Below are 120,197 nucleotides of genomic sequence, written 5' to 3'. Positions count from 1 at the left end.
GATTCCTGTCCTACAAATCCTGTGAGACGCAACGTATGTGACTTCTTGAGAGCTTCCATGTTCCATCAGCACCAGACCTCTAGGCTTTGTCCCCATTTCTATCACATCTAATCCTTGAAACGTAGAGCCAGAGGGAGATCGGTTGATCTGAAGACGCCTCTGGATACTGTGACAGCTCGATAGGAGACAAAACCAGGAGGGCCTGAGCCATCAGATTATATTACTGATGACACATGACTCTGTGTTGCCCAGTCAAGGCAAGGTCCCATTAGACAAGAGCCAGAAATGGACACAGCTGGACGCACCTGCTCTGTGCAAAAACCTGAAATATGGTTGCTTTTAACTAAAGATAAGGATAAACTAAAAGTATCATTGCTCGGGGTCGTAAGGTCTGCACCTGGTTATAAAAAGTGCACTCTAAAAAAATCTAGCACAAACCACTGAGATTAATTACCTACTCCTGTTGCATTGACACAGGGCAATGCTTCAATTTACCTTGCCAGAGCAGAAAAAGCAGGAGGGTGGGGGGGATCAATACGGAGAGAGACAACTGAAAACCAAGACAATGCCGCCACACGTCCAATAACACACCCACTCCCGTACTTCAATCTCCTCTTCAAGACTGAAGCTTTCTTTTTCTTTTTTTCTATTCTTCCCTGTTGTCCGTTGGAGAGAGAAACAAAATAACACTCACAGCTCTGGTATTTGGATGATAACATACAGGCTTTCAATTATCTCAACTCAACTCTACTTATGTAAATCTCATCCCCATTTCCTGTGCCTTCTTGCGAGGGCTGGCCTGCACTGTGGGAGCTGCATCTGAAAGGCAGCTGGCAGTTTATACCCAATGACGAGTGAATAAAAAAGAAATCTGCACAAATTAAGCATGCCTTTCAATCTGTGCTTATTCCACTGATTACATGCATTTTCACTGCGGTAAATATAGTTTGAGAAATTGGAGACGGACTCGTGAAAACACACCATAAGGCTTCGGCGAACATTCGCGTGATTTTAATTACCGTTTTAAATCACAGTGGAATCTCAGCATTTCTGGGAGATTTTGTCTGTTGACTTGACGGGTGCAGCTGTGCCTCAGGAGGGAGAGCGGGTCGCCCACTTAGAGGAAGGTGGGTACAGTTTGATCCTGTGGCACCTCCAGACTGCATGTCAAAATGTCATTGGGCAAGATATTGAGTGTCAATCATATAGGCCAGTGGTTCTGAAATGGGGATGCACCAATCCGTCAGGGTTTTTGGCAAAAGCTTAAAATTCTTCCATTTAAATGATCAAGATGAACCGGTTTTCGGAGGTGATAATATTGTCAAGACATGTCTAATATCGTTTGATTTCACATTTCTTTTTGTTGCTCTTTCAAATAACACAAGGAGAAATGTGAACAAAAAGGTAATGTCAAATCTTTCCAAGGCACATGCAGTATATAAAGGGGGTCCTGTGATATTTTCTATCTTGTAGAGATAAATGTTGTTAACAAACACACATGGTTTGTGAGCATATCAACAGTGGTGGTGAGTTCAGGACTGAGCCACACGATGGATACGAGCGAGACCACATGTTATCCACAAACAGAACAGCAGTGCCATATCTAATAGAGAGGAGGTCTTGACCCTAAATGGGCCACTTTATTGTCACATGCTTTCCAATCACTGCCTGCAATGCATTTGTGAGTCATTGTTTTTCTAAACGATAATAAATAATTCAAAATAGAAAGAGAACCTACGGTGACATAATAACGGAAAAAATACCAATAAGGGATTGGAAATATTGGAGAACTCACTAAAGCAAAATGAAGTCCTAATTCATGCTTCCAACGTGCTTCTCTATATTTTTCAGAGGAAATATATATTACTACCTCTTTAGCTGGGATTAATCACTACTAAGCCCATCAAATCTTAGATGAAATGATACCTTTCAATTCATATCTATCTATCTATCTACTTGTACACTTTATATTATAGATACAAAAATTTGATATGCAGGTGGTTTTGGATTTTGACAAACTGGTATAATCTATGCTGGCTCTTGACAGATTTCTATCAAGAAAGGGAGGGAAATGAGAATTACTGCCACTATTCTAGATCATAGGGCTCAAACGGTTCATTTCTCTCAACGGAGTAGTTACATAATAAATAGGCAAACTATTCCCGGGACATGCAGAGAATGGGGGGGTACGTGCAATATTGTCTATCCTTGTTGAGAATTGAAAACGTGAAGCTATAGAAGAGCAGCCCCTTGCTCTCCTGCAGATCTGCTGGGTAATGGTTGGCCAAAGGAGGCATAACCTCTAATAAGAAGTAGCCCATGTAACACACAAGGTTAAAATGGCTTGTAAATGTCCACAAACTGTACTGGTTAAAATGAATAAATTCTCCATTTACGTATCCCCCTAACAGACACGTCCTATAGGAGCTGCACATCAGCCTGAGGGTCACTGTGAAATTAATTCCTGACCTTCACCTTCTTGTCACTTTGAGAACCATCACAGTAAATATCGCCTCTGTGCTCAATTAAAGGTTGCAGCTTGCTTTATTAGCTTGACCTCAGTTTGGAGGCATCAACGCGCCTACTTTTAAAAAGCTGAGCACAATGTCTAAAGAAAATGGCCCTGAGGGAAAATCCATCAACGATTTAAGCTAAGCGCACGGTTAAGCAAAAACTTGTTAACCTCCTTAACCCCGTGCACATCCACGATGGACATCATCCGCGCACTGGTGCTCCAGCAGCTCCAACAGACAGTTAATTCAAAACAGCTGAATTTAGGGGATGCGCGCACACACCATCCATGCACTTACGAGATGCCAGAAATGGTCGATTACTGTATAAACACTTTCGCCGATTGTCGGGCTTGAATAAAAAATAAAATATGACTCCGCACTTCAAAGTTGCAGCATCCTGCTTGCGTTAGATAACGCGCTCCATTCAGGCGCGCTGCATGGTGAGCGCACGGATACAGAACCTGCATCCCCATTCCAGACGCAGCAAACACCAACATGTAACACAACGTTTTTTTTTTTAAAGCAACAAAAAAAATCCCCTACAGTGATAAAGTTAAAAGGCGAACTTTTACCTGGAACCGGTGATTGCAGAGAGCCTGTCACACACGTATGCGCATCCTGGGAAAGACAGAGCCCGGTGCAGATAGGAGTTCTCCGTCAGATCGCAGCGGCTGTGATCGACACTTCCATCCAGGTTTATCTTAAAAAGACAGCGCCCGCTGGTCCGCGTGCACACGTGAACGGATAAACAACTGGTTCTGCTCAGTCAGCGGATTTCCATTAACCACCGTGGGCGGCGTGCGTTGCTGCGCAATGACGCACGGCGCGGTCTCGCAGCTGCTTTGGATTCTCCAAAGATGAATGCCCAGAATAACAGTCGTGGTGGTGTCTGCTGCGTGTCACACTGCCAGTGCACTGTGCGTGGATGGACGTTTTTTCACGCCACAGCTAAAAGAATGAAGGTGTTGTTTTTTTGTCTTTTTTCATCTCCTCATGAGACAATTACCTCAAGATCCATTCATTTGTTTACAAGGCTCATCTTTCACATCAAAAGTATCATGGTGGAATAATGTTATAATATAATAAAATAAAGTGACAATAATACTGTCTGTGCAGGTTTAAAGCTTGGCACTAGCACTGGCAGGGGTCCCACTTTCTATTCAGCTTCTCGAGGAAACCGGTTGCTCCAAAAAAAAATACAGAAAGGAGACTCAGGGTCTGCCCACCAGTTAGGATGGAGGATCTTGTGCCAGTGTAGGTTAATGATGGATGCAGGTCGACAACCTTCCTGGGGCCTCACCTCTTTGCCTCTGCGTGGGCGTTCTGCGAACACTTGCATCCAAAACGCCTGGAGGGCAGTCAGTCAGGCAGCAGCTGATCCGATCTCTGCAAACATGTGTGCCATAACTGCTGCCGGCCCCCCCCTCACTGCATGGTAGGGCAGGAGACAGCTAGAAACAGAGAGATGATCCATTCAAGCGGGAGAGGGACGGTTAAAGGCCTTCTGTTGGCCAACAGCCATTCAGCTGAACCATGCCTAAGCAGCACAATGAATCTCTTCCACACTTGGATGTATTAGCGTCCACCTCAGGGGAAGCTGCTCCGTAGCGGACCCTGCCCTCTGACCTCAGTGTGGAAGACAAAAGAAAAGGAGACTTGAGCTTCATACTCTCCATACTGTACATGTTAAAGAGGCAGGGCCACTGGAGCAAATGAAAGGAAACTGTATCATGAGAATTTCAAAGCCCTGTTAACAACTAGAATTTGGCAGGTATTGCTAAAAAATCTGAAGGAAACCCTGGGTGTAACGTGCCAACTCATAGTATGTGAATGTGACGTCTCTAGTTTAAATTCAGCCTTGCACTTATGTGACATGCCATGCTCTCTGTCAATGACTATGTTTACAAGGACACCGATATTCTGATATAAACCTGATTAACACAATAGTCTAAATAAGACACTGCCATGTAAACATCTTTTTGGACCTAACTTTACCCGAAGCTCATACTCAGAATAGGCAATTATCAAATTGAGATGTGGTTTGTGAGTTCTGATTAAGACATATATGCAACCATGTATATGTCTTAATCAAATAACGTCCATGTTACCATGGGCTTGATAAACATGCCCTGCGTGGAAAAATTAAAAGGAGATATAGCTTTTGCAATATCGGAAATAAAACATCTAAAATTGTATATATCGCAGCATCTAGCTCTGTAAAGGTAAACAGGAATATGAATGGAATATTTTATTAACAGCCCATGTAAACACCATGATCAATATACAGAATAAGGTAATGGTCGTCATATTAGTGTCCATGTAAACAGAATCAGTGTTTCCTCTCTCCCTTTTGAATGATATCAGATGCAAAAGATGAAAAGAATGCATACATTGGTAAAGGGAAAAAACTGCACAATGAAATATAAGAAAGTGGCTCCACACAGTCTATGCTCCCAACCTGGGGATCTGGGACCTTCAAGAGGTCCCATGATAAATCTCATTGGTCACAAATTCAGTAAAGATGGTAAACGCACAGAAAAAATTATTCCTGCGATAATTCTTGGTATATTTTGCTAAAGCCTTTATTTGGTATTTTGTATGCATCATTTCATAATCTAACACACACAAACACAATCAAATGTTAAGATGTCACGAGCCAACGTGGAACAACATTACATACATTACATATGTCACAACATGAATAAAATGTAATTTGCTGAACATGCAGACAATAATTTATTACATATATTATACACAAACACATAGTATGAGAATAGAACGGTATGGACAATGACTCTTCTTGTTCCTGCTTTAAAGCCACTTGTCCTGTTTAGCCTCTTTTCCCGCTGTGCAAAGATTAGTGTCACTTGTCATGTCTTTCTGACCTTGTCTTCTGAATATCCTTGAAGTTACAACAGGGGCTCCTCCCCTTGTAATTCTTTATGCATGTGAGAGTGGGGGGATTGATAAGACCTCGAAGGCCATCCAGCTCTCAACCTCTTCCTCCAACGAGAAGCCCATTTGTGATGAATATCCCCCTCATATCTCTCCCTGTCACATTGAAATCTTGTGGGAATATTTAACCTCATCGACATGTACCCTCATTCATCTGCTGCTGCTACTTTTGCTGCTGTTGCTTTCACTGGGACGTCTCACCCAGGGTTACATGGCCATGTCAATGTTTTATGTATGAAATGCGTGCAATGTTTTCTCCATGTTCCATCACTTAGCCCTGGATCACCAGGAGACCAGATTCAATGTGATTCCCGAAAACCAAAGCGTTCATTCATTTGTCCAGGGATCTCTTAAGGTCACAAAGGGTCAGTTGTTTGACATATGACTCATATTCAATGAGTTACAAGCGCGTATGTGCACCTGGAGAAAATATAACTTCTTTTAATCTAAGCTTGGCAGTCACTTTGGTCTTTGGTAGTCAGAATGGTTCTGTTGTCTCCATCCTGTCCAATGATTTAAGATTTTACCACAGTGCCCACAGGGCTTTCTGGGATGGAAGTATGGTCTTTCTGACTGCAGCATTTTCATGATCTTGGCATGAAAACTGTTTTAGCCATTAAAAACAAGAGGTTTCGATCAGCTTTAAGGTGACCTTCCTCTCTTCATCTACGTGATGGATCTCAGTGCCAAGCCTCACTCATCCACAATTGATTGCACTATCAAGTGCGTGGCCTTTGCCGAGGTAGCTGTGTATTATCAACCATGGAAAGTAATGCCTTTGACTTGGAAAGATGAAGAAGATCTAGATCTGTATTGCAACAGTGTTTGTACCATTAAATCATTATTGACAATAATGTACATAAAATGACAATAGTGTAATTTTTTTATCATAAGTTTGGAATAATTTAGAGCCATGGAGATTATCTGTTCTAATGTGAGTAGCACAAACTGGAGCTGTATGCCGGCAATGAGATTAAATGAGTGAAATAAATAATCACAGGGACAAATTCTATAAAAACATAAAGATGAATCAACAATTTGTGAAATATTTGACATTATTAATCACTCATTAGGAATTGGTGTTATTTATCTTGCACTATGCCAGCATATAATAAAGAGGGACGAGTCTCATTAAATGTTGAGTGCATTGTTGGAAAGAGAAACAGACTGAGGGTATTCTAAAGTGAAGCCAAGTGTAAGTCTCCCCAGCCATTTATTTTATTCTTCTGCAAGAGTAGAACACTCTGTGCCTTTACCTTCATCACTCACGCCTGGCCCAGGTAAAGCAACTCTATCCCTTCTTGGTTAAAATTGTTCAAACACTATTTGCTAGTTATTGCTGCTGCTGCTGCTGCCGGGGACATCTACCCTGAGGAAAGAAAATGTGCTGTTCTTCTGAATGCGCGTTGCACAGAGAGAAAAATACACTGCAAAGGACACAGCTACTATCTGTGGGGGATATAACTGAAAAATAACTTTCTCTCCCCAAGTTAACGTGATTGCAGAAGGTCACATATTAAGTCAGAGAGCACTTCTGTATGTAACTCACCAACCCTTGACACCTGTTCAGGCTTCCACTGTCTACCAAATTACATGCCTCAGAGGGACTCGTGGTGACTATTGTCTTTATGGTGTTCTTGCATGGCCTGTGCCAGAGGTTACAACTGCCTGTGAGACCTTACCTGGTATCATGCAACCACAACACGAGATACCGAAAGGCCAGCAAGCTATAGCAAAGAATGTGCTTTGTACTTTTGTGTTGAAGATGAACTATCTGTAGAAACCTCTGAGTTCTTGGTTGTTCCCCCAATCTGTTGTCCATGGTTGTAGACTTAGTACATGAGGAGCACCAGGGAATGGTGCGTACAAAGCACGGAATTAATGAGCTATATTGGTGGCTTGAAATGAACATGTCATAACAATACAATGACAAAATGGCAAAGATTGCACCTACAGTATACCACCTTACCCATTGGAAATTGAGTGGAGTGGGGAACACAGTTAACAAGACAGGTCTTTGTGTGTGTGCCACATGGGAATACTATACACTATTGCTCTGATTGACTATTGCAGTTAAGTGGACAGAAGGGTCATTTGCCTGTACTGTCACTACAGAGGTGATTATTTGTTTTAAGTTTTCAGATTTCAAGGAATATATAAAATGTCAAATATAGATTGTTATCACTATAACGGTAAAAAACGTGTTCAGGTTCTTCCATGTGCAGCAGTGTAACACAAATCACTTTCAGGTAGGAGCTTTAAACTGCCAGTGAGTAAAAATCCTCCCACATTAAACTTTAAATGTGTCCAATAAGCCCCCTGCTTCGTGTGTACCAATGCCACAAGGCAAGATTCCTAACTCGAAGCATGCGTTAAGATGTTCTCTGTGCAAATACACAGATTTGCAATAAAATAAATGCATCTGTGTACAAATTGGAAGAGTTGGATTTTTAGACATAGCCTCTGTGATGTCTTTCATCCTCGTTACATAGCAGCTTCTTGAAGACTTGGAAACCTCATGATATCAAAGCTGCGTTATGTCTGGCTTCACAGGAGCCACTGTGCTCGCTCATTAAACAGATGCTGTTGCCAGAGGGGACTGTGGTATCTGGGGTAAACTGTTAGTGGCGTCCTTGCTTTAACTTCACAAGAATAGATGTCAAAGGGAGAGAGACTTCCCCGTCATTCCACCTGAGGTTTCCATCCTTTCATTTTCTGGCATATTAATATTAAATAGTTTTTTTGGTGGAGACGGAATCATGTGTCACAGAAAAGCTGTTCTGGGTTAATAAATAAATCAAAACATTCATGTTGCATTGGCTTGTCATTAGCGGAGTAGGTCATTACTGAGTTAACAATTGTATCAATATTCTGATAAATATTAATATCCCAGTGCATGCAATTTATTTTGAATAGCTGGAAGGGATCTTGGATCATTATGAGGTCATAAGGAAGTTTAAATGGTGAGATAAGTAAAAGGAATTTTGTAAAAGGTTACTCAAAGACGACTAATTTTAATTGGTGGAGCAGGTAGAAGCACACCAAGGATTGTTTCCTTTTTCTTTCACTTCTAAATACCTAATTTGATCCCTCACTCATTCAGCTGCTCTCTATCTTTATCTGTTTTATTTTAATCATATACATTAAAGGCTACACATAACCAGGAAAGATTTGAAATTCGACAAATTGGACAAATATAAATATTTCCTATAAATAGATCCATATACATGGAGGACTTTCTTTTCTTTATCCCCAGAGCCAGATTGGTGATTAGGACCATTGTGCTTTTAATGACTCTCCAACTGATATATGACATTCTACATGTGTTACTGCTTTCAAAACCCTTCTTAAAATGTTCTTGAAAACTGTCATCCGTGTGTACATTTTTTATCCATATTTCCTTTTAAAAATAAATTTGTTGTTGGATTTTATCCTCTTGTGAAGCACTTTGTGACTGGAAATAAATGATACTGATAATAATAATAAGCTTGATTTGTATACCACTGACACAAAGTTTTATATAATGTATGTCAAAATAGTCTGTATATTACATCACCAAATCTGTCAGCTTGTGTTTGACAGACTAGATTTTATCTCCAACCCTAAAGTGTCACAAATATAAAATCCATCAACTCATCCCTATTTGTTTGAAAAACATAAACAATATTTTATACTTTGCAGACGCTGAAGTAAATAAAAACCTATAAAAGAAAATGCAGAAAATGTTTCACCACAAGATGCCAAGGTACAAATGACGATGGGCTCTCAACTAGTGTGTCCTCAGTTGGCTGAGTGATAGCAGCTCAGTTGTTCCTCAAGGTTAGAGATTTCATCTCTGTGGACATGTCGAAGCAAATGTAATTCTGTTTGATGTGATTCCATCTGAGGATTATGCTCCTCTCTGGGCTCTGGTGTTGACATTGCTTTAGAATGCATTGAAAATGGCCGAGCATGATCTTCAGCTCAGGCTCTGCTTTGCTCATGTTTTATTTTCCTCATGCTCAGCTTAAAAACCTTATGATATAATAACTACTTTATCAGCATCAACTCTGCTGCATTTGGTTTGCTTCATCGAACAACATTTTTTTTCTTGGAAGAGATGTGCAAAGAAGAGCATTTGACTTTCTAGATTGGTTCATGTCCCATCCACTAAAATGGAGGAGGTGGCGTTTATGACCTATACTGCAGCCAGCCATCAGAGGGTGATTAAAATGCCTTGGCTTCACCTTAAGGGAACTTTAATGTCGTCCATCTTTATATACAAAAATCTACAATCCAGTAGAGGCGCCTGCCAAATTTCTAAGGGGAGGGCGACGTTCACTCTTGCGAGTCATTCACGTTCACCATATATCAACTGATTTGTTCAGTTTGTCGTTCACAAAATGAATATGAACGCGTTCAATCAATGCCGTTCATGCACCGCACTGCTCTTCTCGTTAGCCGTGTTGATCTTGAATGTGACAGTGGCAAGATCGAAGGCACGCCGTGATTGGACCATCAAGATCAGGAGCCAAAGATTATCCATTACCTTCACTTCTTAGGAACAAAGAACTAGAAAAGTGCTCAGCCAACAGTCCCCCTTTTCAATAAAGCTGCACAAATTGCGCACGCTCATATAATTCAGTCCCCTAAATATGTCAGATGCATGCATTATACTCAATTGATAAAAACATAAAAACTAAAGAAAAACGTCCGATCTTGCAATGTTAAAGAGTGGGAACAAATCCTGGATCTGCACCAAAATGTTATGGGTTTGTTCCGATACCACATCCTTCTGCCAAGTTTGGTGGTAATTCATCCAATAATTGAATGTAATCCTGTTTACTAACAGACAAACCAACCCACCAACAAACAGACAGAGGTGACAACACAACCCCCTTAACGGAGGTAATAAAGAGCAGGGAGAGTAACAACATAATATGTCCCTGACACTGCCCATGTATCACTTGTTGTACTGCAGTGTACTTCGAAATATGGAGAAAAACTAACTTTGACCTTTCACAAAAATCTGCCCACAACTCTATTCACTATTTAAATCACACAGGTTTTAGACTTTAAATATCTAATCTAATATTTCATCACTTTAGAAGATGAAAGAGTGCGGCGACAGCCTCACAGGCAGACTCAGGCCAGAGTAAACCAGTTACATGTGCACCACTGGGACAGCTAAGAGGCAGAAATACAGTCTGGCAATTCTCTTCAGCTTTAAATGACCTTGGTGATGTTGACATTGAAGTAAAAAGTTAATTTGATCAGATTAAACAAGATTTGCTTAACGTCTGTGTTGCTATTGATAGAACTTGATCATTTCTGCACTGATGCATCTGATTAACTTAGTGCTTAGATAGTAGCTGCTCTGCTTGTATTAGGGGAAGGAAAACATAAATGCCTTAACATTGGCAAATGTTCTAAATTACACTATTTAATTAGGTAATAATAGCTATAGTTGGTGAATTCATAGTCCGTCACCACTCATTAACGCAAACTTCCATTTTCTTTTGTTCGTAGGAGATCTCATTATGAACTGCGTCAAGAAAATCCTTGTGCATATAAAAAGGAAGAGTATATATCGAGATTTTTTTCTTCCGTCCTTCCTGAAAAACAAAGAATGTTCCTAGGAGTTACTTTTTCGTATTGCAATGTCATCCCTTAAGGGTTTTTTCTCTACAGCTTTCTACTTTGACCTTTTTATGTCAAATAACATTGCCTCTTCAGGCGAGCCGTAACATTTTGTCTACAAAACATCTTAATCGAAAGGATGTTTGTTAAAGTGTTGCTTTATTAAATCTTGAATATCCCCAAATTTTATAATTAGTAAGCAACACAACATACTGTTAAGAACGTATCCGTACAAATGTTGAATAGTTGGTGATTAGCACAGTTGTAAATTTTCCAAAATGTTGAACAAAATGCAAATTGTAACTGCACAGAAGATCTTCTTTATAATCTGATATCTTCAGTGAATATCATGATGTCAAGACTTGTGACTTCCTAAGAATTCAGATGTGTGTTCCCGACTATGAGAGACGTGAAGTATAGTATAAGCTTTGTCAATCAAAAAGGGGCATTACTTTTAATTGTATTTTTGGTATCTGCACAATAAATGGAAGTTAAGACAAAACAGAAAAGTAATGAGGACGGGGGTGGACTGCATAAAATTAAAGGTTTTGTGACACTAGTTCAAAGCCTGCAGGTTTGGATAGGATCTAAGAGTGGTTCTCGGCTTTGGCTCAGGAGGTATTGCGGGTCATTCACTGACAGGAAGGTTGATCCTGTCTGTGATTCCAGACTCCTCCAGTTCCCATGGCAAAGAGCTGAACCTCAAATTGCCCCTGACGGCTGTGCCAGCAGTTTGTGAAGTAGAATGCACAGTATCTTGTCCTGCTGTTTGTATGTTCGTGTGAATGGGTAAATGGGGTGTGGGGTGCTTGATAAGACAGGAAAAGCGCAAAAACAGATAATTTAACTACATGTCAACTCAACTTGAGTTAAATATTAAATAAAAGCGAATTAGATGTAGACAACATCAGCCTTGTATGAAAACCAGACCAAAACCAATCACAGTATCGACTGGGAACACTGGGAATCACAAAGACCGTTCAAAACGCATTTGTCTTATATCAACACACATTAAGAGGTGTTTCAAAGTTTCACTCTACTCTCGGTAATGACATACCGTTTTGTATGTAGCATATGGCAACATCACTGTTGATATAGGGTATACTGTACATAGATGTTTTAATCAAAATCAACCATACTTGACAAAATAAACACTATGGTTTGTATTCTAAAGCCTGGGTAATTTCCTTAATGGCTCTTGCTTTGTCTTTACAATATACAGTTGCAATCAGAAATATTCAACCCCCTCACTTCAATAGACATTATAGTGATGTGGATGACAGATAATGACAATAAATGACAAAAAAAACTCATCAAACAGCAAAGGATATTTATTGATGCATATTTAAGTTATTTTGACAACAGAAGTTGACTTAACTTTGAAGTTCAAATCAAAAATGTAACTCTTTCAACACATGTGCATGTGCAGTATTATTCAACCCCCCAGCTTCAGTACTTTGTGGCGCATCCTCTAGCTTTTATAACTTCTAAAAAATGTTTTCGGTGAGTGCGGACAAGCTTCTTACACCTCTCAATTGGAATCTTTGGCCATTTTTCAAGTGCAAAAGCCTCTAGATCAGTGATGTTTGATGGCTTCCATGCTGCAACTGCCTTCTTTAAATCCCACCAAAGATATTCAATCAAATTTGAATCTGGTGACTGTGAATGCCACTCCAGTACGTTCCAGGATCTTTTTCTCAACCAAGCTTTGGTGGACTTGGAGGTTTTGCTTTGGATCATTGTCTTGCTGGAAAGTCCAATGATCACCAAGGTTTAATTTGTCAACAGAAGGCATCACATTCCTCTTTAAAATGGCCTGGTATTTCTGTGAATACATGATGCCATGTACACAATAAAGATTGCTAGTTCCTACCGCAGAAAAACAGCCCAACATCATCTTTGACCAACCTCCATGCTGGACTGTGGGGATGGTATTCTTCTGGTCCTAAGCCTGGCCTTTCACATGCCAGACATACCGCTGGTCCATACGTCCAAACAGTTCCAGTTTGGTTTCATCAGTCCATAGAACTGTCACCCAAAACTCAGTAGTCTTATCCAAATTCCTCCTGGCGTATTCTAGACAACTTTTGATGTTCCTTGTGGTCAAGAGCTGAGTGTGTTTTGAAGCCGGCCATGAAGTCCTTTTTTATTCAGTGCACGTCTTATAGTTGCCACTGTCGCACTTGTACCAGCCTTCATCAGGTCATCCTGTAGGTGTCTTGCAGTCACACAGGGGTTTATCTGAGTTGTTCTGACTAAGTTGCTGAGGGTCCTTGATGAAATGTTGGGCTTTCTTCCACGGCCAGGCAGGTTTGAAGCTGCTCCATCAGTTTTAAACTTCCTTATGATGTTCCCAATTGTGTCTCTTGGAATATAATTTTTGGGGGAAATCTTCTTCTATCCAAGGCCTTTCAGGTGTGATGAAATAATCCTCTCTCTCAGCTTTTGTGGAAGCTCCTTTGTCTTTCCCATGATTGCAACTCACCTTGAATACCTTCATGGGTGGGGTTTATATATGCATCACAGCTGAAGCAAATGAAGGATCAGTATAGAGTTCCCAAAGGCTTAATAATGTTTCAACTCAAGTTTAGGACAAAATAACTGTCAGACAGCTTTAAAAACAACAATATTATATAGGGGTTGAATAATTGTGACATGGCTATCTTAACAAAATATACTGCTACACACAAATACTACATCATGCATTTTCCGTGTTGATTTCAACTCATAAAGAAGTTATCCGAAGCAGAATCTTGCTCAAAGAGCAAGAATCTTGCTCAAAGAATCTTGCTCAAAGAGCAAGATTCTGTCAATTTTAATTGATAAATCCTTAAAATCTTTGGGGGGTTGAATATTTCTGATTGCAACTGTATATCATTGTATATTTATGCATTATCTTTACACATTTAAATGGATTGTAATAATGACAACAGGAAAGAAAAAGGTTTTGTTTGGGGATTTTCAACATTGACGTTGACATAGCTTTCTACACATTCTATAATTACCCTCAATTAGCTCACACGCTGCTCACAGGAAACTGAAACACTGCACTCAGCTTTAGCGAGAGCATTGCTAATGTGCCTGTTTTGCTTGACAAATAAACCAATGTACAGGGGCAAATGGACAATTACAGCTGGTCCATGTAGGGCATGTTTTGTTTCCATGGGAACATTCTGCATATTCGGTGTGTCCATGTCTGCAGGGATACTGATAAGTAGGATATGAAGATGCTTTAAAACAACACACCCCAGAGCGCTGACCTTACACAAACTGTCCTGTGGAACGGATGAGCCGGCAAATCGGACGCCTTTTCTTAATTGTGCTCCAGCCCTTAGTAGGTAGAGATCTTACCTCTTGCCCATCCATCTCTGCTCTCCAATGTTATTTCTCCCCCTTACACACTCTCCCTCTGAATATTTTAAAGACCAAACAAGTTTCAAAAAGACAAGACCTGCAGACATTATTTAGAGAAAGGTCTGAATCAGCCTCATACTCCGGGCTGGACAGTAGGTTAAGCTCTCGTAAAATCCATAAGTTGCTAACAACAATACAAACATAATAACCAATGTCACTTGTACTGTATCTGTAAAGATGATTCTGAACATTCTGACATGTATCCAGCACATAGTTGGTTTCTGCTGCCTCAGTTCTTCTTGAGATTGCAACACATAAAGGCTTGGGTACCATGAGACTTGTTTAGGCAGCAGTTGTAGCTGAAGGGTCAGCCACGCAACACTGCTAATGCATTACACATTACATGTGTTTTCGGAGGGGAACATGGAAAGGTCGGAGAAGGTCACACTAACAAGGAGCTGTTCCACAGTATTGGGGGCAACAACACTGTATAAATAATAATATTAATAATACATTTTATTTGGAGGCACCTTCACCCAAGGTCACCTTACAGTAAAATACAGGAGCGGAGTGAACGAGCTGGGGTGTAACGTTTGACCATGTCCTGGGAGGGAGGGAGGGTTTTAGGAGGCTGAAGTAAGTGGCTGACTGTTGAGAAGAGGACTCTGCTTTTGCCTGTACCAGTGTTGATTAGGTTTGAATAGTATAAAGATTTAGCAGTGGTGAGGGCTCTCTTGTAGTGATGAAGGTGGTCCAAGTACATTTGGCTGTGTACCGTGAGTCCAGTCTTTTTGTAGAGTCGCTCCAGTCGACGGCCAGTGGCTTTGAGCTGGCGGAGCTCCGGTGTGAACCAGGGAGCAGTGTGAGTAAATGAGACTGAGCAACTTTTCAGGGGGGCCAGGGTGATGAGGGAAGAGGAGAGGCAGTTATTGTAGTGAGTTACAAGGTCAGCCAGGGAGGTTGCTGGGGGAGGGCTGGGGTAAGAGCTGATAAGGGTGGAGAGATCTGTGCTGTCGATATGTTTGATGTTTCTGAATGAGATGGTCCGTTGTTCTTTGGCTTTGTGTAGTTGGGTGTGAATGTCAAAAAGTACAGCTTTGTGGTCGGAAATGGGGAAATCAGTTACATCAATGTTAGTGGGAGTAGTACAACAGATCAAGTCGAGTATTTTACCTTTGTTATGGGTTGGGAGGTGGACATGTTGTATAATACCAAAACAGTCCAGGAGTGATGTGAAGTCTTTAGCAAAGATACTAGATGGGTTGTCAATGTGGATGTTGAAATTCCCGAGGAGGATAACAGTGGGGGACATTGCACATACAGATGTTAGTAGTGATGAGAATTCATTGAGGAAAACAGCAGCGGGTTTTGGTGGTCTGTAGATGGTTACAATGATAGCGGGTTTGGGGCCTGTGAGCTTTACAGCTAAACATTCAAAAGAGGAGTGATGGGGGATTGTGACAGCAGTGACTTTGATGTTATCACGGTGAAGCAGAGCGAGACCACCCCCTCTCCCAGTCGCACGGGATTTACTAATAAAAGAAAAACCCAGTGGGATAGCCTCATTAAGCTGGGAGAAGTCATTTGGCTGTTGCCAAGTCTCAGTGAGGCATAGAATGTCTAGCTTATGGTCATCAAGCACTTGTATGTTAGTGTTTGTCTTCTGACATCTGCTACCTTTAGGTATAAACTCCAAAGAAACATCTGACTGAGTCCCTAATTGAGCAAAAGCTGAATGGACAGTCGTTAAGTTCAGGGTTATATTAAAGGGGACATATGACAATTCCACTTTTGCAGTGCTTCTACACATTAATTTGGGTATCTGGCATGTCTACCATCCAAAAAACTCTGGAAAAAAACAACTCCCGCGATTTTTTGTGGTTCCTCTGTTTCAGAAACGATACGCTAGAGTGCGTCGAATGGGATTACGACCGAAATAAACGTCATAGTCACACCATGCCCATGTAGGGAGTCTCGCTACATGGCCTTGGACGAGTGACCTAACGCTAGCGTGGCTCCAACGGCCCGGTTAGCTCGCGAGCTAACGCTAGCCGGGGGGCGTTAGCTCGCTGCTGCTACCCGTCAGACATTTAAGTGGCCGCAAAACAAGGGACCCCCCGGACACCTCTAAATGTTGACTCAAAAGTGCGGAAGGATGCTGCTGCTGCGCTAGCTCAAGCTCCCAAGGGTGAGGGGGGCGGGGCACTCAAGAGTGCCCCGCCCCCCTCAATCTGAGGAGGGCTGTTTTAGACAGGGTAAAAAGGGTACTGTTTTAAATGATCCTTGTGGTATTTTGACCAAAATATGTTACAGAAATTTCATTAAGACCCCAAGGAGCCATATCAACTGTTGTAAAATGGGCATAATATGTCCCCTTTAAAGTAAGAGTTAGCAAAGTAGTGGGTATGATGGGGGTAGGCCTCCAGGAAATGAATGTAAGTATATTTTAAATCCCTTAAAGGTGACCTTTGACAATGTGTGTGTGTGTGTGTGTGTGTGTGTGTAAATATGTAGGTGTGTGTTTGTAGGGGTGTACAAGTGTGTAGGTGTGTGCATACTTGTTTATGTTGCCTATGAAGGACCTTTTACATCATAAACACTGACCTTCACAAGACCAGCAGACCTCATGGGGACCAAAGCCCAGTCCTGGTTAATGCTAGTAATAAGAGCGGAGTTGCGGTTAGGCATAAATTGGTCATGGTTAAGGTTAGTGGTAAGGTTTTGGTTGGGCTGTCGAGAATGAATCAAAATCCTAACAAACCTGTGTGTGATTGTGTGAGTCCACAATATGCCGTCTGGTATAAAAAAATATAAAACAAAAGTAGCACAACTTCAAATACACGTTTCTTTTTTGTCAAACAAGAACAGATATTCTGCCTGAGGCCATCTAGAGGCCGGTGTGCAGGTATCACACCTGTGCAGAATACTCCGTCTCTCCTCTCCTCACCTTGGGATGAGATTTTGCCTCATGAATTAGGAATCAGCTGCGATTTACACTGAACTGCCACATACACTCTGTCGTCTTCAGACCCAATGTTTCACAATGTGCAGAAGTCAATCTTAAAATGTGTCTATATATTGTAGGTGATGAAGTTTACTAGCTAAATAACCATCAACAAATGTATTACCATGAAACTTGGTGGAGGGATGTGGTTGGGTAAAGAAAGACGTTCTCAGAGATCGAACAGCCACTTCCTGGTACACACACAACTGAAACTACTGTATGAGGTCTGGTTGTCTGTCTGTGTGGACAGTGAACATTTGAGGGACTTAGGCACAAACCAGCACACAGCGAATGACCCTGCACAAAACTAAATTATGTAGCAAAGGAGCAAAACACCAAGTTTGGGATCTGGCATCTATCTAATGAGAAACACTGCAGTGGCATGGTGAGAAGGGTATTAGCCTTATATGCATTTTCAAAGCGCCCTTGTAGTTAATTAATATAATAACAAATATTCAAACATATGTTCTTTGATTTAATTGATATTACAGTGTTATGTTATAGATTAATGAATGAATAATCTGTTGACACTGTTGCTATGAATACTTAATGGAGGACTGTAGAGAAAATTTGCTTACAGCTATACTCAAGTAGCAAGAAAGCTATACTATTGACCCAAAAGGAATTTAAGAATGTGGACATGAGGGACAAGTTGTAAGGCAGTGACTGACAAGTGATGGATGATGATGGATAATTGTTGCAGCTACACCAGTGTCACCATGAGGGACAATCCATCACACTGTCTCTGTCAGTATGCTGTCAACACAGGAAACCAGGAAAGCCTAGACACACAAACACATATGTATATATACAGTACACTTAGGTAATTACACATATGCTAATAAACCCATGTGTGAGGCATTAACATGTACAATGCATACAATGTAGTAAGCCAAATTTAGCAAATGCACTCCAGCAATGCATCTCAAACATGCTGTTTGTGCTCTTGCATCTATGAATAACACATGGACACTCGCATGCTGCATGTGAATGGTGACTCATTGAGATTGTACTAACACACTGCGAATAAATAGCTGATCACCTCATGACTCACAGCTTGAGTTTCCTGTCCAAAGGACACCAGGAGAAGTCTCAGTCTTCTTGCACCATGCATTTGAAGCCACTTTTCAAAGAGGCTAAAAATGTTCAAAGTTACCTGAAATAGTTTGTGAAGAGATACAAATATGCTCAAAGCAAACGCAAGCAATTAAAGTCTCATTGAAGCGCATGAGCATGCTCTCTGTATACGTGTCTCTTAATGTGGAAAGTCGACGCCAAGAGGGTATATGAGCAACTCACATGGATTCATTTACAGAAGAGCAATTGTATTTATGTCAGTGAAGGAAGATTAATAACCCACACATTGTTGGAAAGAGTCTTTGTTGAGCGCAGACCACTTTTGTGCCTTCGGAGGTAATTACAGAACATGTACAACCAGCAACAATGCACTCTCTACCGACTCATCACACTGTAAGAGGATGTTGATTGTTTTATCAGTAAATGAGAATCCAGCACAACACTGTCAACCAATTATAAAGACATTATATTGATTCATGGCCGGTGAAATTATAGAGTTTGGTTAAGTTCGGAACTGGGAGCAGTTCAGTGTGGATTAATATGCAGATAGAAGCTGAGATGTGTACATACTGTGTTAAAATAATACACACTGACCTTCTCAACTGAACCTAAAAAAGACAAAGTACCACAGGAAGATAAATGAACCTGTGACAGTTTTATCACACTGGTTTTACCCAATGAGTGCTGCACCTATACCTTTTTGAACGACAGCTCTAATTCAAATTACAGTGTTAAATGATATTTAATCAAAAAGGAATTTATATAGCAGGTATTGTCTCCTATAAAAGCACAGAAAGAAAGAAAGAAAGAAAGAAAAAGCGGGGGAGAGATTTTCTGGTGTGTATCAGTTCGTGATTACGAATATCTGAGAGGCTGCCACAGGACAGAGGAAGAAACAACTTAATTTATATCCTAAACTTAATGAGACAAATTTTATCTTGTTTTCCTTAATATACCACATCAGCTTTTCCTATTTCCTACTAGAGAGGGAAAAATAATGTGAAGCTGATTAAACGACAACTCTTGACAATGCAGCTCATGCCTGACTACATATTATTTGTAGAGCATAATCATAAAAATGTGAGGTAAACATTCTTAACCCCTAAGCGGGCTACATGAAAAATGTAACTTATTGAAGTTGCTCAAATGCACTGCGCCCACACAGTTATTATACAGCGGCTTCCTAATATCTGCTGCCTCCATACCCTCAATTTACTTCTTAAGGAAACTGGAACCACCCACAGTAACATATCCCAGTGTTTTCTTTATCAGCAGAGAGCTTCCAGTCATGCTATCACAGGCTAATATGAATTACATTCTCAGAATCAATTCAAACTTAATGCAATTTTAAAACCAATTGCAGAAAGCTGGCAAAAGAAAATGAATGTACATTTCCATCCACTGGTGTTATGTGAACGGTAGCAGAGACCCTGTTTTAAGAAGGTGACTGTCGTTCTCCAGCTGAGTAAACACTGCAGAGCAACAAGATGATGTAATCAAAAGTACAGCAATAAAGCCTCAAGCAATAGAAAACTATGTGGAAAGTGTGATGGAAATATCTCGTTGCTCTTTGCTTCACAATTTAATATGCGGCAATAAGAGGAAGGTTACAGTCTATTTATGTTTTTATTTCTTAACAACCATTATTAACAAAATGATATACAATCATTCATATAAAAAGGGAACTAAAAATTATTCTATTCTATTTCAGTACATAAATATAAATACAGAATAGTTATCCTGAATTATAACAAATTGCCATATTAAAGTAAATTGTACAAATCAATATCACACAAATAGAGAAACTCAGTATTACACTACTACACAAGATTCACAAACTAAAGTGCACAACTTCCATCTAATTCTTGCCTTCTTTAGGGGGATAAATACATTGCTAGCCCGCTCCCCCTACATTGGGCTTCCAGAGGAGAGACCTGAGGTCATCCTATCCTCGGCTCCATCTCCTACTTCTGACTATAAGATCTTCTCAGCAGGAAAAGGCCTGCCTTACTCACAAACTTGAACTGGGATGCTCACTTTAACAAGGTTAATTGACCCACAAGGTGACGTTATCTTTGCTGTGATGTGCCAATGAGTTATAGAAAACAGATTATGTGAATGTAACCATTTTTTTTTTTTAAAGTTATGGCCTGTCCAAAGATGCCCGAGATATTCCAGCACAAAGCAAAAGGGGGAAAGATTCAGGGAAGTGTGGTGTTCATGGAAGACAAAGACCAAGTGGCTGGCAGGAGCATCTGCGCCAAGTACGAGCTGGTTGAGAAAGACCTAGTTAAGATCCTGTGGGACTTTCTGATCCATTTTGATAAAATGGTGATGGCTAAGAACCAGAATCTTGGTGGTCGATAAACAGCAGAAGAAGGCAGTTGTGATTGAGAATGCAACATCAAGGCACAGGCACATGTGGAGCTTGAAAAATACTAAGGGCTGAAAGTGGATCTGGAGAAGATGTGAAATAAATAGGCAACAGTAGTGCCAGTCATAATCTGAGCACTCAGGGCTGTAACCCCCAAACTGAGAGTCCACTTCCAGCAGATTCCAGGAATAACATCTGAGATCTTCAGATCCAGAAGAGCGCAGGCCCAGGAACAGCTAAAATGAAGTCAAGGAACCGAGCTTGAGGAAGAAAACACAAGATTGCCTTACAACTGGGGATTTTACTGTATAAGAACCCGGCAACATTCAACCAATGATGTTGGGTGCATGCAAGTTTAGATTTTTTTTATTTTGTGAGTTAGTCACCCACCAACATTTTCGTCTCATCTGGTCTCGTCAAAGAAAGTTAAAATAGATGAAATCATGGTTTTATTTTCAAAGATCCGTTTTCGTCACGGGAAAAAGGTCGTTAACGAATAGTTTTCGTCAGAGTTTTCGTCAACGAAATTTACACTGCTGTATATACACATATATTAGTTTTTATTAACTTTGTGCAAGTTAAAAATACAATCATGAGATGTTTACAATGTTTAACTTGTCTTTAGTCAAAGGATGTCACAAAAAATTGCAGATAATTAACCAGCTGCAGCGTGTGGAGCACAAAAAGCCTGATGCAAGTTTCTAACTGCATTTCTATATGTGGCACATATAGTCTTCTGAGATAAAGATGTGTTCTGTATGCTGTACACATCACTTGAAGACAATTAATGAACTGAAAAGCATGCAATAGGCAAAAAGATCTGAAGGCATATGAATTGTAGGGATGAAGCAGTGCGCGGCCTTGCTGTGACCTATGCTATGCATTGCACATCAAATACATTTTAATAACACCCTGTCCTCCACACATAACATATTTATCTGGGAGAGCAGAGCAAACTAGCACCAAGGAAAAGCATGCTACTAAACTGCTTACTGTACAGTATTCAGTGTAACCAGCTCAGTACCTCAGGCATGAAAAGGACATACTGTATGTTTTCACCTCCTGGTCCTCACAATAGGCTCATCATCAAGAATATGCCCTTTGCTGGTATGTATCATTGTAGCTAATGTTGATATAACTACCAGTAGTTCACACTGTGTTAAAACTGGCTGCTGGTGCTGCTGTTACTGACGGGTCCTGGTTAAGGCTGTGATTACTTGGTGCTGCTGTAATTATGGCTTTATTGGTCCATAATTATGTAGCTGTTAAGATTATTAAGGCTGTGACAGTGTTATAATATGTAGATGTTGTGTTATGGTGAACTGACACTGTTCTGTACTGTAGTGTCTGTTGAACATAATAAATTGACGTTGTGTAGAAGAATTTGTTGTCCTGGCACACTACTGTATTATATTACACTATTACCTTGCTCTCTACAGAAATATAGGGACAGACACAGCTATTGCCTTTGGAGAATGCTTTGGAAGACCGATTGCGTCACACAGGCACGACTAGACCATTTCAAAAGACTCCTTCCACAAATGCGTCTCTTTGTCCCTGTGCAACCAAGGATCCATCAGGTGAATCCTCCTCCGGCCAACCTTTCCCAGGATCCATTGCACTTCGGTGATGAACTGTTTTTCAATAACCGCAGCGGCAAGCAACAAGACCTAAACATCTGATGCTCACACTATTAAATTTAAGTATCAGGTTTCAACTCAACTAAAAAATAATTGGGATTCAAAGTTTTTTGTTGAGTCCAGCTGCAGCTCTGTTGCTAGGACATCTTCCAAAAACACCAGCTGTTCAGCAGGCATTTGACTTCAGTTAGCGCTCCACCCTGCCATTAGTGCTCAGCTTATTTCTGTCCTGTTTTATGTGAATTATTTTAATTTCTTCTTTCTTGCTGGTGACGCAAATTGACAAAACCTCGGAAGACCTAACACTCCCGTTTTGGTTTGGCTTTCAGAGTAGACTGCAACGGAGAGACACAGCTATAGTCATGATATGGCTTTAACTTAGCATAGCAGTCATAACATGATGGCCACAGAAAAGGCCATTGTTATAACCACAGGGCTTCAAGTGGAGTTTAAGCATCTAACCCAAAGCCAGAAGTAACCAGCAAGTGAATGCACGCGCCGTCAGACCTTCTTGCTCATAGACATATGGCTAAGAGGGAATGTAAAGACATAGTGGGATAATTAAATCTACATTTGTCTGTTAGGAGGAACTGTAGGAAAACAAATGCTAACAATAAGATAACTGACATACTGCAGTGATCTATTGTTTACAAACTATCATGGCCTCAAGGATGGCACTTCAAAATAGACTCTTGTACTCTGTGAAGTTTATCATGTAAAACGTACTGTACACAAAGTTTATGAGGGCCTGGAAGTGGAGTTAAACATACGGCTTATCACTTCAATGCAATAGGCAAATTTAAGTCTATCCCCCCACTCCACTAACGACTCAGGCCTGGCCAACGACTTGAACGAGTTTTACTGTCGTTTCGAAAGACGATGGGAAAGTCCTGAAACCATCCCCCATGACACAACACTACAGCCCACCAGCTGCAGCTCCCCGACCAAAGCAAGGGCCTGCACCTCTCCACAACTTCCCATCTCTGACTCCCTCCCCCTCCTCTACCACAGCGACGATTCTCTCCATCCTGGAGAGGGACGTCAACAGACTCTTCAGGAGACAGAACCCCCGCAAAGCAGCCGGGCCAGACTCTGTCTCTCCATCAATCCTGAAGCACTGTGCTGATCAGCTGTCTCCGGTGTTTTTTCCAAAATTTTTAACACCTCACTGAAGACATGTCACGTACCAGCCTGCTTCAAGACCTCCACCATTATCCCTGTCCCCAAAAAAAACCAAGATCGCTGGACTCAACGATTACAGACCCGTCGCCCTGACCTCTGTGTTGATGAAGGCATTTGAGCGCCTTGTGCTGTTCCACCTCAAAGCCATCACTGACCCTCTCCTGGATCCCCTGCAGTTTGCCTACAGAGCCAACAGGTCTGTAGACGATGCAGTCAACATGGCCCTCCACTTCATCCTCCAGCACCTGGACTCCTCAGGAACCTACGCCAGGATCCTGTTTGTGGACTTCAGCTCTGCCTTCAACACTATCATCCCAAATCTGCTACAGGAGAAGCTCTCCCAGCTGAGTGTGCCTGACTCCGCCTGCAGGTGGATCACAGACTTCCTGTCTGACAGGAGGCAACGCGTGAGGCTGGGTAAGTATGTCTCTGAATTCAGATCCATTAGCACTGGTTCCCCTCAAGGCTGTGTTCTTTCACCTCTTCTCTTCTCCCTGTATACCAACAGCTGCACCTCCAGTCACCAGTCCGTCAAACTCCTTAAGTTCGCGGATGACACCACCATCATTGGGCTCATCTCTGATGGGGATGAGTCCGCCTACAGGTGGGAGATTGACCATCTGGTGACCTGGTGTGACCGGAACAACCTGGAGCTCAACGCTCTGAAAACAGTGGAGATGGTCGTGGACTTCAGAAGGAACCCAGCCCCACCCTCCCCCATCACCCTGAGAGACGCCCCAGTCGTCACTGCGGAGTCCTTCCGCTTCCTGGGCACCATCATCTCCCAGGACCTCAAATGGGAGCTGAACATCAGCTCCATCACCAAAAGAGGTCAACAGAGGATGTACTTCCTGCGGCAGCTGAAGAAATTCAACCTGCCAAAGACAATGATGGTGGACTTCTACACCTGCATCATCGAGTCCATCCTCACCTCCTCCATCACCATCTGGTTTGCTGCTGCCACTGCAAACGACAAAAGGAGGCTGCAGCGGATCATCCGTTCTGCTGAGAAGGTGATCGGCTGCAATCTGCCATCTCTACAGGACCTGTTTGCCTCTAGGACCCTGAGGCTGTGTTAAATTAACACATATCATATCATATTATATTACACTGCATTACATTGCATATTGCAATCGGACACTGTTTACTGTTTTGCATATCACTTTTAACTTACTATTTTTTATATCTTTTATCTTTTATATATTTTTATTCAGAAATGTTTATGTCAAAATAAATGTTACTTTGTATAAATATTGGAAAAAAGTGAGTGAATAAGAAATAAACAGTGAGTCAATATATACTGGTTTTCTATTTTGTATTGCTTTTCCTATGTATGTTGTATTTATTGCGTTTTTATGTTATTGCGTTTTTATGTTTCTATGTTCATTGTAAGAACCAATTACCAGAGCAAATTCCTTGTAGGTGTAAACCTACTTGGCAATAAAATACTTCTGATTCTGATTCTAAGCCTGCATCCAGTACAAAATTCATTGCCTCGCACTTCTCATCTATCATGCATGCACCATCTGTCTGGGGGATTCATTCCATTTTCTTCCCTCCTCTCTCCTCATATGTATTGTTTCTCTCTTTCACCGTCTGCTTCCCTCACATTGGGATGCTATCTTTCTAAAATCAAGGATTTTGCCAGTGATCAGATGACTGGGGAGTACACCATGTCAGATTAACAGGCGTGCAATATATCCCGAAATGTGTGGGGGACTACAAAGTCTTGTCAAGTGCCAGAGAGGCACTCTGTATAATCTCTCAGTAAAAAAATAATTAAAAGAAAAGTCTGCCACAGGACGCAGCAGCTGATTTGTTTTCTCCTGTTCTATATATAGAGAGAATAAGAAAGAGGGGTCAGTCTTTACTACAGGATTAGGTTTGGCAGACTGGTTTGACGCAAGCAATGGACAATACTGTGTACTATAACTGCAGATATTATGGGAGTGATCACAAAGGATTAGTAATTAGACAGAAAAGGGGAGTATCAAGGGAAGACAACAAACCGTACAAAGTCAAATGTTCTGAGTCTCATTTAGTTGCAGCTGTTATTAGACAAATCCTTCCAGTGGGAGGGGAGGACAGATCTAGTTGAGACTACTGCAGCATTGCATAATCTTGCTTTTCTTCCTCCAGCCAGAAATGCAGGCAAATTATCGACGCTTATGGGCGCGGGTTAGCTATTCCCTCACATTTTTCAAGTAACATGCCTCCGTCTTTCCTGGGGGACCATTTTTGTGATTGGGAGATTTATTTGACACCAGAAACCGATTCAGCTTTCAAAACGAGTGCGGGAGGAAATCTAGAAAGATCTTGATGATGAGAAGCTTGTTCCCACAGCTCCAAAACACCATGTAGTGACTCTTCAAAGCTCAATGAGTGACCTACTTTTGTGCACCGAATTATATTATGTCTCACACTTGCATCCTTTTTTAAAATGGGGTCAAGAAACACGAGAAAATCTGAAAATAACAGAGCAAAGTTTGGGCATTCGTAAAGAGACGGTGTGATATTCAACAATCTTTTCTGAGTAATGATTAATGCATGTCTTGGCCTGTTAGGATCACTTGAGCATGAGTTACTTAGATAAACAGAAAGTTGTTGATACAAACGGAAAGATGTGGACAGAGAACTAAGATCAAGAAAGACCTTTAGTTCAAGGAATTAAGAGCTGAGTTCGGAACAATTTATAGTCCGTGAAATCTTGTATCTACTTTGAATTACTGGCACAAGAACCATTAGCAACATGAGCACGTCAGACAAAGACAATGACAGATTACTTCTCGGATCATGAACATTCATGGGAGCAGAAAAACTGTCAACCCTCAAATCAATCTGCTAACAAACACATTTCCAGACATGATTAATGGAGTCAGAGTCTTTGACAACAACTAACCAGCTTGACTCTCTCCTCCCTTTTCTACGAACATGAATACGGTTTCGCTCCAGTTCGTGTACCTAAATTCAAACCGTTTGGAGCAGTTCAACCAAAAATACATAAGTTTAGAGCACATGAAAATAGCAATTGTCAATATTAGCAGGTGTGTAGTATTCTGCCAATTGGACAGAGAAGACGAACAAGGTGATGAGGAAAACATGGGAGAAATTGATGGAAAGACATAACACTGGTGTACTGACAAATATAGTGTTTGTAATAACAGTACCAACCCCTGATTGTTTTCCATCAATTAACCATTTTGCTTGAGTATTAAACAACATTGTTGATTACAATGGTCCTGCTCACAACTGGTGGAAACATCGTCTGGTTTACTGTGTAACACCAAAAACCAAAGTTAATTTACAAAGACAGTGGTTTCTGTGGATGAGTCTCTAAATGAATTAAAATTAGCATTTATTTTCATAAAGACCAATGTTAAAGGTGCAGAACAGTACAGTCCACATTGCCGAGACTGATAGTTATTAATCACCATATTAGACATAAATGTATTGAGATCAGAATCATCCAGATCCTTATCAAGAATCGCGCCAGATTTAACCGGTTCATAGTATAGCACTCCATATATCCCCGATTTTCCAAAAGATCTCAGCATTGCTTCTTGAGAATTTCACAAAAACTTAGAAAAATTACAATCTCACAATGTTAAAAAAAAAAGTGAACGGAAAGTCTTGGATCTGCCCACCTAATCTCACAGTTAACAAGTCTCTCTTTGGCCCATACACCACCCTTCTATCAAGTTTCAAAAAATGGCTTCATTAGTTTATTTGTAATCCTGCTAGGAGACAGAAAACAAGTGTTGAAAACATGACCACATTGATGGGGATTATAAAATGTTGTCTTATGTCAGATATTGGACAGAGAATAGGTTTAACAGCAAATGTATGTTTTATTCAATTTATTTCTATATTTTTATCAGTAAAAAGTGACTTTCAGAATGCTTTAATTTCACGACACCCATTGGCATTGGTAGTTTACAATTCAGTTTATAAGGGATTTATAGAACTGATGTTAAAAAATACAGTTTAGAATGGTATAACGCACAAATTTATCAAAATGTCTTTTGGACCTCAAACACCTTCATCTATTGATGATTGTAGATGTGTGACAAGTTGAACACACAAATATCTGTAAATGAATTAGAATATTCTGTGTGGATGGCGAGAGGCTCACCATGTACTGTTCCATTATTATTTTTTTCAATGTTCTTTCATCAGTAATTGTTTGTTAACACAACAAGCAGAACTCTCTCAGAGGCTCTGTTTTGTTCAGAGATCCAAATAGAATCTCACAAAGATCCTTTTCATGAGTTTAGACTGCATGTGCACCAGCTTTATACATTCAAATCGTATCTGACAGCCACCATCAATCACGATGCTGGTGTATTTTCTTATTAGTGTCAGAGTGTTGTTTACAATTGCTACATGAAACAACCATATGGAAATTGTGTGCATGTGTATGCTCCAGGTATTACTCATGTCATGGAGATCTAAATCTGTTCACACAGTCACATTATGTATATAAACTGTTTTCCTTATGGGGAAAACGTTATGGGGATTAAAGTTCACATAATGTAAATCATTAAATTCTAAGGTGAAGACATTGAGGTTAGGTTTAGGTTAAAGGGATAGTTCACCGAAAAACAAAAATTCACTCAATATCTACTCAACTAAACTATGCCGATCGAGGGATGGGTGAAGTGTTTGAGTCCACAAAACACTTTTGGAGTTTCAGGGGCAAACAGCGTTGCAGCCAAATCCAATACAATTGAAATAAATTACGACTGCTTCATAATGCCTCCATACTGCTCCTGTGGTGCAGATTGCGATACTCTATTCTCGCAAGGACTGCCGCAGTAATTGGGAGGACATTAAGCCCAAAACATGGTGTAAATTACGCTGTTTCGAGTTAAATTTGAACGTCGGGACTTAGGGAGACTTGGATGATACCACACAAGCAGCATGGAGGCATTTTTATTTTTTTATTTTTTTCACCCACTATGTCGTGACTTGGGGGAGGAGTAGGACCCAGACGCAGAGTTTTAAAAACAAAAAGTAATTTTAATTAAACAATTTCTTTGACAAACACAAAACAAAACAAACACTAATGGAGAAAAACAAAAACACAAGGAAGCTTACACAGGGCATTCAGAGGTGCAGAGGCTCAGGACAGGACAGCACCATGGCACATCAATAACAAGAAGAACAATTAATCCGACAAAGACAAGGGGAACAACAGAGGCTTATATACACACAGGGAAAGCACGGGCAATTATACACAGGTGTAACACATGAGGACTGGGGCAGACAATCACAGACAGGAAGTGAAGACAGAAACAAAACACAAGGAACAGAGACTACAAAGTAAAACACGAAACAGAAACACAGAGTGTGAAAACATGACAATATTACAAACATAAACAACAGAGATCTACCAGACAAACAGAAAACACTTTTACAATTAAGAATGCTAAGTATAAACTAAAGTGCCAGATCGTGACAAACTATGGTTAAGGCTAGAGTAACTCTCCAGAAAATCAATATAAGTCATTGTAATGCCCTCTGTGTGTGTGTGTGTATTGCATTAATAGCTTTTCTATTTATCTCTGTAGCACACTGTCCTTCAGCTGTGTTTAGAAGCAATAGAATAACACTAGGCTACTGGGACCCAGTAAACACGACGGAACAACTTTGCAGCAAATGACTCAGGTTCTTCTAAACTCCATTTTTGTCTCCAGCCCCAACTGGACACAAGGAAGACAAGAGGTCTGGCGATACACTGGTGGCCCACCTGATAAAGCACATACCAGATATTAAATATATCAAGGTTGTTCCTTATCAAAGCAGTCAAGGATTTAAAAGGAGCCTATTTTCCTCTCTCTCTCATATCAGATAATGAGGAAAAATGCCATAACTAAAAATTAAAATAATAAGAGGTCTGAGTGGAGTTAAAAAAAAAAAAATAACTGCAAGTTTTCATCTCTGGAAAGCAGCTTACACCTCCACCACAACAAAGCATGTGGCTGCTAAAGTCTCTGAGTTAAAAAGTACGAAGTCTCTATTCAGGCTGAAATTTTAACTCACACTCTTGGCCCTCCTCTAACTTTATTTCAGTCTTCTGAGACAGTCTGGTCGGTTGAAGAGTACAAGTTGTTCAAAGCCAGTACTTTTAGGACTAAAACCAAAACCGATAATCAACACCTGTGAAAGTGCAGATCAAGATTTGTATTAATAGGCAAAGCATGATTTCGGCTAAATCCCAGTCTTAATGATACCAAGGGCTGAGTACAAGGATATCAGTCCAGTGTGTGCGTTTGTTTCTCTGTGCAACACAAGAGCATAACAATGAGCATACATCGCCTCCAGCATTATACAAGCAGTCATGGCCATTTGGCAAGCAGGGCTGTGGTCTCTGTCACCAGGAGGAATACACAACGCAGCCCAAGGAGAGGAGTGGAGGAAGGCAAGATGCCAGGGGACACTCGGAAATAATCCCCCCGTCCCCCACAGACTGAGTTCTGTCAATGCAAATACAGCCGCCCAGTCGCTCTGTCTAAAGCCCCACAAACACCGCCGAGCCAAACCAACACTGTTCAGCGTATGCCTAATAATCACAGTGGGATCCAGACAGTGGCAGAGGTCACACGATCTATAAGAGCAAAGTAAACAGCACTTACTCTAAAATGTTTAATGAGAATTTGCAAGAGCCTGGAGGCGGTAGAACTCGATTGACAGTGCTGCAAGACTATAATTGGTGCTGTAGAGGGAAGAAAATAACAGAACAACCTTTTCCTACAACGCAACATCATCTCAAACCTCTCGAGAATTCCTGCAAAACCCACTATCATGTTCACTCGAAACAGATTTTCCTAATTTTAACTTTTAACAGTATCCGTGCATCGCAACAGCAAATTAGAGAAAGGGAAAATTTGATGTTCTGGAACTGTAAGGTTTTATATGCAACTATAGGGAACGGCTGACCTAATATAAACCTCACATTATCACGTAAAGCCTTTGAAAATCCACCTTTTCATTTTGTTAGATGGATTTGATTTCCTTAAGACAGAGACAGGCCAGGCATTTCTCTGTGTTTCCATTATTTGTGCTAAGCTAAGCTAATTTAGCCACCTGCTGGCATTAGCTTCATATTTATCACATAAATATGAGTGGTATTGATCTTCACATTTATCGCTTGGCAAGAAAACAAATACATTTTTGCAAATGTCAGAGTCAAGTCAGAAGGACCACAGCCCGTCTCCATCCCCTGTTACATTAGGACAGACAAGGACACACTACTGTTTTTTGAGTAACAGGCTCTGTTGGAAGTGACTGCAGACATTTCTGTTGGAAAGTCAATCAAATGACAACAAAGAGATGCAACATTAGTGTGTTTGTAAAAGCCCCGAAAAGGAGAGCAGTTGAATGAAAAATGCACGGATACAATCTTATTCTGCTCAGGTGTATTGCGACTTACATGTTAATAAAACAGTACCTCAACTTTCACAACAAACTCTCACATTTGATATTTGTAATAAGAATAAAACAGTACTGTCACTGACTACATACATTTTCAGAAACAAACATTGAATAGCCTACACACTGTAACAGTTCGTTCACAAGTCCACAAGGTAACTCTTCCTCGACAACGGCTGCTGGGTTACCCTAGCTAAGGGCTAATGAGTTTAACACAATTACTTCACAATACTTCACTTCACTCGTCCCCCAACACCAATGTACATGAAGCTGTATGAAAAAGTAGTAGTTGTATGAAAAATGCTGAGACACGATCTTCCTCTGCTCGCGTTTATTTTTACTGAGGAGGAAGCGATGTGTCTCCTACATAGCTCAACTGGAACACTCTGGTTACAACTCATAGTGCTGTTAGTCTTAGGATGACTTTTTACACATAAAACAAAAAATACTAATTAGCTGAACCCTTATAATAGTCACATATAATGCATGGAAATACTCAGATGTCAGAATGTGAATAATACAGACTAAGCCCACAAAATGTTGTTCTACTGCTTGGTATCAATCAATCGTATGTTGACACATTTTTGAATATGACTTTCTGATAATGAAAATGATTCTATCCGTCACATGTTGACAGCAAAAGAACACAAAGACATGCAAGACACCCACACAGATGTGGAAGAGATTCCATGATGAATGTTCTCTCAAATATAAGTGTACATCTGTCCTAATCTATACAACTTCACCACCTGAACCTTAGGGAATATGCAACAAGATGCAAATCCCTGATTAAACACAGAAAGACCGAGCTGCATGTGTCACAAACGGAAACCAGTAGAAACCTGGAAAGGTTCTGTAGACTGATGAAACAAAAATCAATTCAGTCAGAATGATGAAAAGAAAATACTTGGGGAGTTGGCTCATGACCCAAAGCCACCACCCCATTCGTCAAACATGTCGGTGGTTCTGTTGTGGCTCGGGCAGGTATGGGTGCAAATGGAACTGACACAGTGGCAGACAGACCCTGCAATAAACAACAGTTGTATGTTGCTGCAATGAACACATCACTGATGCTATATCTCAAGTCAGGGGCTGCATAATTAAAAGGCTGGATTTGAAGACCAATTGCATGACAGTGGCGCGACTCGGCTGTCCCATGACTTTCAAATGCGGCCGACAAATTTGTTCATCAATCGCCGGGGAGTGAAGGCTCCAACGGATGGATCCTTCCTGGCCCAACCTATCCAAGGATTCATTTTGCTTCTGTGACCAAATTGCTTTCAAAGATGTAATGGCCTCGCAAAAGTGTCAAGACGTCCAAAGTTTGATTATCATTCTTTAACTAAACTAAAAAAGTGATGGTACTTGTTTAAAAAACCAAGGGGCAATAAAACCTTGTCGTGTTCATCTTTAGCTCTGTTGCTAGGAAACATCAATAAGGGCAGGACAAGCTGCTGACCAGAAGGATGCAGCCCCTGAATGAGACATAGCTCAACAGACAAAGGGTCTGTGGGATAAGAACTTCGGACAGACATGGGCTCAAAGTATTTTTCCACAAGATTTGAAATAAATGGCTTTGACTTTAATGTGTCTCTTTAATTACTTTTAAATTACTTTAAAACCAACTGTGTGTTGGAAGACTATATCATACACACAAATCTTTATTGGTATGAAGCTAATCAAATTAAAGTCTGACTATTAGTTTGACTTAAATATAATTGAATGTGTTATTTTAATTCAAACTAAAGAACAGAGCCTGTAGAACCAAATAAAAAATCTTTGACTGTCCAAATATTTCTGGCCTCAACTGCAGCATGTCTCTGCATCCCTGGTCTGTGAGCATTTACATTGTCAAGTCTACCTTGAAATTGCAAGCAATCCCACAAAAGAGAGACGTTTCAATTAGAGCAGAATGCAATATGTTTTGGGGGAATTGTTTTTTTTCCATTCCCTCCTGTGTGTTTTGGATGATTGACAGAATACAGAGAGCCGAGTGTTGCAGCGCTGACATGAAACTCAACTGGGATTGCTGAAAATAAGATTAAACAGAAACTTTGACCAAATCAAATCAAAAATCAAAAATAGATGGTTTCTTTTGAAGTTGTGCTTTGCTGACGTTGTTGTCAGACTGCAGTAGAATGAATGACGGCCGTGTGAAGACAAATCAGGAGCCCCAATCTGATTAGGTTGATCTTATCTGACTGTATAAATACGATGAGATGCTGTAAATGGCCTCCTTTAGAGAAAATGTTATATTGCAGCTCTACATTTATACAAACACTGCATCTAGAACCATTTCTATGGCTAAATACTATCTGTAAAAACACACCTACACTGCATATCCATAAGAAGAAAGGCAGGAGAAAGTCTTGCCTTCCACCAGTCCACTACCAGAAAATATTAATATCACCTAGCCATCTCCCTTGTAAAAGAGAATACAACTGTGACATTCATGAGAGGAAATGTGTGTGTGTGTGTTTCTGAGGGAAACTTGTGATACAGCAAAGAAAGAGTGTGAGCGTGTTTGTGTGTGAGAATAGAGGGGAGTGTAGCAGCAGGAGCCGAGATCCACTGATCATTTCAGGATGCATCTGGTGGAGAGAGTGGGGGGCATAAGCACGAGAAATTCTAATTTGCTCAGAGTGCGTGGCGAATATTTTGTGCTGATATGTTTACAAAAACACAGGCTGGTGGGAATATTTGCTGCCGCTTCTCTCTGCACTCGCCAGCGTGCTCCAAATGTGAATGTGTCACAACAATATACAGCAACCATCTCTATGGGTTCAGCATTTTGTAATCACCCACACACTTGTGCAATATAAGAAAAACCAGAAATGTCACATTTAATGCATTTTTTCAAATCAAATTTTGTAAATGTTATTGGTGCTGGGAGCTTATGCTGGTCTGTCTCTTTGCTCCTTGTGGCTCACTCTGATATGAGAGCTGATGCAATGCTGGTGTCTTGAGGTTTGTGTCATGACTGACTCAAAGAAGCGGAGCACTTTTGGGACCAACACTGAGATTACCAGTGCATTATGGTTGCTGTCATGAAGATGGGAGGCTGGGGAAGGTCGTGTTAGTCAAGCCTGGTTTAAGGATGCTTCATTTCACATGTGACATTGTCTTTTACAGAAACAAGTCACGACAGAAAAACAAATAGGTGCAAGGTCAAACTCCCTGCTGTGAATGTAGCAAGGCTGCTGTTTTTGCGCTACAAACAATAGTAATTAAATGTAATGAATGTTATCTTCATCAATAAAAACACATGACAAGACAAATGGAAGATTCTGGGTTGGTGTGTGGAGTTCCTCCCACAGTCCAAGGACATGCAGCTTAGTTTAATTAGAGACTAAAGGCCGAATTATAGTCGGGTTGCACTCACGCACACATGCACGCAAGACACGCAACACGCCCCTTTCGTGCCCTCTGCGGGCTTGCGTGCGTCCGCCAATTTTTGTAACTACACGACAAAGCAACGCGAGCCTCACGCAGCCTGCAAGGCTTGTGATTGGTCTGCTTACTACATCCCGTCCGGAGTCTAGTTTCCGGTTTCATGCCCCACAATACGCGGAAATCACGGAAGATTTAGAAGAAGGAATATGGACCAAATAGAAGAGCACTTGGCAGAAGAGATCTGAAAGTATGACCACTTGTATAACCCGTCACTGACCGATTTGTCCGCCAGAAATAGGCTATTAGGAGCCGGAGTGGCGATCTAAATAAACAGTCAACGAAGAAGAAGACGTCTCTTCTTTGTGTGTTTTGTCTTCGACAAACAACGTTACTCCGCCTAGGGTTCTGGCGGTGAATTGCGTTGCAACACGCGCAACACGTTAGAGAAGCATAAACCAAAACGAGTCCGTCGATGCAAATGCGTGGCCTTCCGCGGTTGCAGTCGTAGGACTATAATTCGGCCTTAAGGCTCTGTCCAAATTCGCCCCCTAACCCTACCACTCGGCCCTCTCTCTTTGTTTTGCGTGTGGCCTTGAAAGGTTAGCTTTGTCACATCTCTTCTGCGAATTGATCAATAGATCAATCTGTCCTGTCTGTCCTGCAGTTTTCAGATGTCTCACTATTATAATGTTGTTAATATAATAATGTCAGTTTATGTTGTTTGTCACTGTGATAACATTAGTTGGCTGCTGATGACGTAACGCGTGTTGTGCAAATTCCTAAGGGAAGATTTTCTAGCCCGGCCCCTTGTGGCTCTGTTCGGATGGGGACACTCCCAGTGAAGGGTACTTCATATCTAGGTGTACGGCCAAGAGAGAGGAACTGGGACAGGGCATTACATTGTCCATAGGTGTGAATGTGAATATTTGTTTGTCGCTAGTGGCTTGTCAAGGATGTTCCCCTCCTCTCACCGAATGGCTCCAGCACCCCCGCGAGCCACAAAAGATAAGCAGTATAGATGATGGATGGATATTTCAATGGCGTCTAGACCTTGGTTGTGATTCGATATCTAATTAGATTAGATCGAGTGGTGGAGATGGCTCCAATGATATGACACTGAAATGAGAAGTTGGCAGCAGTGGAGAGAGGAACAGATTTAGAGTCTTAATGCAAGGACATGACTGGCTCGCATAGTCTGTGTGGCAAAGTACAATTGGCTGAAGTGAGCACCATTTGTCAACTGATAAAGTGAAATCTAGGAAAGGAGAAAATGTCATGAAGAAAAGTCATTACAGTGAAATATTAGCGCTTGCACCTTATCAAGGTCTCACTATAACCATCTGGATATCTTATCTCTCCAGATCCGTGTATAGAAACATAGAATTGTGCTTTTAGTTGTCTTATGCTTGAAGATATGTTTAATCCTCTTCTAGATTACAATTTATTTCAGGGTAGGGTTGTTTCTGAAACAGGTTTATCTTATTTGTTGAAATCATCTTCATGTCCTGATAGACTCCAATTAATACTATTCAGAAAAAATAGGAATACAGCCGATGACTGTGGCCCTAGCTGATCTGTTATAAACATCACTGAAGAATATGATTGGCTGGCGTACCTGTCAGTCACTAACTGATCGTCAGAAGTTACCGAGCAAGTCAACTGAAAGTTGCCTTGTAGCCTTTCATGCGTTTTAGGGATGTAGCATTAACAAGAGGGCTGATGGGAGAGGATGTTATTTGTTGCATTGTTTTCAAAGTATAGGCTGATATTGCTAGCTTCTACAGGATTACCAATCTGAGCTCTATGATGTGATCGTTATGTTGAACTGCACATGTGTGGATATCAGGAGCTGCCACAATAACTCAGCCATATGTGCTGTACAGCTTGCAGAACTTCAAGGCTTTTACATTCATGACGTAAACACTAGATGACAGGAACATCATGTTACTGCTACATATAAAGTGTTGTGTAGTGGTAATAAAATTAATTTACATCACAAAACCAAGGACAAGGACAAAATACTGTACCCCTTCAAAAACTGAACCCGAGATGCATTCCTGTTATCTTAGTCTTCTTAGCATCCACCCCCTGTCAGTGGTTGAATTGGAGAACATCTGTGATGGCACCTAGAACAACATTAAAAAAGAAGAACACAATGTAAGTTTAATAGGCTATAGCCAGCAGTGTTTTCAGTGTTGATGTCTTTGCATCTGCTGTAAACAGTAGTCAAGCTGTCTGTTCACAGGAGGTGTCTGCGGTATCCTTACACAACATCATACACATCAAGCTGGGATCTAAGCCCTTAGGATCCTGGGGGTTTCAGCTTCGGTGCAAGTTTCACATTCGGAAGAGGATCTGAACAATTTCCTGAAAAGAAATAGCTGATTCAGTCTAAACTGGCGATGTTGCTCTATTTTTCTTCAGGGTCGCTTTTGTAATATTCTGTCACAACGTCATCTTTACCACAATGCGAGATGCAGAAATAACCCAATCTCTCATAAACCAGGCAACATTTGAATCTGTCTTTTTAATCTGTGTGAGATTTAATATTGCTGTCAAGCCTGTGTGTGTGTGTTTGGACTAAAGACTGAGAAGACACTGGTGTAACTCCGATCTGAGGAAACACTGAATGAAGAAGAAGCAGAGTTGACAGCCTGACCTTCAGACATAAAAACTGGTGTAGGTCACTGGATGAAATGGCAGCAAGCACTTGGGTAGCAAGGTCAGCGTGTCGGAGGAGGCGGGAGGAAAAGAGGGAGTAGTCTTTTTATAGGAGCATGCATGGTTCAGAACACTTACACCCTGTAGGCTTATACAAAAGAATAAATTGAGCAAAGAGTTATGGAGTCCTGTGGATGTGAGAGAGTGAGAGGGAGAAAGATGGGGATAGCCTGCATTAGGTCGAACTTGAAGTCTTGGCTCACAAGGGAGTGGTTTTCAGCAGCGTAAAAGCCCATCTGTACCCTTACATAAAGTGTTTCTCTCAAGTTGGATTGTGAAGTGAGAAAGAAGTGCCCTAATCCGCACTATTCAGCCCGGTGAAAGAAAAGCCCTGTGAACCGGAATAAAAGCAGGGATCATCCTAAAGGGCATGTGATGACAGAGAGGTATCACCCCTTCCTCCATCTCCTCCTACTCCGATGTTCTTTTAGATCCCTTGCGGTCATCCTTATAGGCCTTAGTATTTACTGTAAACACAAGGTAACACAGTCAGATCTTGTGTAAAGTTTTGGATTTGTCCACATGTTGAAGTTGTGTGCATTGAGGGGGCTGCACTGATCAAGTGTGTTTATCTGCTCTAAAGCAACTGCTGCAAAAGTTGGCCTCTTCAGCTTACTAACACATCAAACTCAGCAGTAACCAAACCAGGCTTAATCATCAGCGCCAGAATCCTTTCATAGTTCATGGCTTTGGATAAATAACAAAAACAAGTAGCACATCTACTGTTGTAATTTACCACTGGGAACAAACCAGTCTCCGATTAGAGTTCAGTGATGTGTACGGATTTGGCAATTTGATGGGCTGGCTGGTGGGCAGGTTTATTTAAAACTTATAATCACTACCATTAGCAATGGTGGTGGAAAACCTTCACCGTCAGTTTCTCATTATAACCTAGTGCTGAGCATCGCTGTCACCTCATCCTTGTTTTGGCTGGTAATAATAATAGACTGTCAACCATCAGCAATGGGCCATGGCATCATTCATCGACACAATCCAATCTTAGATGCTGCTATAGCAGTGTGTTAGCAGATCCAACCTGCTCCAATGAGGTTGGGAGGGTGTTCAGGCAACTGAGCCACAATGGATTTTTCCAAATAAAAATTACACGGATCATGAGCCAGTCAGGATGCAGACCGATATTGGAGCCCATCGGCTATCGTCTGCTGACGAATTTGGCTCAAGGGGCAACAGCAAATACTTTGAAGCTACCAGGGAAAACAGCAGATATGTGGATCATGACTCTGTCTTCCAATCACTGTACACAGTTAACCATCTACACGGGTCAAACATTTCTCCACCCTTTTCATGGATGTTTTAGGTTCAGATGACATTTCACCTTATCTCTAACAGTTACAGATATGTGTATCTGAATGCAAGTAGTTAAAAAGCTGATAGCCGATGCATGTCGGTCACTGCGTTCAACCTCTTGTGCTGTTAACACAGACTGTTTAACACCGGGTAAGCAAAACCTGCTCAAACGTGATGCATCAAACTAGAAAAGGAAACCAGAAGTCTTCTAATCTAGTTCCTTGTCTACAGATTCTGGATATTCACATGTTTATAGTGTTCAGATGCTGACCTTTTCCTTAGTTGACTCAGGTACTTTAGTTTGAGCGACAGTAACAGATTAACGCTTCATCAGACACCAAAACACTGGACAAGCATCTGAAATACACAGTCAAGATTTTACAACTCACAGCAAGAAAACAGGAGAAATGTTCCATTCACATTCCAGTTGGTAAGCATGCATATATTCCTAGCTGGTTGGCCCATGCACTGATTTGCTGGAAGTTTAATGTAGTAATTTTTTCCATCAAATGTTGCTTTTCTTATCATCAAAGAGTAGAAACGAGACAGGGTGAGGAGGCGGAGTGAGGGGGGGAGCTGCTCCTTCAGAAATGGCTTTCATAACGTGACCGTGATGTGAACTTTGTCATGAGCGTTGCACGACAACAGCTCAGTCGCAAATCTATGTAGAGTAAAATTACTAGCTTGACGCCGCTTGATGGTCAGTTGCCTACTGTCACTTGTTGATTTGTTTCTAGGGAGTAAAAGCTGTTTTTAAAGAATCGCAGAAAAGAAATAGAAGAAAATTGGATAAGATGTAAAAAAGGCAGGGGAGGGGGTGGTGGGTGCTGTGGCTGGTTACCATGGTTCCTGACCTTGGTGCTGTGGCAGAAATATTGAATATCACTGAGGGTCCTTATGCTTTTGATCCAGCTCTTCCAGACGCAGGCTGCTCCTCCTCAGCACCCCGGCAGGATGTGCACCGGGATGGAGAAGCACAGCAGCCACCCGTGAAGCAACACACACATACACACACACACATTCACAGACTCATTCAGGACTTTATATATAACAGCACGATTGAAATATGTCTTTTCATTAGCCAGGTGAACCATTCTGTGACTGACAAGTTCCTCCTGAAATATTCATGAAAATAGATTATTTTTATCTCTTTGAAAGAAAAGTGTCAGATTTAGTCACAGTTCATAATGTCAAGTCGGAAATGCATGGAATTTGAAAATGTCATATCCATGGCATAGAGAGCAGAAATCGTTTCGCTGTCATTGCTAATAATTAATTCTACAATACAAAAGACCAAGGAATGGATTTGACATCTCCATCTGTTAGGAATTTCCATCTACAACCCTTGGGAAGCTAGCATAATATGGATGAATATTTAAAGGTGATGTGAAAACATCTGCTTGTCCAGGCCATGTTGAATATGGTGCATCCAAAAATACAGAAACAATTACAAAATCCTAAAAGTGTCACCTGCAGCATCATGTGGCAATACTGTCTACGTGGTTCATATTTTGACAGTTTTATAAACACACATCAGCAAAGTGAAAACTGTAGCAGATACTGATGACATTGCTAAATTCTGCCCCGAATAGTCCGACAGTGATACCCAAATAATTGGTCCAAAACTGGCAAATACTACCAGTAAATTAAGTCCAAGTACAAAAAACTGACCAAAATGTATAAAGGTAATAGTAAAAGTACAAGATTAACTTATCTACTTCAGTAAAATGAGTAAATAATTGCTTTTACATATACTTAAAGTTTTAATAGTGTATTTACTTATACAGTAATGAAGTAAATGTACTTTGTTACATCACTCCACTCAACAGTATCAGGCAGGAGGTATGCAAAACTTCACAAACCCAAAAAAACAAGACTAAGTCAAACTTATATCACACTAACCTCTTTGAGGAGTCTGATGTCAGATGGTAGTAATGATGATGATGATGATCATTGTAGTGGATTATAGCCAAGAGTTTTAACTTGCATGTTCAAACAAACAAATGCCACAATTAGGTTCCCCGCCAATGACATACAGGGTTGCCTGACATAACTACAGGGGCTGGTGAGGGATTTGCAACCAGGTGTTGATGATCAGAGAGCGAGAGGAACCTGAGGGCAGGAAGTGAAATGACTAGACAGGTCAGTATTTCAAAATAAAAACAGGAAAAATCGAGAATTTAATAACAAGTCTCAATATTGGGATAAAACTAAAACAAAGACCATCTCAGTTAACATAAGATAACAGAAATTCCATCAATCCAAAATGGAAAAATCCATCTGGAGTAAAGACAGAGTAAAGCTTGTCAGTCATGCTGCTATGAAGGTTTATGGTATCTAGAAGGGGACAAACAAAACTAAGACAGTTATAATGCTAACATGAAAGAAGATGCAAATAAACACTTCAGCAGTGACCATGTTACAGTCAATCACCGAACAGTCAATATAAGGTTATAAGGTTATGAAACTAATGTCTAAAGGACCTGGTGTAGACATAACTTTCATTGTGTTGGTTGTGCATCTGTGATGAACTATCATGTTTGAGTTAAAGTACATCCCTGTGAAATGCTCTGTTTCTCAAGTGGCTGCATTGTATATTCTCACCTATGAACTGAGCACAACCTAATCCAAGCAGACTTCTTTTTTTGACTATTGACAGCTGAGTTTAATAGATAAGGGTCTTTATACCTTTGTTACTCCATTATCACAATGAAATTCTAAGATTTCCATAACCAAAAAAGTAATTTGGGATGAGGAGAGGCTATTTTTTCTATGAGCAGTAAATGCACACGCTACGGAATATTTATCCAGAACATCAATGAGCATGAATTATAATCCCACGGTTGATGTTACCCAAGGTACAGTTATTCCAGTGAATATGAGATGCCGTTTATATTCGGGTCAGGCTGTGCTGCGGCATTGTCAGGCGCTGCGAGATGGGAGGCAAAAGTGCAACCAGCATGTCTTTTAAGTGGTTTATTGATGCCCATCAGCAGGGAACCAAAGTGTGGCTAATCACAACTGACACTCTGTCTCCGCGCTGAGGGGATGGCTTTGAGAAGGTTGTGATGGAACCTCTTAACAATATCAATCAGCCCGGCTTATCCTTCCAGGTATCAAGATGGAAACAAGACTTAGCGTCTCAGGGCTCGCTGCTCAGACGATCACTGCAAATCAGAAAAGCTGTTAGATGATAAGTGTTGGATATATGAAAAATGGGAAGGCAGCTCTGCTATTCTTAGGTTATCACCAGTAGAGGGTCAACAGTTTAAAGTTGAAATGGTCTATGTGTTGCCATCGATTCCACTGGCTTTAAAATACACTTTTACAGTACATTGCCAAACTAAACTATTCCTCTCTGTAAGTGCAATTAGAATTTTCTGAAATGCCATATATCAAATGTCAAATGACATTATCATGCCATTGTGGTTTGATGAGTCTAATGCCCTTTGTTTGGTAATGAGCCATTCATCCCTGCTGCAGCTGACTGATAAGTTGTACCAGGAAGAGAGACAGCATCTCATCTATACTTGCATCACCGCAGTGGCTTCCAGGTAGGTATGGGATTGAGTTTAAAGTTGTTTTCTTTTCTTTTAAAGCAAGAAATGGTCTGGCCCCTGAATACATTCACTATCTGAGCTACTCTACTCAATTTACACATGATCTCTCAGATTCCCTTAATCAGTTGCTCCTGGCTGTTCCTCGGTTGAGGCGAAGGGGTAAGAGTGTTCTCCTGAAACATTTTCACATTATTTTATTTAATACTATTTCTTTCTTGTTTTAGATTGTGTCTTCTTTTCTTGTGCAGCACTTGTACGTTGCGGCTGCTTTCAAATGTGCTATATAAATAAAATGGACTTCACTTGACTTTGATGGCAATCCCTCCAATAGCTATCCAATGTAGATTCATCACTGTGGACCAAGCTAAACTGAATGCATAGCAGACAAAAAATGCACTCCAGAGTCAGATCTTTGCTCTGGCTGAATCTACATGTGGTGAATAAACAGCATACTTCATCTTCCCTGGAGTAGACTGTCCAACTTATCAATCACTTCTCAATGGCTTCTCAATCTCTGTCGGATACATTAGGGCTTTTTAATCACTCTGTTGAGCAATTGCGGTAAAATTAAACACTAAAACTGTCCAGTGATGATATAAGCGTGTGAGCAAAGACCTTGCCAGAGTTTTTATGTTTGCATGAGTACAAGATAATTACACCATAAAGCATAAGTGAAGCGACCAGCTCAGTAAAACACTTTAGTTTCTTGTGCAGAGTTTATGAAATGTAAAACACAGTAATCAAATAGGCATCAACATAATTTAAAACTGAGATAGAAGCATGTAGTCATGTCCATGGCCTTGTTTTGTAACGCTCAGAGCACCTATAGAGAACATGCATTCAGTTTATGAATCTCCATGAACGCATGATTTACAGCATAGATGTAAAATATATCCAGCAATACAGCTTGAGTATTTACTCCGGTGCTTTGGTTCGACTTGATATAAATGACTAATCTCTGTGGAGTGCAACCAAATCAGCAAATACATACTGTGAAGGATTGGGCATCGTGTCAGTTGTTGCTAAGCATGCATCCGGGGTGCCATCAAATCCAATCCCCACATCGGTAATGTTTAAGCAAATCAGTGACACCCGTCATCTCCGATGAGAGCGTGAGCCGTGAGTCAATACCCTAATTAGGCGTTCGAACACATGCTCGCGTAGATAAGAAACTGTGCATCTGACGGTCCAGCTCTGACATGCCAGATTATCTTTCAATTGTAAAATTGTTTTAAACCAGCAGATCAGGAAACCAAGTCGTCCTCAACGTGTGCATGAGTGTCGTGCACAAAGTAGGACACTCGATGAGTACGGTGCAGAGGAACCGCTGGGTACACATTTGGAGCAGATGGGACAATAACCCACTCACTGTTACAAAATCGGATTACACAAATCTTGAGGGAATCAAATGTCCAGGCGAAGAACCTGGAAATGATTTATTGCTCAAAATGACTCAGAGTCATGAAGGAAGGGGGGTGTTCTGCGCCAGAAGTGCTATGAGGTGTAACAAATGCATGCAAATGCTCTACAGCATGATTCACGACACTAATTACCCATATCTAATAGAAAACCTCATTCCTTAAAGGAAATTAATATTTATATATACTAAAGTATGAAAGAAACCAGTCAGGATGAGAACATTATAGTCTGCCACATTTTTGTTTGGACAGTCAGTTGAGTTTGCATTAATTAATTGTCAATTGTGTGAAAAAGGATTTGAAATGGACTCTTGGGATGGGCTTACAATTTTGCCTGGAGCTTATTAACCAATCAATGACTGTTGTTGGTGTATGTGTGTTTTAAAGAGGGGGCTTGAGGTCTTCAGAAAGTAATTATACCCAGCTCCACGTGAGCTTACTCAGCAAATACACAGTGAGTTTTGGATGCTTTCCTTCTGATCACTAACTCCACCATCCACTTAAAAGTCCTTCACTGATTGACTCGTGTCTTAAACTTTGCAGACCAGTGTTGTGCTCTTGCTCCATATGTTTACTAGTATTAACCTGCAGCTGAAGATGATGGAGGCTCCTGTGTCTGCTAATGGTTCGGACTGCCTGGTTAAACAGTCAGTGCAGAGGCCAGGCTCTCTGCTCCTCCTGCTCCCTTCCTTCGTTACTGCTGCTCGCCTCTGGGCTCAGGTGTCTGGTGAACAGTTTGGAAGCAGTGCTTTGAGTCTAACTTCACCAGGTTCCATCAGGCAGCAGATACGGTCCAGGTGGAGCTGTGTCCCGGCCGCAGACTTTTGTGCAAGAGTCATCTGTCACTTCCTGAATCTAGGCTGAAAAGTGAAGGGGACAGAGCATTTGACATCAGGGTCCCAAGGCTCAGGACTGAATTGCCTGAGGAAATATAGACTGTCTGAGACTGAAAACATTCTTTTCTCAGAAGGCACATTCCTGAATATACTCGGGAGCCAGGCTATTATTGGTCTTTTATCTCTTTTATCATTATAACTGTTTATTATTTTTGTACTTTTGTACTTTTCTATGTATTACAACTATTTGTGTTCTTTTTAGCTGCACTTTATACTTTGTGTTGAGAAATACACAAAGTATACAATACAAATAAAGCAATAATTATTATTATTATTGAAGATGTCACAGTGGTGCATATACCAATAACAGTACAATTTTAAAGAAAGTGGTTTTTACTCATAAATAGTGTTTACTCATAAGTGTTTTTGCTGTCAACACAAAAGCAGAACATTTAGTACATATGTATGTATCAATATAGTTAAGTATAGTGGGAATTACATGTATGTGGAGAGAAGAATTTGAGCTGATGCGATCACTGTTTGGCTGCTACCATTCTTGAGTCTGTGGAATTCACATGTGCAACATGTTGAATTATTTATATCAATTTGAAAATGGATGAATAATTGATTTGATCCTGCCGATTTAATGTCTTAAGGATATGTTGGTATTGTGGGGTTTATGTCCAGGAAAGTTAATCCGTCAGAGAAGTCTGCTCAACCAATTGACTTTGATGCATTATGTATGAGAGGTGCAATGTGCATGTGCCATGCTTGTCCTAAAAAAATACTTTTATAGACTTTTTGATATATAAATGCTTGTGATAAAAAACCCACCACTCTATTTTGATTAATGAAAGTGAAATCAAGTCTATCATATATTCAATGCATAATAGGATTAGCCTTATTGTAACTTTAAAGCCCTTGAATCAAGAAAATAAAAGCTAATAAATCAGTTTTGACTCATCATGATCATTAGAAATCATGTTAACAATGATCCTCCTGGCATGAGTGTGACTTCAGGGCTTTTGTTAAATGCAATTTCACTATTGGTGGTGCAGCGTTTTTTCTTTGTTCTCCACCTTGATGTGCCTCTGTGCTGGCAACAAGACTGTGTCATGTGGTTGTATCCTCATTAGACGTGGCCTCTGTCTGTGCACACGGGCTAAGATAACTCGCACACACACATCATAGGGCATCGCTTAATTGCAATTTAATTTCCTCTCTACTTTTTATAAGCCAACGTGACTTAAACGTGCAGTATTCAGCAAAACAATATTTGTGATGGTGGGTTAACAGAAGCTGAATGGAACTAAAATCAGCTACTGAGTCCAAATTGGAGCTTAACATCTATTCATTTCAGTGTACTTAAACTCGTTGGTTATTTAAAATAAACGTTTAGATTTGTTATTCATGTAATCCTATAGTTAAATCTTTCTTTGTCAATATGAGCCATTTTTGCAACCCCAATGATAGTGAATTAAATTATATATTCTGTACACGGTGGTTGTATTTCCTCGGATATTACGCTAACTGTTATCAGCTCATTTATCTCAATATTACTCCAGTGAACAAGTTTTCCCTTTGACATCACATAATTATACTTTGGTTTTACGTCTGCAGTCATTAATTGAACTTTTCTGAGATTACAGCAATGTATCAATTATAATTATGTTGAGTATTATAACACATCGGTAAAGATTCTTGTAAGCTATAGGGCAGGACAGGTGCATTGTTGTAATGCACTGGCTGAACAAACACATTTAGCATCTTAAGAGCCTATTCATCATCATACAGCACCATCTGTGTCAACCAGATTGCCTGGCTACTGGATCTGTGAAGTCAGCCACAGCCTCATTTGCTACGAATTGATTATATCACTGACAGGAAACAAACAACTTACTCATGGCTTCAGTTTAGGTAAGTCACTGTAGGTACGACACATAGAGATTATTTTAATCTCACTTTAGACATTAACTTGTACGAGTAACCCTGGACCAAATCACACCAGGCCCAGTGGAGATTTACCTCTCTTATCTATTATTCACGTCCGTATTCCAAAGTACTGCATGATATGACAGAAATTTTGAACAACAAATAAAAGCACGCACTCAAACCATTAAGTAGGTCAAGTGACAGAGAGAGAAAAAAATCTCTTGCAGGAAATAATGTAATAATGTCTTTTTATGTGTATTTTTAGCAAGATCCCACGTTGAACTGCTTAACAAATGTGCTCGAGGGCCACTGAAGAGCTATCTATGCTGCCTTTGAAATACTGGCAGGTATCCTGTCAATTAAACCTCAAACTAGGAACCACCGACTCCATTATGAGGAGAGAGCCTCAGCAGTTTGCTTTGCCTGACAACTCTGTCCCCTGTCACATCAGCAGAGACGCATTTTGGTTTGGCCAAGTAAATTATATTTGCACACTGACTGAACCCATTCCTAATGATGCACTTTGAAGTCAAGAAGTGCCGGGACCACAAGCATGGAGAGGTGCATTTTGTATGTGTCTGTGAGAGAGAGAGAGAGAGAGAGAGAGAGAGAGATAATATAACAATATATAACAAATATGACAATAATGGCTGCAGCTTTCTTTCTGACACTGTGAAAGTGAGCTATGATCAACCATCAGTTTCTTGCACCAGTTTCTTTCATATTATGAAACAACATTTGCTGTATTACTCTTCATGTGTGTTGTTTGTATATAAGTTTGAATGCTTTTCTTTACTGTTGTTATTTTATAATACCTTCCATGTCAGGTCTATTAAACATTCAACACAATCTTCAGATCCAAGTTCATAACTTTCAAAAATAAATGCTCTGTAATTCGACACGCTATAAAACACAGGTATTTTCTATGCATCTAAATAAATAGGGTGACAGTGTAAACCTTTTTGTCCCTCGCAGCTGCCGTAGCTCAAACCCGGTCTCCGGTTGCCTAGTAACGCTTCCTAACTGTAAACGCGGATGGTGGAATAGTTAAGTACAACATTTCTGTCGGTACCTTCTCAGCTTAATACTACATTCAACACACAAAACACATCAACACACAATCTAACGAATCAACCGTATAGTTGTTCTGCTTGTTTGACGTTGTGTCGACTCGTTGTTTCACACACTTTGTTTCACAGTTTGGATGGAGGTAGCGCTTACATCAGCTAACCTGCCTGCTAACGTTAGCGGACGGACACAGATACACGAGCAGAGGCGGACTTAACCGTTAGGTAAAGGACGGCCCTATAAAACACAAACCAGACTTATGGTTAAGATCTTATTTTTACCCTTCAGCACCCACTAATATGGACTGCTCCATGAGCGCGTCCGCGGAAGTGAGTCGGGTTGTAAACACAGACTGACGAGCAGCGTTGAGCCAGTTCACACAAAATATCGAGTTCAGTTCATGCAGATGAAATTGTTATTTTGTTCATTTTTTAATTGGGATGATTTAGAAGACAAATAAACGGGCATGTGTTTAGTTATGCATCGATGGTGTCTGATCCGGAATCTGTGTCGCTCCGCTCATTCTAACACTGAGTCCTGACAGTGAGCGTCTCGTGTTGTACTGAGCACAAAATGTTGACGAGTCATTTTTCATGATGTTTAAATGCAGCCTCATAAACTCTGGAGCGAGTCAAACAAACACCAAGTGACTTCATGTACTGATCAGGTCCTGATAAGTAGTGATGAGTGTTTATTAGTTACAGTGAGAGCAGAGTGGAGGAGGACCATACCATATATTAAAACAAGATACAAGACAGAGGTCCATCATCAACATTGATCAGATATCCTGCTGAAACCCAACGTATTAAATGAGAGATCTTCCATGTAGATGGAAAATACGATACATTCTTATTGCACACTTAGTGCATTTGTTAAACTATTGATATGTTTTGTTGGGCAACAACAGATGCGGAGTTTCAACAGCATCTCACCAAGGCAAAGGAGCAGCAAGGTTCATTGTGCAGTGATTCAGGAGTAGATACAGATGTAGCATCTGTGTTTCATGTTTGCAGACTCTGGAGTTCTGCAGTCAGCCTGCCGTCTTATCAGGGACGTGACAGCATCTGGAACCAGCTGACGGACTCCATGCATCGCCTCGGAGTTGTACGTGGTTTCTGCAGACGTTTCTCTACAGGTGAGACTTTCAGGCAGCGGCGTCTCCATGATTTTAAAGTTCCGAACCAGCACAGTAATGTGAGTGGCTGAGGGCACTGTTCTAGATATATTTTAAGGGATAGTGGTTTCCTTGAAAGTGATATTATATATTTTTATTTATCAGGAAAATTAAAGTCACAGGGTTCTAGTAATGTAATGCACCGTCATATGAGATTCTAACTATTGTTCAGACATATGTGTAGTAAGTTTAACATGCAACTCTAAATGGCAAGTTTGCTCTTGTTATGCCAATGTTGAATTTATTTTTAACTCTAAACTGCATCTCAATCAGTTTATATTCCCGAAATCCAAACACATTTTAATTTGCTAAAGCAGACTTTTGGCAAATAATAAACTGTACAATCGACATGGAAATCATGTCCCTGACACTTTTTACACTGATGCATGATCTTGGCTGGTATAGACTGGTATAGGGGGGTCAGGAAGAGAGGGTCAGGAAGAGAGGTACTGTATATTGTGCCATAAACTTATCCTCCAGTCGGTCAAGACACACAAAGAACATGTAAGGTGATCGCAGCTTCCTGAATAACCTCTGTCCTTAAACACGTTGTTTTCATCAAATCAATCATATAATCAATGACAATCATCTGAAAACCTATATTGTATAATGAAATTAATAATAACTTCTTAACTATTAGCATATCAATGTTACGTCCCAGTAAATAAAGATAAGATGCCCACTGTCTTAATGGCACAATGTCGGGAGTTATGTTCAGTTCAGCTTAGCTTAGATTTGTCAACATACCAACACAAATTACATAAATGAGATATAAAAGTATGTGGTAGAAACACTAATGGCTAACACACACCCAAAAGATAATTAAAAAGCAAAGCACAAAACCTTCATTACAACACAATACAATAGAAACTTGAAAGCTAAAACCTTCTGTGTAACTAATAATTTATGAATGTGCCTACAACCTTTCCCTCCAAGCGCTGTGAGGAGTGTTTTCATGTTGTGAGGATTTCACACCTGCTGAGAACTCACACAAGACATGATGCTTCAAGCAGGCTGCAAGAATAAAAGATGATTTGCATCTGACTGTGAAAACTGTGGAAACATGCTTGTCTCAGTAAATGCCTGCTGCTGAGATGACGTGCAGGCATCCTCTTCCTTGGGGTTGCTCAATTATGATTGACATTACTGGCATGTAGAGACAATTTATCCGGGTTGTCAAAATAAAACTACTTTATCTACAGGTTTTTATTCACAATACAGGTACTGTTTAGAAAATCATGGAAATGAAACCTCTGCAGAGCCCTTCTATGGGGAGAGCTTTATGAAAGATGTCAATATGTCACGGTTTTCCTACAGTAACTTTACTATGCTAATTCTTAACTACTCTCCCAGTAGGGAATAGTAATGAATATTCACTAATGAAGACTGAACTGTCCTAGGGCAAGAGAGACATAGTTGAACTAAGGCTGCGAAGCAGCAATGCGTGGGCAGAGCATTAGCGAACTCAGAAGCTGATGCAGCCGCGGGGGTGGGCGGACAGGGAACGGGGGCGAAGCAGCTTCGTGTTGTGTGCGTTTTGTGCACCATAAGAAGGATAAATACGTCACATCCTGCGTCCGTCACGCAGCACTAGACCACGTCCACTAATCACGCATTACGGTCCACACCATCAAGTATATATACCAGATGGTAAACATTTCATGTAAATCGGAATGAAATTTGATTGTACTACCTACTTGCTATAGTTTACAGTAGGACAGAAGTGTAACCTCTGGGTAATGTCTGTACTTTTTCTGAGAATTTCTAACTAAAGTGTCTTTACACCTATAACTCCAAAGTTTTATGTAGTGGTCGAGTTTCAGATTTTTTTTGAATTTCTAATTCTGTTTCCTTTATTTAATTATTTTTTCCGTTCAACCACTCATATATAATGTACGGAATTTGTATGAATGCATTTCTAGATGGTATCGATTTCCTTATCAAAAAAGATTTTTGACAATGAGCACATGAGTTTTTGTGTAATCCTGCTAACTAACAGGTAAAGTAACGGTTTTTAAACATAACGTCCTCGTACTTAAAGTAGTTATCTGTGAATTTTTTTTATATTTTTTGTACATAGGATGTAAGGCGATAAGTCATTAATTTAGTTTTTACAACCTGATGTGATACATGTATGTATTTTGAAGTCTGTTTTAATCACAATACCTTGCAGTTTTATACTAAAACTTTGGTTATCACATTTATTATCTAACATAATTTAATATAATATTGACAGAGTTTTTTGAATGGAAACCAAGTATGGTTTAGTGGTGGGCGGCAACCAAGGTGGGTCTTCTACAAGGCAAGATCGAAGGCATTGTCTTTTATCCATCAATCCGTTAATTAGCTAAATTAGCTCTCATCCTCAGCAGAGCAACATCTCATTCTTCAGTGCTCTTGTGGAGCATGAATTATCCTATTACTTAAAGACATCTCCACCAGACAACTCCACCATCCTAGCACGCAGAACCAAAGTTCATAACTTTCATCTTCGACTGTTTTATGGGCAGGAGAAAAAATGTATCACAACACAGTGAAAATCTTTCAGTATACTGTTAAATTTATTTTACAGGACTACTTCCCATGGCATCAGTGCAATTGCTTGAATGAAAACGTACGTGTGAATTTATGTGACTGCGGGCAGGAGACATTATATAACACAGCACTGACATACTCCGGGACAGCAGTCTGCATTTAATTCAGTTTTTCATGCATCCTATAAACATGCATCTTCCATCCTTAAATAGCTTTAATGTTGCATCAAACATAGAGATGCTGCTGACACGATACAAGGTTGAAATATTAATATGGTCTCTGTGTGTCCCCTTCCCTGTGTTTTCAGCTGGGTTATTTGGAGATAAGCGCAGCGTGTCTAAAGATGTACTTTGAAGAGAATCCGCCAGCTAATCAGTCTTTGTGTCGAGCTTACCTCAGTCAGGGCCAGCTGAAGTCTCCGCCGGCCACTGGGAGCATGGTGAGCACAGTAAATTGGACACATCCCCTCAAGGGGGTTGAGTGTCTTTCTGTGTCTGTCACAATGAGGTTTACACATAAACACAATTGTAGAGATACATTGTACTTATATGAACTAGAAATGATGCAGACATCCTTAAGGGCATGTTTGCCATTGTTTTTTCACAGTTGTTGCACTTGCAAGTTTTTCTGATATTTATGTGTGTATGATGTGACACTGCTCCCTCCCCCCTCTGCATTTCTTTCTATTTTAGGAGGACTTTGAGGAGGCTCTGGCATCTTTTCTTAAAGCCATTGAAATTTCAAAGAATGAACCAAGGTATGTAACCTCTCAGAAGCATGCTTTGATGTAAGTATGCTTTGTTTTAACAGCGTCACGAAGGTTGACCAATGTATGCCCTAAGCAGTATCTCTGATATTGTTTGCTAATTGCGGCAGAACAAAGTACAGAAATGTTCAAATTGCTCATAACAGCGAGCGCTTCAGCTTATGAAAGTTCAGCAGCTGCACACAAACATTCTGGGGCATGTTGAAATAAGACACGATTGTTCATGCTTTGCTCTGAGCTTTATTCAGCAGTGGTGATGATTTAGCGTACATTCCTTTTTAATTTCTACAGCTAACAGGAAGGATTTATGAGCAGGTTAAAAGTGGAGTTTAATATTGATGTAATAATAGAAATTGCGAGAGAGATACTGGCTTAGCCTTTACGAGCAAACAGCTCTGAATCTCTTTGCTAATGAACTCATAAACTGTCAATAAAAGGCCTGAATGAGCAATCCAAATTACCACCAGCGGGAATACATATCTAATACATCCCAGACTAGCGCACAACATATTCTCTAGTGAATAAATTAGCAGCACTCAAACAGTCTGTTCACACAATTTTCTCTTAAACAGTGCATTGAATTAATAAATATTACACATTTTACATAGAAGGGCTAATACGGCGGGCTCTCCCGTGGCTCATTGGAGAATGGTTAATCCACACACATTTGCAATTCACATGATGTCTCCATACAGCTCTGACACTTGAAATGGCTTGCATGTGCATCATCTAAATAATTCAGTTTTCTGTGTGTTTATTCCTTCTTCATGTGGTTCGCGTCGTGCAGATTCCACTTCATGGTGTTCAATGCCTCAGTGCAGTATTTCCAGACGGTGTACCCTCTCCTGCAGCCAGGGCGGTGCCTCCACCTGGTTCCCTCACTCAGGCAGGTGGTACAAGGTCTGGAGGAGGTGGAAGACGAAGACCACAGCTGGAGGGCTGAGCTCATGATGTAAGTGACCCCCCGATGCTCTCTTATTTCACTCTCATGAATAGGTCCAGTCCTGATTCTGTCCAGCCTCATGCTGGATTCAGACATGACACAGAGTTAATTAAGCAGCAGTTAATTTATGGCCACAGCTTTATGGCTCTACAGTTAATGGCCTTTTTCCTCATTTAAAGGGGATAGAATATGTTCTAATGTAAACTGTTTAATTGTTTTCTCCCCGGAAAAACGGCAAACATATTAGTCAATTTTTTTTGTTGAATGTTCCAATCTGGTTTTCGGTCCCTTTACAGTCCAGAAAAAGCTCTTCTGAAAGTCTGCAATGATCCTCTGTTTACTAAAGATGCTGGTAAATCCTCCATCCCTGTTCTTTTGGATCTCAACACTGCTTTCGAAACTGTACGGCACCACATAATCATCAACAAAACGGAGAGGTTGGCAGGAATCGCCCACACATGCCCTTTTACTGGTTCAGGTCATACCTTTCCAACCGAAGTTTCTCAGTGACAATGACCAGCTAAATCTCATCCCACTCAAATCTACTGTATGCAGGGTTCAATCCTAGGTCCCGTTCTATTTACAATCTTAGTGCTCCGCCTTTGCAGCATCATCCGCAAACATAATCTCCACTTTCACTGCAACACTGATGATGCACAGCTCTATATTCCAGTATAAATTTTTTATTCTGATTGTTCTTGAATTTCATATTGTTTGTTGTAAAGCACTATACAAATAAAGTAGTTATTATCATAATTTATTTAGAGAATATAATGTACCAGTCATGTACAGTATCATGTCAATTACACAGCCAGCCAGGGTATTAATTGGATTTGAAACAGTACGTCCGCGTGACAGAAATATATAACTGAGTAAACTAAGAATGGGAGAAACTCACCACAGAATGACTTCCTTTCAAATCTAAGCATGCTGCTACAATCGTGCAGTGCATTGTCTTTGGAATAGTTTTTATTCATACTGAACAATACAGGCAAACAAAGTATCAGAAACACATCTCAGTATCTACAAAAACACTTGAATTGTGTTTGAAGTAGTGAGGAGTACATACAGTTATAAAAGAGGTAGCTGGATTTCTCACTAATATTCATCTGATGTGTCAGGTAACCAGTGGAGACTGTAATCAAACTCACGGCACCATATTTCCACATGCAGTGGATATTGTTGTGTTCCTTCACAATCAACTGTCACAAGTCTCTGGATTTGTTTGTATTTCACTTCTCATTCAAGAGGCTTCTTCAGTTTTGACTGACTTGTAGGAGGATTCTTTTTTCTTTTTCTCTCTTTTTCTTCTCAGGCACCTGATCGAATGTCTGGTCGACTCAGGGGAAATGGAGGAGGCTGCAGATCTGGCCAAAACTACAGAAGAATTGATCAAGTGTCAAGCCCCACATCTTTATCCAAGACTCTTTATGATAATGGTAAACAGCATTTCTTGTCAGCAAAATGTATGTCTATACAAGAAAAACTGTTTTGTATTCTCCTTTGTGGCTTAAACTTTTTATGAAATTAATGATAGTTTGGTTTGAACCCAGAAAAGAGCGTTTAATCTTTCAATGTATCTGAATACATCAAGATCAGACTTAACCTATGGTCAGTTAATCATCTTTCCTCTGAGACACAATAGATCTTTAGTTAAACATTTTTGGGTGATAAATTAAGTGTGTCATCTACTTCTACTATTCGTTTCTAAAGGTTCAACACAAACTGACAGAGGGTGATGTCATCAGTGAGATGAGCAGGAAGGATATCAACTTAGCAGTCATTTACAAATTACAAGAATTTAAAAAGTAAGTACAGTTCATTTATTTTTTTGCTCTGCAGGATTATACTTGAGAAATCATTATTTGTATGCTGTCATGATGAAAGGTGGTTCTATCCGTAGCTAAGATAAACAAGTTTTACTGTAGCTGTTCAAGAAAAGGAGCTCTTATTCTGATTTAATGGTTTTTCTTACAAATGAGGAGGCAAGATTGTGTTTAAAAGCATGTGCTGCATTGATTGATTGTATGTTTACTTTATTTACTTCTTCCAGTTAATAAAAGATGCAAGTTGACTCATAACCTGACTCTCTATTTTAATGGTCAAATCAAGGACAGGATTTTTTTTTTTTTTTATCATTCTGTACATGTGACCTGCAAAGTCTATATATATAGTGTGTGTTTTCTTTAGCTTTAGGACTTAACAGAGGGAAATTGATGCGTTTTCTGATCGTAAAGCTTTAACACCTTCAGCTAGCCGGGGAGCTTTGAAACATTAAGCCTTGGTCAATAGTCCAGTCATCTACTGGCTCTCAGTCCCTGTGGCATCCCACGGTGGACAGGTTTTATGTACCTGTGTACATGAATAGAATTGCACCATGGCTACTTATAATACATAATACAAACCCAGCCCCCGTATGTCTCCAGGCATGTACACAGCATGTCAGAGCTCTTTATGGCTTATCAGCTCAGCTATAAACGTTGACAGCGTGAGTCAGCAGGACTCGGCCATCGTCAGCATCACATAGGTTATTTTTGCCTGAGATTTATGCAATTGTTACCTTCTGGCGCAGTATCTCGGCTTCTCAACCGTAGTTGGAAGCTCACTGTTGTCTAGGCGCGTTGTCTGGCCGGTAACCAGCCGTCCGGACCACTTTATCAAGGAGGAGGAGACGTTGTGGGAGTTTAACACCGCCACTTTCTTTATTCAGCTGGAGTCACACACTTAACGCGCTATGTGCTCCATCACTTCTCGTTGTCACACACAATGTATCGCCCCATCCCACAATGCACAGGTGCACTAGCCACCATCCTTAGGGGTACTACTTCACACAAAGCAACAACTAAGTTAAAGGGACAGGCCATACCTGCAACACTATGTTAGGTTTCAGCTTATTAGTGGGTAAATGAAAACACAGAATCAGGCATGCTCTCATATGTGTGTTTATTGATGTAAACAGACAGGTTTTGCTTTTGTTTGTAGCAGATTGAATGAAATAACTAAGGACGAGCTGATGAAGGATTCTGTCGAGCTTGAGGAGATTTTCCATCTCCTTGTGGATTGTACGAAAGTGTCCACTGCGCCCGAGAACCTCAGTGCTCTCCACAGTGCAATCCCCATCCAACCAGCTGACAGGTCTGTGACCCAAAGTGTGCTGGTCAAATTGACTACCCACCAAGCTTACCCTTGTGGCTCCTTGTTCTGTTTCTAAACCTCCCAAAACCATAAACCCACATATGGATATCACAATGGCAGTGCCTGACTCAAAGTACTGAATTGAAGTTGTATAAATTATGATTTATCTGGGATTTGCAGAGTTGCCTTCCTCCTGGAGTTGGCTCTGATGGCCTTGCAAGTGAAGCATCAGAAAGTAGCTGCCGACTGTTTGAAAGAGCTGAAGTTGGCGAGAGAGGCTGTGAGTGTCCGATATACTCTTAAAACCTCAGGCGGTAGCGTTGCTCACTGCAAATTTATGCATGGACTTTGACATCCCTCTTAAGTAGCCGTCTGACAATAGATTGGATTAATTAGCTGAGCTCATGCTTTAGACCTTAAGCGGTTGCTGTGTTTTTTTCCGATATTCCTCTACAAAGATAGAATTTGTTTTCACAGAAAGATGTCTGTAGTTTATTTATTTTTTTCTCTTCGGGTAATCAGGTGAAATGATAATTGGCAAATTTGCATGTGAAAGATGTTTTGGCATAATTTCTGAATTATCCGTTTGTAGTGTGATTTTCTTTTCCATGTACTGCCCTGATGCTGACGTCTGAAATCATGTGTTTGTCTCTTTTAGAGTACTGGCCAGCGCATAATAATGGAATGTGTCAACAGTGAAATCAACCGCCTGAAGAAAGAGGCAAAGATAAATGACTATTCCAAAGCCAACGTGGAGGTGCTTGATCATACATGAATTATCATCTATGTGTTTCCACCCCATGTTATAATGCAGGCAGTGAACCCAAAGGCAGATGCTTGATTAATTGACCAATAGTTAAAATAATATTTGTGTAATTCAAAAATAACCATTCAGTGGATTTGCGTCCCTGCTCATAGAAAAAGTTGACCCATCAAGATGCACTTCATCACTAAGTTCCTGAATTTTATTTGTCGTAATATCACCTTAATAGATTCTTGTTTTTGTTTATGTCTTTGAGTTTTTTGGTAGGGAAGTTTGATCAGGTATATTTAAGATTTTTGTATGAAAACGGTCACATTTACAAACTAGCCAATCCAATTCCAGTTCATTTGTCCAGTACATAGAAGTTCCCAGTACATAGAAGTGTTGTGTTATCATTGGTGCAGGTTCTTATCTGTAGTTCTTATTCCTAAGGCCTGGCTGAAGGAGATAGGCAGGCTGGATCAGTGGCTGCAGAGTGCAGTGAGAGAGGGCGACCCTCAGGCTGTGCAGGTGGTGTGCGCGACCCTGTGGAGACTCTGCCTGCCCCTCCTACAGCACAATCTCAGGAAACACATCAAGACACCCCTGCTCAGAGTGGCTCGAGTACTGGAAGACGCGCAGAGGTTTCCTTCTTCAAATTATTTTAACTTTAACTTTAACTTTACAAAAATAATCTCTGCTCAAATTATGTGTTAATGCCATCTTAAATACCCAGAGTCCTGTCATTTATCAGCAATACAGATAATAAACATATCAGAAAAACTATTAGAAAAAACATGCTATGAAGAGAGATGACTATAGGAAAAATTATTTAGGAGTTATCAAGTCTTCTTTTATACATTTTGGGGCTAGTTTACTAATGTCTATGTTTTAATGAAGAAAAATTCAGACTGATCAGCATATATTGCATCCATGTTTTTACAATGATTAATTCATGCTTTGTGTACACACCATATATTTATTTAAAAGTATCAATATGTTTCAAATTTGGATCAGGATAAATGCTCTTCTGATGACATACGGCAAGAAACGTTTGCAATAATTTCAAGAGAGATTTCATTAAGTTATTTTTCAAAACAACATAAGTAGATGAAATTAGAATCTCTTCCTTCTTTCATGATACATTAGCCTCTGCTGAAGTGAGTCTTTGTGTTACTTCCGCAGTTCGTTGCTGGAGATGCGCTGCCAAGTCCACTCAGAGCTGGCTGTGATAGAAGAGGAGGAGGGATGCCTTGAGGCCTCTTTGACTCACCTTCAGAAAGCCATACAGCTGGATAACGGGACCCAAAGTCAGCGCCTGTCGTGGGCCTTGCACCTCTTGCAGCTCAGAAAGACACTCTACCAAGCACCGTCCCGGACCGAGGATAAAGCCGCCAAGCTTCTGCAGCAGGTTAAACAGTTCTGCTTCAAACAGTTATATATTATTACATTTTAACAAGCTGCAATTGAAATCACATGTACAATCAAAGGAGAATAGGAATCTGCTGTTGCATGATTTGTGGACATTGAAAGCAACTATAGCTTAATGAGACATATAAGTGTAATTATTATGCCTCATAAAATGGCTTCAGCTTGTGTTGTCCTGTGCTTGGGGCTTTAGTAGTGGGTATGGTTGAGGACTGTAAGTTAAGTCTGTGACAAATTGATTTTGACATCCTGTCCTTTCGCTTTCTTTCTCAGGCCAGGGAGATGCGACCCCAAGATAAGTCAAACATCCGTCCCGTTTTGGTTGCTGTTGGTCTCCATTTGGGCCCTGATGATTTCCAGACTGTGCTGGACGGAGACAACATCTCAAAAAGTAGAGCTTTCTCCTCCTTACTTTCAATTATTCACAAAGACACAATGCAATTCCCTTAACTAATGTCTAATTTGCATACGCGTCCCGTCGAGGGACAGTTTGAGACACATATCTGTACTTACTGAGTTTTTTGTCCCTTTTATCTGCGATCAAACATTTAATTTAACATCTCTCAAGTGACTGTTTACTGTTCTGGAAGAATACACCCCAGATTCCTGATCTGAGATAAATTCTGCCTGCAATAAAGTGCATGTTTCTCCTTTATGCATGAGTACTTAAGGGAGCAATGAAAAAAAGCTCTAACAAAAGAATTGGCATCCTCAACCCAAATGTTGAAATTATTCAAAGTTTATAACCGACCCCAATGGCACAGAAATAGTAAAAATTTGTGAGCTCTTGCCCAGAAGGCTTTTGCACAGCAGCAGTAAAAAACGACACAGGGCTGCATATCAGGAGATATTATAGATAAATGAATGATCAAATTTGATCGTAGGTGTTCTTTGGCCTACAGGTCACCTTCATTCACATAATGTACCTGGAAGGCAGCTGTCTGCACTGACTGAGTAATGAACTGCTATCTCAGGAAAGCAGATTACATGGGATTATTAGTGAACACTGAATGAATGTTACAGAGCTAATTTGGTGTACACCGTCCCATATGCAAATGTGTTCCTTGGCCTCAAAGTCTGGCCGTAAAGTCTCTCCGTGTTGGCATTAAACTTTGTTGCAAGCTTGTGTGTGATGTGTCCGAGGTTAAGCTTGTGATCCTGTGTGGCTCACAGCAAAGCTCCAATCGACTGTGTGCAGTGGATCATGGAGCATGAGGGCCAGAGCTCGGGAAAAATGTACGATCTCAGAATCGTTCCCGGCTCCTCGGTCCACGGCATCAAATTAACATTAAGCAATCCTAATGACCCAGGGTAGAACTGGCCTCTGACAGCTAGTGGAAGGGTTTCTACTGCAGGCGTGGGTGAAAAGCTTTGGTCCCACAATGACACCTCTTGTTTTTCTCTATACACCTAAAGGATCCCCTAGATGTTGACACTTAATTGTTATGGTCTTAGCTTCAAAGTAAGCTGTGTCACTGAAATAATTAATTAATTGGAGCATGTAATCATGCATGGGTGTGTATGTGTGTGTGTCTCGGGGTTAGCACTAAGGCACTGGTGCCTCTTGTTTAAACCACTCCAGATAAAGTCCCTTGACTTTAATAATAAAACACAAGCTTCTATATCCCTGTTCATGTAGATGGCTCTGAAAAAGAATATGAAATATGTTTATGTTTTTAATCAGTCTTTAATGTCTATTCAACTTGCACTGTAATCATTACTCGTGTTGGAAAGAGGTGGGAAGGTTCCATTGCATCTCTAAAGCTGTATTTCCTTAGGTCTTCGTGAAATGACATCATAAAGGCAGATTACGTTACTTCCCCAAGATTCATTCTCACTATGCACAAGAGTGTGCATTTCTTCATGCATGCTTTATGAATTTTAAACAAACATTTTGGAATGAGAACTTGTGCAACAGTATGACTAGATTTTTTGTCATGCATGAGAGGCCATAAACCTGAACTGGAAAGTTTTTCCAGCAGTATAAATGAAATCTGATCTCTTCATCTATTCTCTAGTTCCTGTCAGCCATCTTGCATCAGGATCAGTGGCTCAGCTCTCAGCTAAGGCTCAGCATCACTCTACATGTTTACAGAAGGTGGATGGACACCTGGCCAGACAAGCTGGTGACACCGACAACAAAGAGAGGTGTGTGTGTTTGTTTGAATGTATTTATTGTTGCTATCTATGTATGTGTATGAATACAAGTTAAAGCCCTTTTTTTGGACTTCTTTGTAATCATTCTTAGCTGGCAGGCTTCCTAGAAACCCAGTTGGAAAATTGCCTGTATAACCAGCCTTTTATGCCTTGTTGAATTCATTACTCGTACACTGAACATTAGGTATTAATGAATGTATGATATATCGCTCCTCTCGGCTTTTAATGTTGTTTTGTGACCATTGGAGTCTGCAACCTTCTCTTACATCTTATTCAGGGTCCGTAATTTAGTTCCCCCTGCCTGCATGTATCATTACAGTTAAAAAGTGTGCACATCAGAAATGGCAGGCTCATTGGTCGGGAGAGAGCAGAGTAATCACATCTTTACTATTCGCCAAAGTAAAACCTTATTATTCACGGTGCCACAAACAAACTATCTGAGATCAAATGCAGCATGCGGCTGTGCCCTTGCTGCGACCTTGTTTTTTTTTAATGTAATCATCTCTAATTTCTTCTCTGTTGTGCTTTTTTTTCTTGGCTGTTCAAGGATGAAGCTGTGGGCAACCCTGGCTAAGACAGCCAGGAAACAGGAAGTTTGGGATGTCTGCCGAGCTGCTTGTCGATTCTGCTTGCTTTATGATGACGGGAGATGGAAGATTTCCAAGGCTGACAAGACGGATGGTAATGAACCATAAATATAGTGAAGGAGCGTTTTATTTTAGAATGATTTAAAGATAAATTACATTTTTTTAATATATAATAGCTCTGTGATCTATTTCGTGTACTGCTTTTTGATTATTGGTAGGATTATTATTGTTAATACTAATACTTATTTCAAAAAAATACCATAGCTTGTTGTTCAAAGTTATATGACCTATGATTTACATGAGGTACAATTTGGTTGTTAGCATATTTCATGAAAAGATACATTTTCATGAAGGAAAGGTTGTAGGAAATTAGTATTGGTTGTACTCGTGATAAATTCAGGGGGGAGAGAATTTCTTTCACCATCACAGACTTTTATCACTTCTCTCCAGAGTGCAGAAGCTCGGAGGAGGAGAGCTGTGCAGAACCTCTCCACAGCTGCAGTGAAAGACAAAACACTGTGAGGGACCACCTGCGGCTTTTAGCTGAAATCCGCTTCATCAGTGCTGAGGTGTGTGTTTACTAGAGAGGAGTAACTGATGTACATGTATCTGCAGGGCACAGCAGCATGTAGCTCAATGTGGCCGTGCCTGACTATTACTCCTCTGTGTTTGGCCAATGGAACACTTAATGTGAATCTGCTCTGTTAGGATGTCCCATTTGCATTGTTAATAACTGAACAGAGTAGAACTCTGACACACAGCAGAGCAAAAACTAAACAACAGTGTCATCAATAAGATGTAATTACAATGGTGCACTGTTTCGTTAGCAGACAATACAACTATGATATATTCAGTTGAAATGTATTCATCAGGATAAACCCAAAGTATACGCTTCTTACAATAGAGATTCATTGGAAGGGTTTTACAAACATGTGAGATATTCATATGTCTCAGTCTTAAAGAAGAAAGGATTCTCTTGTCGTACCTGAGTTTTCAGGTTTTCTACCAAAATGAGTAAAATGCTCACCAGTTGTTTCTTATCGCTTTGATCTGCTACAGCAGAGTTTCAGCTCCGCAGAAGCTGTCGTTCTCATAGTGGGAGGTCTTCTCTTCTCCTTATAAAGTTGTCAAAACAGAAAGGCCCCTTTAATTATGAATGATTGTCTGTTACCAGGCCACTGTCCAAAAGCTGTTAACTGAGGGCATGCAGCTCAACAGCCCAGCTGTTCCCCCACAGGAAAGAGGGGTCTATGTGTCTGAAGAGGATCCAGACTGGGTTATTTACAGGTGAAAAACACAATATGCACACAAACAAACACACCCTCGTTTTAACATCATAAAACTATAATTATATGTTTGCTATTGTAAATATTTTGCTGATGACTGGTGTATGTTGCTGCATTCTTTGAATATCGCGGATTTAATGATTTTTTTGGTATTTATTATATTTCAAAAGTGGAAATCAAATGCTTCACTTTGTGCTCGACCATATTTAACAGGTTAATATATTTCTTTTCTGTTTCGTTTAAAATGATGACAGAATGGAGAAATCTGGAAGAACTTTCAGTGAACATATTTCCTCAACTCTTAAACATTTTTTTTAATTTTTTTTATCCTTTGTTATCATTAGATATAAACAGTTCAGACAGAATCAGAATCTTATTGTTGGCTAATACCTCTACTTACAATGTCAGCTGTCGGTGTTTGTTTGTGGCTGTTAAATATTTTTTTAGAAAAGGACTATATTTCCTGCTATAGTGGCATTTGCTACTTTAATGAGGCATTAAATAGTCTTGGACAGGGTTTTCCTCCTAGCCTTAACTATAACTTATCTTAGAACTGTGGGTTAAGCCAGAGCATGGAGACACAGTTTGTCTGTGTCATTTGAAATGTCTGAATCCACAATTCGGGACACTGTCCGACCTAGGAGGCACATCACATCTTACATCATAGCACTCTCCCATTGTTTAACATCACTCATATCACATGCACTTAAGCTGTGCTACATTAGATGTATACTGTGTATAATTACCATTAATTAAATTAGGTCAATTATCTAATGGAAAACTGAGAGAAATTTGATCATCTACAAAATAAATGTCCAAGGAAATAAATATCATGTTCAATTATGCTTTTAAAATGATTACATGTGCATAAGCTACAAATGATCATAGGCTGTGCTGGTAATGACACAATCTCTGTGTTGACCTTTGTGTCATCATCCCTTAAAGTCACAACTATACAGAGCAGATCTAAAACCATCCAATTATCTGGTACAAAACAAGGCTTCAAACATCATCAATGATGTGATTATCTTTAGAGACAAAGACCAAGATGTTGTAGATGGAACTCCTGACACTACAAATGTAAATATGTATTGTACTGTTTCATCTACATATCATGAGTCATGGTGGTTATCATACACATTTATTATAGGATTCAAATGTGGACTTTTATTTTCTGCACCAAAAAAAGACTTCATGCATTTAAACAATGCTTTACCTTTGTGACTGGTTTCCCTGGATTGCAGTCAGAACTGACATGTCCCATTCAGCAGTGGAGCACCCACTAGTGTGCTTTGCCTGAAATTGACTTCACCTCTATCACATTGCATTGTGGGAGCTGCAAGCTTTACATTTGCTCTCAGGAGCTCAAAGAAAATTGCTTCTGAACGCCTCATTGATTATAACCTGCCTGACACTGTAAAGGTGGGGTTACAGTTTGCCATTTGCATCATGCAGAGGAATCTGTCAGAGAAGTTGCCACTTTAGCAAATGCAATTATTCATATAAAAAATTGTATGTAGTATAAGCATTAACAAGAAACCTAACTGGAGTTCACTACAGACAACACCAAGTGGCCACAATTCTCCCTCATCTTCATCTCTTCTAACAAACAAACTTTCTCTCCCCCCCTCACTCTCTATTGTACTTCTCTACCTCACTCACCAAGAGACTGGATTCAGGCTCTGTCCACCTACGCCACCTTTAACTTCTTGCGGGCAGCAGAGCTCGGATCGGCGATCGGGGAATCGTGGGTGGTTGCTAATGCGGCCATTTACCTGTGGAACTACAACAGCCAATTGCTGGCATCTGGAGAGTACCAGCACCTGCTTCCCTCCTTCCAGAATCTGGTGGAGATGCTCCAAAAGATGGAGTGCCCTGGGTAGGTTAGGTCTCTAAATGACTGTCAATCTGTTAGACTGAATAATTTGGGCGTGTGGCTGCTCCTCTGACAGCGAAGAAAATGCTCATTTCGTGCAGTGGCTGTTATCATATGCATTTTAATAAATACATTAAAAAAACTCACAAAATTTCACGATTTGTATAAACACAAAACCTAGCTGTTAACAGACTGATGACTAAACATATTTTAAATTGCTCAGTGGGATATAAAAGTGTTTCATTTGCCCAGCAGTCATTTTCTCAACCCACTGTGAAGTACTGTGTATATACCGTCCTTCAGTTCAGGTGGAAATTATTACCCTTTCAGCAATAGCAGCAATATGTGCACTAGTGTTTAGGAATAATTTTTACGGTCAGAGTTATTTTCTGAAAAATGCTCATAATTGTATAATCTCTTCCACAGTGGCTAATTCACACAATATGAGTAAATTTGAGCACCGTGGATGAATGAAAACAGACCTTGAGCATTGCAATAATTGTATGAGATTTAAGATTCATTGTTCATTGTCATGCAACAATGTGGCAAAGGAAACATAATGATATCCACATATGTTTGAAGGGTTCATACGTTCAGGAGGAACAAACAGATACAAAACAGCAAACAGCAAAACTCTGTGCTGTTTTTCAAGAAAGTGTCAGTTTTCCGTTGTCTTTGTATTGTGCCTCTCAGGAATCGTGCCCTGGTTGTGCTACTGTGTAATGCTGTGGCCCGGGGGTTGATCCAGCCTCGGTGTGGAACAGAGATTGTTGAGCCAACCTTGCCAGTTGACAAGGGCAAGAACAAAGGCGAGAAGCGGGGGGAGAAGGCAGCTGCTGTTCATGGGGTTCTTCCAGATCATGCTGCCCTGGAGAATGTCCGCAAGGCATTGGAGGTACGTATGTCACTGTGCGTAGTGAGAGCATGATGGGCACCTGAAGCGCTTTTCAGACATGATTTCAAGAAAATGTCTGGAAAATTTGATCTGATGCGATCTGATGGCAGTTGACGATTTTTCTGTGCAGGTTAAAGACTTAAAATACTTTGCAAATTAGATAATATTAAGATGCATTCTGGGCTCAAATTATGGTCAATAAAGCTGTTTTCAAACTCTGGAAAATTACATCCAGACATTTTCCCTAAATTTACACATTTACACATTACACATGACCACATTTGGTCACACATATTCACAAGATACAAAATCTCTTGGCCAAGGCAGGCAGCAAAATCTGTTGAGAAAATGAGGTGTATATCATCTATCGTTTTTGTAAAGTAGTTGACAAATTGGCTTTGTAGAAGGGTGGAAAGAGAGGGGGACTGGGGGGGTCATGGAGGTTGGAAAAGATGGAAAAGAGTTTTCTGGGGTTAGACAATGAGGATTGAATTGTAGTTTGGTAAAAAGTGCTTTTGGCTCTGGAAATAGAGGCAGAGAAAGAGGAGAGAAGAGACTGATAAGTGAGCAGGTCGTCAGGGCGCCATTTCCTTTCTGATGCTCGCATAGTGGCTCTGTCGGCACACTCCGAGTCAGACAAACCACAGAGCTTGGGAGGACTTGCGGACCTGTCGTGACGTAGGAGGACAGAGAGCGTCAAGAGAGGAGGACATAGGAGAAAGGAGAGTGTCTGTGGCACAGTTAGGAAGCATGAGTGAGAAAGAGTCAGTGAATGAGAGGGCTGGTAAAACAGAGGAGGCCAGAGAGGATGGAGAGAGGGAGCGAATGTTGCGACGGACATGTACAGAGAATGTTGATGTGGTAGGGTTGTCAGTTTGAGAGAGTGGGAGAGAGTAAGAAATAAAGAAGTGGTCAGAGACAAGAAGTGGGGTTACAGTGAGGTTGGATGTTGAGCAGTTTCTTGTGAAAATATAGTCAAGTTGGTTACCAGCTTTGTGAGTAGGAGGGGAAGGACTGAGTGAGACAGCAAAAGAAGACAGTAAAAGTAATACGTCTCTGTCTGGATGTTAAAGTGGAGGGCCATTTTCTGGGAAGTTTTACAGGAGGATGTCTTATTCCTCCAAGAAATCTCCCAAACACCTGGTGGACAGTAGAGAACAACAATGGTTAATTGATGAGGACTGTCCCAGCATGAAATTCAAAAGACAGTGGGGTAATAAGTGGAAGCGGGTAGAGAGAAGAACTCTATTTGGGGGAGATGGGAAAACCTTTACCACCATCCCTACCAGTGGGTCTGGGTGTGTTGGTGAAAGAGAAGGCAGAGGAGAGACCAGCTGGGGTGGATGTGTTGTCCGGTGTGATCCAAGTCTCAGTGAGATATATTTGCATACAATTCCCTGACAACATTCATTTAAATTAAATTAATCTATCCATCCATCCATTATCTAGCCCGCTTATCCTTTTTAGGGTTGCAGGGGAGTTGGAGACAATCCCAGCTGATATTAGGTGAGAGGCGCGGTACGACCGGGACATGTGGATTTTGATCAAATCAGAACCAAAATTGAATTTCAAACTTCCAATGTCACAGCAAATTTACATAAACCCACTAGCACTAATTTGCAGAGCACATTAATACATCTCTAAACTGGGGACTACTAATGTGATAAGACTTGAGGGACGATTGTGCAATCACTGATTTTTTTAAGAAACTTCTCAAGAGGATAAGAAATAATTTCGAAGAAGCACTGATGAGGTCAAAGTTATAAACCTTTCTCTGGGGTTTAGAAAGCTCCAAGGATCACATAGCATGCCATCATGGCAACTCAGTCACCAGCTTTACCAAGTAATCGGAACACGTTTGGTTGTAAATCTATTGTCTGGATGTTTGTTGTTGACGCAGCATGATTGACCCTCACTGCAGTGATTGCTCCTTTCTTTCACTGTTAGATCTTCCCATTGTGAGGACAGTGTGCGTGTGTGTGTGTGTAAAATCTCTTAAAGGAGTTCGCAGAATCTTCACATCACATGAACAGATCTTCATATTTTCATCCTTCCTACGTACAAACTGGAAACATGCAAGAAACAGTTTCCAACTTGTCAGCTCTTTAAAAGTTGGAAACTTATCAAACCACAGTAAGCGTCTTAATACTATCTTAATTTGTGAAATCGGGAAACAGGATTTATCAGTTGCACTGTTTCATAGAACAAATGGAATGATATGATATCATGACACACATTGAAGCATCCAAGGTGAAAAGTTGAAGGGACAAAGGGTACATTCTGTTATGTCTTTTTATATCATTACTCATTTATATATATTTATTTTCACGTTACTCTCACGAGGCTGATATCTCTCATCTCTTTGCTGCAGATGCCAATTAAAAGCCTGTTTCCTGTCTCCTCCTCCATTCAAAGGCTGCACCAGCTCTAGCCTCAGATGAAAGGCACTTTATCAGTGAATTATTAACTAAATATCATCATATCTGTTTCCTTTTTGAAGGGAAAATAAAAAAGGAGCCTCTCCCATACATTTTTTACAACTAGACTACAATACAGCAGGGTCACATGCAGTGTCTGACTTGAAGTGTTAATAGGAATCTTCTGTGTGTAAGTCTGTCGTGTCTGCGACTGACTGGTTGGAAAAGGGCCTCGGGCGAGAGAAAGTAGGATGTGGAGTCAGTCTTACATATTTGAATCATAATGTATGGTAATTTAAATAAACTTTGATCGATAGAAACTTTAACAAATATTATTTAATATTATGGATAATAATTAGAACATAACCTGAAATGTTAATATCATGTAATACTTATCAAACCCCTCAAGCTGATTCTATCTGATTGCTGTTTTTCTCCACTTCATTCTAGCTGTGTGACTACGCCTTTCATATATCCACCTGCAACGTTCCAGGAGAGGCGGTTCCCATCGCAGCAAGGAAACAGGTGGTGGCCACATGGGTGCACGTCAAGTGGTTGTTGCAACAGCAGATTGGAATAAAGATTGATGTCAAAGATGAGGTACTGATCTCTGCATCCGTCACCAACTTAATTAAAATGTTGAGGGTCCTAATCAGTATTTGAAAGGTATGTTCATAAGATATTGCACAGAAGACTCTACCTTGGTATACTGTGCATTTGGCAATTAGAACTTTGAAAAGTACGTGGCATTAGTGTGTTTTTTATTATTATTTCAGGAAGGTATATACATATGATTGTACTGCCTAGTACTAGTTTACTGGTCACCAAGTAGTCTTTGGAAAATGTTGACTTAAAGTAGTTTTTCATTGCTTTGATGCACTTCCTTAAAACAAAAAGACCTTTTGGAGACCTGGTTAATGAATTGAATTTCCCAGTTTTTGAATAAGCAAAAGCATTAAAAAAATTAGTTTGTTGCTAAAACTCTCTTAGCAGAAAGGAACATGTTTTCAATACAAAACATAAACCCACTGCAGAATATAGGATAAAGACATTGGTATTTATCCAATGTTCAATATTTTCCCTGAGAATTCACTGACATATCTGTCTTTGGAATAACAGCAGGGATGGCGTCACGGGTGAAGTCCATGGTGTAAGTGAGCGAGGTGTTGAAGCGAGGCATCACTGTGATTGACTTTTGCAAGCTCCAGGGAGTAGCTATACACAATGATGAAACCTCACATTGTCAATTATGACAGTAACATAGATGAGCAAATGTTGCTCCTCCCTGAATACTTACATTCACACTCTTATAATACGGCTGCTTTCTCCACCCTTTCAGCATCAGGAGACCAGTGTGGTGTTTCCCTTCGTACACATGTTTCCACACAGTTAATATGTCAACACCCCAGAGACACTGAATGTTCACTTTTGAAATGTATTTTATTTTAAACCTAACGTAGGCGACTGGGAAGAAGAGGAGAAAATTCTAGGCTTTAAGGGGGAGTTCACCCAAAAATGAAAATGCATTTATTATCTGCTCACCACTATGCCAATGAAAGGGTGGGTGAAGTGTTTGAGCCCACAAAACACTCAAGGAGGCTCAGGGGTAAACAGTGTTGCAGCCAAATCCAATACAATTCAAGTAACTGGTGACCACTCCTTACATGCCTCCCATTGTGTCATCAAAGTGTCCGCCAGCCCTGACCTTCAAATTGGACATGAGACTGTGTTATTTACACCATGTTTTAGTTTCCTCTGTTATCCTTCTGCCTGGAGCCGCGTTCACGTTCGTGTTCTCACTCTGAACAAGCTCGTGTGGTGAGTAGATGATGAGCGAATTCTTAGTTTTGGGTGAACTACCCCTTTTAACTTGTGTGACATCTTTACTCACTGCATCACTATATTTGCTGTGAAAACATGATTAAACACAATCTGTTTCAAATGACAGCAAGATATCAAAAATACTTAGCATATTACTACAAAGTACGACAAAGCTACATCCATACATTTAAATGCATTAATTATCTTTTTTTACTCATAGAGACGGACATGTAGAGGAGGTTAAATCCTTCCTGCGACAACTATTCGGCTCAGTGTCACAGCATAATCATGTCATTATGGATCCTGTATTGTGGTCCGCTCACAGTTCTTGTATAATGTGCTTATGATATTGTATGCTTATGCTGCCTGACATTTTTATTAATCTTTTTGACGCTGTAGGTGTTACTTACGCCATATTCACATTATGGCATTTTGTGCATAGGGTCTGTGTTCATCATGGGGATGTCATGTCTCCCGATTGTACTGCTTCACAGTGAGAGGAAGCACGTATACAGTTAAAAATACCATTTGATTAGTCGCCATAATCCCATGACCATTTGTCAGCCATACGGTTCCTGCCCTACATTAGTCCCTATAGCCTGATGAGCTTTAAGTCGCAACCTAATGAGGTTTTTTTTCTTGCCATGCAGATTATGAAATGCAGTGTATTGATGTGAATGGGGTCTATCTCCGCTGCAATCAATAAATAATCAACTCATTTTCTACACAATGGGAAGTCATACATTATGAACGAGGCTAACCCTGCAATATTTGGGACACATGATTTGATAATCTGTCTTGAGGTTTATGTATAATTTATAAGCAGATAGTCATACACGTATATGACTTTTCTATAATTAAACTTAAGGGACTGAATTAGTACTCGCTGAAATACTCAGTATGCATTGTTCTCTCCCCCACTTGCAGTGTGTGAATGAAGGAGTGTCGGCGATGACGCGCGTGCTGGTCGGAGTGGAGATGCTCCAGTGCAATAGGAACCCGGGGCATATGGAGTTCTCCACTCCCTGTCTCCAAACAGTACGTACTCCTCCGCTCATGTTTCCCTACTGAAGCTGGGGACCAGATGGTAGCCGCAGATGCTGAGATGACCCATGAGCTTTTCCAAATCCATCTCCATCTCATTATGTGTCAATTCCTTCAAATAAGACCATAGCTCCCTCGATAGGCATGTTTTAATCGGATAAGGGTTGTCAGGCATTCTTTTGATATATGTTACGGGATGTTTTTTTCTTCTTGCTGAGAATTACTCTCTCTGACGTTCAAGGCCCTTTGGCATTTTTACACACCTACTGTATATTTTTCACTCTGTCTCCTCCATCCATCTCCCTTTGGCTTCCCCTCCCCCCTTTCTTTCTCCTCATTTTCATTCGCTCCTTCCACTGCTTTTAACTTTTTCTTTTTTCCATCACTCCCTATACTTTGCTTTCCATGTCCTATCCCTTCCTTTTTATATTCTTCTGCCTCCTACTCTTTCCTCTACTCCCTTCCACCCTGCCAATGGTTTCTTTCCCCTTGCCCGCCCTCACTTTTTTTCTTACTCTACCCCGTGTGTCTTCTTTACTATATTTACTTCCCCTTGTGTCTTTTCCCTCGCCAATCCTTTCTTCATCTTTTCACATTTGTTTCATCACCTTTTGCCTTATCCCTCTTCATTCATTCTTCCTGTGTTATACCATCCCTGAATGTATTACTTCCTTTCCCCCTGATTTATCTCCCTTTTCCCTCCCTTCTTTTCCATCCCTCCCCACCTCCATCCCCTCTTTCCCCCACCATCCTTCTTTTTACATCTTTTCCAACCTTCTCTCTCATCATATCTTTTTCCTCTCAACATTTCCTCCTCTCTTTTCCCACACTCAATCTCCTTATGTCTTTGCTCTCCCTCCCATCCTCCTTCCATTTCCCTCGCCACCTAAATTTTTCCTCCCTCCCCTTTCTCCTGTCGCCTTACCTCTAGCTGGTGGGCATGGCGACAGAATGCAGCTGGACGGATGCTGTGGTTGAGTTGCAGGTGTGGAGCCAGCTGGCTGCCTTCTGTCACTATGCCAAGGACCACAGCTTGGTGCTGTGCTGCAGCAAGAGCGCTCTGCAGCTGGAGGAAGCCGCAGCAAAGACCATCAACACTATGCCCTGTGCTCTGTAAGTGTGTTTGAATGAGTACATATCATTTAAAACAACCTGACAATATTAGAAGTGCCTCGGCAGATCAGTCTTTTTTGTCTAATTTGGGAGAGAGGGACTGCATTTGAAGTGGATGTGTGAAAAGCAGTTGACATTTTTGCTTCCAAAGCTCTCTGAGGGGCAGGTGACATCTTGTGCATATTCAAGAGAACTGCAGTAGATAAAAACAGCCATTTGTCACACATGTCACTTTTTCTAGCTGCAAAGTTGGAGTGAAGTAGCAAAGTCTCATGCTTCTCTATGTCAGTTTATAATTTTGGTTGATTAATGAGTTAACTGGACAGGGGAATGACAGCTTTTGAATATTATTTCACCCATAGGTATGACCTGACTGCCGTGAATGAGATGCTGAGCCGTGCAGCCTGTTTTAGGGGTCTGAGTTTAGTCGATGTGTCCAATGGAGATCTACACACCTACAGAGATGCCATGAAGGTGCTTCTATCCAGTGTCAGGTGCAGTCACTATTTAATTTATATATTCCTTAAAAAATCCTCATAATCTGCTCCTATTGCAATTTTTCTGTTTCTGCCGTTTCTCTTGTCCACAGCTTTGCAGAAAAGGCAAAGAATCCTACATTGTGTGTCACGGCCGCCAGACATTACTGGAACTCTTGTGTCCCCCTGACACAGACTCCTGAGGGAAGACGTCAACTCCAGAATCCCTTGGAGGAGATTCTGAATGCTCTGCTCAGTACCGCTACCAAATATGCAAAAGTATTATACCTTATTATCCAGATTTTTACTGGCACATTCATCCAGATAAATCCTGTGTTGGTTTCATCTTTGACCAGTCAATTAACTGCTATTAAGATTAAGTAAGGAAAGAATTCTTTAAAGATCGTTTGTACTTTCCCAGGTTTTCATCAGAAAAATTACTCCCATGGTGTATAAGGGGACAAAAACAATAACATCCTGTTGTAGTCAGCCAAGATAGCTGACGACATTACTCTCCTGATACAGAAAATGGAAATGGTATAATAAATGTCACTGTAATATTTAAATATATATAAATATTTGTAGAATTTAAAACTGAGATTACAGGTTTTGGGAGTTTGTATCCACTTTGCCGGTATTTTTACTTCACTGCATTTGTCATCTAAGCACCTGGCTCAACTGGAGGAGAATATACAAATACCGTTCTGAATTTATTGCAGTAAAACAGTACAGCAACAAAGGTAACCACAGAAACACAGAATCTGTCTCTCCGGGAAATGTTACAGCCCATTTTTTTGAGCCCCAGAATCAAGGCTTTTCAAAAAACTTTACATTTTTAGACAGGACAAATGCTGACAGGACACAGTTTCAGCCTTAAGTATACTAGCAACAAAATGTAAAGTAAGCAAGCAAAACAAGAATTGATCTACTGCAAGAACTTTTTTTCCTATTCCAATTATTTATATTTCATGGTTTGCTTGCTATCACATATAGTCAAATATATGGCAGGGTTATTAAACATGCTCTGTTATCTTTTGCTGATCTGATGATGAAATCGATTAAAATTCTTCTTGAGGGTACTACGATAGGGAGACTGTAGGTGCTCTAGAGAGTGAAAAAACATCTCATCGCTGCCTTTGGACAGCCAGCGGGATAAACACTTGTTCAGCTGAAAAACAAGTTAGAAATCCATAATTAAAAGGCAGCTTATGACAGATTTTAGAAAGATGCTTCCAGCTTGACATGTTTCCTCAGCAGTGCTGTGATTCACAGTAAGCAGGGGGAGAAGCCTCATTTATCACATGCAGTGGTGTCTTTATTTCTATGTGGGAAAGAGTAAGGACCAGATAAACTCCCCCAGCCAGATAGTTGAAGGCTATGGATGTGGATGGGGAGTTACAGGGGGCAAGGGCATATTCAGGCCGAGGTCAGAAAACAATTTGTCTTATAGATCAGTGAGCTTGGAGGACGACCATTTTTCCACAACCACCATCGCCACCAACACTTTTTTATCACTATGCCAGCCACTCGGGTTTAAACTTTTCCCCTTTTTCTATTTCAGAAACCGCTTGCACGGAAAGGCTTGCTCACCTTGACAACACTGACTCCTGGGAGTTCTGAACCTGAAGGAACAGGTGAGCTGTGAAAGAACAGAAAAGAACCTTCACCCCTCAGAAACGGCTTCCTGTTTGGTTTGAATTCCTTTTAAATCAATAACTGGTTTTGCTCTTTATCATTACTGTAAATTATGGACAGCAAAAAAATATTTAGCCCATTTTTTATTGAGAACTTTAAGCCAAAAGATATTTACCTTTGGATATTTTATTTTGATCATTGGATTTCTAAGATTTACATTGATACATACATACACATACACAAATGATATAATTGCTTCCATTGTATTACAAATCAATCTTTTAAACATGTATTTTTGTGTATCTGTATGTGTGTCTCTATGAGTAGATGAAGAGGACCTAAGCCTGAGATCAGCCATTTACAGTTTGTTGCTCCAAATCCGTGCTGATAAAAGTGACTGGAAAAGTGGTCTGCAGCTGCTGGACAAAGCTGAAAGAGACATGCCTCCCTCAAAACACAGCCTGTGAGCAAGAGGAAAAGCTATGACAAGATCTGTGAAAGGTAGAGAGGCTGAAATACAAAAGGAAAGCATATTGTCCGCTTGTGTATTACCAGACCTCTGCTGAAAAGTCGCATACTGGTGAAAGCACGACTTGGAGAAAGCGTTCTGACGGACATGGAGAAGCTTCATGATGAAGGAGAGCAGTGCTCATCTATGTGGCATCAGGTGGCACTGTGTGCTGTCAATAGAACCCAGCAGCTGACCGGCTACCAGAGAGCCATCACATCTCTCCAGGTAATACATATATTCTGCCCCCATTTTCCATCAGCAGATGATTGCAGATGGATCAGGTTGGAATCTTTCATATGAGTAGAATTGTGGTAATTAAATCCATCATTTGATTTTCTGTGCAGCCCTTTTCGCTTTAAGGACACACACGAATTATGCTTAGGCTCAAGCGCCACTTTGTGGAGCCTGAGTGTCATTACAGCAATATGGTTGCACGAGAGTGAAAATATGAATCCTTGCAGCAGCTCACAACTGGGACTAACTTTAGTTAGAATTTTATAATACAACATCAGAAGTTAGGTTTAGGTTTGGTGGCATCTGTGATAAGATTCAGAGAACCTAGAGCTCCTGGAAAAGTGATAGAGTTGGTTGTTTAAATACTAGAGTAGAAAATTGTCTCGACTCACTCATGAGTAGTTCACACATGTACAAACAAAGTCAAAATATCAAAAGAAGCTACTGTGATAGATTTTTGTGTTTCTGAAGCAGTGCTCAGAGACTCAGTGGCAGAAGGTCAACCTTTTACTTGAGTTTGGAGAGTGGCTGCACTGTCACAACTTCCCCAAAGCCGATGCCCAACACCAGGTTCAGTCGGCGATAGATATCCTGCTACAGCTAGAACCTGAACAGGCAGAAGAAGCAGGTATGATTCATCTTGTTCATTGTATCATGAATGACTGGTTAGGTTTGTTAATTATAATATGGTGCACTCTAAACTGTAGCAGCTCCACCTCAAGGCACATATGCGAGCATGAAATCTCATGGCTCCTTTGTCATATGGGTTCAGCTTTTGTGTGGTTGCACATGTGCACTTTAAATCATGGAATCCTTAATTTTTTTAACATTGTGTTAGTCAAAAGGGAAAAACGTGTGATCCAGCTGCCACACAAAAGGGCCATGCCACAGCTTGAAAAAAAATGCAGGGATTGTTTTAGTTTTTTTATTTCACACGGTTTCCTGAGTAAACAATGAAAAATATTTAAAAAAGCTAATATTGTCCAGAGGTTGACCTGACAAATAGCAGAGCTGTTTTCAGTCTTGTGCTATGGGTCCATTGAAATCCTCTACGAGACTCATTTGACATCCACGTCAAACAAAAAGTTTAGATTTGTAACAGAGATACTGTTTGTGTTTTAATAGCTTTGCAATTTGTCTTGTTGTCTCCTAAAATTATTCGTTGCAGTGAATGTTATATGTACATCCTTCCTCTAGACAACAAGCCCAAAACGAAGGGTTTGAGTGAAGTGGAACGTGAGCCTCTGTTTGCAGTCGAGGGCTTGTTCATCCAAAATCTGTCCAATCTGAAAGGAGTGCAACGGCTGGACTGTTTGGTGCGAGCACACACTCTGCTCGCTGTCATGACGGACAGAACATCACCTGAGCACCAGCTTAACCTGCTCAGAGCCTACACCTTTGTGCTTCATATATGGAGGGTATAATCTCCTATCAGTCAAATAATACCGTCTCCAAATGTAAGCCAGATTTGAGTTGAGTATTGAATGCGTATGTGCATTGCTTTATTTTACTGCAGGTTTCCATGGCTGGGCTTTCTGGGCTTTCCAGTTCCAGGGCAAAGAGTCCGCCCCAGCAGCCTGATGGATCCAAAAAGGTCAAAGACAAGGGCAAGAAAGTTTTAAAAGTGAAAGACGTAAAAGAAGTAGGTCATACAGCTCAGATTCGGATGCTTTACTCTTTACACAGAGAGGGTTGGGCATATATGAGTTGGTCTTTACTTTTGATGAATAATGCAGATATTTTACCCCAGTTGTGAGCCACTGTTTCGCCTCTCTGTCTTTATGATTAAAAAAACTAAACGTACTCAATTTTTTATAAATGACATGCAGAATACTGGCTCAGCTTGTTCGGAAGCAGTAGCTTTCATTCTAATTTCTATAGATCCTAAATTTCCCCTTGTGATGAATAAAGTATCTCTCTATCTATCTTATAAAGAGAACTCACCACAAGAAAACACAGAAAATAATGAGCTGCAAAAGTTGTCTAGTGGGAGTGTTAGATGTGAGGAAAAATAAAGATGCTGCTATAGATAACCTACAAGATGACCAAAGGCCCTAACTCATACACAGACCAAATGAAACAAAGCAAACCTGGGGAGAGAGAGATGGCCATTTTGAAACCACACAGGTTATACAGGCTCCAAACAGGTAAGGCCAATTCTTCGATGAGGTGGGAGGGGCTAGGCATCATGAAGGTCCGAAAATTGAGACAGACAATAACATAACTGTTATGCAGCCTAACGCCATCCAACCAGGAGGTTAAGATTACCACATGGTGCTTGATACTACATGACGGAACATTGTAAATGTGAAATTGTGGGTATTGTTGAATAAGTATATTTGAGGCATTACAAATTCTTGATAAGTATTTACTAAGCAAAATTGAATGTGCTTTATTTAAAATGCTGACTATACAATAGTACCAATAACAATATAATATCAATTCTATGTGTCACTATCTAACCAGACAACCCCTGCAGACGAGAGAGCTAAACCTGGCGTCCCGGTTCAGGCACTTCCCTCCTCACCGGAGGACTGGGCTCGTTACAGCTGTCTGGACCAAACCAGGGAGATATTCAGAACCAACAGTAGCCCGGACTGCATCAATACACTGTGCATCACAAAGCAGGCGAGCACCTCCTCTCCCTCGCATATCTCTATGTCATAACTGTATACTTTCAATGGTACTGTCTCTGATTATCAGTCTGTCTTCAACATAACAAGAAATGGCTTCGGTATAAATGTCACTTCAAGAAAGTTTCATTTCCTGGTCAAAAGCAGATGCACTTATTGATGTTTGTTGATCACATTAAAATGCTGGAAAAGCTTGAAACCCCAGTATTCTTAATTGAATATGTGAGGAATTACTGTTGGTCTCTATTCCTCCAAAATTAAATGAAAGCTCATTAGCAATCATAGGCCGTTTATTGAAAACATGAAATGGTAACACTATATTGTTCTTGTATTTGTTTGTCTGCAGAGTCAAAGCTTGTTTTATCTCAACCTGCTGGAAAAAGAGCTTCACTCGCTCTCGCTGGATCACATGACGCTGCCCATACTGCATCTAGCTGAGGTCATAGCTCATGACCTTCTGGATAACAGGAGCCTCTCCTATGTTTACCGACTCAGGTGAACCAATTACATTTATCAGGAACTACTTGGATATTAAACAACAGTTTACAGGTGTTGGTGAGGGAGTTTGTACAAATACTGATGAGCTGCCTTGAGTGATGTCACTTGAGTCAGTGTCGATAGGGGCTGAAGACTCCAAGTTTGAAAATGGGGGTGAGAAAGAAGTCAACTTACCAGACTTCTATAGTCCATTCCTCATCTCAGTCTTAGGCCAGAGGCACTTAGTAATATAAGTTTAGTTGTATAATAGTCGTATATCGTAAAAGAGTGTAGACGTGTTACTTATAACACTATAACTTATATATCTTAACACACAATTTTTTTTTCCAAACAACCTGTCTGGGGTATATTTTGCAAATTTTTACATATGTACATTGCGAGTCTTACATTTGGATAAAGTGCAATGATTAACAGTTTCTTTATATGTCTGACTGTTTCCAATGCATTTTATCTAAATTATTTACCACTGTGAGAGAGTGATTTGACTAAAGTCAGCTGTTAACACCCAGGGAACCACAGACACCCGAGGGACTGACAACCATCAACTTGTGGCAAGATTAGTTTAGTCCTGTTGCATATTGACTTTGTTCATTTCCTGGTGTCGTTTATTCCCTTAATCAGAATTCTGAGGACGTGTTTTCAGCTGGGCTTGGAGACACATTCACCATATCAGCGGAAGCTTCCCGATTTGTGCAGAGTCCAGGAAAAAGAGCAGATGGAGTAAGTCAACTCAGTTATGAAGATTTCATGTCCTTACACATTTATTTAATATCCCTTAATCATATCATATTCTTTATTTTCAGGTGCCACAAAACGATTGCTTTTTCAAAAGAGAGAGAAGTGTATTTCAAAGCTAACAATCAGGTCAGTGTATGCTCGTAAAATAAATGTAGGTTTTTATTTTGCACCAAATGCTGCACATTTACAAGGATTTACAGCTTTTAATTAACTCTAGTTTTAGTACTTCTTAAGATGATTGGCAAGTGCCCACAAGTGACTCACTGAAGTTTATATTGTCTAAGGAAATTTACTGCATGCTCTTAAGTTCTACTTAAAATAATGAGTGATGGCAGATTAATATATTTCTTTAATGACAGTCTAATCACTTGTCTCATAAACCTGGAATGAGTGTTATCACTTAATGGTGTGAATTTCATATCGTAGTCGACAGCTCTCATCTCATAAACTTTAACACTGTAACACTACAAGCTTTTAGCAGAGAGCATAAGAAAGACATTCGTTCTGTTGTACTCTTTTTATCACATTGTGTTGCAGTGTTTGTTGTTTTGCATTCGTGTCAACAGCTTTGTGCTGGATGTTGTGTGTGTATATCTTTTGTGTATCCAATGCATCAATAATTGCATTTTTCAGAAAGCTAAGATAGATGAACGTGTCAGTCCTGGGCGACTGAGGATGGACATGTGTGCTCAGGACATTTGGCTGGACAAAGCTGAGGTTCTCCTCAGCATGGGGCTCTGTCAACCAGCCAGGCAGCTCCTGGCAGAGGCTCACCTAATGGCAAGCGTGAGTTGAAAGAGAAGACAAACACAGAGCCAGGGTCTGACAAAAAACAAAACTCTAATTCCACAATAGACAGAGACAATATTACATCTGCAATGATGTCATGCTAGTTATTGAACTGTTACCCTGTAATATGCTGTTGATACAGATACTCTCTCTCTATTATGACGCCTTTCAAATTTTCTGTTTAGAAGTCTGGGGATCAGAAAGCAATGGCAAGAAGTTTGCTCAGTCTGGCCTCTTTGGCTTGTGAAGAGCAGAACCATGGCAAAGCTCTGATCCTGCTGGACGAAGACCAAGCCCTCGGTGGGGATGAAGAGTTCTGGTTCCAGCTAGCCCTAAACAAGGTTAGAGCTGTAGCAGGGCGGAGACACCAGGATGCACAAACCAAGGTATCAAATCGCAACCTTCGAACACACACCGCTACATTGCAGTTACTTTGTTGTTTAAATGAATCCCCATCTTATTGTGCCTCTATTTCATCCACAGGTTGATCAGATTACAAAGATTACAAATCAAAGCTGTGGAGCTCTGAAGCAGATCTTGGAGCAGCAGGTTAACAGAGTGTCAAAGCTCACCTACTTAATCACTTCATTAGAGATGAGGTAACTCCAAACCCGCTTGTCTTTTCTTGTTCAATTGTGTGTTGTGTTTTTTTTAAGATGTTTAAGAACATTAAACTGCACTATACAGCTTTGGCAAAAAATAATTTACACAATTTACTGCAAATATTTGACAACAGTTTTACATTTCTCCACACAAACAAATGTCATAAACAAAGTGACTTAACTGAGGTTTAAAGACACCATCATTTTGTAAAGAAAATACCAAAAACCAGAGATGATGAAGCTTTATTAAAGCATTTATATAATGATCTATTATCCTTTTTAATAAACCCCACTTTGCACATTGGGCAACGTCCTCTTCACATCGTACAGCGTGTAACTGTCAATAATTGCCAACCAAACTCCAATCATTATAATCTTGATCTAATGCAATCTGTTGTGCTCTAGAGGTGCTATGGAATGTATACGTGCTTTTGGTGGTGGTGAACCTGGAGAGACGCTCTGCAGCGAGGTCGTCCAGATGCTCACGACTGCCTGTGATACACTCAGAGAGTGTGCCAGCAGTTTCACTAAGCTCAACTATAGAAAACAGGCAGCAGAGGCCCATGCAGAGTACGCACACGGTGTGAGGTGAAATAAGCAGAATTACTTTATTTTATTTGATATTTTAGTATTTTTCAACCTGGGCTCTACGTTTGTAAATGTTTGTGTGTAAATGAATCGTACCTACAGATTTCTCTGCAGCATGATGGGGGCAGTTGCTACAGTGTAATCTTATGGGGCAACTGCGGCAGTCAAGAAAATGCTCACTAGTCGTGCTGTTTTTCACCAGAGGGCCTTGGATATTTCTGCACATCAAACAATATACCATTCCTAAGAACAATAAGAACAGTTTTTAGTGACCTCACTCCTCAGATCCCTTTTGATGGGCTTTGACAGATAACGTCTTGAAAATCCACACATAAATCGACCACACAAGTTAGCTGTGTTTGACTGATTTCCTTTCTCTCTCACACAATCATACTTTTCGTTCTCTGTCTCCGTCAACCTTCATCCCTCAATAGACTTGTATCCGACCATACAACTGATAAAGAGGAGAAACAGCACCTCCTGCTCGATGGCCTCTCTCAAATGGAGCTAGCTGTCACCATGCAGGAACATGTGGTGCTGAATGCTCAGAGCCTGCTCCCCCCACAGGAGGAGGTAAAGAACGTGCACGTATGTGGTCCCTTTAACAAATCCAGCTTTGATTCTTAGGATGCTTCCTCAAAAACCATAGGAAGGAGGTATTTTATCTCTCACATGATCTGATAAAACTTCTGTGATCTACCCTCTTAAACTCTTCACGGCCACTTCACTTGATTTAATTGCGGAATAACATTGAATTTTCTTTGGCATCCTAGCTGTTACATTTAGGCTAAAATCATTGGCCAGTTAAAGATAGCAAGATTTTCTCACCTGTGTTTTTTTGGTAATCAGAGGGGACAAAGGTTTTGCTGTGAAATGTTTTGTATACTGCAAAATATAAGCTGCAGTTGTGTTTATTTTTTCATATTTGATTTCCAACATTTATGAGTCTTAATTGACACAATCACAAATAAGCTGCTTTTTGAGGTAATTAAGTCCTTTTTTGTGTCACATTCATGTGTCATGTCATATTCTGAGGGTTTGGGCTTTGTGATAATGTGGCTACATATCTGTCTCTATGGGTGTGTGTCACTGTGTGTAGCTTCAGTTTGACAATGTCCTAACACAAACAGATAAAACTTCCATTACTGTAACTTGTCAAGAGCAGATGGGTGTCAGAATCATATTTTATCCAGGCACTATACAAGCGCTGATACAGATGAGGTTATCCGAGGGCCTCCTTGTCAGAGATGGACTGACTGCAAGCTTTAAATTACATGTTGATGGAATCATGAGGGAAAGATTGATGGAACAACTCTTACACCTGCTGCAGATCCATATTTATTTATTCTTTAATCAGAACTCAATTGGAGTTTTTGATTTAATCGTCTGTGGGTGTTGTGACTCTGCGGGCCGGGGCTGGAACGTAGCAGTGTTCTCTCAGCAGATGGTGCTGGTGCCTCAGTAAAGCCTGACATCCAACCTGCAACCTGTGAACGAGAGAGAACGGTTCTAATCCCTGAAGGCATGCTCATTAATTCATCTTTATGAGCCAGGCCAACTTTTGTTCCACATTCAAATCTGTGTGGTCTAAATTAGTGGTTCCCAAAATGTATAATTTGCAATAACTCACATTATTTGATCAGACTTTTTACTCAAGTCACTATTTATCTGTAAATGCATCATCCCAACCCACTCCTGCAACCATAACATGCAACTTACCCTTTAATGGGAACTTTGATTATAATAAAAAGAAGTTGCTTCTCATTTCAGGTTGCAGCTCATTTAAGTAGGAAACTGCTGTGGAGTTTTCTTTATCATTTAAAAACTGACATTAGTTTGTTCCATAGCTCATAAATAGTGACATATATAATCCTAACGTACATGTATGTTATGATGTACTTAATGATCTAATACCTGCGTGTGCTCATATGCTTGTTCTCATGCTGGCGCTCTCTGTCCCAGACTCCTGGAATTTGGCTGGCAGCTAGGCAGAGGCTGCTGTGCCTGCGGCTGGTCCTGGCCGAATATTGTCTGGCCATGCTGGAGGAGCGATGTGCTGAGGACAAATGCCAAGCTCTGTCTCGTGAGAGGAAGACGTCTGGTGAGATAGCAATGGAGGAGTTCACACGCTTCACACCTGAGCCAGGCTCTGTACAACAGGTAAGGCACGCGACCTGGGCCAAAGGAGAAATCCTTAATCCATTCAAGTAAAAACTCACCTGGCATCTTAAATATAAACAGCATCTGCTTAAAATAAGACTGGCCTTTTTATTATCAGAAAATCCCATAAACACCAACAGCAACAATACAGTACTACAATTTATTCTAGTCAAAAGTAATATTTATATTCTCAATATGACTTCATTGTTAACAATCAACTATAGTTAAACAATGTATTAGATGATTTATGTCTTCATTAAAATTAACATGGCTCATAAACTTCCACCATTGACTCTATCGACACACATGAATGAAATTATATTTTATAGCTGCAGTGAATTTCAGTAATCCTCAACATGTACGTAAACCTAAGATATGAATCTGAGCATCAAAAATATGATTACATCAGATAAGAGCGGTGGGCCTGCAGTCTGCTTAAAGTGTAACTTCACCCCTAAGTTTTAGCTGAGGTTTTAATAATCCAGTGTTAGGAGGAGGGGCTAAGACACCCCTACCTACCCCCTCGCGCAGACACACCTTAACAAAACATACACAACACACACATATGACATTCTAATTATCTTGTTAAAACTAAGTTATTAAGAAAAAAAGAGTTTCCTGACAGACCACAGTCGTCCTGATCTGTTCGAACTGCTTGCACAGGTGGCTGTCTAAGCCCGAGGTTTATTTTAAATAACTTTGGTAATGATACGATTTAAAACCAGCATTAATGTATTTCATCAAAGAACAGTCATATAATAAAGTTTACAGCTTAGAAACTCATGTAGGTGTGTAGTATCTATTTTTTTGTTGTTCACCCGAGCACATCACGAACAGACAAATTTAAACAAACTCCTTAGTAAACATAAATTTAAAGTTTGAGGAAGTTTATATATACATATTCTGGATTTTGGAGAGGCAGATAGAGCAAGTGCGAGTAAAATTTTTGAAAGGTTGCCAAGGTGCATGGGCGAGTGTACACTCACTCTACTCTGCTGTAATCCTCTGCTGCTGCGCTGAATAACAGAGTAATCAAGTTTCTGAACATCATCTAATCCAGCATTCAATAAGGCATGTATTTCTCCTAATGCAATTTTGATACAGATATAAAGATTATATATCCCAAATAAAAATATACAGAATTTATTTCCCACAAACTCCTGTTTGAAATTGCTCATTTAATGTTCATAGTCTAGGGTCAGATGGGCTTGCAGAGCTGTGAAATGACAAATGCAGTCCCATAAATTATATAATGTTGATATGTCCGATTCTGTTGTTTATTCACATTCTTAGTCTCTGACTTGAACTTTTGTTCTTTCTTTCTTTCTTGCGTTCTCCCTTTCTTCATCTTTCTGTGTCTTCCTCTGCCTCGTATCACAGGGACTATCACTTAAAACTAGAGTGCTTACTTTTTGTCTCACTATTCCTCCTTCCCATTTTACAATCCTACGTCTGAACAGCTTTCATAACAGCTTTCTGGTGAAAAAAAATGTTCTTGCCAAAATGGGATTAAACCCAGGGTTGTATTTGCTTCCAAAATGAGTTTCTATTCAGCCAATTCCTTAACTTCAATCAGTTTTTTCCAAACTAGATTAGAGAAGTTTATGTCTCCACATGAGGTACAGTGCTTGTGATCCACTCCTCATTTCACCCTGGTTATCTTTGTGATTCGCAGCAATGGGTGAGTGTGGGCAGTACCCTGGGGCAGGTGGCTCTGGGCCAGTTGGCTGCGGTCAGCTCTCACTCCTCGGACAACGCAGAGACCAGAGCTCGCTACCTGAGTCTGATGGGAAAGGGCCAGAGACTGATGGCTGTGCAGGAGGACCCCCTTTATCTCTATGCTCTCTGGGACAAACACAAGCATGTAGGCAACACATTTCTATGTATAAATTTAAACATAATGTTTGTGTTTACGGAGTGATGCTTGCGAGCTAGTTAACTCGAGCTGCGCTGCTCTAATCATATACCACTCACTCTGCGTAATCCTCTATAGAACACACCTTCCCAAATTGGTGGTCTATTTAATTTGCAAAGATTTCCTTGATCTCCCTTTGCTTGTCAATGCCTCTGCTGCCCTACCATATATTGTCTATTAATGTAATCATGTTAAAGTAATCCCTGCGGCAAATTGACTGATTGAAATACAGTATGTTTGGGGGATAGTGGGCTCCACAAGTAAGCTATTGAAACCAGGCGCTTAAGAGACATCCATACGTAATGTATACTGCTTAATCTATAAAGGCCTGCAGGGGGAGCTGGAGCCAATCCCAGCTGCCAAGGGGCAAGAGATAGGGTACATCCTTTACAGCGTATCCCAGGGCCAATATACAGAGTCAAACAACCGCACGTATCAACAAGTTGGAGTCTCCAGCTAAACCCAATCTGCATGTCTTTCACTAATAGTGAAGCGTTTAGGCCAGTTCCTACAGTGTGACTGTGTAGCAAGTTTATTCCTTTAAAGAAATATGTTGATTAACAGAGAGGCTTTACCGGTAGGTCATTATATCAACGAAACAGTAGTTGATGATGTCAATGCCAATGTGGGAAAAGGGACTACATCACACTTACAGTGACAATGCTAACCACTGCACCACATGGTGTCTCACAAAACCAACACAAGAGAGGAAATCACTAAAGTCAGTTTAATCATTCTCTTATGGTCATAGAAGTCATTGAAGTCAGTGAATATATCACACAGGCCTTTTGGGGATGACGGACACAAAAATGCACATGTACACAAAAGATTACACAGTATCAGGGGCTTAAAGTGATTAGAGAGATGGATGTCTGCTCACATAATTTAAGAGCCTAAGTCTTCATGGTTTGTGATCATGAGGGGATTTTTATACTAATCATTAACATTGTTCTGTGATCTTGAAATAACTTTGTGCAGAAGGAGGCCTGGTCTGACCCAAGAACCATTTCTGTCGAGGAGGAGAATTCAGAGAAGGAGAAAGACGGAACGGAGCAAAGGAAGATCTCTGCCAAAAGTGCTGAGCTGCAGGTGCATACCTCCTGACAAGTGACCCCATCACTCCTGAGTCATGTCTAATCTGAGCTCTTTATCTTGAGGTTCATCTCACCTCTCAAATCCCCCAGTTGTAGATCCCTGGGTGTTCTCATTGCTGTCAAAGTTAACATAGAGAGGTCCAATATCCACCTCAGACTCGAACAGTGGCAATATTTTATTTATTTTTAACCATTTTAGATTGAGTTATTAAGGATATCAAATTGGGTTTTGTCTGGCCTCTCTGTATTCGGATTCAATATAACAAGGTTTTATTGATATCTCGATGCCATTTGAATCATGGCATCAAAATTAGATAAATGCTTTCACAGACGGTTTTAATCTGCCAATGGGGGAATCAGCAGATTGTTTCCAGACAAATACATTTAAATAGCGCTGAAGTTTGCAGCAGATGCTGTGAGAGAAGGCTGGAAAGGTTTGGCATGAATTCCTGTTTTGGGTTAAACAAAACACGGCAACACAAGGTTTAACTGTCCTTTCAGTTTGATTATACTAAATAGAAGCACAGCAGTAGGTAAGAGCTATGAATAACAGCAACAATTCAGTTGAAAATATTTTGAAACTATGGCAGAAACTTGTGTCTTTATTTAAGGTAATGCACCATAGTGAAGTCTGTTAAAGGAAAACAACTGTTGAGGATACTCCATTTGCTCTGACTTTGCATCCGATTTAATACAAAGACACGAATCTCAAGATTATAGAAAGTTATTATTTCCTTAATTAAAATTGTCAGGATAGTAAATCAATACTCACATGCCCATACATATATTTCTAGAAAAACTTTTCATAATGATCTTTCTTCTTGTCTCTACAGGCTGTAAAGGTATTCCTCTCCTCAGATAATTTCAGAGGAAACAATCAGAGCTGACAGCCCTCATTATGTGCAAAATGCTTTGTAAAGATTAAGTGATGCTAATATGAGGCTACAGCTGCTACACACATGAAAAGGATATCTGCTGACGTCAGTCTTACTCGGACAAAGCCCCATCTTTGTGTTAAACCCTAACCACGTGTGGACTTACTTGCATACACTTTTAAAATGTACAGCCATACTGTCTAATCTGTCTGCTTGTGTTTGTCTTGTAATTGAGCAGCAGAGAAGGCAACAAGCCCAGCAGCTGTTGGCACAGGCCACTAAAGCACTCACTGAAGCCATCGACCTGTGTCTTCAACATAAGCTGCCATCTTCGATCCTGGCTGATGCCTCTATCAACATGTTGGAGTGTCAGGGCCAGATGGAACCTGCAGCGACAGGACAATATCTCGCCCTGTTTCAGGTATTCTAGACCAGATCATACAGTTTGTGTATCTTAAGCACCTGTACTTCCAGGTACTGTCTGGAGTGTGCAGTGTGTAAGATGGACTTGTTTCACTGTCAGTCGTATCATTGTTATGCCCAGAAGGTTCAGCATATAGTGCTACCTGCATGTATAGCACTTGTGGCTCTATGCACTTCACAGTCAATCAAAACCCACAAATCATCTCAGGTTACTTAATGGCATTCTTTAAGATATCGTGCACCGATAGTTATTCCTGCTATTACATTCTTCTATTATCTCCTTTATCTCCCTTCATCCGTCCTCTCTTCTCTTCTCTTGTTCCAAGAGCTGCTCCTCTGTTGCCATGATGGCCGAAGTCCTGAATTCTGCCTGCACTGACACCAGTGTGTCCCAGCTCTCAGCTCTGCTCAACCTCCGCAGGAAACGGCTTGGCTTTCAGGAGGAGAGGCCCAGAAGCATGCTGAAGGGAGCAGAGGACTCCCTCAACAGCCTCTCCAAGGTACCGGGTCACGAACCTCCCAACTCTTGATCTATGGATGCTGTCATGCCCACCTTGGTAAATTCCCTTGATGGGGAACAATGATATTGGTGCTGTTGTGGCCTTTGCTCTGAGTGTCCTGTGTGATTCCAAAATGACACAGAGCAGTGGTACCAACATCCTGTATTTGTGTTTGAAAGTTTCTCGTGCACCAGCCAGTAGGTGGGACTATGCAAAGAGATACTGTTGATATTGTGCATTGAAAGAGCCATTGATGCATGTGAGTTTAATTTAAGATTAGCTGAAGGAGTGAGTTTAATTTAGCTGTCCTTTAAAAGTAAGGTGTGTCACATTCTGTTATTGAAATATCAAATATAATTGTAGTATTATAGTTTAACTGATATATTTTGTGATGAGGATTATAATGATCGTTCTAACTCTTGTTATTAACAGATGCATTTAGGTCCTCAGGATTAGGCTTAAATGATGATTGACATTTTTTGTGAGAACACGATCTTGACTAAAACGTCATAATTTTATGTGTGATGCGTTCTAGATATTTTTGACTGACAATTTTTTTAATGCAATATAATTGCTCACTCGTTTCAGAAAACATTTCAAATAAAAATCCCCCTGTTCCTCTATGTACTGTATCTCTGGCAGCACCTTTCTTTTGCAACAGACTTGTTTAAATTCTGAAATCAAACATCAGTTTATGCTTTCCTTAAAGTTGTGAGTGATCTTGAAATTACCTTCTGGTTCGCAGGCCTTCAGCCAGCTGACAATTAATCCCAAACACCTACAGATCCTCGCAGAGCTCCCATCCAACCTGAAAATCCTGCTGCTTCAGCTCTCTGAAGATTGGTAATTTATCATTTAAATTTATGTTTGTTTCCCATATGTTCTGCCCCTGTCTGTCTGACAGTGTCATGGTACATGAGTAAATGATCGAAGAGCACATAAGTCATAGGTCTACTTCCCTTCATAACTGGAGTAAGAGGAGTTCTGTGTGGCATACCTGCCACTAGAGGGCCAATAATCGAAATGGCAGTATTTGTGTTTGTGGATACAGATAGAATCGAAGTATTTGAGTAACTTGAGAAGTATAACATACAGTATACACCTATATTTTTAAATAATTTGTGTTGCTGTGTTTCAATTTGAGGTCTGAGCTTTATGGGGCTTTCTATGAGATGACCAAACCTCCAGAAAATCTAAAAGGAAAGACGACACAGCTTACAGGTTTGGTGCTTGTTCATTTTTCCCCCTTACAAAGTGCAGTCAGGCCTACTACTTATATAAGAATTGTGTGCCATTTCAAACATGACATTTACTGCTGTTATGTATTTTTTTTACTGCATCTAATTAGTCCCATTACTCCAGGAAATATGGTCTTCATCACACGCACAACGCTGCATTGTTGTTTGCATATAAATGGAGTCAAATTAATTAAGTTTTCCCATATAACATTTGTCTGCGAGGCAGATACAATATTCAGATTTCATGAGGATGTGAAGAGAGGGGGGAAAACAGCAGTGCAAAGTAGAAAAACCTCTGTGCGACCGGCCTGGCACGGAACACCAGCTGTCACAAGTCATCACAGGGTTTTAGCATATTGTATCACCTGCTCACATGACCTTTCCTGGGAATATCTGACATAAGCAGTTATAAGTCTATATCTAGACTCATCGCTTGATAATGAGGACAAATTCATAAAATAGAAAAAAACAAAGAGGGGATGAATGCTGGAGAGGAGCAGCGGAGGCGCTCGCAGGCATCAATTACAGGACTCGTATGTGTCTGTATGAATACATGTCTAATTGTTTGTTGGTCCTGTTGTTACAGGTAACCTGGCGTGCTCTAGAGTGGCAAAGGTTTCAGTCAGCCCAGAGGCTCTGCTGGCACTGAGGGAGCAGGTTCGGGCTTTAGGTCAGGAGAAGACACATGCCCCACTGAAGGAAGCCGGTTGGCATGGTGCTGAGGGCAGAGTGGAGGCCTCTGAGAAGCATCACCTCGTTCCTCGGGTAAGTCTTGTTGAGATCAATGCAATTTTCTTTTATTTACACATTATCCACTGCAATCATTATTATTGTTCCCTGTTGTATCCCACTTTATAGAAAACTGATGACGATGAAAAGTTGGCGCCTCACTTCTGCAAAATTGTACAAGAAATGGAGGATTATTTGAAACCACTGCTCACACAGTTTGATTCTTGTTTAAGGTGAAGTTCTATATTTGTCATCACATTCCCCTTTTTTCCACTGCAAAGACTCAATAAGGTTCATTTAATTTTCTCGGTGGTGAAACTTGTACTTTTATGTCTAAAAGTCTGCAGCTTTTTCATGATTGTGGGATTTATGGTTGAAAGATTATGTACAGATCATAAGTCTTAATTTCATGATGAAGTATAATTAATCCATTTCAGTCTTAGTCGTATGATGCAATTCCTTGCAACACAGAGACAACTTGTTCATTTATTCTACTTATGTAATGAAAATTGAACCAGGAAATCGGGAGAGGAAAACAGGGACAGCTCACCCTCAAAGCAAAGGTTTCGGACAAATCATGAAAATAATAACTGATTTATATACCTGTCTCTTCTTCCACAGAATATTCTGAGTAAATTGCCAAGGGCACAAACACCGTAATATGGTGATTTAGTTAATTATATTATTGGGTGGCTTACTGGTTGTTACAGAAATGGCCTAGGTAAAAGGGAAACTGAAACGTGTTCTTTGACTCTGAGCTGTCTCCATATAGACAAAATCAACTATATAACAATAAGATCAAACCCATCAACAATAAATCACAAAAGACAATGGAATTAGTAAATACTCTGCTAGAGTCACATTTAACCCTAACGCGAACAACTGCAGATTAATTATACTTGATGATACAAATTGGTAAATACTTTATACTGTATGTAATGTAATTATAAGATATAACTCTTCTCATTTACTGGTAGACCTAAAGCCATTATTTATGACAACAGTTAAAACATTTTTTAACGCTGCGGCAGGTACCAAGGTCAATGTGAGGAACATCTATACAAATGCGTTTTCAAGTGAGACTGGTTTTCTTAATATTGGCCTGCTCTCTACATTCCAAACTACAGGATGCAACAAGCTTACCCAGAGAGTGCTGGATGTCTATATCTCTTGCACATTGCCACATCTTACACATCTGGCTCTATCTTGTGTGCTTGTCAGACAGCAGGCATTATAGTCCTACTGATCCCCACCTGTCCTTATCCGCCTCAGGCTCCAGGAAGCATCAGTACCATGTCTTGAAATGACCAAATCCAAAGATAAAGAAGACAAGGCAGGCTCAGGTAAGGGTAGAGTATGGTGGGTGTGGGCGTGCACGTGTCAGTGTCACCCTGCGGGCTTTGTCGTTATCTTTACAGTGAATTACAGGAACCACTATTCCAACATCTGCTGTGACTCCTATCTAGCTAGCTATGATCACTTAGACAGATGATCGCTTGTTCGAACAATATAGCTCAATACTTTTAATAGGCATAATGGTAATAACTATTCCTGTGAACTGTTCCCAAATTAATTACAATCCAAATAGTTGGACTTCATAAGTGGACCAATAGTTAAAGGTTGTAGATGTCGTAGCACAGATCTTAAACATTCTAAGCTAAATAATAATTACACTGTCATAAAATACACAACATGTGAACATTTATTTGCTTTTCTGTGTATGTGTGTGCATGCAGATAAACTACCATCAGAAGCAGGGGAGTACTTGGTGTTGCTGGCAGACACAAAGTTGCTGGGGTTGCCACTGGAATCCCTGTCCATCCTGCGGAAGGACAGCTTGAGCTCTGTGTCACGAGACTTTTCCCTCCATCTTCTCCACAGTCGACTGAACAGAGAACAACCAGATAAAGGTGCCAACACACACACATATACTTTATACATTATGTTTACATTAAACATTAAATGTTTACAACGGTTACCAGCAGTCTCCTAACCATCCCCATGAATATACAGCAATTAGTGTAGTGTTCTCACTCTGCTGATCTTGATATCTAGTCTTTTTATAGTTTTTGCCTTAATTTTTCAAATTGTTGCCCAACATTGTGATTGAGATATCAAATAATAAATCAAAGGAGTTGATCAATACAGACATATCAGTATGCAACTTAATTCAAATGGGACTCAGTAGGAAGCATACCTCCATCAAGGTCAAATAGTCTGATCCATGCCTTATCCGCGGGAACATCATTGAAAATGTCCAAAAATGCAATGTTAAAGAAAGTGATAAAATATTCCTGAATGCGCTCGATTGTTTGGATCCAAGGAAAAATGTAATCATTACTTTCTTGGTCATGTCCCATCCCGCAACCACATTTTGTGGGAATCTAGTCAGTAAATATTGCACAATCGTGCTCTCAATCAAACAAAGAACAGTGGCAAAAACACAACCTTTTTGGTGGAAATTATAAAATTACAAATAGAATAGATTTAAAGATCTATGTGACTGCTCGTCAGTATCATTATTGAGCAACTTGTTTTATTTTATGCTTATTTTTATATGCTTTGTTGTGTATAACGCACTGTGTAAACAGTATTTAGTTGGTGAAAGATATCAATCAGATGAATACAAATATAAAAAATTTAAATAAAATTGGGGTTATTGCAGGAAAAATAGAGAAGGCTGAGTCCCTTGTTTAATTAATATCCTCCTTCACTCTGTTTCTATCCACGGTCTCTCTGAGTTTTATTTTGGAGGTCCGAAATAAGTGTAGAATCCCCCAAAAAATATCCTGTTCTGTAGTGATGATGCTTTAGTTTGAGAATTATGCTCATGAATATTTTTGGAGAGAAGAGAAAAGGGGGCCAAAATAGCATCGGAGCTGATGCTGCAGAGATCTTTACCTTTTTAAAGGTTGAATCATTTGCATAACTTGAGTGAATGTTGAAAGGTTACATTTAAACGTTGTGTGTGTGTGTGTGTGTGTGTGTGTGTGTGTGTGTGTGTGTGTGTGTGTGTGTGTGTGTGTGTGTGTGTGTGTGTGTGTGTGTGTGTGTGTGTGTGTGTGTGACACAGGTAGCAAAGGACACAAGCATGTATTTTACATCTTTCAATACCTGAATCACATGTGTGGATGACAAAGCAACCAGAATAAAAGTGATATTTTTCTGGAATATCATTACCATAATTTTGACATCTACAGTTTAGCATTGTGTCAAGAAGATATAGTGCCCGAAAGCACTTTTGAAAGGGCTATTTGTTATTCTGTGCAGAGCTTTGCATGTGGTATGCACAGGACAAATTAGCACAAACTATAAAAAGAATGCCTGCAGGTTGGAAATGTTTGCCTTTGCAGGACCGTCTGTTCCATTTGCTGTCCTGTTGAACCCTTTTTTTTAAGTACAGTTCCAAATAGTTTTACATGCAGTGTTAGCTCCTAGAATGAAAACATTGTTGTTTAAATTGAACAGTTTCAGCAAATGATGGCATCAAAAATACTGTCACATATAGAAACTCAACTAGAGCCCAACTGAAATCTGAAGGCAGGGTCGATGAAATGAACAGGAAGAAAAATGTTGGAACACTCACAGAAGACTGAAAAGACGAACCGGCGGGGACTGACGGGGGCACACAGACTAAATACAGAGGGGAATGCAGGATAATAACACACTGGTCTAATTTATCCAGATGGGACCATAGACTGTATAGGGTGGGACAGGTAATCACAAAGGGGGAGAAACCAGACAAAGACAGGAATTAAAGCTCTTTGAAATGAGAAACAATGGTGGCCATAAAATAAGAGGATATAACTTGAAAAGTACAAACAGAAAAACCATGAACAGAGATCTTGTCGACAAATTCAGGTCTTGGGATTTAAAAAGGGATTGATTATTTCAAGCATTTTCTTCATATTAAAGGGATAGTCAACTGAAAAATGAAAATTCACTCATTATCCGCTCACCACTATGCCGATGGAGGCGTGGGTGAAGTATTTAGAGTCCGCAAAACACTTGTTATGGTCATCATTGATTTCAATTGTATCGGAATCAACTGCAACGCTGTTTGTGTTTCGTGGACTCAAGCACTTCACCCACCCCTCCATCGGCATAGTGAGTCGTTTGCCTTGAGTTTGGCATTAGATGTTTGCACTGGTGGCAAGGTTCCTGGGTCTTTGGTGCTAGAGGGGATAAATCAGTGATTCGTCTTCCTTTTGCATTGAAATTTTACCCAAAATGTTGGTATTCAGTCATTGATTTTTTACATCTCTTTTTTTCATGAATTAAATTGTCATCATGGGGATGTTGGGGATCTTGGGGATTTGTTTTGATTCATCCACAAGGAACTTTAGATATCTGCTAGATATCGAATGACTAAAATAGAGGTGATACGTTATGTCCCTTCTCCCAGTCCAAATACTGCATAATATCCACCGTACACTGGTACCTATTCTTCTTCTTGTTCCGTTCGTCTTTTTTGCGGGTGGTAATCCAACGTCAAGGTGTGCATTACCATCCACTGGGCTATACCCACTGGATCTCCCTCTTCTTCCTCACTGCTACACCGATCTCCTAACTGCTCTTTTACTTTTCATTACTTCACACCCCCCAACGGGGCACATGTATACATATTAATTCTGCTTCCTGTTTATGGCAGTTGACAACAAAAAGGAGACCAAAGGTAGCGTACCAACTAAGGGGAAGGGAGATCAAGGCCAAAGCATCAAAGTGGTAAGTTCAGTAAATTAATCTGGGCCTCCCAGATACACACAGCAATATTACTTTTACCTTCTATCAGCATAGGCAATTATTTGAATTCCTCTCGCCTCTCTTTTAAGTGTGGGAATTCAATCAATTACATGATGTGTTTTCATAAAGATGCTATTTCTAGCTTCCGAGCAGTGATCCTCTGTCATGCATCACGTCTGTTTTTCTCCATCTCCCCCATCTCTTTGCTTCCATCGCTCTCGCTGTCTCCTCAGTTGAAAAATCCATACGTATAATCTCTCTGCTAACTGGTGTTTGGAGATGTACATGTCCTAGAATCAATATTAGCCTGTGTTTATATATGTTCTTAGCTAACTACTGCTTTGTATTAACATCCTTAACCCAGATCTCCCCTGTTGACACATGCAACTTGAAATGTATCTTTTTTGAGCAAGTATTTATAAGCGTCTTGTTAAATATTATGTCTATTTCTGAATGACTTGTGAAGAGGCCGTTCTAAACCTGCCTTTTTGAATGGGCTGTTTTCTTGTCCTGTGTCAATGCTCCAGAGCTACTTCAGAATTATCCCTTGTCAGTAGTGAGTCCTCCTCAAACAGTGACTTTATATTGTTTGTCGCTGGACGTTGTGTGTCCATTATTAAATTAAAGGAATTCACTTTGTTGTAGTTTACATGTGAGGTTTATATATAAGAAGAATGTTTTAGTGAACTACTGTTAGTCTTTCATACATCGCATGTCGACTATTTCAGAGGTCTGTTAAGCAATCGACACAATCTTCAAACCCAAGTTCACAACTGCTTTTAATTCAGCTTGATAAAGCATTGCTGCGACAAGATGAAGAGCGTGCTTAAGCTTTGTAGTCATACTGTGAAAGAGAGAGCAGTTCTATGAATAATTGTTGACATGCTGGAGATGAATGTTTGTGTCTCGGCCCAATATGGTGAAATAAAATAAAATGATGATCATTGTGTGGCGGCAAAATCGCATAGATCTCACCACTCCTTTTTCTTGAAGAATTAACAATACACAGAACAAGTGTGAAGTAGATAAGATGACAGTTCACGAGGTACGTGTTCCACAGAGAGACAGGAACTTGTAGCTGTAAGACTGTAGAACAGGGTGGCAGTCTTTTTCAAAGATGATTATTCTTAACACACCTCTACAGATATTGTCGACCCTGACAATGTGGGAATCTTTGGTAAGTAAATGTTCACATCTTACTGTACCTACTGTTATGGATGAAAATATAGTGCTTTGTGGAAGATATATTGGGCTGTTGCTTATGATCCATTGTATTGCAGTATAGTTCAAGCTGCTTTTATGTCAGTGTCTATGTGGGTGGTGTGCACTGGACCAAAGTTTTACCAGAGGAAATCTTGCAGTGGGCCCTCTTTCTAAGATAAAGGCTATCTTTATGTCGTATAGCAGCCAAATGGCTCAGTATGTGATCCTCTCAGCATCGAGCCTTTTAAAGCATCCTTCATTTACATTTACAGTGAACTATTTTAGAAAAATTTCCAAATTACTTTTTTCACCTGCCGCAAGTGGAAGTTTCATTTTTTTTTTTTGTCTGTATGCGGAACAGATGGGACCAGTCTGAGCACAAGGATGAAGGAGATATTGGAAACCCACAGCAACCAACTCACCTATCCGTGGGAGGGCTTCATGGGCAGCAAAGAAACGCCCAGGTTAGAACCTTCAAGTACAGAACCTTTAATTTCGAGAAAATCAATGCAGCATGTCCATCTAGTCACTCTTCACTTCACCTAATCCCTTTTGCTCTGCCGTCTCTCTCATATCTGTCAAGTCCGTCCGAGATGGAGCAGCTGCTTTGCAAAAGCAGCGCCTTCATTTACCTGGGAAAGGAGCGCTTCATGATAAATGTTCCACCTGTCAAACTAGCAGCCCTCAATCTATCTGGTAATGTACACACATGCACTGCATTTTGTCTGCATGGTTTATAATGGGTTCTGAGAAGGTTTTTTTTGTGAATGAATAGAATGTGAAATTAAGGATTCACAGCATGCTGGACATATCCATGTTAATATATAAATGGACAGGAACATGTTGCTCAGGTCTGATACTCATAATGTTTCAGTTTATGCAGACATAACACCAGCAACATGGACGAACTAAATGTCTAACACCGCTGCATAAAAAAACAAACTAAATAGTATTTCCATCGCTTCAATTGCTGTTAATATCATCAATTAACTGGGGTTGTCAGTAAAAAAAAGCATATTAAATTTTTTATTTTTAAATGTGAATAGCTCAGGACGCATGAGCTCTTTCACTGCATGGGGACCCTCTAAAAACAAAAATAATCAATATAAATTCAATATGAAAAGAGTGACAGAGAACTAGTCCGTTTCATCAAAGGAAGGACACAAATTAAATAAATGTTGATTTGTTTGATGTAATGTCACCATCAACAATTACATAGGTCCCTATACGCGTTGCTTTCACTATGTAATGAAGACATTTCACAAACAAACAGGAAGAGTATAGAGCTTTTATTTTCCCAAATAGCTGTCTGCAGCTTGGCCCAGTAGAATGAAATGACGGGCAGTGCTGTGACTAATAGAAACAAAAGGATATATGGAGATATTGAATAGGGTTCAAAAGTGGCATTCAGTTGGTATTATTTCTACAAGATCGGTAAGCCTCAGTTTTACTCTTCATCTACCAAAACACTGAAAAGGGAAAACAAATCCGATATTTGCGATATCAGGGCCATTGGTAATACAACTTTTAAACACTAAGGGTGAAAAAGTTGAAAAGTTGTCTGTGTACACTTGAATGAAATTGTACAACATCTTGTGTTTTCTAAAACATTTGAAACAGTTACACAGGAAGAAAATTGATAATTGGCAAAATAGTGCAATGAATGAATTGGGAGCAGAGCTGTGATTATGTAAGCACTAAATGGGACAGTAGACTTAATCTCCTCAAACACATCCATCTTTCATTTGTTGAGTGGTATATTTAGAAAAAGCCCTGATTTGCCATGTGAAATCAATGAGGTTTTACTTTCAGATGCTTTTACTTGCTCAAATTTCCCCAGAAGTTCACCTCTAAAAATGTGTGATCTGAGAATACATAATGATGATTAATGATTGTGTATTTATAGTTGAGCAGCAATTGCAATTGAAATCTGACTGCATTGCTCATATAGTAACTTTACATAAGCGTTAATTACACATGCTTATCATAATAATCAAGACAGAATCATTTCAGCCCAGACTCAGTGTTGTCTCAGTTGATAAATGAGTGCATTTCATGTAGCCTCTTTGATAAGAGTTTTTACTTTGGAGTCATGAAAGAACTCCTGAACATTGTCATTTATTTACAGTCAGGGGAAAGGAAGTCTCTCAACCCTACTCCCCTCTTCTCAATTTTCTGACAAGGCCTTATCCCTTCTACTCTTTAAATAAATAATAACCTGCCTTTGAGCTCTTATGCCTTCAAAAAAAGGTATTGCACAAAACAACTATGGCCTCATGTTCAGTGCTCCTTTCTTCTCCTTCACCATCGAACAAAGGGATGGGCGGACTCTCCGATGTGAGTGATAGTGTCAGGCTGTCCTTAGCCATCGCCCCAGGCCAGACATATGTGGCACCCAGTAGCCTGCCGTTATTGCTGCTAACTATAGTGTCACTGACAGCAGGGTCTGCACTGTTCCTACTTAATTGGCCACCAAGACATGATGAGACGATGGCAGATTTGTGTTTTCTGAGAAAAAAAAGGTGTCATTCAGTACACATTGCACCATCTGCACTGGTCTCTTCGTCTTGTTTAGGTATTATGCGTATTTATAGAAGGAGTATTTGTTTTTGAGCAGGACCCTTGGAGGACAAAGCTTAAGGAACCAAACACTGATTTGACAATACCTGCACGTACGGGAGCCTCATATCAGAGATGGTGTTGGGTTTCGTTTGGCTTTCCTCCGATACCGGTGCTAAATTTATACAATTATGGTACCGAAATGGTGCCAGAACTTTCCTTTGAAAAAAAAAAAGCACAGAAAGTCGATCACAGATAAAAATGGCTTTTTTTTATTGCTTTGGCAAATTTAAATTTAATACGTTAGCTGTTAACAGTTAAAGGATACATAATTTAAATATAAAATCTAAAGAAGTGTAAAACTCTTCACATATCCACATAACAAAATCATTTAATAAATACAAATTTAGACCAACAGTGTCATTGCTTAATACAGCACAATTATCTAGCTCCAAACCTTCCATCAATTGTCCCCCCACTGCTGGAGCCAGGGACATCCACACTGCCAGCTAATAGGCTTGGGATGTCACGCAAACAGTCAAACACAATGCAAACACAATTCATCTGTGCGCAATTAAGTTTGTCCTCATCCTCCCTTCACACAAAACTGTTTTCAGACAATTGCTGCACTTCCCAGACACACTTTAGATACGGACCATTTACTTTGGACCATTTAGCTTTTTACGCTGTGTCCAACATCACACAATCATTCACTAACCTTATGATTCACTATGTAGAGACTTCCATGTCGAGGATTATATAGTGAGCTCATCTTGTTTGCCACAGTTTGTGCTGTGATGCGCTGCTCTGCTCGTATTTACATTTGTACGACAGGTTGGGCTGTTCCTGCTGCCCTCTCTCCTCGAGTCTCCCCACTGGCAGCACAATGTAGGGTGATATATATGATCAGTGAGTGATCGTGGTCTGGTAGGTACCGGCCCTGTACCCAAGCCTAATCAGAGTCTACTGCTGTTGTAGCTCTGCACCCTGAGCTGTGTCTCGCTTCAGATACACACATATGATTCTTAGTGAATGGGAAGAAGGCTAGAACAGCTGCATGGCACTGGAGAGCGTAACTGCTGGAGAGAAGAGAGTGGACAGTGGATGTCCTAACTTACATAAACCTGGTGTCAGACACAAGGGTCACACAGCTTATCTACAGTCAATGTTCTAGTCCAAGCGCTTGTACAGTAAAAGCCTGTCTCTGTGCTCTTACATGACTGAATTGTGTTGAAGTAACAGTTTACTGTGCTTGATAGTCCTGCTAAAAGCTTCTTTGGCCTTGTGGCAAGATTTACCACATTATTCTACTCTTTTTGTTTGAAGTACACTGAAAGCTTCATCCAAAGGCACATGGCAAGTATATGTCATGTTTTAGTGAATAAATGGAGTTACATATAATTTCCTTTTTTGTAGCCAGAGTAGCACTCTGTCTTTTGCGTCAGAGTGATTTCTGGAAATTTTACAAATAAATAAAAGCAGATCAAAGCAGTCTAGTCTCAAATATAAAACCTCTCACTCTCTAATACATCAATCACTACCTCGTGATGACACACACCAGCCCGAAGAGCGCTGCACTAGTAAAGTTTAAAAGTTTGAGACAAAACACAGCTGATCCACATTGTGTTAGGAAAGAAGAGTTATGGAATTTGTCGAACAGAAAGTTCAAGTTTGAATCCATCAGTCCAGCTTAATTTGGCAGTGCCTGTTATTACTTGTGGTTATTGTAAGTGAAATCCGACAACAAACACTTCTTGAGCAGCCGCGTTTTCCACAATACAAGCGCAGCGGGTGCATCTGTTTACAGTGCAACCTTAGAAGTTGTTTGGTGCTGTATTAGAGTCCTGAGTCAGTATGTGGCCTTTTCATGGATGGCACTCATTAGAGCCCACACCTCCGCCAAGGCCCAACACACACATCAGATTTTTTTTCATCAAGATCCCTGAATTATCCCTTGGGAAATCAATGAAATCCATGAAAACACCTAATCTCACAATGTTAAAGAAAGGGATAAAACTCCCAGATCCGGCCCCTGAAGTGGATCTTCAACTAATCGAATGGGTTCTCCCCCGACCCACACCGCAGCCTGTCTCCAAGTTTCATTGTAATATGTCTTGTAGTTTTCAATCGTACTAAAACAAATATAGACCATCAACAAACAATTTGGTTTTGGGATTTGTTTTATTTTTGTATGGCTGTTAATGAATAGCTTCCTTTTATTAAAAGCTTTATTTTATTCTGCTGCTAGATAATCCTGTTTTTCTCCTTAGAGTGCCGGATCGCTCTGCTCTTTGAGCAGCTTCTGAACAACAGCAGCATTCACTGCAACTCAATCCTCGACACGCACAGGAGGTAACAAAGTAGCTTAATTCAATGAAGCTCCTACTGAATTTGAACACATTTCATCTCACTCCGTCTTTTCTTTTACACTCCTAATGTCTTTGTGCATTCTCTTTACTGGAGTGACAACTGATGTCTGTGTTTGGCAGTGTTGTGGTTTCACCTCTTCCTCCCTCTAATAATGTCACGGTTTCTCTCCTTTCCAGTGGAGGAGATTTTGCCCTGGAGAAACCCCTCGAGACGGCTCTGCTGTTGAGTCTGTGTGGTGTCGGTTGTGTTGTCCTCAATCAGTGGCACAGCAGTCTTCAACATAACACGCACAATATGGCCACTGTTCTTGATAGTAGGTTTCAGATATAATAGAGTCTCTAATTTATCATTGTATCTAATACATTGCACTTAAATGTTTTTAAATGTGTTGCAGATCTACTGGGGGTGAGACAGACCTCAGGTCAGACCATCCACACCTTGAGGAGAAGGAACAGTTCAGACATCCCACAATGCAAGGACAAAGGATCACATGGTACTGACCCGTATATGTACTCCCATTTATTTCTATTCAGACTTGGGTTTATTTGCAAAGAGGGAAACATCAAGCGGAATTCTCTAAGTTTTCAATCCATCAATGCTGAGTGTCAATATATCTCTCATGCGTAGAACAGTAATTACAGCTTCCCCTGGTTTTCCTCTGCAGATACGGTTCTCCTCACTGACTCAAAGGAAGAAGATGTTCACCACAAAATGGCTCTTAAGCCATCAGCCTTCAACTGTGTTCTTTATGGACTCCCTCACTTAATTTTCAAGTGATACAGTTCTGATCCACTTATATTTCCCAGCTCACAAGGATTTCAGGCAGATGTGTAAGCCAGCTTTGCAAATAATACTGTATGCAAAACAACTACTGAGTAATGAGTGGGTTACAAGTTTCATTAAAAAGGATACACCACTTCCATTGTCTACTACATGATTTTATGAGACTAGACTAGATTTATACTTTTTGTTTTTAAGATTGTTTGCACTATACACGGCAGACGGATGATGACAATGTGGAATATGCATGACTCCTTCATATAAACCCAGAGCTCTCAATGCTCTCAGAACGGGAAGCTTACAGAGATACACCCTATACACGGCTTGTAATATTAAAATATCAATGTTACTGTCGACCATAGTGCTGACAAAATTTACTTTTAGGGATTTCTGTGTTGCAGATTAGGCTCAATATATCGAGTCTTTAAAACAATGCGACTGCCTCCCCTTACGTTGCTTTAGCCCTGACCAGGAAGGTGACAGGAACAACTTCCAGCGATTGGAGAAGAACCAACGGGCAGGAAGGAGGAAGCGTGAGGCCGATAGGGAGCAGCATGGACCTGTGCCTGGCCGAAAGAGGATAGTGTCTAGGTGTCTCTCTGCTTCCTGGATTTTGTAGAGAGGAGATTCACTGCTTCAACTCAGCGATCTTCTGCCAGAAGGCGAGCTAAGTACAGCCATGATAATGTAAGGAGAGAGTCTGCAGATGAGGCCTGATCACCTTGGGAGAATTCTTTCAATGTTGGAACAAATGTTCACTTAGACTCACAGATTAACTGAATAGATTTGGGTGGTCAAAACAAACCGAAACAATAACTAATTAGATGTCAATGTTCAAAAGTAAGGATCATGCTGACCTCATATTATTGTGAATGTGATATGTAAGGACAAACTGCTTGGCACAGGCATACGTGCTGTGATGAAATACATTAATGAGACATTGCAATGCGAGCGTAATCCTTTGATTTCTTCCTGTGTTGCACAAAACGTTAATTTAGCAGCTTGGTAATTAAGAAATAAACCCCTTCTGAAAAAAATCGCATTAGTCTAAGAACTGCGTAACCTGAGCGTTGAAGTGGCGCCCTACTTATTGTGATTCTCTCCAGTTCTCTCCTCAAACTGCACTGAAAGCAGGATCTGGTTCAGCAGAGGGTAAAAACACATAATACCTTCTGGTTTTGTTGAAAAAAGCACTGTTATTGTGCTGTCTCTCAATTATATATGAGCTTCTAATGGGCTCTAGGCTCATATCGCTGGCTTGTCAGATGACAAATTTGTATTGATTCAGCCAGTCCCCGATACCCTGTCCGCAGCAGCATTCAGACTCAAGCAACTCTGCTCATGTCTGCATAGCTGATGTCTAGACGGTTTGTTCTTCAGCAGCTGACACTCTGCTGCCAGACCAACCCATCTGCTGCCCTTATTCTGATAAATAACTACTGCTAACTGACAGTCTCAGTTTGTCTATTCAGACGGGGACAACTTAGGTTTTCACCCCTCTTGGCAGACAGCAGATTCTCTCTCTTGCTGTTTGGCTCCCAAATCCCACACAAACTGTTTGGAGATATTGTCAGTGATAAAAACTGTATAGATGCAGTATAAAATTCCCATTTTACAAATACTTTTTTTGACATTTTGTGTCTATGCTTTTACTTCCTTTTTCTTCATCAAAGTTGATTCAAGCCATGCTTATTTATCAGAGCTACAACTAAAGGTGTCATGATTCAGCTTTGTTTTAATTAATTGACATACTGAAATCTATGATGGAGTATTAGGGTTGAAGAGAAAACTGTATTCAGCGATTTTGAGAATAGTCATATTATTATTAGGAAAAAGTAAGAATTTTATCTTATGAACTTTTGTAGAGAAAATCAGGGCTGACAAGGTCTGACAAATAACATAAAACTTTTAAAAGATTGTGCAAGAAACTGGGTCCATTTTGAAGCAAGAATCCCACAGACTTAAGGTAATTTGCCTCTTGTGAAGGAAGAAATGTTTGGTAGTTGAAGACTGTATATCAATGCTTATATATGTGTGATATTCAAGGGGTTTCATAGTTTTACATTCAGATTGGTTTAAGACTTTGGATCTGAGAGAGTGAATTTTCGCCAAATACGGGTTCTCCTTGCTACTTATTTCTTAACAACTTTTTTTTCTATAGTCTCTTATTATGACCAGTTTTGTAACCTTTTTCATTAACATGGATTTTATTCTCTATTGTGGTGGTTGAATTACTGTTGAACATTTCAAAACAGTGGCACATGGAGCATACTGGTACTACTACAAACCACTACAGACACATTAATAGAGATTTTGTTGTGTCCTACAGCTCATGTTTTAATTTATCATGGTTTGTTTGACCAAAAAGAAGAACTACAGCCAGGGGATGTTCTTCTACATTCTGTTGTTTGACCTTTATCGCCACTGTCTGTAACTCAGTTGGTCTCCAAGAGCTCTGCGCTGTGCAGTAGGACTTACTACACACTAGAGTTAATACTACCTCAGTAAGCATCATTCCAACTGTGATGCTGTGGGGGTCCTGTAAATATTGATATGGTAGCAGGAGCCTCATTGGGTTCATACAGAGGAAGTAAACTGAGGATTTACTTAAGACTGAATCGAAGAGGGAATGGAAGTTTTCCCTTTATTAGATCTAGTTGACTGAGTTAGGGTAAAGTAAGATTGGAACTTCTGTGGCAAAGAATTTCTATTTAAGAGTGACCTTTTTTGTTTGTGTGTGGGTCCTTGCAGGAGGGAAAAGGAAAATGACAAACACTTCCATTGAGACGGGATTCACATCCTCTTGTCGGCGTCAACAATATAGTATTTTTTGTTGTACTTGCAGCTGGTATAGCTGAGGATCAGTGTTTCTGTAGTCCAACCTGTGCCCTGACACTTGACTCTGTTTTCATTTTCCATGTCTTTACACATTTTGTACATTATATGCAACAGGGGTTGAAATCTCGATTTGGTGAATTATTATAGCATAACAATTCAAAACGAAATCTTGTTTGATTATTTATGGTGTATGTGAAAGTATACAAATGTTAAAATATGCCAGCATGCGACAATCCTTCTATCTGAATAAGAAAAGTTAGATTTTGTGTTATTAATCAACTATAATCACAGATTAAATGTTTTGTTTCTGCGGGAAAAAAGCGAGGCTGGTGTTGGGCACCTGCATTTTGCTGTCCTAGTCGTTTGCTCCAGTGATTCTATTCAGAATAGAAGAGGATTAATACAGATTTTTCCACAAGTTGTCAAAGACGTCCCTCCGATCTGTCTGTCTACCAGTCAAGAAACCGGGAACAACTTATTTCACATTATCGCAAAATACAGAAAAGTCTATCCTAAGAGGCTGAAACCAGAAAATGTTTGGTATTTTCACTGCAAAAAAAATTATTTGTATGAACAGGAAACCGTCTGCTCATTGTTCTCTATAAAAAGTATATTACTCTGACCTAGAGTCTCTTGAGAGGACTCTCCACTTTGGCAGCCTATTGTCCACAACCTCTGTCATATTCCCCCTTTGTGTTGGTCAGTCAGATAATCTCAAGGCCACGTTATATGTCAAAGACACTGCCCCAAATACAAACAGTATCTCCCTGACATCTTTCAAATTTTCTTTGTCTTTTCTCAAAGAAAAATTTTAATGTATTCACAATCTATTAACATTCACAATCGAAATCTGTTAACCAGTTAATTTGCTGTAGAGGTCCTGGCCAGATAAAACCCAAATTCAATCTACGGGCCTTGTGTCCTTGGCCCAGGTTTGACCTTTGCACTCCCACATCTGGACTGACTCTGGCTGCTGTCCTCCATCCTTGTGTGTGCCTGAATTGGTCTAAATGTAGGAGAAGCATCGGACAGTCATGCTGTACATGGTACAGGGCTGAGAAACTGGGATCTTACAGAACCAGAAGAAACATGAATATAAAGCCTAGGTATTCATAAAGTATATTTTGCTTTCCTTTGGGAAGAGCCAGTCTAGCTGCCTCCCTATACTCCAATATCAATTCCCTTCTATTCTTTCTGTTTTAAAAGAAAAAGAGGGAGAGAGGCATTCCAATTCACCGGGCATGACCAGCTTCTTGCCCCACCATCTTAGAGCAGGAAGCAACGTTACCAAGACAAATGAGATGCAACTCCTGTTTGTGTAGGCGTGAGCTGCATAATGTAGGGATGCTGCCTGTCTGGCAGTGGGTGCAAGGGCAGATATAGAGAGTATCTGAGTAGGTGCATGATTCTCAACATGTGGAATACCAATGTCTGCTATATACCGCATGCAAGCCAGAACAGCTGATGTGAGTAGGTCTGCCTGTACGACTTATCCTTTCCCCACCATCACCCGTTTTGAGCCAGTCCACAAACTTTGTGCTAACTGGGGTAAGCAATGTTGGGCTGCATGACTGTGATGCACAGCCATTCTGTCATGCAAGGTTGACGGACGAAGCTGAAATACAGGAAGCCTGCGCTACTTTATTCAAGGTCTAAGCGGCCTGTCTGCGAACCATGGTTGTCCACACGGAGCTCTGATTTATAGTAACACTGCATCTGACAGCCACCTTTCCTTGACTCAGTTTGGGGGGTTTGTTAAAATAAAAGGTCTGTTTTTGTCTGGCGTTGCAGAAAAATTCACATTACAGACCTTCCATTAAGTCTACGACCGGGCTGCCCTACACCAGATTAACTATCATGTCTGGTTGATATTAGGCAAATTGAAGACAATATGTGACTAATTTGAAGGATCCAGCTCCAATAAACAGAGAAGGCTTCAGACTGAAGCCAGATTTTTTCATCTGCTTATGCTTGGTTGATCTTGGCATAGTCAACCCGACACATCACTACTACAATTAGAGCCCAGCTCACAAAGGACATCATGGATCCTGGGCTCTATGTTTTATGTTGAACACTCTTACTGCCTCCTGTTTTTATCATGTAGCAAGGTTGCGCTAGAAGCCCTTACCAAATCCAAAACAGAGCAGTAAAGCAGAGTGATTGCCTCTTCACTTTGAGCGGGGAGGAGAAACACATCCAGTCATCAAACATAATTGTATTACCAGCGAGTCCCCTTACAGTTTCACTGCGTGGCATGATTTGGGCTCCTCACATTTGGTCTCCAGTCACATAATCATATTAACCAAGCTAAGAAATGCAGTTACACCGTATAATCAGATCAGAACAGCAGGGGTTGTAGCTCAGCCTGAACACACAAATTTGTATTGATTTTATAATTGAATGTGTTGAGAGATGCTGTGCACAATAACTTTCTGTTCTCATGTGGCTGAAGTGGGTTTTCTACTTTATGTCCAAGATCACATGATGGCCATTCGTTTCTAGTGAGTTTCTAGGAGAATGGCGGGGAGGAAAATGTTTTAATTACAAGTCTCATTATTTGACGCTACAGGAATTTATGAGGAGCAGTATGAACCATAGTCCAAACAACGAGCACCATGTTAAACAAAAACTATTATTTTAGTGCAGAATGCTTGTCTTCTTTTAGGAGCCGGTCGACCACTTTCTGAACAAAAATGTTCTGAGCAATCTCAGAGTCACAGAGGACACACATACCCTATATGCAATGGAGTCCACTTTGAAGGAAGTCTAGGATTTGGCGGAACCAGATCCCATACAGTGTCAAAGCACTGCCTGAGGCTCTAAGTATCCCCTCCCAGATAGCCTACTTCATGAATAATGCAGCTTTGGCCTTCATGTTTCGGAAACACAATGCACTCACCAAACAGCAAGGTGTTGTTCAGCTATTCCTGTTATCAATGCTCTCAAAGCCCGGTTTGATGTCAAGCTTAAATACATGCCTACGCCATATCAATGTCATGTTGTCCAACATCAGCTTCGCCGTCGGATGGGTACTCAGTCAGTAACCAAGAGCAACTCATTCTGAAGTTCTTGTTCTGTTGTATGTATAAATGCTGAAAAGCTCAATTTGTATTCATACCACAATCCTCAGATGGGGGCAGTTTACTCTCGTGCTGGGGACTGAAAGAGCAGTTGAGTGAGTTCAGCTATTAAAGGGAACAATAATAATAATATTTTCAGTCAGAAAAGGCAATAATCCACAGTACCATCGGCGTCTCTTCAAAAGTGAAAGTTGTTTCTATGCCACCAGAGATAGGTGATAATTATTATTTAGCTTTTTGTTTAAATTAATTTTGTCATACTTCCGTTTCAATACATAGTGTAATGGACAAAGAAATAAAAAATTATTCAAATGCTCAAAAAAAAAACCTTGATAACAGGTGACAGATTACTGGAAAAAACTGAATTAATGAGCAGAGTAGTATAATTATTGCTTCCATACAGGGCAAGATGGGTCACTTAACAGTTTGATAAGTATGATAATTGCATGATTTACAAGCAATGGTTTCATAGCCGGAAGCTTTCAAGCATAATTAACACCTCTGTATCACCCCTCTAAAATAAAATAGTGAATGTCTTTGAATTCTAACTATTTTCATATTCCTTAAACTTCTCTTAAGCAGTCTCGTTCTCGTACAGTCAGGCACCAGCATCCACAGTATTGAGAAAGATTCTGTCAATCCTTTCCGTGTCCAGGCTGGCTGAGGTTTCCATGTGTTGAGTCAAATGACGCCGCAGGCTCCTCTCCTGGTGGTGCCACTCCATAAACTCCTTCAAGCTTCAGGTGTACACCGAACCCCTCCTGGACCCGAACGACTTTGGTTTCTCGGAAGCTGGGTCATGGGAATAACGCAACCGGTTGCAATCTTGCGTCGCTTTACGAACTGAACTATGACTCTCGTTTTTTTTATTGATGAAAACAGCCCTAGGCTATGTTGCTGATCTTTTAATTCCCCATTTACCTTTGCACAGCTTGCGATCATTGGGCAAGGTTCGGCTGTCATTCCCTGAATCTATGCTGAAAACTAGGTGGGATTGAGGGTTTGCCATCAGGGCCCCAAGGCTTTGAAATGAATTGTCTTAGGTAATAAGGCGGTCCGAGGACTTGTGTCTTCTCCATTTTTATAGTTGCCCTAATTATTTATCTACTTCCTTCTCTATATTAACCATTTGATTTCTTGTTGTGCAGCACTTTGTGTTTAAAAGTGCTCTATGAATATAGTATAAAGGTCCTGGATGGATTTTAAACAAAGCAAGTGTATTTTCCTAGCTCGCCAATTTGGCGCACAGACCTGTAATCGTTTCAATCTTCTCATCTATCTCTCACTAAGACTCTCACCAATGGCACACTTCCTAAAATCCTTTTGTGACTCAGAGATAAGGTAATTAGAAAACGTTCAGTTCAGCTTGTCAGCAATGATCATGTGGCTTGTTTGAGCTTATTTTGTCATAGGAGGACTTACAACTGGGCCTGAGCCATTAGCGCACCCTGAGTCAGCCCCCTCCGAAGTAAGAGTTAGTTGCACTGAGGGATAATTTCTGTCTTTTCAGCCCAAAACCTCAGAGAAGATATTGAGACCATGACAGTGCAGGCAATTTTCTGCAGTTAGCCACAAGCTAATTAGTGGTGAGTCCAGTGTAAATTGCTCAGCTATGAACTGCAGTCATTGCAGGTGAAACTATATTTGTGTCTGTGTGTGTGTGCACATCATTCAGCAGCAGAGGAGTGTATTAGGTGAAGCCGTAGGACACACAGATGAGGCACATTCTTGCCTACTTCTGTTTCGTCTTCAAAACTTCACGTTGGATTAGCTTCCCTCAGACATTTCAGGGTGCGATCTGTGCCAGCTCAGTCCAGATGAGGCTCGGACACGTCACGTTCACCTTTCAGTCGTTGCTTTGTACGCTGCCGAGGAGCCACGAAGGTGTATCAGAGACTGTCATGGGCCAAGCAGGAAGACCAGAGAGCCACAGAGTTTCTTTGAACAAAGGTTGTTTTTTTATTTTGTTTCCATTAACAAAATGAAAAAAAATATTTCACAACCGGTAAAAAAGTAAATTACTCAAACTAGCCTCAAGTAACAGCTGGAGACCAGTCAATAGCATCACAAAAAAAACCTTTCCCTCTCAACTGAGAGAGGGGAACGTATATGGTGGCTGGTCAAGCCACTCAAAAACAAAGAGGGGGATACACTTAGACATACTAACATTGAAAACAAACTACAGCCACAACATAACATCCCAGTATAAGACCATATAATATTAACTAAGGGAAATGAATTAAATATAAATATCAAACAATAATTAAAGATTGAACAACTACAAATCGAGATAAGGCAATAATGTCCTTCCCCATGATTGCACGAGACATGGTTCAGTCCAATTAGTACTCAAAGCCATTTAAGGTTGTCTGCTGCAGCTGGGCCTTCTTTTGATGAATGGCCAGATGACTCCAGCAACAACCCCCAGGAACTGGTAACTCAAAGAAAATGTAATTAATTATCACAGAATGAACATATTTAATAAATAAAAGTATGTTGTATGAAATCAAAATGTGTCCAGTTATTTAATAAATGAAGTGTGCAAAAAGAAACAAATAAGCAAGTTAGGAATTAAGGTTACCACCATGTTAACGAATGTCAGTGTGTGTGGTTGCTGGTGCGGCCATCACCGAGACCATGTCAGGAGTGTTCATGCTGTATATAAGAGTCGACTCTGACATCCTTCCTGCCCTCTGCTCACATGTAGTGGGCTCATATAGGATCAGTGGATGTAGGACAGTAAATCATATTTTCAGTGATATACAGAGAATATGGCCCATGAAATGAACACAACAGACATTTGTATAACAGTATTGCATCTGCCATTTCATTTGTCCGACAGAGTCAATTTGGCAATGGGACTTGATTAATTTCTCAATCTTTAACAGTCACATAATACGTAATGCTCTTCAGATGCTGAGTTGTAGGGTTCACACTTCAGAGTTCGGTTAATAGCTTCTGTGGTAAAACATCTGTAATTAGCACTGATGCATAAAAGATTGACTGATTGCTACACAAGTCATTAAGCTGCACCATGCAGAGCGGCTTAACTGTGATGAAGTCATGATACAGAAAAGCAGTGGGAAGTGTGAGGCCTGCGCAGCCTGCTCAGGAATGAGTCCTCAGTCTAGACTCCTACTTCACATCAGAGGCTTGATTAAAATATAAAATTATTTAAATTGTGACGAAGGAAGATCAAGTTTTTGCTAATGAGCCCCCACACTTCTATTTTTTTTTTTTTTGTTTATTCATTTGTACTGCTTTATTTCTTGATTGGCCAATTTCCTTTCAGTCAGATGCCTTGTCTGGTTTTATATTTATCTTGTACACAGACCTACAGAATATGGGGAAATGTGTTGTACTATAGCAACAAATTGGATAGCAGGAATAGACACATTAGTGCAAGTATGAAGTAAACATACAATATACAAAAACAGAACATATGCGGTGAGAACAGATTATATATAATGTAACAGGGTTGCACATAAGACATTTGATTTGCCCAGACAGAAATTAGGATTTTATAGTAAAATAATGCTGAATGAGTAGAATTGTAAGAACCACTCTACTGCAAATATTCACTGTTATGTAATACTATAGTCCACAGTATCAAATGGGAAAAAGTAGAAAAGTGTTTTACTAAGAATCTAACTTTTGTGGCTTTAAAACTGTTTTACAAACCTTTGACTCTTTTCTTAGAAAGGCAGAGAAACAAGTGTCAGGCAGTATATATTACAATAGAATTGTGGCACATTTTAAAGTCAACATGATGGTATGTGGGAGCTGGAGAAAAATCTGAAAATATGTTTATCCGCCAGAAATTCCTCTTCCTTTCTATCAGAATCAGAATTCTTTTTATTGCCATGTAGCGCTGACTGACAGGCTGGGTCAGTCTCACTGATTAACCAGCCAGCAGTGCGTCAGTCACGGCTGAGGAGAAACACTGATGGATTGTGGTTGACACTGTGTGGATGGAGGTGTGGACCTCAGGCAGGGATCTTTGCTTGTGGCAGCCCTCTAGGGCTTCACACTCCAGGTGCAGCTCCCTCTGCGTGCTCCTCCCTGCACAGAGACTCAGGAGAGAGCCATAGTTGGTCATGCATTTTAATACAGGCTGGCCTCTCTGTGGGGCCATGGCTGTCATATAGTAAAGAGTAAAAACAGCAGTGGAGGATGGGAAGATTTCCTCTCAGTTCAAACATTCAAGTGTCATCAAGTTCTGGAGGACTGTTAAAAAAATCACGTGTGTTTAGTTTCCAATGTTACTAATGTTCAAAGCTTAAAATTAACACAAGCAGAACCCCAAAATATACACGGAAACACAAGTTGGTGGATAATTCGAAGAACAGGATAACAGTCTCTAAACGAGGGCAAACAACTTAGGAAGACCATACATTCAATCTCAAATTATCCAATGCTAAAAACTGTAAAAGTAAAGCATAAGTGGAACTGTGAAACATGGCATGAACAAACAAGACTGGACCGAACTGAACAGTAGACCTGACGAAGAGAATCACGGAGACTAAATACACCAGGGGGCAGGGGAACACAGGTGAAATACATTAGGTGCAGACAATCACAGGGGCAAGGAACAGAAAAAGACAGGAAGTAAAGAGAGGAGACACGAGGTAAATGTCCATCAGATAAAAATCCTGACAAGGAATATCTTTACCATCAACAGGCCATGAATAGTTCAGAATCATGACAAAAAAAGTATCTTGGTCATTATAATGCATGTAAAAGTGTGTTTAGCTTAAAATTCAAAAAAGAAAGGTGTATTTAAAGCGAGTTTCATTCTACAGGCCCAGTAGTAGAACTGAGTCAGTGGAACATCTCACTTCCGTTGTTTTACTCTGTTGCATCAGCGTTGTCAAGCTGTTGGAGTAAAGGCAGAATGATTGACAAGATAACAACTAACCTGCAGCAGGAGTTCTACTGTGTGAGTGTGTCCTTGTTCTCACTATTATTTTGTAACCCTGTCTCCTTAAAGGATGTTTATATGCAACAAATACATTTGAAGGAACTGTAATTATGACCATATTTTAACTGTAAAGTCATCCAAGTTGTTATGCACAAATGAAGGACTAATTTGGGATTCTATACAAATAATGGGGGCTGCTGCATTTCTTATAAAATGTATTAACAGTAAAAGGGCTGTAAGTAAATTCTCAGGAGATGGAGTTGAGATTTAATAGAAATGGAAACTAGCGCAGTTAGTCTCATATGACTCGTCCATCTCATGAAAAGTCAAGGTCTTTAAATGTATTTTTGGGGCTTTACAAGATATAAAGTATGAATGTATTATATACAAACGTATGTATGAGTTCCATTGATCTTAGTATCCATTGAAGGTAAGTGTGCTTCTGTCAATTATGTGCATCCGCTCATTGAGTCAAGGATGAAGCATGCGTTTTTTGAAGGTCACCAGATAACCCTGATTCCCTTGTGTCACAGCACCTTTCTGCTACAAACGGAGTATTGAACACCAGCGGAAGACAGACTCAGCCGAGGGGTGGCAATGGAGCAATCAGGCCAGAGAGGTGGATCTATGGCGGTTTCAGCAGCTGTGGAAAATCATGCAGGAGACAATCCTTGAAGTTGTCACGTCGGTGATGAATCTCACCAGGTTCACAGTCGATTTTGGGGGATTTGGTTTCACAGCAGTTAAGGGGACGTTGAGTGTACCCCAGATGTCAGACACTGAAGTTTTTCATCATGGCTGACTGAAGTTTTTTTTTTAAAATGTCATCTATATTTGTTCTTCAAAACATCTCGCAAGGGTTCCGGCATGCACACTGTTAGAAAAATCCCATCGTTTTTACGGAAAAAAGTTGGCAGCTGGGTTGCCAGAGTAATTCTGTAAAATTTACAGTAAAAATGTAAACAACTTTACAAGAACAACTTGTAATTTTGACAATTTAATCTGTTCAATTTTAATAAAAACATACATTTTAAACATGTAAATCCTACAGCCCTTTTCTGCTTAATTAGCATAACCATGCTGCTATTTAACAAATTCCTTCCGTAAGATTTACATGCAGTTGTCGCTTATTATACATTGAGCCCCATTCAGTTTCACTGAAAAGAACTTTAAATTCTTCATTATAAGGCTGTCATTTAACTGAATTCCTCTGCTAATTTTACTCCAAATTTTTATATAATGTAGTGTATTTTTCAGTATTTTCTTTTAAGACTTTACAGTAAAATCAACATCTAAATACTGCAATTAGATTTTCTGTAAAATGTACAAATTACGATTTTATGGCAAAAAATCCTGTTCTACGACTCCCTTATATCCATCTGAAATATAAAATGTAAAAGTATTCTTCACCACCTCTTATGATTATTGCGCTCTGAAAAAAAGAAAGCTTCTATAAGTCATTTACACTGCCTTGTCTTCTTTTAAATGTTTGACCAGAAATGTGAAAGATGTAACCCAGTGTACACAGATTAAGCATATACAAATTGTAAAGCAGAGCTAGATATACCTGTGTTGCTGTACTAAAATATTTTTTTGTTTTAATTAAACAAAACAATAACTTGCCTTTCCAAGGATTTATTAATCTCAAAAGTGCAAAAACATGTAATTTCTCCACATACTATATTAACTGAATGAGGAAATATGGAAAGAAAGAAGGGGTTATTGGCTATGAATAAATGTTCTATGTAATAATATCTTCAAAAAAGAAGAAGAAATACAAGTGCAATAAAAATAACTAACAACTGCATAGAAACTGTAAGAATTCCGTCTGAAACTTTAACTCTTAAGCTTGAGGAACTTGGCAGACAGAGTTGAGCTGAAACAAACTCAAACAAACTCAAAGATCACGCCACTCATGATCCGAAAGTTCTTGAATCAAGGTCAGGACTCTGGGGTTGATGTGAAGACGGGACGTGTTTGTCTTCTCCACTTTAGTTCCCTTCTCCGGGTTGATGGAGAAAAAACACCTTGGCAAATAGAAGAAAAACAGAAGACTGTATTAATAATTAATTACAACAAAACACTTCACATCAATCAACATTCTTTATTCAAGTCCCCTAATCTCCAAGTCACTGCAGCAGTAATATAAAGAATAAAGTGAAAGTGTTGGATCCAAAAATACACACCTCTGCAGAAACTCCAGGGTGGATGCCAGGTCTGATGGGTAATGGATGTTGAAACAATAATAGCTCCCAAACATCATGCACAGGGCAGAAACGAAGGAGGGGATGTTGTCGTGTACAATGTTTCGATCCACACTCAGCATGGACCGTGTCGAGGAATAACAGGATCGTCCTAACAAACAAAATTTGAGCATATATGCTTTGAAATTATCACTATCACTAGTTAAATTGCTTAACATGAAAATAGAAAACAGTGCATGTGCAGGTTGGGGGAAATAAATAATTCAATAGGCAGAAAAGAGAGAGAAAGAAAAGGAAGAAAGAATAGATAAATACAAAATTTAAATAAAATAAAAATAGTGAACTTAACACACACAACAATGGTGGGAGTCAGGTGAACCTTGTCCATCTGTACCTCCTCTGCCAGGCATGTGTCCTCCACATGGCAGAGCATTGAGTCTTGCTTCTCATCAAAGTAGGAAAGCAGAAGCAGCAGCATCTCTTTGACGTCTTCAGAGCAACCACTCAGCTCTCCCCTCATCACTTTAGACTTGGTAACAGCCTGTAAGAACTTTTGGTTCTTTTTCAAACAAACAGTATTCATGTAGTTCAGGAGCCGTTGCCCCTTCAGATCCAAATTCCGCGTGAAAGTTTCTTTGAGCCCAATTCCGGTCAGTTCTTCGAAGTGGACTGCCATGCCGAGTTCGCCGAACCAAAACGTCCACTCATCCAGGAGGAATTGTATATTTTTCCCCTGGTTGACTTGTTCACGCTGTGTGTAGAAAGTCAACTTCATTAGAAGTTTGACCTCCTCTAAATTAGCATCAGTTTGTTGAGACATGATCTTCAGTTTTTCTTTCTTCTCCTGCTGGCTCCGATGAGTCTCTCCACGGGGCAGGAATTTTAAATTCCAGTTAACGCAACCATAAGTGTCCTGGATTGTTGCTCTCTTTTCTGGAGGGACTTCCTCTGTGTCGGACTCATCAGTGAGCTGCTTTCGCTTTCTCACTTTTTGGGTTGTATTTCGCTTCACATTCTAGATCCTGTTTTGCAGTTGCTTTACAAGAGAGTGATACCCTGGCCCAATCACCTCTCCTCCGATTATGTCTTGCAGAGATTTGGGATATTTTGCCACCATCTTTTTGGCAACTTGAGTACTGTTTCTTCTACTAACGTAAGATCTTTTTCGTGTCATCTCACATACCACAATCCGGATCATCTCCCTCCTCATTCGTGGACTTGGTCGTTTTTCTCTCTCCAATGACTGCATAAGTTCCTCTGGGAACTTATCCCACGGTATCATAAATGTATCCACCCAGTCTATATCAGGGCTTTGGCAGCTGTTGGAAGAGGTTGAGGGTGAACTTCTGGGTGAAAGAGGCTGTAAGGATGCGGGAGGTCCTGGTGAGGTAGCATCAGATGAGCTGCTGGCTTCAGGAGTCTGGCCTGCATAAAAAACACACACAAAAAAATAAACACAAAGTGAATGTTTGTATATTTCTGATTGATGTTTTATGCAGACGACTTTGGGCACTGGTTGCATCCTGTATTGTACTGCAATACTGGACTTACATCTCAGCTTCCAAGCAGCAAGGACTTTCCGGGCTTGAATTGGCCTCAAGGCTGTCAGCAAATCGGCTTCCTTGATAAACTGAAAATCATCAGATGTCTCCACCCCGAGCTAATTTAAGGTCTCTTCCAGGATATCTTTCATCATCTCTGGAAGGTCAGGCAAGACCTCAGTGATGGCAGTGCGTAGAAATGTTTGTTCCAAGTGAGTCATTTCTGGAATCAAGTCAGAATGACGATAGTTTTCCAGAGTACAAATGAAAGAAGAGAAAGGTAATTAGCACATTTAGTCATGTAATACTGTACATATACAGATAAGAGAAACCTCCACTTTAAGGATATAATGTGAGTGAGGATTTACTTTTTATTTTTGTATAAACAGAAGGAAAAACTGCTGTCAATTTCATATTTTTCAAAAAGTATTTTATAATTTTTACTAAATTTACATGTGCATTGTTAGTATGGCTTCTCCACCTCAGTGGCCAAGATCGTGTTTATTTCGAAAAAACACTGTTTCAGTGGAATGACTTGGTGCCCATTAACAATGTATGATGGTAACGGATAAAAATCTACCAAGTCGTTAATGTTCAGACATTGCAATGTTGTACTCTGTTTTGTCACGGAGTACAGATGGTATTCAGAATGATAGTCAGCTTTATGTACATCCATCACAAAATACACAGCATCATTTTGAATTAAAATAATGAGAAGTTCTCCAAACTCCATGGACTCATCATTTTTTGACACAAGGAAATTCCCTTTTTTATATGATGTACCTTTATACTGTATGTCTGTGGAAACACTAGTATTGTTTTCTGAAAAGCCAAACTCCCTCACTGCATGTTTAATAGCATCACTGTAAAGGTTGGGGTAAAAAGTACAACTGTCTTTGACTTGCAGAAGCTGACTGCGTCCTGCCCCAGCTGAAAGATATGCCTGAAACATCTGATGTCTCTCGGATAAAGTTAGGCAGATGTTTTTAAAGTTTTTTAAGTGCCTGGCACATCTCTTAAAGTAGCTGTGTTTACTTTCAAAACGCATCGTCCAAACTCTGATCAAGGGGCCAAATTTCAAAGTTAGTTCTGGATAGTGCCGCATGAAATGGTGTTTTGGTTTTAGTCGACTCTCAGGAAATAAACACTTTCTTGATTCTAAGTATTCTTGGATTACAATGTCAAGATATGCTACCTGTGACAATGAAATATTTTGCGCACAAATCATATCAACGATATCTTTAAGCTGGAGAGTTAACTGCCAGACATCATCTTCTGGATTTTGCACTTTGTCACCAATTAATACAGGCAGCAACCTTAACAAATTCCAATTTTGAATGACTTGACCAGAAAGCTTGCCAACCTCAGAGTTGACAGCACATGGCTTTGTGAGAGCATCAAATCCTTTATACTTGAAGCGCCGGTTCAAAAGTGAATATGTAAGCCATTTTTTTTTCTTAATGAAATACTTCAAGTACAGTGCAACTCATAGGATAAGACACCCTCAAAAATGTCATGGCCTAAACAAGGTGGGAGACCAGGCTGGCAAACATGAAACGATTTCAGAACATTGAAAACAGAGTTCGCCTTTATACCTTTGACGTGTTGACTGTCTCCAGCTTGTAGATCATCAACAGCAGAATTGTAGCTTTCAGGGCTGCGCTGTGGACCACATACATTTGGATCATCACCATGAAACATTCTTTGCATAATTTCACAGTACCTGCAGAAGTACTCAGAACGACTAAAGTTTTCAGTGAACCCAAATTATCGCCAGCAATACAATACAGAGCCTCTTTGACGGTTACACAACCTATTTTTATTCCATTTTCCTCCAAATCTTTTAAATCCACTAACATCTAGAGAAAACCTTTGCATTTCCAAATTTTTTTAGGTCATTCTCTCCACACAATAGTACAAGTGTCATGTGATCAGTATTGGACCGCACATGAGCAGGTAAATTTGCCACAGAAAGATAGACTGCAACAACTTTGTGTTTTTTCTTAGCAGAGCCGAGGGGATTGACCATTTCAAAAGCATCCTGGTACAGAATAAGCTTAAGGCATCCTGGATTTTCAATAAAGTACTGGTTGGACTTAAAGATGTGACCATCACTTATGTCACCAAAATCATCTGAGTCTGTTTCACAAGACTGTTGTGACACAGAATTCTTCCATAATTCTGATTGTAATAAACTCTTTGCGGTTTGTTTGATGGGTTTTCATCATTTCCTAATGTTAGTTTTTTAGGTTCTATGTATTTGAACATCTTTTTGTATGTCTGAGTTCTTGAATATGTTGTTCTCAGTGGTCCCTGATGACAGACAGAGAATAGATCTGAATCCTTCACACAATCACAGATTTTACCAATAACATCATCTGTTAGATACATGTCATCTTTTAAAAGCGAATGTAGTTTACTTAAAGTGTAATCCTGTCCCAACTCGTGCACATTTTTGCATCTCTTCGACAATCGTCTGTATTGTTGAAGCTGGAAGAAGGAGCTGCCCTTGCAATTTTAGGTAGAATAGACATAGATTCTTAAGAAAGGTCTCATTGAAATTCTGTGGCAATTCAATGCTTTCATTTATTGTTGCATCATTTGAGCTATGGGAAGCATCTTCATGTGCAATGACAGAAGAAGACTGAGAAATAGTTTCCCTGTACATGTCACTGATGCTATCCACTGAACATGCTCTATGTTTCCTGGACATATGAGCAGTAAATGATGATTTCACCCTGAACGCATTTTTGCAACCAGTTACAGGACATGCCACGTGTCGCCCCTCCACTAAATTCTCCTTTAAGTGGGATATAAGTTCTGTCACTGTGTGACATTGGCGCTCACACAGCGAAATGGCACATTTGAAATCTGTAACAACGGCTTTAGATATAACAAAGGATGCCGGCTCATTGTGAACCCGATAGAAATGAGCTTTGAAAGCTGCGTAAGTACAGAATGTCCGCTTGCAGTCGGCGCCAAAACATTTGAAAATACAACGGGGTGCGTTCCTATGCACTCTACAATGCAGCACATAACCCCTCAACGCCTCTAATGCTTTGCTGCAAAAACGGCAGGTAATCATCTTTAGCAAACAAACAAAACCGCTCGATTTGTTTAGCTTAGCTTTAGAAGTGAGTTCCCTCCTCCGGTGACGCTGAAAAACCACCCACACGACAGCATGAAACAACGAACTAGAAAAGTTCGACGCCAAGCATGAAACCCACCGAGTAACTAACTGCTGGTCAGTCGTTATGACGGTAAAATATCCCCTTGGTCCCAAACAGAAGCTCGTAATAAAGTGACAACAGACGTATTTCAAGTTTGAAGAAGATGAACGTTGGCTTAACAGTTACATACCGTAACACCCGCTGTCCTCAGGTAAACTCAGCTCAAGGCGCTAACTGACCGGGCGGAGAGGGGGGCTGTGGCGGAGAGGGCGCGCAGTGAGGGCGCGCATTCAGGCACGAGCGGTAACGTTCGCCGATCTGGCTGCTCTAGTCCAATCAGAATGAATCTCGAAATTCAAACACAGCCGTTTATTTGAGCGGGAATTTAAATTGTACATTGAAATTCTTTACTATTACAAACTGTAATGTGATGTCCATGCTCATACCATGACCGTCTAGATCTAAATAGCATCTGTTCAGATTGTTTAGTTGATAGTAAATTATATTCTGTTTGTAAAGATCTGGAGAGGGGGAAGCTGAGTGTTGTTGATCCAATTTCATTATGAGGTCCGTTAATTCAGTTAGACATTTCTGTCTTTGTTTATTAGTGAACGAACAGTATGAAATGATATGGCCCCATAAGAATGCCTCTTAACTTTCCCAAATGATACAATAAGTTACATCAGTAGTTATATTTATTTATATAATGTATATAATGTTTTTCAGAAAAATGTGGATCTGTTTGGAAATGTACTGCCAAAATCCTTCATCAGATAACAAGAGAGCATATAACCGCCATGAGTAATGTCGTCGCCAGGCACTAAACTTGACCTCGCCTCCGGCGATTGGACAAGCGTGTTTGTTGATCCAGGATTTGAGAAGGAATAATTAGACACTTATACATGAAGTTCTGGAAATTGAAAATTTATTGTATTCAATGAAATACTTACAGAGAGTCTCTGGGGTTCTGCCGGACACGTCACCAGGTTCACTGGATCATGTCGAGAAGACGCCCCGTTCAATCCTAAATCCACAGTATATATATAATCAGACACAGGGTGGGCACAGAGGCGGTTCTTTTCTTTGAGGGAATTCAGTTATTGGCCAGATGTACACTGTTTCCTCAAAGTGCAGTTTTTTTCAAGCACATCACTTTCAACTGACCAGGTGTCCTTGGCAAACAGGGAGCTTGCTACAGTGGAGAGACCCAGCAGATTAAACATTTCAGGAGGATTTCATATCCTTTTCTCACTATGTTTCATGAAGCACCTCATTGTATTAGTTCTGGCACGTCCTCTCTCTTTTCTGAGCATCCGTGCTTTTATTATTTCAAATCTCAAGATGAATTTCCTTCACACACTTTTCTCTGAATTGTATTTTGGGTCCGATTGACAACCTGCTCTTTCTGTGGTCGTGCTCTGGGCCTGACCCTGCGTCTGAGTCAAAAAGATTATACATCTAAATAAAAGAAACAGTTGTAGCATTATTGATTATATGGATTATACAGCTAATATTTGTTCACAGGATATAGGTAAAATATAATCACAAAATACAGAGAAACATAGATATCTCAACAACATCTACAGTGAAACTTCTTATGCAAGTTTATCCTCAAATGTAAGAAGCTGCGTTTCAACTGTGTGATAAACCTGGGTTTATCAACGTTAGTTAGTAACCTGTGCAATCTTGCTAGCTAGCAAGCTGCAACTTGCTAGCTTCAGCTTACACTAGAATTGTTGACGTAATTTTTACCTTGCTTTTAAAATACTAGAACTATGTGCGATCCCCATATGTATTTCACTCACTGACTTTTCCTAAAACCGTGTTATTCACCACATTTAGGGGA

General features: G+C 40.2%; 1 protein-coding gene across 1 annotated transcript; it reads left to right on the top strand.

Annotated features, from left to right (window-relative positions):
* Positions 1–23,441: 23,441 nt before the first annotated feature.
* LOC128453811 (cilia- and flagella-associated protein 46) lies at positions 23,442–101,181 on the top strand. The gene is given in 61 exon segments (XM_053436901.1): positions 23,442–23,675; positions 44,093–44,276; positions 48,293–48,337; positions 48,399–48,520; positions 51,402–51,533; positions 51,787–51,851; positions 52,648–52,812; positions 54,119–54,242; positions 54,517–54,611; positions 55,786–55,938; positions 56,119–56,218; positions 56,597–56,695; positions 57,134–57,324; positions 57,866–58,091; positions 58,382–58,499; positions 60,127–60,256; positions 60,813–60,946; positions 61,303–61,421; positions 62,027–62,139; positions 63,805–64,017; positions 64,708–64,909; positions 67,777–67,926; positions 70,075–70,185; positions 71,123–71,304; positions 71,667–71,798; positions 71,894–72,059; positions 73,342–73,414; positions 73,743–73,878; positions 73,971–74,151; positions 74,635–74,788; positions 75,358–75,578; positions 75,677–75,802; positions 76,627–76,788; positions 77,140–77,288; positions 77,913–78,011; positions 78,095–78,155; positions 78,663–78,815; positions 79,004–79,204; positions 79,302–79,417; positions 79,826–80,008; positions 80,443–80,590; positions 81,971–82,168; positions 83,844–84,032; positions 85,062–85,172; positions 86,291–86,473; positions 86,802–86,975; positions 87,721–87,818; positions 88,120–88,196; positions 88,800–88,978; positions 89,072–89,175; positions 90,215–90,285; positions 90,679–90,852; positions 93,594–93,699; positions 94,046–94,080; positions 94,830–94,862; positions 95,250–95,352; positions 95,472–95,584; positions 99,718–99,799; positions 99,994–100,130; positions 100,212–100,310; positions 101,060–101,181. Coding segments are annotated over 61 exon segments (8,256 nt in total).
* The last annotated feature ends 19,016 nt before the right edge of the window (positions 101,182–120,197 follow it).

This window comes from Pleuronectes platessa, chromosome 12 (genome assembly GCF_947347685.1).
Source record: "Pleuronectes platessa chromosome 12, fPlePla1.1, whole genome shotgun sequence".
NCBI classification, from domain to species: Eukaryota; Metazoa; Chordata; class Actinopteri; order Pleuronectiformes; family Pleuronectidae; genus Pleuronectes; species Pleuronectes platessa.
Note: the sequence above shows the minus strand (reverse complement) of the source record. Positions and strands in the feature narration are given on the sequence as shown.